The sequence below is a fragment of the Colius striatus genome, chromosome 3 (assembly GCF_028858725.1).
Source record: "Colius striatus isolate bColStr4 chromosome 3, bColStr4.1.hap1, whole genome shotgun sequence".
NCBI lineage: Eukaryota > Metazoa > Chordata > Aves > Coliiformes > Coliidae > Colius > Colius striatus.
In genome coordinates, this window is record NC_084761.1 from 13423587 (window position 1) to 13562957 (window position 139371).

Here is a 139371-nt window from a genome sequence, read left to right on the forward strand (position 1 = left end):
CTCTACCAGGCAAAGAACCAGGTCAGCAAACATTAGAAGGGAACGTCAGAGGAACTGATGCAGCAGCAGACCCCCATCTGAAAGTCCTCCCTCAATGTCCTAGAGTTTAACACACATATTTTGTTCCTTCAGGTCTTCATGATGCCCATTGAATGAATGAAACTTATTTTTTGCCCTTAGAAGTTCATATGGTGAAAGCAGTTAGTTAGCTGATAATCAGCCACAAGCAGATGCTGCAAAGCTTGCAAGAGTCAAGCTATTCTGACTTCAGATGAAGCCAAAGTATGGTTTAATACTAGTGTGAGCACTTAATTGCTTTCAACTGAATTCAAGGCTAGTCTGCTCCAAGAAATTGTATCAAAGCTTTTCCATTCACGCCACATGGCCTACCTCCAGTGGTTATGATTTAAAACTGAAGTTTCTGCTAAGAAATCCAGAGCATATGTCAGTGGAGCAGAGAGAAGAGAAAAAAAAATAAGTGAAGTTTAGATAATATATTCATCAAACACAGATTGTTTCATCTTGTGCTCTTATAGCTCGTTTAGTCCTACAAGGATCCTGCTTAGTAGAAAAATGACTACAGGATTCCCATGTCTTCAACTTCATAAAGCGGTGTAGGGCTTGTTTTTCCCAGGAGTCACTAAAGACCTTTTCGTGGACCTATAAAGAAATGCCTACATCCTACTTCCTTCCACCAGAGCTTCATAAACAGCAACAATAATGGAGGTAAGGGGATACACTGGAAACAAATGGGAGAGTCTTGAGAACCCTACAGACTCCTGTTCTCCCCCAGCTGACGGCAGACCAGTTTCACCCTGTGCTCTGCCTATCTACAGCCTTACCCATCTTGGCTGAGGGAGAGCTCATGGCCTTAGTGAGTTCCAACACTGGCATCCATTCTGTTTCCCTCTGACAAAGAGTTTCTGAGCAGTATGCATTAATAATGTATTTAGCCATCTTTTACTTCTGTGGCAGATTATTTTGAACAGGCACCACAATGACTTCTATTCAGCCTTTTATCTGAATGCACTGGTTTGATGACTGGTCAGTGTGACTGTTGTAACCAACAAACAAGCAACACAACAACAGATGAAAAGGCAGGACTGAAACTTGCTGTACTTGGTACAAAACCAGGTTATGTTTGAGACAATGGCATGGCTTTTAATTTAGAATTACTTGACAGGATTTCTTTTCTGAATAAAACACCAGAAGGCAAGACTGAAAGCAAAAGCCCATCACCTCCTTCAGTTCCAACAGGCTTTGGTCAAGGACACCATTCACTCTGGACGGGATAATCTTGAATGTCTAGTAAAGAAGAAATTTCACACCCTACATATTAAAGAGTTATCTTGTTACTGTTGGCTCAGGAAAACAAAGGCAAAAGGTCAAATTACATGCCAAACGAAAACAACCGAAGCAGGCAGCAGAGACCAGAGGGGCCATGCAAATACAGCAACTGCAGCAGAAACCCAGCAACAGCTCATTTACAAAGGTGAAATTTATTCCAAAGTTCAACAATTAGAAGAAAACACATTGCAATTGTTTCAGCATTTAAAAAGATTCCCAAATAAATTACATAAAGACTTGCTCAGTTCTAAATATTAAAAAGATCATGAAAATTAATGGTGGTCTCATATGCCAAGATGAATCCTTTTCCATTTCAGCTTTATTAGAAGTTGCCTGTAGAGGGATTATTTTTATAGCTATGCAGAAAACAATACAGTTTTCAGGTCCTGATGCCTCAATGAAGATTTACAGCCACATGCATTTAAGGCCAAAAAGGATCAAGACGTAACATCCCATGAAAGTCAGATCTCTGTATTACCACATGATCTCTAACTACACACTACTGAAAATTGCAGAAGGTTTTAAGTAGGCAACATTATCCCGTATCAGTAGAAGGGAAAGTGTGGTGCTAGATTACATAGGTGACAGTGGAGTTTAATTTCAAGTCAAGACCTTGACACCCTGACAAGGTAGCCAGTGCTTTCTACAGAAGATGTATTTTTCAGAATCACAGAATAACAGAATCTCAAGGGCTGGAGGGGACCTTGAAAAATCATCTAGTTCAACCCACCTTGCCAGAGCAGGACCACTTAGAGTATATTGTGCCTACCTTGGCAGGTTTGAGCTCCATCGATTTTTGCTGTCCTCAATTCCCTGTCAAGCAAAACCACCATTTACTCCCAAATGAAACTTTTTCTTCCTTCATTGGTCCATACTTCCTCCCTACGGGTGCTGGCATTCAGATAGTTATGACAGAATGAAGCCTAGTGCCAGTTACAACTCCTTTCACCACATTCCATTACAATACATAAGGAAACAACAATAAAGACTGCTAATTCTGTGGAAGTGCATCTATCGTACCACACCAAACTTTTGATGTGCAGCAAACATAGTTATGTTCCAAAACAAGATACGAGTTTGAAGCCCAGGTCAAGTTAAGTACCAGATTTTTGATTGGTGGGAGATAAGACTCAAATTTAGGAAACTCTAGACACATTTTCATTCATCCTAGAAAGCATTCACTCTTTTTCACCCTGATTTGTGTCTGTGCCTTTGGGTCACACCAAGATACCAACTCCCCCTTATCCCAGAACTTGCCTGTTGACAGCCCTACTGCTAGTTATACACTCAGTTAAAACACAAGTCTTTCTGCTCTCTGTTTACTTCCTAATCCTTTCATATTGGTTATTACAGCACAGTAAAAGAATGTCAACTTCATTATATTTGCTGTCCAAGTATTTCCCTGGAGGATAACAGCTAGGTGAGTATTTTATATTAGTCTTGGTCCTAACACACCACATACTCTCCCCTTTCTGTGTCAGAGTCCTCATCTCTGGTTACTCTCTCTGGATGTATCCATGACAGAGTCACAGTTAGAAACTTGAAATATTATACACAGGCAACTCGGTACAGATCTGCAAAATTACTTTTTTTCGTAACATGATTTCCAGAAAAAGAGGGAAACAGGTCTCAGCTTCTGCCAAGAGGATTCTATCTCTTTTATTCTTTTATTTTATATTTTTTTTATCCTTTCTGCAGATGACAGTCACGTGACCAAAGTACCAGCAGGAAAAATTTACCCAATGGGAACATAAATGACATTCTTCAGACTGCTTTGGGTATGGAAAGCTCCCAAAACTGCCTTTGGAAACAGCACAGGCAGCATTTCCACTGATGGGATTAAAAGAAATCAGCTGCATTGTGCTGCAGCCATCCAGTTTCCTCTTTGGCTGCAAGTACTGGCATGAACTATGATAAGCCTCAGATAGTGCTTCATTGAAATCAAAGAACCGAGACAGCTCTGACTTATCAGTGTTCTGTGAAACAGTGGTGGCTGATTTTTAATTTAAAAAAGAAGAGGGAAAAGCTGATAAAAATCTTTTAAATATAAGTTTGCTTTCTGTTTACAGGAGTCTTTATTGCTCCTTGATGACAAAGAGACCATTAGGGTCTCCACAAAAACTTCACTGTATGTCTGTAAAATTAAATTCTCCTTCCAGTTAATATAATAATTTTTATCTAGTTCACCTTAAAAACACCCTCACACACATTGTAATGCCTGTGGAGGCTGTTGGCATGACAGCAGGAACCATAATGCCCTCCTTCCAGTCAAGAAGGGGCTCAATCTGCATAACTAGGAGACCTGGAAAGATCCCTCTGACCATATTCTGCACAGGCTTAATAACAGGCTGTTATGTCTTTGACAATGGCATGTCCATGTCCTTCCATGGACAACAATATTGTCAAATAATGTTAATTCTGGATATAGTCTTAATTTCTATTAGAATCCAACCCATCAATTCTGCTTCCAAACCAAATTGCACGGGTTGTGTTTTGAATATTATGTTCATCCCAATCCAAATACTCCAGAGTAGAGCTGGAGCATCCCTGCTTTCCAGCAGCCAGCCTCTGAGTTCCACCTGATGGCAGAAGATGGCTGTATGCTGTGATCCCTCTCCCAGCCTGTGACTGGACTTACTGTGCACTTGCAGTATGTACATCTGTGTATGTATATACTTCTATAATGTAGGTACATGCAAAGTAGTACTGAGAAGAGAGATCAACAGCAGCAAAGCAGTATTAGACTCAAAACCCCTTAGTGTTGAGCATATGAGTGATCTAGTTCAGGAAAAGTCTGAGACAGTCAAGTGGCATAAGGTAAAATGGGACATAAAGCAACTTATCTCCTACATCAAATGTTTTCATATATTAGAGATGACCCTGCATGCTCCATTCATATTTGTGACAGATAACTTGGAAAAGCAGTCAGTCACAAGAGTATTCTTCACAGAACACTCCTGCTGTTACACACCTTCTCTGACAAAAGACAAAAAACTGATTATGAAATCAGACATTACAAATAGAAAACAGTTCTACACGTATCATAGCAAGCACACTTGGAAAAGGCAATAAATAAGAAAACCCTGCTGAAACAGTAGGCCTAGAATAGCCCCATGACAAAGAACTGACTTTCTAAAAACCTTTACAAGGTCAGCACAGACTGTAAATGTTCAGTATAAAAATAAACAAAAAAGATATTAAAATAAGTAATGGTAAAATCTGTAAATAGAGAAGAGCTGGTAACAAATAAAAGCTGTTCTTCCTGTACACAGGCTGAAAATCGGAGCCACACCATTAACCACTTTCTGATTAACTATTTTAGTGAACCTGAAACAAAGCCTTGTTTGATATGAAATAGCTTAAGGCTTTATTGCTTTCATTTGAATTTGTCAATTGAATTTATAATCCTCATTGCAAGACATCATTTTTTTTTAATGTTTAGTGTTTAAATCTAAACTCTCTCTGTATACCAGGAGGATGAGGTTAACAGTCGGTCAGTGGCTTTTAGCCATAAAGTCTGCAGAGACAACGCATCAATAATTCATTTATGGCTGAAATAGTGACAACTGTCATTAAAAGGTGCTGATATCTTCCCTTTTTCATCTTTGGTATGTTTTATCTTGGTAGAAAATGTTTTGTGAATTGAGTTGTTCAAGATCACCAGAGTCTATTACCAAAACTTAAAAGTGACTGTAGTTTTTCTTCATCTGTAACACGGGAGAGACAACAACAATATCATCTGAATCATCTGAGTGATCTTCATCCACAGATAAAGGACTCGTAGGCTGGGACTGCTTCTCAGAGGACCTGGCTGAAATAATTACAAAGGAAACAAGGTCATCAATAAGCAATACTGAGAAAGCCAAGCCCTTGTGGGAAGCATAATATTCTCTCGGCCATTGAGTTTCCAGAATTACCTATAGTTATGAATAACTCTGATCTGTCTTTTTCTGCATATAGCTATTCCCATTCCTCTTTAATGAAAGAGCGTGCACAGCAAGCGTTCAGTTGACATACCGACCACGCATCATTTGTCTTATTGTCTTTAAATCTTTTCAAGTGGTTACACACCACAAAGTAAAGCAATTTGATACTGAAGCCATCTCAGGTCATAAAAATAAATATTTATTAGATGGTCAGAAAAGGAAAAATTGACCCAAGCAAGCAGAAAGGTCACAATGAGATCTTTAGTCAGATATAGACAGAAAATGAACATCAGTCAGGAAACGAAAAAGGATGGGAGCTCTCAGTGACTGTCTTTCATCCTTATAGCTGTAAAATACCAAAAATATTATTCACATGTTCTGTTACTTTATGACATAAAAACGGTGACCACACCATGGATTTTTGGTTGGTTTATCTGTTTTTTTTCTTTAGCTTCTTTCCTATTTCTCTGTGTGTGGTTCTGTACATCTCACTGATTTTAACATCTGACAAAATGTTCAGGGCGTGAAGAGAGAGAACCCTAATGATTCCTGTAAATATTGGGAAAATCTGAGGGATAACATGGATACATACAAGGCTCCTAACATCTGATTAGCTGAACCATCATCTCTGCTTCTCTGTATCCCCTCTGCAAGAGATTTATAAACTAAATGATGACAGCTATTAATACCTCCCAGCACAATATCCTCCCCTCAGCTATTAATATCTCCCAGCACAATATCCTCCCCTCAGCTCCACTTACTTTTCAGTTTAAATTATCAATTCCCTGAAAACACTATCTCTCAGAGAAGAGCACAAATCAAGACAACCTGTGGTAGAAAGGGGGAACAGACAAGTAAGAAGAAATACACTGAGATTTCAACACTGAAATGAAAAGGAAAATGGAGGGCACACAGAGAATATTTCTTGAGAAGAACAGATATACCATGAGTCTCAGTGAAATAAGAGATTCCTCATACAGGAAAAAAACTTCCTGATATGGAAGAGGAGACATACACAACAACTGGAATGTGGAATAAAGAAGAGACCACAACCAGCCCAGAAATAGAAAAAGAATGACAGACAGAGAGCCTGTGAATGGAAAGGAGGAATGCAGGGAGGCCATTACATTGACCTCAACCTCAACCTACAGAAGCAAAGAAACACATGGCTTTCTAGTTAAGTGAAATTCTTCTCTGCATCAATCAACAAGTAATGTAAAAAATTTTTCAGGAAAATTTACCAGCCAGTAGTACTGGTGGTAAGGATGAGCACAGAGAACTTCCAGAAGCAGGTATAATAACCAGAAGAAGCAACTCCAACAATAAAAATATATTACATATGGAATAGCTTAATATTGTCCAGATCATTCCTGACTATATCCTGCTTTGGATGTCTGAGATTTTCTTGTCCTCATCTTTAATATACTTCAGAGCAACAACTTTATGCTTGTGAGGGGGTAAGCACTGATTAGACTTAAGGGCTGCAGGTAAATGCATTATGATTTCAAAAAAAGCCTCAAATTAACAGTTGTATCCAGAGTGGCTAGTGATATGCCGAGAGAAATGCTGCCCTTATTGAAGATTGCTGTGCCTCTACAGAACATATTCTTCCCTCCTGCCACTTTCTGACAGAAAGAAACAAAATGCTAAGTTTCACAGACTGAATTGTTATTATCTGTTCTGTTTCATGGGAAGCAGCAGAAATGGTTTTATAAACCTCCAAGTACCGTCCACATTCTGTAGCCACGCAAAGCTGCGTTGAATGTTACACCACTTTCACTTCTTTAGAATTTCTGAGTGTTTCTTAGAAAATACAGACACATCTAACCTGATGGAAAAAATGAATCAAAAGTCTGCAATGCTAGATGAGGATTACATAAATTTATTCTAGCAGATACATACTTTAAAACACATTTTCATCTTTCTCATTTCTCTCTAAATAATGAAGAAAGGCTACTGAAATTCAATGACTTACTGCAATACATACTTTCACTGAAAGTTTAAGATCATCGTAAGATCTAGAGGTCACAAAATGCAAGTTTGGACTTAGGACAGCAAGAGATTGTTCAACAGCTGCATGATTTAAAGCTGGAGGAATTTGATTGCTTTAAATCACTCAGCTGTTAAACAAGCTCCTTGTCTCATGTACTTTCCAAGCTGCAGGATGATCAGTGAAATACATTACGACAAAAACCAGTTTTGCTAGTGGATTTTTTACATCAGTTGTGAGCTAGGAATGATGGACATTGGACTTCTAGTTAACTTTAACCTGTTTAAGCTACATGAATTCAAATGGCAAAAAACCCCTGTTACAACCAAACAATTGCCAAGCAGTCACATTTCTTCAGAGAGGTGGCATTTACACTCTCCTTCCTTTTGTAGTTTTTAATTTGATTTGCCTTTTGGGAGAGTTTGGTTAAACTCTCCAATGTACCAAAAGCTCATACTTCACAGAGCTACTCAATGCAAGACAGTCTTTTGGACAGTTGGGCAACCCTTCACAAGCTACCTAGATACATGTTATCCTGATCCCAGATTTTGAAAACATCTCCCATATTCAGTAGCAAATATAACCTCCTGTGCTCCCAATTTCTTCTTTTTGATATTCACCAGAAAAGGACTGCTAGGAATGAAGTCTGAAAGCTTACAGTCTCCTTGCTATCCCTTCTAGTATAATTCTGACAGAAGTTCTTCACTTACCACTTTGTCATCACAATCTACAATAAAAGTCAGCTTTGGAGATTTCACAGCCAGACAGCGACTGTGTACTGTTATAATTCATACTACTGCATTTACCAGACTACCTTGATCTTACACCCTTCTTTGGGTCTTACAAGCAGTTCTTCAGAGGCCCAGAGGGGTTTTGGGCTTTCTTGTTTTGTTTGTTTAGAGATTTTTTTTAAGTGAATGTTTCTCTTTGGGTAGAATTTCACATCCAATTTATTCTGGATTTAGTCTGAGTATACCAATAATGAGTACTGCAGCACAGGATACTGCAGCTTTTTTTTTTCTGATACTGTCATTAGACATCACTAAAATCATTCAAACCTCTAACACCATCAATAGCAGGTACTAACTACTCCTTCGAAGTAGAATACTGTATTCCATATTCAGGAGTGCAAAGTTCCTTAAACACATTTTCCTTCACTGAAGGGTAACTTCTGTATTCCCAGGCCCTGCAAATCTGACTTAATCCTCACTTTATATCTTAGAGAAACAGCCTCAGCTGCTTACAGCATGTTCTGTTTCTGAGTAAGTCTGCAGGGACTGTCAGCTTTTGACTGGCAAGTCAAAGTTTCTCAGGTCACCCTCAAAGTTGCTCTTCTTTCTCCATCTGGTCCACGAAAGCCTAAAATATCCCACTCTGGATAGAATCAACCTTGTTCAATTTGTTCTTAACTCCTTTGAAGCTGCATATCTAAGGCTGTCTTATCTGCATCACTGTTTTGCCTTTCCTACTCAGTACTTCCAACATCCTCCTAAAAGCCCCTTTGGCTTTAACTTCATCTTCTCACAAACAACAATGAAGAATTCAAGAAGGAAACCAACTAGCGTAAGAGTGATAAAAAAAGAGATTTTCCCAGTTTGTATTATAGTAGTACTAGTTGGCAAGGTTATCCAGCACTTCATTTTTCCCCTTACTGCAGCAACTGAAGACTGCTGAGAAAACGTGACTAAACACACATGGCTGACTAGAACGGTTCTTTTCACCAGATGTCTGTCTCCTTCAAAAACTAAGTCAGGATGCTGAAAACATTCTCAGCTTGTCTGTGGCTTCAGGCCCAAAATGTAGTGGAAAGTACCATACTAGGCTGGGAGGATTGGAAAGGAAGTAGAGAGGCAATACAGGGGAACACCATGTTCCTTGAATAATTACCACTCATGCCAGAAAGAGACCTTTCAAACCACAGCTGCAACGAAAAGGCAAAGCACTGTGAGGAAGCTGGTTCTGATACTGTCAAAGCATTTGGGTTTTTTTATGTAAGGGACTGCACTTGCCAGTTTAAGCAACGTCATCACATTAAAAGACACACACATAGAGTACAAGTGTGCATTTCAACATTTGCGTGCATGTGCAGATGTTCTCTATAAAACTGTATATGCACCCCCTCAAAACACATGTCCTTTTGAACATGGAAAGGAGATTACCAGGAAGAGATGACATGGAGATTGAAGGTCTTCTCTGGAGTTCTTCTTTCTCACTTGGTGCACTGGACACATTGGGCCTGCAAAAAGATATACTGCATAGCATGAGGCACAGAACAGTAACCGCAGTCTGTCTTCAGAGGGTATGCTGAAAAGTTTCCTGTGTTGCTAGTCTTCAAGGGACGAAAGTTTATCACCTGCAGAACTGAGCTCAGACACTGAAGTGAGGTGACAGCTATTTAATGCCTTTTGTAACCATGGCAGCCAATATCAAAAACTTTTGGAGTGGTAAACTCTGAAGAGAAAGGAAGTGTTTTTCAAGCCAGAGTCACCATAAACCTAAGCAGTAAGCAAATCACTGCATTCTTCTTGAGTTAAGTCACTAAACTGCAGGTGTGATGGTTTTCTGGCTCTTCCCTCTTCTTTCTCCACATACCTCTGAACTTTCACATGTCAGGGCTTCAGAATCCTTTACAATAAATGACAGTACTAGCCATCAGTTTGATAGCAACTGTATTTTTTTTCCCCAAAGAGTTAATTGTTTCACTTTTCCTCATTTCTATAGAAGAGAACGTGCAACAGCATACAGGAAGACTACTGCTGCAACAAGAAACCCTTTTAGTTGCATACCTTTTGAATCTTCTCAAGCAAGCTGTCTCTTGTCTTTGTTGGAACATTGTCCCTGTTCTCCTCCTCTGCTAAGGAACCTACACTAAAACTGTATTTTAAAAATTACCTCTCTCCTGTAATAATAACAATTTTGCTATTGCATGTTGCAGAAATATCTATTCCTCACTTACCTCTCTTCAAGCAGTACTGTACGTACTAAGTGAGCCCTGAAAATGGACTGGATGAAAGTCACAATATCATCTTTCTCCTTGCAATCAGAAGACAAGCTCAGGGACTTGGACATGGAAGACATGCAGGAGTTCTGCAAAGCAATCAGATAAAAGAAAACTGACCTTTTACAGATTGCACAGAAGCTTGACAGAAGCTTTCACAATCTCACTCTTAATTGTGAAAGTGGTAGTAGAGCAAATATTCACATCTTTTGGTCTGCAGTCTTTAAGGTTCTAGATGACTTAATCAACAGGAAATGCAAATTTGATCATCATAGAAGCTTAATAAAAGAGCAGACACTTGCAAGGAGAGATCATCTACTTTGCAATAAGGAAACCTTTTGAAATCAAAGGAGGTAAGGCAACCTTTACAATAGCTGTATCTTCTTTTTGTATCAAGAAAAAGTAGTTTATTGGGATAAAAGTGTACATGAAGTGCAACCAGATGGACAACCTGGATGGAAAATTACAAATTAACTTTAGCTTGCTAAAGGTCCAAAATATCTTCATCCAAGTTGGTAAATGAATTACAAAAACAAAATATTTAATCAGTAAAGGATTTTTTTTCATATTCAAAACTGAGTAATCTGAAGCAAGTTTGTCATGACAGAAAACACAAGAAGTCTGGTGGAGAATGCCACATGCAAGACCCTATACTTTTCATTCCAATCAAAGATGCTTTCCCAATTCTAATTTCTGAACTTCAGTGACAAAAGCATGTCAAATATAATGAATTACTAACAAACCCTTGAAAGCAAGCACGGTTTTCCACAGCAAATTAAAGAGTTAAATGGTATGCTACCAGCTGACAGAAGAACCAGAGAAAGAGATGTTACAGTCCATAATGCAGAGAAGTTACAGCCCTGCTTCTACAAAAAACTGTGACCTAAACACGGAAAGGGAGGCTAGGGAATGAGCTCGATATCTTGGTGGAGTTACAGTGGTGCTGCCAACTACTGCATTAAAACATCCCCAGGTGATTCAGAAAATTAAGTATAAGTACTTTACACTGTAAACTAAACATAATAAGATGCCTGGATACCCATTTGCCCAACAAGTACCTTGTTGTGAGGTTTTGCATCATCCATCCTGTTATTCAGTAACAGCTTCTGTCGAGCTAAATGTCCTCTGAAAGCTGCCTGAAGTGTAACAACTGCCTAGCACAGAAAGAAATAAGTAGATGTTAGCTCCTTTGAAAGTTAGCAGCTATAGATTCAAACAAGAGCCCAGAGGGAAAGTGGCACATGAGGAAAATAACTTTTCCCTGTGTCATGGAAACTCTTTGATATCTTGCCATTTTGTTCTGTTTAAGGGATACACACATCCTCATTACTTCACAGGTATTCTGCTGCAATCAAGAGAATTCCCAGCTTGTGACAAGCCACATACATACACCTACATGGTTTAAATTCAACGTGGGAGGTGATTGATCTGATCAAATGTAGTTAAGTTCTCGACGCCAACACTACTCTGTATTTCACAAATAGAGCAACATGCTCCCATTCCCATATTAGATTCTGTCTGCCCAGCAGGCTCTGCAATGCATTGGTATGATCAGAAATAAGCCAAGTCTGGCAGACCATGATAGTGATTATGCTAAACAAAAGTATCTCCTCTCTACTCAGAGATTTTACTGGATTATAATCAACAAAAAGCATCTAGATGTAAAACAGGATGTTCGTGTCACATGCTTAGAATTTGTTCTAATTTCTGCAAGTAGCTTTTTTAATGTTCTGGAAGGAAAAAAATGTAGAGATGGTACATTGTGCTACTTGAAAAAACAACTTAATCAAAATCTTTGTACAAAACTTTGATAAAAAAGTGACAGGTTTATCACAGTCAATTTCTTCATAATTCTCAGGGACATTTCTTCAAAAAGGCTTCAAATGTCTACTTCAAATCTTCCTCAGGACTCTTCATATTAAAATGAAAGCATTATTAGAATTACCTATTACAGAATAACTTTTCTGTCTGTCTGTATCAAATTTTCTTCAACATTTTCAGAAACTTTCATCTTGTAGAAGGTACTAAGTACAGAACGTTAGAGACAAAAAGGGGAACACTTTGACAAGATATAACAAACAAAACCAGGATGTCAGGAGCTAGATCTTGAGCCAGCCTGAAGAACTGACAGGATCTTGGTAAAACAGTTCATATTACAATAAAATCTCCTTAAAAATAAAAAAGAAGTTACTTGTTTATGTTTTGATACTAATTAAACGTTTTACAGTTTTATTGGGTGTCATAAACACACTCACCTCGTCCAGAGCAATTTCTTCTTTCTGAAATGAAAAATGTCTAAGTGAATGCCACAAATATACATGTTTTATCTAATAAAGACTTCCAAAATTGTCCCCCAAAACTAAACCACACAGAAATATCTGTACCGCCTCCCCCTGAAAACTCAAACAGCAAGCTTGAGAAAAATACACCCCAACTTTTCATCTTTTACAGCTGTGTGAATATTCTTTTGTCTTCAGTTTCCTAAGAAGCATTTACAGGACCCATCTCACAACATATGTCCCGTACATGGAAAGTGCAGCAGCACTATATTGCCCAGAGAGCAAAACTTAAGGATAATGCTTTTTTTCTAGACAATTTTGTCCTACTGAGTGTAAGTCAATATATAAAATGTCCTGCATCATTTGAAGGATTTCTGCAAGAATTTAACTTCTCAGTCACATTCCAAGGAAGCAAGAGAAGCAGCACTGCTTCAAACACTGCTATGCTTCCCTCATTCTCTGCTCACTCAGACTTTTCCATTCAGAAACTGGCTATCTCACAGCAGAAACAACTGGGTTCTAGAGGCAAAGGCAAAAGCAGCAGCAAGGGGGACTTGAAAAAAGTGATGGAAGAGAAGATGCCGGTAAAGAATTGTACTGGGAAGCAGGTTACTGTAGATGCTAAAACAAGAATAAGATTCAGAGGGGAATGTTCTCACTGTTCTGTGATAGGAGAATCTCACCTTGTTTCGGTACATCTTCCACTGCCTCTGGATGATTTTGGCTGCTTGCTCCTTCCTGTGATCTTCTTTGCCTTGAATCACGCAGACTGGTGAAGACTACAAAGGAGAATCTTTAACTTAGCACACTATGGACACAAATTGGAATTCTATGAGGGGAACAAGTTACAAATGATTCAGAAAAATCAGCACCAGAGTTAAGTTTTCATCCTGCCTGCAGGGTGGAAGGCAGTTAAAGAGAAAACTCTTAGTTGAATTCTGTGTGTGTTGAAACTCATCAACTAGATGACTGAATCACACTCCTGCTCCTGCTTCAGCTGTTAGCAGAACATGGGAATGGAAAGGTTCATTTACACATACTCCTTCTATGCATTACTAAAACAATAGGAGCTCCAACAGAGGAACCCACTGCTTTGTTGACCAGAAATGGCTTGGATGTAATTGACTGACAGAATAAATGTCAGGATATCCAATTTTGCAATTCTTGTTCAGGAAAGACTAGTATTAGTTAACTGGGGAGCTCTCAGGTCTCATCCTTACAACTGTGGCCCCATAATCATCTCTTTACTGATGAGTTGGCCATCACATGACCCAGATAAGATGGAGCGCTTGTGTAAACTAGCATCACTCTACTCTTCTATCTAGAAGAAATTAATTAGAGGAAAGAGAAAGAAACCAAGAACAAACTAGATTTTGTTCCAGTTATTTTGTCTGAGGTGTGGTTGCGTATTCCTCCTCTCACCATATGATCCTTTTGATCTCTAATTATCCCATCCTAATTGTCATACCTCACTTGCCAAACAAAAGTTAATTGCAACTTACAAATTTAATTTGTTGGTTTAAAATTCTAAGTAGAGGAACAGGAGAGTTTATAGACTCTGAAAAAAAAATCTCTTGATTCTGTGAAAAGGATTTATTTATAACCTAAAAACTGTCGAGTTACAGGCTTAAGTTTAGCAAATGGATCATGTTATATTAAAAATGACAACCTACTATTAAAATGAAAAATTGGTAGGAATTTAGTGATAATGACAAATAATGGGAACATTTCAATAAATGGATGGTTACTGGCCAAGAATATATATAGTCTGCAGAGTAAAAAGGAGCTGTTTGCTGGCTGTTTTTAAAGACTCAAGTTATTTGGTATTCAAAACCTCATCTAGCATCCATCAGCCTATAACACACAAAAAAGAATCTAAAGAATTGCACAATATATCAGGAACCAGCACCCTCTTAAGAGAGTGGACAGTTTTATTAATATTTTTTACTACCTGTATTTCAAGGTCTATTTCTTTTCAAATAGAAATGATCAAAATCCCCAGTAATGATTTTTAACTAGGTTTTAGTGAAATGAGATTAACACGGTTACACTGCCTCTTGAAAGTATGACTGTCAGTGCCCATTCATCTCTACTGGCTGGTTACAACAGCATTTGGCAGAGAGATGGAAGATTGCAAGGATGTAAAGTTCAGTCATATTTCACAAAAAAAACCCCCCACCCCAATGGATTAGAGCCCCAGTTAAGACTGTCCAGGATTAACAGATGCAAAGGTTATTAATACTTCAACTCTAGAAAAGCTTCAACTCAAAGGGGTAAGGGTTTATTTTATTGTACTGACATCTCTTTAATTCTTTACTCAATTATGGTGCCCCATCAGCAGTGGAATTTAAATAAATAAATAAATCCTTTTTCATGATGATTAGTGCTCGACATCCTGTAAACATGCTATGAAAAAGTTCCCAGCTTCCATCTAAACAGAAAGATTAGTGAGTATTTTCTAAACTATGTGCCCTAACTTATCACCTGACCATCACAAAATTTTACTGAAAACATTTTTTTGGTCACTGTCTGCCAGTGGGCACACTTACCTGTGTCTCTGTCTTCTATTTAATTGTCAAATCCTACAAGACCACCTTCCCTCTAAAACACTGGACTGAAATTAGCTAAAGGATTCCAATGTTATAAGAAGATATATGCAAAATCAAAAATGTATTTTGTTTTCTTAGCATGTAAGGTAAAAAACCCCAAACATTTAGAAGAGTAAGCTTTTTGCAACACTTCACTGAATACAAAGAAAAGTGACAGTGGGGCAGATCATCACTAAGAGAAGAGCTCCAAAAGAACCCCAACTTGCAGTGTTAATTATGCAAACATTGAACTAACAAAGTAGGAATTAATCATCAGAATCTCTGTGATAAGATTTAATGCCTCTCTGAAAAGGCAACTAGCAGCTACTTAGACTATCAGCTCAATTTGCAATATATTAGTTAGGTGCAGGAAGGAAAGGGGTTGGATGGAGCAGAAGGGGTGAGGGGAGCAGAAAGCCACAAACAAAATAATGTCTGTACTTTATTAAGCTTTTCCATTGTATCTTCTGCCATTTGTCTCTTCTCTTCCTCCAATTTTGACTCCAGTTCCCCTACTTTCCGTGTCAGGTGCTGGACTTCCTCACTACAGTTGGAAAAGCAAAGATTTTTATAGCTAGAAATTGCTTTGAAAATATTGAACGTATTTCATGAGATTTGCTTGTTTTGTGGGCTTTTTAAAGGCCAAAGTGGGAAACTGCTCAGGAAAACATGATACATATTTTTATAGTAACAGACATGTAACATCAAGTCTCAAGTTGCAATAGCCCAGCCTTATGTTAAAATGTAAAAGTCCTTTGATACTATTAATATTGCATCTAGCACAGGATTACTATCAAAAGTTACACAGAGTACCTGAAGTAAATGTAATGATACATTTTCAGGGGTCTAGAAGCAACAGGCTAAGGTAAAGATACTACAGTTTTTCCTTGGAGAAAAAAGGTCTCTGAGTCTAACATGGCAACTTTCTTATTCCATTTATCTTGTTAGTTTTTATTATATTTTAATTCTTACTTTTACTGTACTCTTAGTCTTCCACTTCTAAAACCATTCTGTAGAATTCTTCCTTTAGTAACTTACTCTATCCATCCAAAACACTTCTACTTAAACGAATTCCCAGCTTCCTTTAGTTCAGATGAACTCTTATGGATTTTGAGCTAGTTCAAAAGAGAATTATATTTTAACAGATATTTTTTTGATTCTGAAAGAATCTACTAATACAAAACCTGATACCTTAAAGTCTGCTCTTCTGTATTCCTTTCTTCCATCTTATTCTGCCACTTGTGCAGCTCCAGCTCCACTTCAGCCTTAGCCTGCAGTAACTGCTTGATATCTAATCTACAAAGATATAAGGAAATCTGAGCATTACTGCAGACATACACACTTCAATAAAGCTGTTATTTGTTGTTTAAACTTCTAAATAAAACAGGTTCACAGATTTGTATAGTAACTAAGTAATTCTTCCTTTTGAACAAAATAAGAGGCAAGTCTACGTTGTTCAAGAGTAAAGGCCTCTTCATACACTCTGACTACACATTTCTTTTCAGAGGAGAGCTGACAGGAGACAGAATGCATTAACAATACACAGGTGTGTGCACATCTCTGCCCATGATCAGATTAACCTGCCTGCCCTTATGCACTGACACACCAAACGAGTCCAAGCAACACAAATTGCAAATAAATTGCTTACTGGGGAGAAAAGAAATCACAACATGGCAGAAGGAAGGCTTAAATGGAGAAAGTGGGAGAGCAGGACAAAAGGCTGAAAAAAACAACAAGACAAATTTGTACAGCAAAACACTTGCAAGAAGCGTTGCGTAAATGATGTATAACCCTTCAAAGGCTTTTCAGTGTGGTTGGCAAAAAATATGCCTTGAAAAATGTGTTAGAAACAAGCAGAAATTCTCATTTTCCACCCTCTCACTGTCTTTTTTTTTCCCTGCAATGTAATTTTACAACACCAGTAGGACTCAAAGAAGCTTTTCAAATAAAAGCTGAAGGGACCCTCAAAATTTGTTTTCTTGCTGAAAATGTGAAGGATTTACTGTATCATTTCAGAGTGCCATGGGAAACAATTATTTCTCATTTGCAAAAGAGCAACACCTCAGACAAGAATTGCACTTACTCTTTATTGAGCAGGAGATTTTGAAGCTCCTTCCTATCCCTCTTCAGTTTCTTCACCAGCCCTTGGAGGCGACGACATTCCTCAACATGGTCTACCTGGTGAGAAGCTGGATGATCCAGGTCTACAGAAGGCAAAGATGACACAGCAGGTAACTGTGATGACTCGCTATCAGCTGATGACACTCGGGCACTCTCCATGGCACATACTTCCTAAATAGGATACAATTTACACAAAAAACACAAAAGAAAAATGAAATTTAGCTTCAAATTATTTCATTCAGGCCATGAGAAAAGATCAAACAGAAGTTAAGTCTAAAACGTGCATCTGTATGTAACAAGTATGAGAAAAGAAAAAAAGGAGGAAGGGCAGAGTTTACATGTATCAGACAGAATGCAAAAGGCTGACACATTGAAGTTCTACAAGCCATGAGCACAGGCCAGTGCTTCTGTATTTTCTGCTTGAAAACAGGTAAGGTGGCCACACGATGATGATCACTTACTTTTTCTAGTTTGGAAATCCGCCTCACCAGCCTCTGTCTGCTCCACTCATTATAATCTAAATATAATAACAAAGCTCTGAACATGAAACTGTATCAGTGAGTCAACATTGTTCTTGCTTTTTGAAACTTCTGTCCTTATAGAAAGACCATCTAAAGACCTCTGAACCACAAGTTTAAACACCTGGCAATTTAAAAAAAAGGAATGGTCTTAAAAAAAAAAAAATGGAACACAAAAAGTTCCATTTAAACATAAGAAAAAACTACTTTACTGTGAGGATGAGGGAGCCCTGGCACAGGCTGCCCAGGGAGGGTATGGAGTCTCCTTCCTTGGAGGTCTTCAAGACCCGCCTGGACATGTTCCTGTGCAACAGGAACTAGGTGGACCTGCTTCTACAGGGAGACTGGACTAGATGATCTCTAAAGGTCCCTTCCAACCTCTACCATTCTATGACTCTATGAAAATATCTGACTTCTACACCAATTACCTCGGAAAGCAGTATCACCGATTCATATGCATTAGTTTTCAACAAGCAATAAACAGTTTTCCAGTAAAATGTTAAATCTTCAAGTGACTCCAGTTCAGAATTCTCAGGGATAATAATAAAGGAAATCCAGGTGTGACTGGAGCAGTGTATCCCGAAGTCAGAGAAAGACTCCTGTAAGAAACTTCTCATTCTGACCTTTGCCCCTCCTGAATCTTCACCTCTGTAATAACTCCCCTGTTTCTACTATTGTAGGGTCCAGCTCTTAAAAAGGTCTTTCAAAGGTACCTAAATCCCCTGCCCCACATTCACAATTTTTAGCACGTACTTTTTGTTTTACTGGAAGGAGGAGAACTGCTCAGTACATGATCTAGGTCTTCTTTCAGCCTCTGATTCTCATTCTGCAATTCCTTGATGTTCCTGGATAATCTCAGGACAGAAGTATTCAGTGCCTTCAGCTGGTTTTGGGTATCTCTGCCCTCTATACTTGAAAACAGTGTCAAAAACAGAAAGTTAACTTAAAAGCAGAGAACAAAGCAGTAGAATTAAAGAGAGCAGAACAGCCTCACTACTCACATCAGTTGGCTAATTTAATTGTCTCAGCCTCCTCTCCCAATAATATTTCTCAACATTTTTTACTTCAGGAGTTACCTATTTGTTTAGGAAAAAACCATGCAAAGACATCTTGCTCAACACTTCTACAACTGTTTTAATTTGTAAAGAAAGAAGATACTTTGAAACTTCTTTTATTACTTTTACTTCCTCTCCCATTCTGTTTCATTAACACACGGATAAGGGTGCTGGTATGACTTTCATTTATTTGGTTTTCTATTTGTTTTGTTAACCAACCTTATTATGCTTTACCAGTGCTCTGTGGCTCACTGATTTAAAAACCACTTATCTTTAGCCAGTTGGGAGACTCCTCCAAAAAAATTGTTCAGCATGGAAAGCTAACCTGCGTGCTCTGAATTACTTTCTTTCACTTAAAGAGATTGAAATTGAGAGGAGAGAGGGCTATACGTAGATGGAACAACTCTCAAACAAATCCAACTCACAAGAGTATTTTCAGATAACCATGATTGCTGTTCTAATGTAAAAGAAACTATTCCTGTGAAAGTAAACCCCAGAGAAATTTCTTTCTTGATTTAAGATACATTTCAATCAATGAAAGACTTGAAACAGATTTGAAGAATACAGCTAACATTGATGTGATGGGAATAAAACGTTCCAGAAAAGGGAAAGCCTGCTATCTGTTAAAAATGTTTTAAATATATGACAGTTATTTTGCCTTTTTAATTTTTCTAATAAAAGGAGGAAGAAATCCCAGCTCCTAGATGCATAAAGTTATAAAGATGCGAATAAAACAGATATCTAGGGAGATGAAATACTAGTTCTTTATTGCTACAAGAAAATCTTTAAAAACTTGCTTCTGGAAACAAAAGTCTATAGTGACTGATAGACCTACTTTTAGACAAAAGCCACTGCCAAAGACAATCACAGAACAGTTTGTGAAGGAATCTTACATCCCGTTCACTGGAATATTTACAAGGTAAAGGGTGAGATAGTCTGCAATTAGCACAGCAGAGTGGAAAGCTGAATCTAATCTACCCTTTGGGAATGAAAAAAGAAATGAAGCCATAAAATCAAAAAAATAAGGCTGTCCAGATGTCATGGATGACTATTCATACAGCTGGCCCTGCCAGAGGAAAAAACTGTAAAAAAACAAAACACAACACACTGCCAAAATCAGGAAGTGACAGAAATCATAACTTTATCACTGAGTGCCATGATTTTAGGCTCATCAAAACATAAATCAAAGGACTGACCATTTTGAAGCCCTGAAAGGTTACCTAGTTTCTAGCTCTAGTTGAATACTGTAGGTTCACAAATAAATAATTGTATTTCCGTGTTAACACTGAAAAAGAGGAGCTAAATGCCATTCACTTCAGTCAGAAATAATGTAGACAAATATTATGAAAGGAACACTCTCCTACAACTCTATGTGCCAGAGATCTGACCTTCAACATCATTTATTATTTCAGTGCTCAGCCTCTCGACTGAAGAGTGACAGTCACGTAATGGAGAGAGACTCGTGCTTTTTGAAGTTACGAATAAATGAGGACAAGGAAGAGACCTGATGACTCATTTTCACCTGTAAATAAATTAGGTATGATGGCTTACAACCTTCAGAGACTACTCACTAAATGCCTGAGCCAAAAGAAAGACCTTTATTTTTTAAACAGTGACAAAACAAATTGCTATTTTCAATCCAAAAGAGACAGTGAATTAGGGAAACACAAGTAGTATACATAATGACCCATAAAGAGTTCTCATACTTCTCTACCTATCTAAATAATTAAACCCAAAATTAAGTCAGTTGCCTGTACTTAACACTAGGATTGCAAGTATATTTTGAAGTGGCATGGTAACAAATTTTCCTATCCTATAAGTCTCTATTACCCTCGTCTTGGCTCAAACAACACTCATCTGTACAGAGGATTGTAATTTGCTGTCTTATTGGAGCTCTGTCTCTTGCCTTTGTGCTTAGATTTTTATTTCCTCTATAGACTGTTCACCTTCAACACCATGTATATATCTGCACACAAGTGACAAGGACTAGTGCAAACTCCTCTGACAGTGTCTTACTAGAGCTACCCTGACCTGCAGATCTGTCTCTCTGTACCACAGGAAAATAACCTTTACTCAAAAATACATTCTTTGCAGCACACATCCCAGAAAAACATGCAGAATTGACTCAAGAGCAAAATGCCAAACACGTAGTGAGTTTGTTTCAATCACCAGTGATGTCAGAGTAGGTGTGATTATGCAGGAAGATGGATTTTATATAATAGAGAAAAAAACTATGAGCTTTCATGTACTTTTTAACTAGCTCTAGTATCTTTTTCTGCATCCACAAAATGATCTATCTGTAAGAAGAAAAGACATATACCACAGCTGTGAAGTCAGTCAAAGCAGTACCAGAAAGCAAATCCAGCAAGCTAAATGGCAAGATAAACTTTCTGTGTAGTTGTTTTCCATCAGTTTAAGTAGTATAAGTGATACATCAAACTCATATGTGCAAACATCTGCCTCAAAAGAATTAAACATACTTTTTCCTCATAGCCTCAGATTTTGCCAGGAGGAGCTGGAGACGATGAACCTGTGAAACACAAAATACAGATTCCATTAAGGAGCTACCTGTGGAAGCTGACATTGCTAATGCAACACATTTGTCCTTTAAGTGAAAAACACAAGACGACTCCTTGGGTAGCAGCAGAGGCAATGATGTCATCATTGAGAATCAAGCTACTGTTACATTGGCTTTTATCTAGACACTTAGGGATGTGCATTCATTTCTTTACTTCTACCTTTTGGTTAACACACTCGACTTATTGAAGAGAACGGGATTTTCAGTACATACATTTGGGGCCATGAAAATATCTGTGAAAATCTGATTCCAATGAGAGATGCAGCAAAGGTATCTTTAGCTAAGCTAGAAACCTTTACAAACAATGCCATTTATACTTCGACTCAACAACTGAACAACTTCCTCTCCTGTATAAACACTGAAGCACCTGTCAGACGTACCTCTTCATAGTAGGTTTCCATTGCTATCCTCACTTCTTCCAAATTAGTGGTCTTCATGTCTGCCTGGAATTTTCTAGAAAATAGAATAATACAAAGAATAACTCAGTTGGATCAACAAAGATGCTGCAATCAATACCCGTTGACTTATGATTTCTGAGTGGGTGGTATATATTTGCTAGTATGTTCTCAGAGTTCACAAAAACATCTTACAGAAGAGAAGAATAGATGAAAAATAACACAGATTTCAAATTCCCTTTATTATCTCAAGCCTCTGCCCCCTCCAAAATCATACTTAATAGTGTTGTCTTGCTCCTTGCAATCTTCTAGCTTGAGAATCTTCTGGTTTAATCCACTAACCACCTACAGAAAGAACAAAAAGCTCATGAGTCCTAGAGTAATCTGTCTCTTAACAGAAGATCTTTTTCTCCATAATCTTGCCCTTTCTTTTATCCCTAACTTATACCTGGGGTAGCATTACCAGCTTCACAGTTATACACAATCATTAAAAAAAACCAGCTCTGCCCAATACCTTGCTAAATTCAAACCAGCAAACAATAGGGGGCATACTCCCTAAATCAGATTCAAGCCAGTGACAAAGAAGGCCTCCTAAAAAAAGTTAACTCTAGATCTTTGTTCCTGGTTTCTTATCTGACCATAGAAATAGTAGTTATCCGAGTCCCTAACTGCTTATTCTTCCTTACTTTTTTTTTTTTTAATCAATATTGTTTCAGCCTGGCAAGAGCAATAAAGGAGAAATTGAAGAAAAAGGTAATGCAGAAAATATTACCCATCCATTATCAGTCTTCTTTTCTGACAAAGCTCGCGCCATCGCAGAGCCCTGCAAGGTAAGACAGGTAAAGCAAGTGACCAACCTTGCTACTGCTGGCTCTTTCCAAAGTTTTCTAATGTATTAATCACCACAGTCTTTTCACAGCTCAACAGCTTAAGTTCTGAAGTCTCTGTGCTTGTTATTATACTAGTATACTTCTCCCACAATATAGATTGGCACACAGGAAATGACAGTCACATGAAATTCAGGTATTCTATGACCCCAAACACTTTTCTGCCTCCAAGTCTGACAATAAGGCTCATCTTTTGCTTCCTGGTTCAGGCCCCAGACCACATGCATTAGTCCCCATGCAAGAGGTCAGGTCTCCTCTAGTCAGGCAAGATATTCAGAAAGCATGTCTCTAAAGAGACAGAATTTTCATTTTACCTTCAGAAATTAAAAGTATCTTTCCTAAGTAAACTTATTTGCACAGCACAGCATGATCTTCCTTTGAACTAATATTTCCTGGTGAACTGAGAACCAGATGTCAAGGGGAATCACACTGCTCAGCACTCTTTTGCCCCACTTTTTTCCCCCCTAGTAAATAGTCACCCTGGAAGGATCCAACAGCTGTTCAATCAGTTTGGCCTTTCTATTGTTCTCTTCTTCTAGTCGACGAAGCTTAGTTTTCATTTGATCTCCCTCAATTTTCTGAGCTTGTATTGTCTAAAATAGAGGAGAAAAATCGTAAGCACATTTCAACAATAGAAACACACTGAGTTTTCACATGGAAACATGTTTTGATGTCAATAACAATCCAATTGGGATGGTCAGGATGAAGCAAAAGAAAAAAAACAAGAGACCCTCATACTGGACCATGACTGACAGATAAAGGAGGTGACAGGGCAAAGACAAAAGGAAAAGGTTTAACAGAAAGGCAACCTTAAGCAAATGATCTACAACAGCCAGGACCTTGTCATACAAGTATCCCTTGTGTTCAACACACCCAGTCCTCATCTTCTGTACACTGCATTAAACTCAACTGACAAATTGTTAAAACATGATGGGTAACAGCCAGGTGAAGGAAAAAAAAAGGAGGTTGAGGGACAAAGAAACCAAACACAATGAACCTTTTCAGTGTCCAGCTAGGGCCATGGCTGGGGTTCAGGGCTGGGTATACTTCAAGGCTTCCACATCCAGTACTCAGAAGTATCTATCACACCATAAAAACAACGTAATTGCCTTAAACAGACACAAGTTTAGTTTAGCCTTATTTTACAAATGAAAAAAAAAAAAGAAATTGGTGGATGTCCCAGTCATAGAAACCAAAGTATTCTGAACCAATCAGGCCTGGACGTCTACAGGTGGACGGAGGAACACCACATGAATTTCTATGCAAGTATCAGAGAGACTGTACCTTTTTCAGTTCTATAATTTCATCATACATATCTTCTTTTTCTTTGTAGTCAGGGGTCCCAGGAATGTAACCTACAGAAAAAGGTATGCAAAATAAAATCTGAAAGAGGTATTTTTAACTAATCAGAAACCTCTAGGTAAAGGAAAACATTCAGAATCACACTAGAAACTAAGATTTTTTTTTTTAGAAGAAGCAGCAATATCAGCAAGGAAATTAATTTCAGAAATGGAAGCAAAATAGAAATGTTACTATATGAAGTTTCTGCCAGATTTCACTGCAAATATCTCCTAATTACTTCTCTCTGGTGCTAGACTAAAATATCTACTTCAAGAAAGATGTACACTTTACAGAAGACTGCAGTCTTCTCATCCCAACAACCCAATTATTTACAAAATATTTCAAAAATACATCCAGAACACATTTTTCTATTTATGCCTGACATGTAAAAGTCTGTCATCTTTTAAATTTCCCAGAAACTGTGTGTTGCCAGTAACAGTGTAGACGTAATTTTAAATGGAAGTGGGATGTTTAAGTTTACAGTTCTCCTTTAAGAAAAGCAGGATAAAAGTTTTAAATGTTATCCCTCTCATAAAACTCAACTGATTTTAATATCACAACCAAATGATAAAACACTTTCTGGAGAAGAAGTAAAAGGAGTCAATTACACAGAATTTCAGGCAAGCAGATGGTTTCTATCAATGGTTCCTAAACTATGTTTTGTGAAGTCACAATAAATTGTCTACAGCTGTCCCATTGAACCATATTATATTTGCAACATTTCAGCTGCAAATGCATGGCAATTTGCAAAAAAGTTCTGAAAGCTAATAGTGATTCATTGCTCAAAAACATTTGGAAACCCCGTCTTATCCAATTTAGAAATCTCAAAAAGCATCCCATGAATCACATTTTGACACATATTTTTAATATGGACTACATTGAAATGGCTTGTGCTTTACCAAGCCTAAGATCTTAAGCAGTCTGTGTTTTCATATAGAAAAAACAAGATCATTAACTTTTATCTACCACACCATTACATAGTTTACCATTACTAGAAGAACGAGAATGTTTTGGCTTCCTCATTCCCAGAGCTTCCTTCAAATATTCTGGAGTGCTACTAGAAAAGTTAGTTCGCATATAGCCCATGTCAACATCTGATTTCAGAGGATGGCTCATTCCTGCCAACAAAAATGGAACAGAAATGCAAAAATCAGGGATAATTGTGAATTAAATTTGCAGATTTATTCTGAGCAAATGCAACATAGAAAGCTCCAGATGCTGTTAATTATTCCCTCTATAAATTCCAATGCTCAAGATCAGATAATTCCAACAATCCAAATAATTAGTAGTGAAATGACTTCCTATGTAGCCTATAAAAAATAGATTTGTATTCGATTACAAGTTTACATGTTAAGCTGCCCATAATGTCGAACTTTATCCACATATGCACATAAGTTTTCTATATGAATACCTTGTTTCAGTGATCCAAGACACCTCTGCCTTGGAGTTTTTACAGCTCCACTCTCAAGGCACACACTGCCTGTTCCCTGCAGAGATCGCCAAACTGCACCTTTTTTAGGATACAGTTGTGTGCTAGAGCTGTATGGAGACTCTGTAACAAAAGAAAGTATCTCAGCATTTCCTTAAAAAAGCTCAAGGTCACAAGGAAAAAAAGATTTGTCTTGTGCTTCAAGGTTCCCAGCCATAGTCCTATTACTTTATAAAACCAGAATTTAACAGCATACTACATACTGATTTATCCTTAAAAAAAAACAAACCAAAAATCACAAGAAAGAAAAAAATCCAGATCCAAAAAAAGAAGAGGCTTAGATAGAGGCATAGTGACAGTAATATGACTCAACACATGGAGAAATATTTACTTGTACAGTTTGAATAGGCATCCTTAAGATACAGGCAGTTCTAAATTAATACATTAAATTGATCTTTCACTGCACGTATACACAAATGTCCCATCAATGAGAGAAATCTGTATGGCTGAACAGACAGAAGTAACTCTATAGCTACTAATCCACTAGCAATTTTCTTGGAGTAATCAAAGAACAGAATTAGTCTGATGCAACTGCTGGGGAGCTCCTCACATTACTGCTTCAGGTATGGCAGTCAGGTTCAAATACTGACAGCAATTCCACTTCATTAGTACAGATGTGCACTGTATGGGCTAACTAGTTAGCCTTCCAATTACCAAGAGAAGTACATACAGTAAGAAGCAATGTCACAAACATCAGAGTTGAAATTAAACACCTGTTTTACACTCCATCATTTAGACAAGCAATGGGATTTCAGAAAAAGAAAGAAGATGGATGTACATCTATGAGAAGAGCATAGCTCTTCCCCATACAAAGTAAAATTCACAACATTATTAAATTTATTAGGAACAAAACAAAGTGACAACAAAATGAGCAATACTTTGAGGTAAAGTCTTCTTTGAAACATTCACTGGAGGTCTAAAAAGTAAGGTAAATGGAAAAGTGTAGTAAGAAACAAACCCCAGAGGAAAAAAAAAAAAGAAGACAAAGCCTCACATGAAAACTGCAGATCTAATATTAAAAATGTACTTCTGAGGTCATGTAAAAAAGCCCAAACCAACAAATGAAACTACTTCAATCACAGATATCTGTAGGACAGTAGGTACCTCCAGTAATTCTAGATTCTTTCTAAACTGCAAGTATCAGCATTTCTCCAAAAAGACAAAGACAAAAAGAAATTCTGGATGCTTGCCATTAGAAGAGATAATTTGAGAAGCAGTTAATGCTGGAGAACTACAACTAAGCTATAAATTTCAATATTTAGCCTATAGAAGCCAAAGTTCACAGATCACAGAACAAATCTCAGATAGGTGTGCTTTGCATACCCCAGTGAATAACTCTAAAGAGAATAAGAAGATGTTTCAAGTAAACCTGCAAGTTCTTGTGTCCCACAAACCCATCTTGCTTTGCAATAACGAAAGAAAAAAAATGGAACACTTACTTGGTGACTTGGGAGGCTTGTGAAAAATTTTCTTCTTTAACTTCTGGAAGAGAAAAAGACCTTTCAGTGTATTGAAAATATCCCACTCTTCAAAGATCTCATCATATAACATCAAAATTAGCTTAAATCTCCATTTTGTATGTAGATCATTTGCTCTAATAACATAAAATCTTCTGTGTAGGAGAAAAATAGTACCATTAAGTATAGGCAGATTTGGCCACAGCAACATTCACCAGAATGAAGGTGGTGCCTACTGAAGTTTCATGCCACAGAACACTAAAAACTTCCCATAAGTATTAGAGTGGCAGCAAATTCAAGATGATCAGAGAATACAGGCTGCTCTGTAGAACCATTCAGATAAAGACGTCCAGTTCCATTAAAACTCTGTAACAGGATTACTTAGGCCCAAAACTTAATAGAATAACGAAATGAAGCCAAACATCACTTGCAGCCCCAAGCACTGAGAGAAGTGAGAGTTACATCTGGAATTAGAGGACATTTTTGAATCAAACTATGTTGCAATGACATTGTTAGCTCTCCACTCTGAAGGGTGTCTTATCAACAAGGAGGCATCACACAGGGGTAGTGAGTGCCAGAACACAGAGAGACCTATTTACGGTGTCCATCCCCAGAGCCCCATTGATAAAACTCACCATTTCTGTATCTGACTCACAGGTTATCACAGATAGGCTGTCATCTCCCTGGGAAAGAGAGACATCAACTGCAACATTTGCTACTAAATAATTAATTATAATACACATCTAGAAAATTTTATATCCTTTTACTATCACAACAAAGTTAGAGTGCAGTACATTCACATGGTAAATGTGTCATCACTGTGGCAAAGAGCAGCAACATTTGCTCTAACACAAACATTCCGTGTGACACAGTGCAAGTCACTTGAGACTTGAGTCAGAGATTTATGCACTTCCCTGCACAGCTTTACAGCAGTTGAACCTTCAGGTGCCTCATCTTCCCTGGCACTGTATCTGCGTATATTTCTCCATTAGTGAGAGTTAAGCAGCAACTCATCTGCCTGTTCCCTTCCTCACTCACATGTTCCTACCTTTGCTCTGCTATGGGAACGTTTAGTAAACGTGACTGCAGAAATGATCAGGCAGAGCCAAAAAACAAACCAAAAGAAATCAAAAAAGTGGTTAACTTTTCCTCAGATTAAGCCAACAACTTCAGCTTTCTCAACTGAAAGCACATCCACGGCAGAAGGAAAACTTTCTCTTTGCTTTCAAATGATCTGAATGCGTGTTGCCTTCTGCGTTTGCTGCTGACTCCATGGTGCTCACAACTGCAGCACCGCTCTTTAGACAGATGCTGACCTATCTCTGCAAGAGGCAGGGTGAGTAAAGTACTTTTGAGAACCCTGGTTGACAGAATGGTTGCTGGGACTGACAACAGAGAAGATAAAACAGCTTTTAGTGCTGACAGCTAGCAGGTATACATCTCACAGACCATGCCATATAGCTTTTAATTTCCTGATGCAGTGGTCCTTGCAGCATACTGATTATTTTTGTTATTTTAAGGCCTTTTTATCACTCTGGGAGATCTCTCTACCTAACTGCAATCATCACATTAGAAATCAGAGAATGCAGAAGGCACCCAGACTTGATAGAAGATGGTACACAAAACATTCACCATGATATAAAGAACAATACAGACTTGGAAACCTTTACAGTCCCTTTGCTCTTGGAAAACAGGCCCAATAAGAGCCGCCTACGGCAGAATAGGAACCGTGGTGGCTCCCAGCGAAAGACTCGGAACAAAACTACATCTGTCTGCCGAGAGAGCAAGAAACTAACCGCCATTCTACAGGCCAGCCAAGGAGATAGAGGCAGAACCCAGAACCCCGCGCTCTGTCGATGGATAAAGCCTTCCTCCTCCTTTCAGCCACTGCCCTGGTGAGCCTTGAAGGGGCTCCAGGCTTTGCCCCTACCCCGCGGGCTGGCGGGAACGTTTCCTGGGCCGGGCCCGAGCTGAGGCAGGCCCGCGGCCCGCTCCTGCTCCTCCTCCTCCCCGCCGCCCGCTCCTTACCAGCTCCCCCTCCGCGGACGCCTCGCCGGCCCCTCGGGCCATGGCGGGAAGGTGGCAGGGAGACCTTAGGGGGCGGCAGAGCGGAGAGGGCCAGCTCAGGCCATGGCGTCTGGCTCAGGACTAGGGCTGGGGGCGGCCGCAGCAGCTCGAGCAGAGCGGCGGCCTCCCCCTACCCCCCGCCACTCCCCGGTTGCGGGAACCACGGCAACCAGGCGCGCGCCGGCGACGCCCGCGCAGGGGTGCCGGGAGGCGCCGCGCCGGCAGCGCGCAGCGACAGCGCCACCAAGCGGCGCCGAGGGGCAGCGCGCCGAGGGGCAGCCCTGCGAGAGCCGCCTCCGCCTCGCCGCAGCGCCTGCTCAGGGCCGCAGTGGCAGCCCCAGGCGAAGCGCGGCCCTGGGAGCTGCCTCTAGAGCGGCCGCGGGGCCCCTTCCCGTGCCCGCACAGGCCGGCACGGCGGCACCCCGCCCGCAGGGCCCCTCCCGCCGCCCCGGACACGCCCCCGCCTTCGCGACACTCGCTTTGCGGCCGGGGCCGCGGGTCTGTGCCGGTACGGGGTGGGTCCCGCGGCCGGTAACACCACTCCTCCCCATCCCGCACCGCTCCGGCAGCGGCCATCCCGAAAGCGTAGTACACTGGCCGGGCCCGCCGCCGCATCGCCATGACCCGCGAGTGCTCCCTCCTGCTGCCGCGCGTCTGTGCCGCCCTGGCGGACCCGCGGCAGCCCAGCTCTGACGACACCTGCCTGGAGAAGCTGCTGGACTGGTTCCGGGAGCTGGCGGAGAGCGGTGAGTGCCCGTCGCCTGAAGGCACACCACCCCCCGGCCCTGGCACGGCCTTGTCGGAGGGTAGCGAGGCCTGCAGGCCGGACCCCAAGGGAAGCTCCCCTTAGTGGTGCTATTCCTTCGATGACACCTACAAACACTGTTTAGTACCTGAGGCTTGTACCTGGCCTTGGGCTTTAGGGAAACCTGAGTTCATCCGTAACCATTCTGACGGTTTACACTCAACTGAGACACCTACCTTAGAGTTATGACAAGGGACGGAGGTCCTGGCAGTGACCCTGTGTTTTCTGGCCTCTTCTTGGGCAATGCCTGGTTGCTAGATCCCACGGTGAAGCTGATGGAGGACAACCCCTGCCTGACAGAGTTCATCACGTCTGTGCTGGCATTGCCAGAGCCCAGCCCGAGCATCCTCTCCTTTACCCTGCGGTTAGCCGGGATACTCGCTGCTTCTGAAAACCGCTTCCAGCACTTGCAGGTGAGTCGCTCACCCAAGTACCTGCTGCCAGGATTCTGTTTCCTCCTTCCACATGGAAGACGCCTGACATCGGATGTCAGGAGATTGGGGCATCCCTTTTTTCTATGCTATCTAGAAACAGGACAAGTGGTAATAGGATGAAGCTAGAACATAAAAAGTTCCATTTAAACATAAGAAAAAACTATTTTACTGTGAGGATGAGGGAGCAGTGGAACGGACTGCCCAGGGAGGGTATGGACCCTCCTTCCTTGGGAGGTCTTCAAGACTCGCCTGGACATGTTCCTATGCGACCTGATCTAGGTGGACCTGCTTCTGCAGAGGAATTGGACTAGATGATCTCTAAAGATCCCTTCCAACCCTACCATTCTATAATTCCATGAAAATGTAGGTAATGTGATTATAACATTTCTGATGTGCATCGAAGAACTCAGCAAGTTGTGATGTGCTACTGAAGACTTACAACCACTCTGTTTCTTTTCAGTTCTCCTGTAAAGCTGCTGTCTTCTTCCTTCTGCCTTGCCACAGTAGTACGATGAATGCTAATATGGAGTGCTTCTCATTTTCAGTTCAAAACAGTACATGGCATAACACTATTTCACAGCAGTCGTTGCAAAATGTCGTGTCCCTGGATGGACCTTGTAGATTTTAACTGCACTAAGATGTCATTTTCTCTCTATAGTAGGTTGACAGGAAATCTCAGATTCCCTGCAAAAATGAGAGGGCTTTTTAAAACCTTGCCTTCTACAATAAAATACATTGATAGTACAAAACTCAAACCCCAAAAGGCTTCCTTCAGGGAAGAAATACTCACAACTGCATAAAGCAGTCTAATGGAAGTGATATATACGTAAGTTATTCCTAGTATCTCAAAACCAAGCAATTTTGGTTTTGAACACCTCTGTTGCTTAGTCCATGAAGGAGAGCTGTCTTGAGTGGCATGGCATTCCAAAAATTTTCTATTTAAGTGATACTTCTAGCAAGAGAAGATTTTACTACAGTATTGATACTCTCGACTTGAGTGACAAAGCAGCCTCTCAACTGCCCTTGAGCCCCTTTGCTTACCATTGACTCTGTGTGTTCCCCTCTGTCCTCACTCAGCAGGAGCAGCTGTTGGTCAGGCTCTTTGGCAGGGATGGGTTTCTGAACAGCTCACTGTGGGAAGATGCATCTGTGCGAAGTGGCTGGGTGGAGGGTGTTCACAGCATGATGCATCACCAGCTTGCCCTCCACCTCCTCTGCCATGGTGGTGAGTACTTCTAGGGCTGGCAACTCCCCAAATTTTCCATGTCTCTTCCATGTCAGTCTGTAGCTCAGATGTCAAATGAGACAGGAGTTTTAATTTAAGTGAGATAAAAATGAGCTGTTTGTCAAAACCACTGAAGTCTTTGAAACCTGGTGAGGTTTTTGTTGAATTTGTTATGCGTTTAACTTTTAAAAGTCATTATTTTCCCCAAACACCAAAGAATGTGCCATTTTTTAGAGGGGAAAGAGGCACAGCTTATGAAACACATAATAAAAATGGTTGCTTCCTATTTGCAACTCTTACTAAAAGCTACATTTCAGTATGATTTTAGTGCAGAAAAACTAACCAGGGGCTCATTTATCCCTTAATACTTGCACACATTTGCAGCCCCAGTGTTCTTTGGCAGGTATGTAAGTTCTGCTGTTAACACCAGCTTTAGATCCTATGTGCAGAGGGGCCTAAAAGACTGGACTGGTGTTAACGTGCAGCATGTGCTGCTGTCCATGGGATGGGACGGGACGGTGGGACCATTGCTGCCCGTTATGTTTTATCTACTGCTTGTGTCCAGAGATGGTACAGGCTCCTTTCATAAACACACAGTGAGTGTGCTGTCAGCTCTCCTGATGTTACTAATATTACATTGAAGTCCTCCTCTGGTCCTCAGTTATTAAATCACCTGAGGATCTGAAAACAATTTTACTTTCTTCTTTTGTTTGCTTTCTGTTTGGTTGTTGTTAAGGACTGTCTGACTTAAGAATGCCATAAAGACTACAAAATAATGTATTAAAAAGTCCCTCTAATACCATTTAAAGCTATGTGGTATTAGAGTAATGTAAGGTGGAGCCTTGCTGCACTCCATCCATATGATAAGAAAGGTGTTGTTTTTCCCTCCAGTGATTTGTTTTGTTTTCACACAGGGGGCATTAATATGATCTTCACTCTGCAAGGGGATCCCAGCCTGTTTGTGGCTTCAGCTGCCAGTCAGCTTCTGGTACACATGCTCACCCTCTCTGTAGAGTCTGAAACAACTAAACCTCTCACTACAAAGGACTGCAACTGGCCAGCATGTGCACGAATGATTATAAAGCACATAGAAGACTCTCTTCAGTCCAGCTCTGCCTCTGACATCGAGCAGTCATTGAAGCTGCTGACTGGTTTGTTTGGCAGTTGTCGTGCTGCGTGGACTGAAGTGCTTTGGTTAGGCATAGCAAAGCAAATAGAATCCTTTTTGATGGAAGAGACTGTTCGAGCACCGCACACGCTGGCGAATCTTTTGCTTAACATGACATGGTAAAGATCTCACGGCTCTTGGGTCTGGTGATGAGATGTATCTGTTTTTTACCATCTGACAGGACATGCTCCTTACATTTCTTTCTTCTCAGGTCACCTGTGTTTTGTGACACTGAAGGCAGTTTTTGGGCATTAGTTACTTCTGCTCTGGAACACTTAACCCCAGTAGAAGCGGGTCCTTTGGCAGTAGGAATTCTGAGGCTCTACAAATGGTAGGACTTACTGCAATTACATTTTTGCACTCTGCAGATGTTTCTGCACTGATATCTCTGGTGTCTCTCCAAGAGCTGTTTTTTTTTTAAACTCATGTTCCTTCATACATAAGACTGGTTGGCAAAAATCACACCAGCAGCTAACAAACTTCAGACACTGATAGTTAAAATTCAGTTTCAAGGAGAGAGAAAGGAAAGAAGCCAGTATTGTGTTTATGTGTATGTGTATAGATATCTTATCTACAGTTGGCCAATTTTGGGAACAAATAGCAAACTGCTTTAACTTTATACTGCCAGGGTTAAGATGGACACAATATGACTACTTGTCAAATCCAATAGTCTCTATTCAGTTTTCTTCTTCACAAAAACACTGACTAGCCTAAGAGCTTTCACTGCTGTCCAGCAGAATTGTGCATCTGGAGACTGTATTGACAGTTGTAGAGTAACTTAGGTTAGAAGGAACCTGTAGAAGCGATGTAATTCAATCTATTTCTTGGTGTGGGCTAACTTCAAAGACAGATCAGGTTACTCAGGACTGTCACCATTCACATTTTAAATATCCCTAAGGATGAGGGTTCCACAACTTCTCTGGGCAGCCTGTCCCAGTGCTTAACCACTTTCTTTACACTGAGACAAGTATTTTCTGTATCTACAGTTGGAATCTACCCTGTTGCAATATAAGATTCTTGTCTTGTTGTGTACTTCTGAGAAATCTGCCTGCATTTTCTCCATAATTTCCCTTGAGGTAGTGAGAAAGCATCAGGAAATCATCAGATGAGTACAGCACATATGGATACTGATTTACAGGCAAAGAAATGTATTCGTCTTAAGATACAAGGACACTCTTTTCTTGACAAAAAAATGTCTCTCTCTAAATGCCCTTATGCAGAATCTCACTCTGTTTATGTAGCTTCATAAGGCTGCTCCTGAATTCCAGGGCCATTTCTCCTCTGCTTTCAGTTATCCAGGAAAGCTCAGAATTGGATTAATACTTTCATTGCTTTGTCATTGCTGGCTTGTTTAAAAGCCTGCATGAAAAACGTGATTCTAATCAGCATTTGGGGGCAGATGTTTGGGAAGGAGTTAAAAGTGTTCTTGTTTTTGTAACTGCTGTTTCCTCCTTGAAGCCCACAAGATGTGAGGATTCAGGCACTGACTGTTCTACTTCAGCCAATGGACTGTATTTTGAGAGCAGCCTCCCAGCCTCTGGAATATGCAGGTACAGTTGTGATAGAAAAGTTAGAGGCTAGTCTGCTTGCCAGAGTTTTAAGTCTCTGGTGCAGACAAAACTGGAGGATGAAGAGTAGAAGTAGTTGAGGACAGTAGCAGGTTTGTGGTGAAGTGCAACATCTTACTGACAGTTGCATTTGGAGGGATATTCCTACAACATAACCTGAATATCTTGATTAACTTAAAATCACAGACCTTTGTATTCACTAACAAACCAAGTTCTTCCCTTCTGTGATCCTCTAGGTTTGCTGGATGAGTCTGTTAGTGATCCCATCACTGTGGAAAGTCTTCTGTCCTCCAAGTCATCTTGTACTGGTCTCCTGTGTCAGACCCTTGCTCATCTGGAAGAGCTGCTGTCTCTGGTAACATTCAGAGAGGGAGAAAAAAGCCTGGGGATCAAACTGGTGCTTGAAAGACAGCATAAAGATTGGCTGCAAACTTTTTCAGTAGAGTTTAACAGAACATGGAGGGGAGCTGACAGTGAGAGCCTCTAATATGTTAAAGAAATCAAGCACAATAGACTTCAAATAGGAAAGCAGAGGAAAACTGAGGCTTGTAAAGAGGGATGGCGCTTAGTTTTACATCTACCTTCACCAGCTTTGTTACCATGCCTTATGTCTACTGCTATTATTGATCCAGTGAAAGAAACATAAATTGAGCTGCTTTCCCAAGCAGCGAGAACAAGCTCCTTCCATCTGTGCAGCAGTTACTAGCTTTGTGGTACCTTGAGAACACACTAGAAATTGCAATTTTTGCTGCCTCCTGATGAAAAATTCTTGCTCTGTGTGCACACTTGAGACTTTTGCTGGAAACTTTTTTCTCTGTGGGTTTTTTTCCTTTCTCCCCTTCCATTAGGTTCTTTTGCCAGTGGACTTACCCTATACATCTCTGCTACGCTCCCTTATCACCATATTGCAGTTCTGTAATGGCTTTGTGAATCCTACGTCTCCCCTTGGAAGCACAATAAGCCGAATCTTGGTCAATTGCTTTCGAGTACAGAGGTCAGCTCTTGATGTCCTGGCAGCACTCTCGGAGCGAAAAGGTGAGTTCACCTTTGCACTTCGTTGGGTTTTTACATTTTGAAAATTTCTGCTGTGGTTGCAGAATTTTTCATGCCTTTTCACTGATCTTTCTGAATGATAACTAGCACTTCCACTTCTGAAACATTCATTTTTCCAGTTCTACCTACTGTCTCAGTGAACGTTACTTTCTGTTGATGAGTTGCTTTTACAATCCTGTGTCTTTCTGTATTTTATCAGTTGAGTTGTGATTCAACTGCTCCTTTTCTCTCAGTATTGGTCCTTGAGTTTTGTTTTCTATCCTTCAGGCTGTGATACGCTCATAGAAAATCTATTTGATGTCCTTCTGGCATACCTGGAAAGTCCAAACACCAGCCCAACTGTGAGTATAGAACCAAGGAGAGATCCAAATCTCTCCAAATCTCTCTTACCTTGCCCCAGTGGGATGTAGTTTTGAGAAGTTATCTGACAATAGTTGTTTCTTAGCATGGTTTGTATTAGAATATGTAGGAGACTTCTCTTGGTTTTAGGTGGCTTGCAGGAAATTACTAACATCTTAGTGAGCAAGTAACTGATCAGCTCATTGAGTGTTCTTGAAATGACAGGAGCCATCACATCTAAGAGTAGTGCCAATATACTCCACCTGACATGACCCTGAAGTGTATACTTTGCATTAAGGGATTTTGTTCTCTTGCTTTGTTTTGTTCAAATGACTCTGATGACAACTGGAAATGAAAAGTTCCTGGGTGTTCCTTTGAAATATTTTACAGGAACCATTTATTTGTGGCTTACTTCTCAGTAAGGAAGCACATACAGTTGTTTACTCTGAAAATTTCTCTGTAAGTTTGAGGCTAAACCATTTTTTTTACCATAACAGCCATGATCCTTCCTTCTGTAGTAAAATAAATCTGCTTTCTCTTGCTTCAGGTTCTAAAGAAAACATTTCATGCTACATCCAAATGGTTGGCACGCTTGCAGGAATTGTCCTGCTCCAACAATCAGTGGCAACAAACTGAGAAGATTTTGAAAGGTAATGAAGCTCTTCAGGTTGGGACACACAGCAGCTGGTGGCACACGTGAAATCTGCTCTGGCCTACTTTTCCTGCTCAAAACACTTAGGATTCATTCATTCCCAGTTATGATGAATTTCAGTTTAGCTGCACAAATAGTGCTTTGAAGAACTCTGGGAGAAGCACACAGCAGCAGCGAAAGGGATTGCATCAGATGAAGTGATGCAGAGGTTGTGCAGTGATTGCTTCAGTAAGACTTGTCGCCTTTTGTGTCCATTCAAGCTTGTCACTTGGCTTTTACAGATGTGTTTCTGGTGCTGCAGAAACGTTTGTGCAGTCCTTGCTGGGAAGTAAGAGATTCTTCTCTGGAGTTCCTCACTGTCTTAATTAAATGCTTAAGAGGTAGGTATAGACTTTTAACAGTTCAGATTGGAGGAGTATTTCTTTCAGTGTTATGACCAGGCTTGTGAGGCGTCCTCTGACCTGTAACGGGGAATAAGAAGAGAAAGACGTGTCACGATCCATAGTCTTAAATCATAATCAAATCTGACAAAAACTAAAAGTTTACCCTACTTTGCTGTTGAACTCAGATCTCTGTGTCCTTTTTAATGGCAGTTTTGGTGAGTTAAACTGAGGGATGTTGACACAATCATATATGTTGAGACATGTATGTCAGGGCAGGTGACAATGCTGAATGGCAGGTAATACTTTCCCTTTTTCTCAGTTTGCAGTGGAGTCTGGTTTCACTCAGCAGCCTGAGGTTTAGGACGCTAAAAGCCTAGATCTGCTTTGCATGCTTTAGATTAATAACTTATTTTCCACTTTACTGGTAGCTCAGGCTTTGCAGCAGCTAGGACTAAGGCAATGGTAATTCTCTTACATACATACAGTAGCTGTATGACGCTGGAAGAGAGGGGGATGTTGTTGACTGCTGTTGTCCCCAGACTCACAAAGGAAGTATCCAGCACAGTCAGCTGCATTAGCAGTTTACCCTGCAGCCCCTCTCAATGCTGCAATTGCATTCTTTCTCTTTGTCAAATGCCTTGACAACAGGGAGACTATTTCCTTTAAGCAATGGCATAAATGTGATGAGGCTGAAACCACATCCCCACTTGCCTGCAGAAAGTTTTTTCCTTGCCACTAGAACAACTCTAAATGGCTTTTTAGAAGTTCCAGCATCTAGCAGGGCTTGACTGAAAGTCACCAAGCTGCTGGAAAATAGGGAGCCTGACACAGAGCATCTGTGCTCTTGTGAGCAGCTCCCTGGTCTCCACAGTGGTTCAGCTCACTGGCAGCTGTCCCTGCAGTCAGTGGGCATCCTTGTATGACGCAGAGAACTGTTTGCATTGGAAAGAGCTTCATGCTCCAAGAGAATAAAGCCTTGTTTCTTTGGGTTGCTGTCTTGTTTACAGACCAGGATGAGTTCAGGCAGTCACTCCTGTCTTCAGAGGTGCCGAGACTCACAGAAAATCTTCTTGAGGATCCAGAAAGCTACGTGCGAGCGAGTGCTGTGACTGCTGTGGGACACTTGGCCTTCATTACTTACTTTGCTCCAGAGTCACCTGTCACATGGAATCACTGTAATAAAGAGGTATCACTTACTGCTGTACTATTTCTAACTTTCCTTACAAGTTTTCTGCAGTCTCTGGCAGGCAGATTTTACAACCAGTAATGAAAAGACTACATTTTTTTACTTCCACTGTTCTTGGTTTTTTTGCATCTTCCTCCCCTCATTTTGCTTTCTCTTGGTCTTTTTACATTTAGAACACTGTAGCAAAGCTTCAAGAAATCCTATCAACGGACCAGGAAGGCTTTCCTAGGAGGGCTGTGATCAACATCTTCACCAAGTGGCTGAGACAAGGCTGCACAGGTCAGCTGGAAGATACAGTGCAATTTGTCTCTAGAGCGATCCAGACTGTGGAGCACGACTTAGACTGGGAAGTCAGACTTGGTGGTTTGGAATTGGTTGAAGTTTTCTGTACTCAGACAATTTGCCAACTTGGTCTTCCCAAATGCCCATATGCTCCTGTCTCATCTGCAGTCTCCCCCTCCCTTCCTCAGGATGAGTCCCTGCAGATATTTTGCCGAGCAAAACTCTTCAGCTTTTTGTTTCAGTCTTTGTGTGACTGTGACAAACCAGTAGCTCAGAGAGCCTGTGATATACTGCTTGCCTTAAGAGGGACTTTCCATCCAATTAGTACTCTGAAGGATTCACAAGGGGCCAGAGATTCACCTGCAGGATGTGGCATTGCCTGGTTACAAAGGACACTGAGGCAGGGTTCTCTGGCCCAGAACTTCCCCACAGATGGTGCTAATGGGGTGGATTTTCAAGATCCAGAGAGCATGATGCTAGCTTTGAGTACAATAGACTTAGAAGAGCTACATGATGAGCTGAATAAAAGTAGCGATCACGTGGAGAAAAGCCCTCAGTCCCTCTTACAGGACATCCTTGCTACTGTGGGGACCATAAAGGAGAATGAAGCTGACTGTTACTGAAGACATCTTTTGCACTGGGAGAGCAAGGCTTAGGCAGTTTTCTTCTGAAGGAGAAATTTTGCTACTAGTCACAAATTCTCTCTTGAGGGGGATAAAAAGAAGTGTTACACTGAATGGAGAGAAGGTTTTGTTAGCAATTAATTGGATTAGAAAGGTCTTTGCTTTAATACAGACACTTTTTTTGTTAAGAAGTGTAGTTTCCAATAAACAGATTTGGTTTTCTAAATAAACACATTAAGAAATTCATTTGTTGTCTGTTTTTAAGTCCCATGTCTTTTAAGAAAGCACCAGCCTGTGGCTACAGAAAGAAACATAGAATCATAGAATGGTAGGGTTGGAAGGGACCTCCAGAGATCATCTAGTCCAACCCCCTGTGACTGAAAACAAGTTGTTGCCTGCTCCACAGAGCTACTCTGCCTCCAAAATTGATGAAGGCTGGTTTTAAGGGACACTTCATCTTGTCCATATCTCTGTTCTGAAAATAAGGTTCATGGGTTCCCTGTTGCACTTGGAGGTCTAGAGCAGAAGGTGGCATTTGAGGAGTCAAAAGCTGATCATGCTTAACAGTACATGCTTTCTTCCCCAGGTAACCTACTTACTTGATCTCAGCACTGACACTAAGATGCTGACTTTGCTTTTAATTGAAGCCAGGAGCAAGTCCATTTTGCTGACGTGTTTTCAGGTGCTTCTATTCTCCACTCCTAAAGAACCAGCATCACTTGTAACTAGTAAGAGAAACCGACACTGCAGCTTTTTCATGATAGAATAGATCTATGCTGAGCTTTGGTAAACAATTAGGAAATAGCAACCAAAATTGGCAATGTTTTAAAAACTCAGGGAAGACTAGTTTGCAACTTATTCCACTGTCTTGCCATGTGCTAAGACGCTTTCTGAAACTCTGAAAAAGTGAGAAAAAGGAGTATCTTTACCTGGAGGTCAAATGCTGTGTTCCTTTCCAGCTCCAGAATCATAGAATTGTAGAATGGTAGGGGTTGAAAGGGACCTTTAGGGATCTCTTTAGAGATCTAGTCCAACCCCCCCGCCAAAGCAGGTCCACCTAGATCAGATCACAGAGGAAACAGATACAGGAAATATATACACAGGAAATATACTTAACATCCTTTATCCTCCTGCAGCTGATGGAGAGGCAGGAACACCACGCTCATTTCAGGCTATAGCATCTAATGCAGTGCAAGAGCTACTCTCTCCGTCAACGTCCCAACACGGCACAGTGGAGTGAGATATAGTTGCGGTTCCTTGCAGCTGACGTTGCAGATTTCCTCCCTGCTTTTGAAGGGAGGCAGCACACTTACCTGTCAGCAGATTTCCTCCCTGCCTTTGAAGGGAGGCAGCACACTTACCTGTCGCTCTGTGCACCTCCTTATGTACAGCGGTGCCCGTCAGTGTTGTACCAGCGGCTGTCAGTAGGGGAAAGCAGCACTGCTTAATGACACACAATTGTACTTGAGCGGGATCTACACCTGGCAAAAGACTGAAAACGTTTCAAATCAGGCCTTTTCCTGCCACTGCATTTTTCTCAGAAATGGAAAGGCTTAGTGAGAGACAATGGATTTGCTTTTAAAGAAGTGTGGGTTGTTTGAGGAGTTTTAGCAACTCTGCCTGGTGAAGGGATCATAGCTCCAGAAGTAGCCTTATGGGTTGACAATAGGTCAGATATGCTCCAGGAAAGAAGACAGCAGGTGTCTGGGTAAAAGCCTTCAGCACTAGAATTGTGATTTCAGGGTTGTGCAGTTTAGGAGACTCCAGGGAATTATTCAAAATATCAGCAAATTGAAAAAGTGATTTGTTACAGAAGGGGAACTCACTGCTTATTACTGAGGTCTCTCAACTCCCAGAACTATTAATTTTTAATTGAATGTTTTTAATCATCTGGAGTGATGGTGACATGAAGTTTATACCGTTTGCCTAAATGCTATCCAAAGTCATGTTTATACACAGGTTGCTTGTACACTAAAACCCAAATGCACAACAAACTGGGAGGGCTCCTTATCTTTACAAGGGGAATTAAGGACTCCTTTCTTCTTTCATTAAAACGGGTCTCCACCTCTTGCAATTAGGTGCCTCAGTGCTGATTCTGTGCTGCTCTGTCTCCTGAGCTCATTGTGTTGCTTTACTTTGTTTTGTTTGCTGCTCTAGTTACAGTAGAGTCTTATTAACACTGAGATGCTTGCACTGACATCCCACACCTGATAAATGCGAGAAACATCAAGTGTCATGAAATCTGAGCTGCATAAGGAACAAGTGCCAGGACATAGAGAGGTTAAGGGAGATGAAAGCAAACTAAAAACCTCACAATTCTTTCTACAGAAGACAACAGCTGTGAGATCTCTGGGCTGAAAATTTAGCTACCAAATTTGTAAACATGCACGAGCAGCTACTAATGTGAATCATCCATCATACTGGGATACCTGCTTTAGGCTGCCCATCTTTGCACCCTTAGGAACTTGTACAAGCCCTGTACTCCACTTATTTACACTGATAAATAATTTTCAGCCCACTTGTTACCTACCAAAATTCTTGTTGCACCTCCCCACAGTCTTTATCCCAGCTACACAGCTCTCTGCAGGGTTAAGAATTTACACCATGTGGCACGTCTTGCCAAGGAGCTGTGGTTGTGATGCACTTAAAGCAGGGTTTAACTCTCAAGAAGACAGTCCTGAGAAGGAGACTTCTTACCCTTCATGCATACTAAGCATTTACTGCCAGTGCTACTGCTACTTACCATTTCAAAATATAGCAAGTGGTCCCTCCATAAACTCCATATCCAGCTGACTTCTGTCACATAGTGAGGAGTTAAACGATGTGGGGATGCAGGTGTGCTGCTGGCCTGCTGTTACAGACACAGGAGAACATTCAAAGCTGCTTTTTTGGGGAAGGATTTCTGTGGAAACTGCTGCTTTAAAGCATCAGTGTTGTAGCTGTGTAGGATTCCTGCAGGAGGCAGGCACCACCGAGACAGATTTTTCCAACACACGCACACAGCTTTCCTGATTTCAGCTGATTTCAGCAAAGGCTGTGCCATGGGCCTCAATTAATACAAGAAACACCAAGGCTCAGGACTGTCTTTTGCTTTAACGTGGGCTGTGGACAGCAGGCAGCAGCAATACAAGTGGTATCAACGCAGAACATCACAGATGAGAAAAACATATGTCTCTGATGGCTGGAACTGTGAAGATTACAAAGCTCATTTCAGCTCTTTATGTGCACAGGAGCAATGTAAGTTCTGTTGCCTGATCTTTATGCAGGTATGAAATTCTTAGAGTTGCTTTCAACACATTTCAGCAAAGCTCTGAAGAAAAGATTTATCCTTTAACTGCTCAGACTCAGATAGACACAGGGGAGAATAAACATCTTTGGCTCAACCCTGCACTAGCAACAGCTTTACAAAAGCTGCCAAAAGAACGGCTGTTAATTTTCTGTTTTAAAACGCTAGACAGCTAAAATCCAAGGAATATTCTTTGCCTAATTATACTAATTGCACAACTTACTCAAAAATGGGCCATAAATGTCTGAGGCTGTTGTTGTTGAGATACATGTGATCTGTGATTACAGATGAACTCGTGTGTATCTTTGCCGTTTCCCTTGTCCGACTCTAATAACGTTTGCTCTACTTTTCAACGCACATTCATCAAGGCTTCTAAAAACCACTGTGTGTTAGAGAGGAAACTCATCAACCAGCTTCTCTGCAGAACTTGTCAGCTATTTACAATGGAAAAATAACTCAGTAGCAGCACCTCTGTAGTCTGTGTCATTTCCCTTCAGAGCAGTGGTTTTTGTCCTCTGCTGGGAAATAAAGCACCACTTCAGCAGGGCCAGACCTCAGCCTGCGTCAGACGTGCCCCTCCACATACAGGACAGATCTTGCCTGTAACCTTGCGAGCCAGCACACAGAGAAATGGAACAGCTTGCTTTCAAAGAAGCAGTGTGCCTGAACAAAGCTGGTGATGTACAGCTGCAATGAAAGCATTCAGGACTCTGCAAACATGCACCATGGGTGCGCTTATAACTCATCCCCAGATGGAAGGGAAAGTGAGCAGTCTCTGCGTCAACAGCCTCTGCAACGCTACAGGTGCAATTATACAACTCTTTTGGTTAAAGCAATATGAAAACAGTGATTGTATCCATAATATCAACATGAAGTCTCTGCTTAGATCACAGCAGCTTAGTGTGTTTATTTACCATAAACATGTAACAGGGCTGCAAAGGTGCCTTTCATGGAGCTACCTCCAAAACAAACCCATCCAAATCAAGTTACTCTCCAGCTCCTTTTGCAGTTGCCCAGTTGCTAAACTCCGTGCAAGGGCAGGAACATGCTATCTGGGACAGAGCATGCACCTGCTCCTTTGAGGGATACTGCCTGATTAGAGAAGATCGGTGTAAAGTAAAACCATGACCTTAAACAGCTCCTTTAGAACATTAGGGCTTGAACTGTGGTTGGACTGCCTCTTTTCACTCTTTTTTCATAGAATCACAGAATGGTAGGGCTGGAAGGGACCTTTAGAGATTACCTAGTCCACCCCCCATGAAGAAGGAGGTTCACCTAGATCAGGTCACATAGGAACATGTCCAGGTGGGTCTTGAAGACCTCCAAGGAAGGAGACTCCACAACCCCTCTGGGCAGCCTGTGCCAGGGCTCCCTCACCTCAACAGTGAAATAGTTTTTCCTTATATTTAAGTAGAACTTTTGGTGTTCCAGCTTCATCCCATTACCCCCTGTCCTGTTATTAGCTACAAGAGAAAAAAAGAGATGCCCCAACCTCCTGTCACCCACCATTTACGTATTTGTAAATAAGATATCCCCTCAGTCTCCTCTTTTCTAGACTAAACAGCCCCAGTTCCTGCAATCTTTCCTCGTATGAAAGATGTTCCAGTCCCCTGATCATCTTGGTGGCCCTGCGCTGGACTCTCTCCAGCAGTTCCCTGTCCCTCTTGAGCTGAGGAGCCCAGAACTGGACACAGGACTCCAGACGAGGCCTCACCAGGGCAGAGTAGAGGGGGAGGAGAACCTCCCTAGACCTGCTGGCTACACTCTTCTTGATGCATCCCAGGATATCATTGGTCTTCTTGGCCAAGAGGGCACGTTGCTGGCTCAGGGTTAGTTTACCATCAATCAGGACTCTCAGGTCTCTCTCTGCAGAGCTGCTCTCCAGCAGTTCAACCCCCAGCTTGTACTGGTGCATGGGATTGTGCAAGATATGTGAGAATTACTCTTAAGAGATAGACTCACTTTTAGATCTTTGGTTCTCCTATTTCATTATCTCTTGGTCCTCATATTTCCAGTCTCCATTGACCCCCTATCTCCAAGCTTTCAGACTGGATCAGCAGAAGACAGTAGGAAGCTTGTGGTGCTGTGTACGAGGACATCAAGTCTTGTCCCTGCTAATCCTTCACCATCACCACACTACGAACTTTGGCCTCAAACCAGTTTCTAGGCTGGGCTATGGCCAGCATGAAAGAGCCACAGAGCCAGGTCTGGCAGATGGTGAATCCAGGCTGTACATCTTGAAACACAACCTGGCCCAACCCAGCCAGCTCCAAAATAAACTCTTCTTGAGCTGCATTAGCCATCACACACAAAATTCTTCTGATGTAATCCTTACATAGGCTGGGTAGGGGCACAAGTGAGCCCTGGAGCCTGTTGCTCTCAAAAAACACACACCCTTGATGGGTCTGATCGTGTGATTACAACTATCATTATGTGCCAACAACAAAAAAAAGCTGCAGTTAAAACACAAATGGGAATGGTTGCTAAGTGACAGCATCCATACAGGCTTGTCACAGCTGTGAGAAAAGCAGCTGCGCCTGCACAGCAATTCCATCTTTTCCATGGAGTTGAGGATAAAAATACTGTTTTCATTACTGTCTAGTAACCTTACTTTGACCTGTCAGAATATTTTATGCTTTGGGTTCTGACAAAGAGCCCTGCTACAACAAGGCTAAAGTCTCCTCTGAAACCAGTGGAGGCGAGTTTGATTCAAAACATAAGATTGCATGCTCCTTCAACATGTTTTCTTCCCAGTGAACCAGTGCACAAGACAACAACATGGCTTTCTTAGCTAAATGGTCTGTTTTTGAAGAATGGGGAGCTATGTGACAATATTTTCAGTAAGGGTCGTTTGAAAAAAACAACAAAATCAACAACATAACCCCCTCCACACACACACACACACACACACACACACCTGTTGGTTTCTAAAGCAAACCTGTGGGCTCTGCTCAAGTCTGCAATATTTGGAAAAGAAAATCTTTTTTTTTTCAGATCTGTAAACAACACAAATCCTTATAAATAAACTATTTAAGCTGGAACTTTAAAATTATATAAAGTGATAGTTGAGTTGTTAAAGAGTCTGGGATCCAGCGAAGCACGAAGAGGTCAATCACTTTAGTGAAAGCAGTGATGTGGCAGGGTGGGAGGAAGCTGCAATGGTACTTAAGTACCATTTTGCCAGGGTGGAGTATTGCAAACCCCTAAAGTGACCCTACTTAGCACAACTGGCAGCTCAGTGCATCCAAGGAGGATACTTTTTTTATGAAGAAGGAAAAAAGTATTGCAACAGGCTGTATGTGACAGCTTGCTCACCCTGGGTGCTCTTACATGCTGAAAAAAATCCTGTTTGAGGCCACGCTGGTAGCAGAGACAAAGGGATGGACCTCTCAGCATCCTGTGAACAGAAGTGACCAGGAAAAGCCCCCACCCGGCTGCCAAACAGAGAGAGGAACACACAAACAGGCGTGCACAGCTTGGCGCACACAGAATCCCAGAATGGTGGGGGTTGGACGGAACCTCTAGACATCATCCAGTCCAATCTCCTGCTAAAGCAGGTTCCTCTCCATCAGGAGGCACAGAAACATGTCAAGGTGGGTTTGAAAAACCTCCAGAGAAAGGCTCCACAACCTCTCTGGGCAGCCTGTGCCAGGGCTCCCTCACTCTCACAGGAAAGAGGCTTTTTCTCATGTTCCAGTGTAACTTCCTGTGTTCCAACTTGTGTCCATTACCCCTTGTCCTGTCACTGGGCACTCATCCTCTTGACATCTGCCCTTTAGGCATTTGTAAGTGTTGACAAGGTCTGCTTTCAACCTTCTCTGGGCTAAATAGCCTCGGGTCTTGCAGCCTTTCTTCATATGAGAGGTGCTCCAGTCCTCCCATCATCTTAGTGGCCCTGTGCTGGACTCTCTCCAGCAGTTCCCTCACTCTCTTGAGCTGGAGAGCCCAGATCGGGACACAGTGCTCCAGATGAGGCCTTAGAAGAGGAGGAGAACAACCTCTCTTGACCTGCTTCCTGGCCACACTCTTCTTGATGGATCCCAGGATGCCATTGGCCTTTTTGGCCACAAGGGCACATTGCTGGCTCATGTTTAATTTGCAGTGCACCAGCACTCCCAGGTCCCTTACCACAGAACTGCTCTCCAGTAGGTCACCCCTAGCCTGTACTGGGGCATGGGGCTGTAACACACTGCACTGCCAATAAGTGAGCTGTATAGGCATATCCAGTCACTTGAATGCAAGGGATTCTCTTCAGCTGCTGATATGGCGTGTCTTGGTGTGAAACATCCTACCAGCAGCAGTTTTCAGCTAATTATGCTCTTTCCAAATTGAATTCTCCTTCAGCTTCGTCCACAGAAGCCCCAATTTCCATTGCCAGGAGTAGCAGCCCTGATGCTGCCAACAGCTCTAACAACAAACAAGTCACCCCTGCAGTCAAAGCTCATCCACGTGGATAAAGCCAACTTGACTGTTGCCTTTGGTCATGATCTCCATGTCAACATATTAAACACTTTTATTTTGCACATTGTACCAGAGTAGAATGTGATTTCACACTCCTCCCCCCCATATTTTATCCATAAATGTAGCACTTTTCCTGGCTGTTCTTATTCCTCAGGTTGCTTCACTACAGTCAAGAAAACGTGTATATCTCACACTGGTATTAAACCCCAGTGTTACTGCTCTCTAAATCCCACAGCACACAGTGAATATTGTTGTGCAGACAAAGGTCTGACTTTTCAGCAGCATTAAATTAGCCAGCTCAAAGGTGTAGCTTGCTGTCTGTCTGGCTGGATGAAAGGCATGTCCTCTGTGTACGCCACAGTGCTGGCAGACAGAAAGCTCAACCTTGCCCTTACTAAAGGTCTGGTATCATGAAGGGAAAAAAAAAGAGAGACCTCCTGTCTCCCTAATTCCTACTGAGAACTCCTGCCCCACAGGGATCAGCCTTACCATCCTCCCTAGTTTGGGAGCATCTTCTCCGCCCTTTGTTTATTGCAATGAGATCAAAGATCTATCTCCATGGAAACGTCTGAGCTCAAGGAGTTTCTTCACTATGGCTTTACATCTTGCACGTAGGTTTTGGCAGTTTTTTGAAACAGAAGCTTTGAGATGATCAGCACTCGTGTCTCTACAGAAATGGGTTGATAAGTGATAGTCAACAACCTGAGTAGCATGTGTGTGTAACTAACACACAGGCTGTGAAGCAGAGCCTCCTGCGTTACACGTCTGCAGCCATTCAGCTATGCATAGAGGCATCCCATAACCTGGCTCCTATGGCTTCCTGGCTGCTTCCCTCATATCTGAAGTAGATGAGGGGCACTGACACGCACGTTCATTGATAGCTGGCACCCCAGAACTTTGTCCCCAAGTCTAAAGCCTGGTAGGACTTTCAGCAGATGCAGAGACCAGAGCCATGTGGGCAGAGCTGCAGGACCCCATTAGAGCCTGCTCTGCTCAAGCTTTGCAGGAGACAGCTGCAGAGCTGCTTGGATGTACTCAAAAGAGACAGCAAGTGGCTCAACCCCCCCAGCCCAGCAAAGGTTTCATGAATCCTGTATTCAAACAGTCATCCCTGGATCAGCAGTGCTGAGTCATTCCAGTGGCTTCCCCCCCAGTAGCGCTGAGCTCCCATTCTTTCAGCACTCCTACAACTAATTCCCAGGAGAGGGAAAATTTTTAAAAATGAGTAAACCAGACATGGTTGATGATATTTCGTTCCCAGTTCAGCTCACCACATGGCCACACAAACTGTTAAACTGCCATACTGGGAGCAGGAGCGACCAGCCGGAAGGAAAACTGCTCCAAGGGCCACGGCAGCTGCTGCTGACAGAAAGGGGACGTGGAGCTGCAGCCTCACAGGAAATCCTGCAGTCAAAAAGGAGTACAACAGAACTCACTTACAAGGCTCACATTTTCCCAGGAACATCCTGAGAAGGGTGAGCAGGGAGTGGAGAGCATGTGCGGTTGCGCTGGCAGCAAAGCAGAGCTGATAGCACAGGCCTGGAGAGCATCATCCAGTGCCTGAGGTGGGAGGAAGCCCCATCTCACAGCACTGCTGGGGACAGACTCAGCTGCCGAGGAAGTCAGGCCACGTCTCCCTACTGCTTGTGGCAATGTGAGCCCCAAGTGGCCCATGTGCACATGGAATGTGATTTTTATAATCATATTAAGAAAATTCAGAATAGCAACTGTGCAGAGAGCAATCCAGCTGCCAGCACTTAGCCTTATCCTAGGGCACAGGCAGAGTACGCCAGGCGTGAATTAATACCACATAAGCTGCACCATGCTGAGTTTCATGGCTTAATTATAAAAGAGAAAGCAATAATCAAGGGATCTGTAAGGCTAATAAATGTTCTGAGAACACCAAATGTGACACAAGAGCCACAGCCAGTGTGACAGGACATGAATGCATTTAAAAAGCACATTAATCACACACGGTGTATTAATTTGCAGCAGGTTTCCAACGACAACCCTTGGCCTTTAGCTGCCGTTGTAGCATCACTGGGCACAAGTGGATCATCACCTAGTCCAGAGCAAAGTGGGCTGTAGTCTAACCACAGCAATAAACACCACAGCCACACATTAGCCCAACAAAACACAGACATTAGCTTTGGCTCAAAGCTCCGCGGCCTGGTGACTCTGCTGCCTCACACCTAAGCTTGGTTTCACGCTCACCCCTCCGTCAGCACTTGTAGGTTTCTGGGTCAGTGACAGTGTCCACTAGACTACACAGCACGAGTCACCTGGCCAAGGACAGCACAAGGAGAAAATCAGGCTCCTGGCAAATTCTCCAATCATCTCTACAGTAAAATGTTTGAAAGCGCTTCTGTTTCCCAGCGCTTCCACTTATCTCTGCTCTTCATCTCATATTTCATCTCACTGCAGCTTTTTAATTAAGCAGGCAGCTCATGTGAGGCTCTGCCTTTCATTCACAGGCTTCCATTCTTCCACAGAGTATGCATTTTCCTATAGAGGGTATTGTCTACAATTAGATTGTTGCCCACATGAAACTTGATGTTTCTCAGCAAAAACTCTGATAAGTCTTCGAATGGAGATGACACCAAAAAGAACCCCTCCCCCTGCACTATCACACAGGGATCCCCTCATTCCTGTAGGCCAAGATGCCAATAAAGAGCACAATCGATCCCTTTACTATTTGCTTTGGACTGAAATTCTGCAGGTTTGGGTGCCAGTCAGGGCTACATGTGTAGAAACTTGAAACCCTCTCAAACATCCACTTCTCCCCAATAATTTATTGCATCAGAGACAGCTTCCTTCCTGAAAACGTCCCATCCTCTGGCCCTCTACAAAGGGCAGCTCTTCACCCAAAGATCTGTTATCAAATGGCAGCATTTCAAAAGAAATAGCTACCCTTCCTCTCTCACTAATAATCCCAAATTTAACTATGTCCTACATAACACCTCCTCTGAAACCAGGAAGCGAGATGCTATTTCTGCTGGCCTCAATAAGTGGACTCTGCTGAACCCCAGGGAACACAACAGACCAGGTTCCAAACTGAGTTGAAAGACTAAGACGGATTGCTCAGGCAACAGCCTCCTTCCTCCTTGTCCCTACATCCTAATCAGGAGCCAAGAGGAAGCAAACAGAAAAATTAAAAAGAAATAATAAATAATTGAGAATCACTCTGTACCATCTCCAGCTCTTCTATGCCAGGCCAAATTTGCATTCTCCTTGCTGTAAAAATACATATCTGCCCCCTCCTCTGCCTCTGCGACCATATGGAGACCCGAAATCACGCTTCCTCATGGGAATGAATCATGGAGCATCCACACCAGCTTCCCACAGAGGGACTTCAAACATGAAATCGGTGGTAAAAGGGGAAGAAGACCTTGCATATGGGCACAGCTTGAGATAAAACATTTTTTCCTTAGATTGGCACAAAGATAGACTTGAACCAGCCCAGATCCATGACTCTCAAATGCCAGTAAAAAGTCTTAAATCTGAATTAACCCATAATATTAGAAACTGCCCAGGATGCACACAGAAGCATGATCTAGCAGCCTATTTACAAATAAACAGCTCTCCTTCATTCTGCCACAAATCTTCTGCCCAGTGTTTTTATCTTCATTCTGTAGCTGTTCTCTTTTTCTCTCATCCTTTTCCCCAGCATCAGCTTGTAGCAGCAGATTGCACTCGCTGATCAAAGAAAGGCTGGGCTCCTTTTGTTTGTTTCTTAAAAAGCTGTGTCACTGCAGTAGCCCCAGCCAAACACTTGTTTTCACTGATGTTACTCCCCAAGCCTGCCAACACAGCATGGACTGTGCCAGGACACAGTAGAGAGGGACAATTTTGCTGGTTCTGGGCATTTTCAGACTGAGCACGAGCATTGCCTTAGAGACATGAATGCCTCCTTTCCATCACCTACCAGGTGGTGCTAGCTTCTTTCTACCTCTCTTGTACCACCTCCTACTGAGAGAAGGAAAGCTGTCCTTCACTGTGGCTCAGCTTAGCTGCTTTGCTTGGATATCTCAAAGGAATCATGGCAAAACCCGAGTAAGACACTCACATCACTATTCACCCCTTGGTCCATGAGGTTCATCCGTGGGGCTCTTCGGGGAAGGGTGATGGATAGGACACAAAGCAGCATCCCAAGGCACGTCCTGACACACCAATGGGGACTGCTTGGGTGGCATCCAGGGCAGCAGCTGGGGAAAGGAGGAGCCTTTCCACAGCAACGGCACAATACACTGTATTTTTTTAATGGTATCATGAGTGAACAGAAGAGACAAGGGACATTTCATGCCACTTTTGTGCCTTCTGATGTACATACAGAGCCAAACTGAATTATTTCAGTGAGTAAGCACTTGTTAGACATTATCCCTCAGACCCTCCTGTTTAAAGTGAGATCCTGCTTTAGCAACCCATCTGTTGCTTCAGGCCTTCTGTCTATCCCAAACATACTACCACATCTTCACCTTGCAAAGGGAGCAAACCTGTCCCCAAACAGGTCCCTGCTACATCTTCCCAGTAACTCCCAGGATGGTAACTCTCCATCTCCACCACAAACCAGTCAGTCCCGTTTTTCCCCTTTCCATCACCACTAATATGTAACCAAACTCACTCTTTGGCTTTTGTGCCTGTTCCTCCTAGCAAGTTTTGCAGCCACCTCATTTTCATAGCAGCAGCAACATGAGACTAGACTCTTATTTTTTTTGGCATGTGCACATTCCCTAATTCTCCTCCTTGTGCTGTCCAAAGATGAGACAGCTCCTTCCCCAGCTGTGGCTGCAACTGCATTAGTAGCAGCAGCAAAGTAGCTGCTGCTAATACTGTAGTGCTGTGCAAGTGCAGGTCAGTGTGGTCAACCAGCAGAGAGAGAATGAGCTGAACCCATGTTGCTTTCTTTAAACTGCTAAGAAAGTTTGCTCATGTACATTTATGCTTTGTGATGACAGCATAAACTGAAATTAAGAGGCACTCTGGCCCCTTCAAAACTGCCTCAAGATACAAGGATGCAAAAATAACACTCTTGACTTTTGAATAGCCAGAACTCCAATAATGGGAGTCATTGGAAAGCAATATGGGACAGCATTTCACACCTGCAGGGAACAATTTGCTCTCTGAAAGAAAAAAAAAAGCACAGATATTCAGAGGGTGATCCCACCAAGAGAGAGCCCCTGCAGAAACCTTGGGTCACACTGAGAAGGCAAGCAATGCTGAAAAAGTTAGAAATACACACCAAGAGCACATCCTCCACTTTCTAATGACCCAGTGAGACCACAAAGTCACCTCTTCCCCCTCTCAGAGCATAGGCCACCCATTTCACCTCACCTCTGCTGAAGCCAGGAACGTGTTTGACTGCAGCCCATGTTGTGGAAAGGCATCTTATCTTGATTGGAAAACACTACCATATGGAAAGACTTTCCCTTTCCCCTGTGATTTGTTCCAGCAGCTAATCCACTTCATCCTTAAAAAATTAACAGTTCAATTTGTCTGGCTTCAGCCTGCAGCTGTGGGCTTGGGCCATGTCTCCCTAGCTTAGATAGCTCTTGGGTACCTGCTTTTTCTCCTTATGGAGCTATTTCTGTATTCCTGTACAATTTTCTTCATCTAAGCAGCTACAGTTGCTTAAGTTCCAGGCTTAAACATTGGTTAGAGGATTATTTCATTCCACTTCCCCCTGAGGATGTGCTGCTCCATCAAGTTTTCTGCACTCACCTACTCAAGGCAAGTGCCTCTGTGTTTTGCATCCTTCTATGTGGAGACAACGGATCATGGCCTGTCTAGGAAACAAAACTCGGCATAAACAATTGACTTTAGAAGCAGAATAGTGATTGCTGCTGCTGACTGCAGATAAAGGCCACTTGTGGTGAGCATCACGTCTCCTCTGCGACTGGCTTTAATCACAGCTGAGCTAATGCTGAGTGCAGCCATCCCAGAACCCTTCTGCTCCCTCCCCAGCCCTAAATCATCATCCCTCCGATTCACAGCATGTCTGGCCTCTCCAACTCCTCTCTGTCTTCTCATCTGATTTTTAACCATCTCCTCCTTCCTTTCACCCTTCCCATTGTCCTGATCTTCTCTTGACAAAACCGCTCACCTCCTAAAAACTCATAGAGTGAACGTGTGGCTGTTTCCTCACCACTTGCCCTGCCCCTGTTGTCCATGTCCCTCACTGTAAGCTCTCCTGGGCGAGGACCACCCTCTTCCTCCTGTGTCTGCCCAGGATAAATCCATCATTATGAGAACACCAGGCCTGTTTACTCATGCTGGTCAGTGAGACCTCTGGCAGCTAAACCAGGTGTTATTAAGTTTAAATGCAATAGGTTTCTTAGCAAAAAATAAAGCACTTTTGGAGGATGTTGTGCCGGGACAATATTTTGGCTGTTTTTTTCTCAGCTTCTCTGGGGCAGGAGCTGTCTCTTTCAGGCTTGTATTGTTCTGAACATGTTGATGGTGTACTATGAACAACTCACAAATAGATAATTTAAGTTAATTAATACAAATAAACTCTAATTATAAGCAGCAACCAATTAGCACAGAGGGCATCTGCAGCCGAAGTGGAGGATGATGCTATTGCAAGGCTTTAGGACTTCCTCATGCCCTCCCAATGCATTCAATCTCAGGAAAGTTTCCCACAAAGAGGCTCCATGAGCAGCTCCTGCTGCCGGGAGAAGCTGCTGCTGCTGCCTCTTGTCCTTATTATGATAGCAGCAAATTAGGGCAATTTTTCACCGGTGATGCTGTCGGTGCCTGAGGAGCACAGTGCAGGTCCCACAGAAGGCAGGCTGCAGCACACAGCCAAGGGCTTGCTCTGGTGCTTGCTAACGCTGCAGCACAGCACGTGGTCATTTGCCCACTTCTATCGTCCCCTCGGCTCTGGAGGGACATTTCTGTTGCTCCTTGCAAGGTTGTGGGGCATGTGAGCAGCATTTGGGCTGCCATGACCACCACGGCTCCTGAGGCTGTAAAACATGGGTTTTCCCCCCCAGTTTCAGCTGAAGTCACATAGGGACACACTTGTGTCCCAGCCAGGGTATTCCTTTCTCCTTCCATCTAGGGATGACAGAAATGAAGGATCAAAGCACTGAAGGATCAAAACATGAAAGCTGGAACAAACAAAGCCATGAAGAAATGGCAACAGAACTCCATTCCCCTAATGTAATTAACCTTTCCAAGAACAGATAATACTCCCAAATTAAAGGACACCGTGGGACACAGAAATACATCCAAATCACGTGGGAGAAGTGTACCGAGCGGTGCATCAAGGGGAACGCAAACACTGCTCCCAGGGAGGAGGTGCCAGCAGTCGCCAGCGTAACCACATGAGTAGCGCTCCGGTCTGCAGACACCCACTCCTTCCTTCGCGTCTCATTAGGAGCGGAGATTAAAGGGCTTGGGTCCTTGTAGCGCTGCCATGTTCCTCAGCCCCAGGCTCCTTCAGGAATGCGCATCCTAAACGGAGCTCTGCCTTTGCTTTCGCTCCTCTCTCCCGGGGAGGGACCTGCCGTTACCGTCAGCCTGCGACTCTCCCCTCGGGCACCTTCACCCCGGGGCTCGTCCCTCGGGCACAGCCCGGTTCCCCCCGAGCACCCCGGTACGTCGGACCCTCCCCCCCCGGCCCAGCGCCCTGGTACCCTGACTCCCCCTCCTCACTTTGCAGGGGGAATCCGGCCGCGCGGGGTTCCCCCTCCGCCAGCCGCTGCGCTGCCAACCCGTCCCACGCCGCCTCCGGAGCTGCCGCCCCGTCCCGCCGCCGCCCGGGGCAACCCCGCCCCGAGGGCGCCCCCGGCGGTTGCCCCGCGCATCGGCGGGAGGCGGCTCTCGGCGGCGGCTCGGCGAATCCCGCGGGCTCCCGGCGGAGGGGCCGACCTCCCCCCCGCCTTTGCTCCCCCTTTTTCTTCCTCCTCCTCCTGCTCCTCCTGCCGCCGCCGCCGCCGCTGCCGGGCTCCGCTCCGCCTCGTCAGCCCCGAGCCGGGTGCCCCGGCCCTGCCGCGCCTCCCCGGCCTCCGCAACCCCGGTCCGGCGGGCGGTGAGTCCTGCCGCACCCCTGGGCACCTCGGGGCGGGGAGGGGCGAGCGCGGAGGGAGCGCGGGGTTGCCCTCGTCGCCGGGAGGGCAGAGCGCGGTGCGGCGGGAAGGGGGGTGCGGCGGGAGCCCTCCCGACGGGGGAAGCGCAGGCGGGGGACATCTCCCCGGGTGGAGGGGACCTCCCCGGGGGATGGGCATCGCTCCCCGGGTGCTGGTGACCGTGCTCGGGGTATGCTTTCCCGGTGATGGAGGATCCTGCTTGCGGCATCCCCTCCGCTGGGGTGCAGAGGGCTGCGCTTCGGGCATCAGATGATGCGCATCGGGTGATGGGGCTCCTGCTTGGGAAACCCCCCCAGCCTACTCCGAGATCCCACGGGGCGCTGGGGGTCCTTCCCGGAGCACTCTCCTGGAGTGCCGGGACCGTCCTTGGTAACACCCTCCCGGGGGCTTGGGGTACCGGAGGCTGAGTTCGGCTGCCCCGAGGTGCCGAAGGTTGTGCTTGGTGCATCGTCCCAGGGTGCTGAAAAACTTGATACCCACTTGTGCCGCCCCTGCTCCGGGGATCAGCATCAAACCGCCCCTTTTCTAAATCAGCAGGGCCGGGGTGGGGGGGAGGGGGGTCAGGTGTCCCAAGAGCAGGACCTGCTTCTGCAGCGTTTCCAGAACATGCCTCTAATCCAGCAAATCTCCAGGCTGGTGGAGATAGTGGTTAGAGTACAGCTGGCCACTAAAAATCTGAGGTTGGGGTCTGCCATTGTCTTCTCCCCCTTCCCAAGCCATTCTGGCTTTGTGGCTCCACAGCTGTGGTACTATTTGGGAGCCCCCTCTGTCCCCTTGGCTGTAAAATGCACATAAACATCCCCTACCTGGTGGCACCACTTAAGAAACACTTGATTCCTTGGGAGGAGGCATAGCATTATGGTGCATTTATACTGCGTGATGAACCACTTTTATAATGCCTGTGCTCAAGGGAATATCTAACCACAGCCATACCTGTTTGGGCATTCATCTGTATGGAAAACGCAGCCTCCATCCTGGCTGACACTGGGGTTGTCTTGCAGAAACCATTTAGTCTGTCTAGACAAGTACGATGAAGAGCAAAGTGCCTGGAGCTTTAAATGATCAGAGTTCGGGTATCTGCAGTGTTAGGTTTGCTGTGTAGAGCTGATAGATGTTGCCCTGCTTCTATGTGCTTTTGGGTCTCTGGTTAGCAAATGCACAGGAACCAGGCAGTAGATTGAAGAGGTTTGTTTCATGTAAGAAGAAGGGAAGAAGAATTCAGATAGCCCGTCATCACACTTATGCACAGAAGAAGCATCACAGAGAGTTTAACCAGACTAAAATCAACGGAGAAAGCACGGAAAATCATGAATAAATGGGTGATGAGGAGGAGCAGAGGCAAAACCATATACTGTCAGCTTACTTTCTGGAGGGTAGCACAGGGAGGTTGATGAATGTTTATACGACACTTAGAGTGCCTCAAATAGAAGGCACTAAAAAAAATAGGTAGCATTATGTATGAGCATTGAGTAAATAAAATCCTTAAAACAGAAGGCTGAAACTAGGGATAATGTATGTCCTTACTACATATTTAAATGAAGTAAAGTGTATGGAAGAGAGCAGGCTTTAATGAAAAACAAAACCAATAGGAAAGCGGATGTGCAAGTGTTCTGAAATACTTCAAGACACCTAAATAAGGACACTTCAATAAGGACAGATGGGAGCATCCGTCTCCATCTTAGGTATTTAATGACCTTTACAAGTCTTTAATCCTGCAAACCCTTCTGCATGTAGGTTGTCCATCTGACACATCCAACAGTCCAAGTAAATTTATGTGAGGACAAACTCCCAGGACTGAGCCTTGCAGCAGTAAGGTATCAATCACAGTTCCAACATGACAGGTAGTTTCTCCTCCCAGTAAATGCATGTGTGAATCCCTGAAGGTTTCCACAGCACCAGGAATGACCCTTTTTTTGAGAGAGAGACCACACAAAGCATCTGAGTCACAAAGGTATTCTAGAGATACTGCACAAAAATATCAGGATCTGACAGTATGTGGGGCCAGGAGGTTTTCTCTAACTCTGTGGTCTGGAGCTCATACAGATCTGACTCTGGTTTGTGGCCATTTAATGCAAAGTGAACAGAAGATGCTACAGTTCCTTGTGGTTATGAGGATGAACAGAGTATCTTCCTCATGTGCAGAGGAGTTTGATTTTGAGAAGTGCTGAGCATCTTGAAATTCCTCCGAAGCCCCTGGGAGTTGCCCCATTTCAGGTCTGAAGCTGGAGAAACAGGTTTGGTCTGACCTCAGCTGCTGAGCATATGCAGTAGGCAAAGCTTGGCTTCATGCAAGGGGCTGTGTTGATGTCCTCCAGGAAGGAGCTTGGCTAGTGAGAACTTTATTTGGACCATAGTTAAATTCTCTTACACCTCGTTGTCCTCTCTCTGTCCTATCACACCAGACTTTTTAACCCATTGAGAGTTCAGCTTCTCCATCAAGGGATATCTCTTTCTATACATGTCAACAAATAAATAGAGAAATTTGCTCTCAGGCTGTCCTGTGTGACCCTGGGAAGGAGAGACTGATTCCAGAGTAGCAGCAGCAGACACCGACTGCAAATCTCAGGGAAAAAGCTATTAAGGAACTAGGGCATGTGTTGATAATTAGTTAACACTTGTTATGTTTGCTCTGGGCTTTTCATTTCTGTTGACTGGCTATGAATTTTCTGCACTATCACTGCTTGTTTACAGTACAGCACCTAACAGGCAATTAATCAGTTTTAAGAGACTCTGCTAATGCCCCTGTGACATCCAAAGAGCCCAGTTAAGTGAGTCTGCCTCTAAATACTTCACAAGAGCTGAGAGGGGAAGGAAACAGAATGAAATCTCCTTCTGTGCCTCTGCAGCATGCAGTATATATGAGAGAGTCAGAGTTAGAAATGACTTTCAAGTTGACTTATAAAACCTTTAGAATGACCAGTTTAAAAAAAATTGAAGTACATAATTTGTACAGTGTTGGGGCCAAATTCTATAAAATACCAAATACATATGTTATATACTGAGTGCCCCTTTCTAGACCTGTGTAACACAGATTTTCTGCAACAAAACCACTTCTGTCTTGTCAGACTATCCGGAATGAACTTGCACTGTGTGATATTGCCTTGGCTTTTGAGAACTACACTGTTATTGTCAGCCTCAGGCATATCCATCCAAGAAAGCAATGTCAATATAACACAGAAGAAATGACATATCTGTGAATTAGAAAAAGAAGAATTCATAGGTAATTTTCAGTTACAGAGAATAATTTATAGGTACCTGATTTGCAAAGAGAATAATTCATGAGTAACTTGAATTGCATGTAAAGCACGTTACTTATAGGTTACTGTAAAAAAGGGAGCACACCGACTGCTTGGCTGTCACATGCTGAGACTGGGTTTTGAGGGCATTCCTTGTGAAAACACACACTGTGGAAAAAAACCTCCATTGAATTCCATAGTAAAAAGATTTGTGTGATACACCCAATCTGATCTGAAACCTCTGTTTGTTACCAAAAGCCAGATGTAGGGCCTGCGTTGTCCTTGGAGCTCGCGCCGCTCATCACACACCACAGCAGAAAGGCCACAGCTGGATTCCTACAATGTAATCATTGGAAAAGGCTGTCTCCATTAGCAAATCCCTACCTAGCAAATGACTGCAAGATGGAATGCCAATAATCCACATTGTGAATGATATTGGTAAAAGTAGAGAATGGCACACGAGTGGTTGTAGTGAGATGTTTATTGTTTTGCTTGAAGCATTTCCTCCAGGAAACACAGGTGCAGGTACAACTTACAGGTCTTTTAAATAAAAAGAGTTACTTTCTCCTCCTCAGGACTTGCTAGTGAAATCTAATGGCTTGTCACTAAGCAAGGGGCCAAAATAACTGCATTTTGCTTTAGAAACATGATGTCTCCTTCCTATATACCTGAAGGCCAGAAGGATGTATCTGTGCTTCCACTTCTTCACCACCACCTTGGCATCTTCAAAACTGAAGGGGGAAAGAATATACAAGCTAAAGTGCCATTCCCTCCTGAAGCACTGCATCAGGGAGTTATACCAGGCACTCTCCACACAACAGCTAAAAATTGCAAAGCCCTTCTGAACTACTTCAGTTAGTGAAACACCATATCCATGTATTAGATTGGGCACAAATAACATCTACTATGGTTAATGTTGCAAAACTGTTTGTTTTTAAAATTGCTGAAGTTGCCCATGAAAACTCTCTGAAGCATTTATTTTCTCTGTTGAAAGTGTTTGAGAAAAAAGCTTGGTAAAGAGAAGTAGTTGTGTTGGACTGGGAGAGTGCAATGGGCTGCTGATACTCTGTGGGAAGCAAACCCAGAGTCCCTGGGAGGAGGAAGAGGCATTCATCTCTCCAGATTGCCCCTTCAAGTGAATTCCTGTGCTTGAGACTTCAAATCACTAAATTGTGATCATGGATATCCTTGGGCATGGTGGACATTCACAAAACATCTGTGGTCATAGCTGGGGATGTCTGGAGCTGGGTGAATGTCCTCTTTTAGGAAGCCTTGGTAAACAATGTGTGTCACATAGCTTTGGGTACATACTATATTCCATGGGAGAGCCTGGGGGGACACATGCTAAAAGACTGTGTGCTCATTGTATCTGCTGTTGTATACATCCACTCTTTGCTACTTCTCATTTAGAAGAGAAAAATCCATTCATTTTCTAAACAGCTCTTCCCCCCCCAGACCCACACTCCATTTACTGCCAGGAAGTGCTGATGAAAGCGGCTCGTGGGTCTCAGAAACCTTTGACAAGATCACTCTCAACCTGGACCAAGTGCAAAGCCTGTCCTTGATTTCCCTAAGAGCAACAGGCCATCAAGAGCTGACAGGGTCACATCCTCAGCTGTTTCAATATTCTTATTAGTTTTGTAGTGCAAGTTCTGCATGTGACCAGAAAAAAAAGGTGCTTGTATTTAAAGTTTGTGTAGGACAAGTGAAAACTTGGCCTGAGCCAAAGGCAAAACTCCTGTTGACCTTGGTGGGGTCAGACTCTCACTTCATCCTCTCAAACCTAGAAGGAATCCAGAAGTGTAAAGATTTGGGTGACAAAGTGCAGAACAGCATTACACAAACTCTTGTTACTACCTGTAAAAACCAAGAGAAGCACTTTGGATACTTTTTTAGGGGGCAATAAGAAGAGGTGTCTGAGAAGGCACTCACAGGTTTTATTTCTAAACTTCCATTGCATTAAGGCCCCTGGGCCACTTCAGATCCCACCGTGCCATTCGCTGTCAGCCTTTAATGTTACTGAAATACAAAGCTTGCAAAAATGAAAGGAAACTGCTTACCTGCTCCCTCTGGTAGGCTTTGTGCCCTCAGTGCCAAAGAAGATCATACAGAACAAGTCTGGTTTAAGGACCACTTATACATACATGTATCTCCCCAAGGGATAGATGTAAAGAAACTGACATTTCTGGACAAAAAAGGGCTGCCACCTTTCTCTTGTGGTGCACACTCTCAGAGCCTCCTTCGTGTAACTGAGGAAAGACTTGGGCTCATGTCAGTACAATTTTTTTAATACTGAATTTTCTGGCTATGTTTCTGTGCTGCAGAGCCACTGAATGTCCCTTACCTGACAGGGCTTGGCTGAAATTATTTGAAAGCATTTCACCCCTTTTTTCCCCTGTGGTTGAATGAACGATACTGTTCTAACATCAACAACTGATATATTTGCTTATCCACCCAGAGAGCTTGTCTGGTGTCTTTTAAGTTATTATTGCATAACAGAAGATAATACTTATTCCTAGAAACTCTGTGTTTTGTGCATTTTTCATTCTGCTGCATACAGGGGAAGCACTAACCTCTGGTAGGCAACTTTGCCCAAAGTGTGGCTCCAAAACACTCCTGTTCTACTTTGCATCATCTCCTTACAAAAAAAAATGAATGTCTTTGGAAAAATCCAGACACAAATTAGCCACAGAGGTTGTACTTTGTTTTGTCTTTTTCATCCCTTTTCCCAAGAGGTCTACTGGAATCTCCCTAAGCGCAATGGGAAATAAGTACTTGACTCCTGCAGCTCTGGAAAGCGTTGGCCTTTAAAAAGACCCTGGAGAGGATAATTCTGTGATGCTCTGAATTAATTTTTTTTCTGCTGCAGGCTTTCATTTGCTCTTTATTTACCACTTTACACCATCACCAGCATCCTTGATGCTAACATAGGGTGACGTGAAGTTATTCATAGAATCATAGAATAGAATCACAGAATCATTTTGGCTGGAAAAGGCCTTTAAGCTCACTGAGTCCAACCCCTCCCCTCACACTGCCAAGCACTAACCCATGTCCCTCAGCACCTCAGCTACACGGCTTTGCAACATCTCCAGGGATGGGAACTCTGCCACCTCTTTGGACAGCCTGGGACAGTGTCTAACAACCCTCTTAGGGAAAAAGGTCTTCCTAATTTCCAATCTAAACCTTCTCTGGTGAAACTTGAGGCTGTTTCAACTTTTCATATCATGTGTTACTTGGGAGAAGAGACCAAAGTGACAAGACAGCAATGAGCCTGTACATATTTTGGTAGAGACCTTCCCATGTCTTGCAGCCTGACAACAGCACTGTGAGCTGCAGATGCCCTGGGTCAATACTGAAGAGTGAGCATTAAAAGCTGTTACAGGACTTTGTCAGTAGTGAACAGCTGCTTTCACTGGTGCCAGGTGAATCAGAAGTTTAAGCTTCTGATAGATAGGTAAATAAAGACCAAGATCTAGCTCTTCTTTCCTGCTGTGGAGCTTTGCTTTTGAGAGCCCCAAGGAGTGTGGTTTAGCCCAAGCAAAGGGAGCACCACCTTTCAACATCACATGACGGCCAGTGCAGCCAGTTGCACAACACAGAGGTACCTCCTGTGTCATTGTGACTTTAGGATAGAGCACCAAAAGAGAACTTAAAATCAAACTATATGGTTTAATCTAGATATCTGGTAGCAATAATGGGGTTGTATATTCTTCAGCACCATCTACTGGTATGTTGTCCATAAACCAGGGACATATACTCAGATGAAGAGCACCCTATAACAGCAATTCACATAAGTGCATAGGGCTCCTGGCCAGGACCATGCCCACCATTTATAAAGTCCCAATCAAACCTTGCAGTTGGGACCTCAGAGCAAAGGCTTTTGAGAGCAAAGTGTGAGAAGGTTTCCAAGTCCCTAATGAGGCCACGGTGGTTGTATCCCCTCCTGCAGGCAGTGCCACAGTCGGTAGGTCTCTCCACGATGCTGCAGTGCAAACACGCTCAGGAATTCAGCTTCGGGCCACGGGCTCTGAAGGATGCTCTGATCTCCACCAACCCGGCCCTGCAGGAGCTCTATGCCAAAGCCTTCTCCAGGGCAGAGAAGCTGTTCCTCTCAGAAGCCTACAACCCACAGAGAACCCTCTTCTGCACGCTGCTCATCCGGACGGCTTTCGACTGGCTCCTCAGCCACCCCGATGCCCCTGAGGACTTTGAGATGTTCTATCACGCCATGCTGAGGAGGAAGCAGAACTTGTATCGGAAGCACATTTATCTGCAACCTATAGGTAATGGTGGGCATCTTCACCTGAGCCATCTGGAAAGATATGAGAGGGAGCTGGGTGGTGCTGGACAGTATTAACATCCTTTTCTAAGGACTAACTTACAAAATGCAATTGCCATAGCAAAGACAAGTCTAATACCAAAGGCTCTGATGTGCCCCCAGTCCAAAGTCACAAGCTGTGATGACAACTATCAGTAGACCTGCACTGTAAATGATATGTGTGCCCCTGGGTGAGACTTACTATGAATATATGTCTGCATCCATCCATCCCTATTTGTAAATCAATGCTGGATAAACCAGCATTTCTGGAGCTCCATCTCTGATGGTTCATTAAAAACAGCCAACCTTTCCCACATTATTTTTTCTGCCCAACTTGTATAGGAGGTACCCTTCCTAGTACATCTGCTGTGCTAATGGGAGAGTGTGCTAATGCCTTAGATCCCCCTCTTCTCCTTCCTGTCTGTATAACTCCCTAGAGATGCCACCATATCCTCAGAATAACTTCAGAATAACTTCAGAATAAACCAGCTTCCCTCTTCCCCAGTTGCTGTGGCTAGCCCCACAAAACCCTTTCAAACCCTATGGTTCACCCTGGCTTTAAGGAACTGATAATAGAGCTTTTCTTTGTAGACTTAATTGAAGGGCCTGCTGGGCTCTCGCTGCTGGATTCCCTTCAGAGCTGTGTGGAGTCCTTCTTCCTGGGTCTCCGTGTGAAGTGCCTTCCCTCCATCCCCATCTCTTCCATTCACTGCTGCTACCGCCCCAGCCGGGACTCGGACAGGGTGCAGCTTCATGCAGGTAAGGACCTGGGAGCCCAGACAGACAGGAGTCTGGCATGTGGGCACGAGCCCTCCCTCAGGAAATGCCCAAAATAGTTCTTCATTGCCAGAGCAGGGAGGGGATGAGGAAGGGAGGGAAAAGGGAGAAATCCTGTTCCCATGACAAACCCAGAACTTTGAGGCTGGAAACAGGAATAACAATCAATGACTTTCATCATATTTTCCTCTGCTGTTTGTATTTTCCAGTGCTGTTCTGTTTAGGTTCAGCTCTGCAAAGTGATAGGATCGGTTGATTTGGTGTAGTCTGAGTTCTATCTCGGAGAGCCAAAGTAAATTAATGGCCTGGGTGGTGCAGGTGGGGAACTCGCTGGCCTTTCATGTTAGGAAATTTGGGTTCAAGTGTCACACAGCTCCCCAGGAAAATGGGTTTGTCAGCTGCCAAACTCACACTGCACAAGCATCCATCTGGAACAAGCTGTTTGCAGGTACCATGGGCAGCATGTACTCAGCCCAGACCCAGCGCTGCAGCTGCTCCAGCTCAGATCTGAAATGCCTGTAGGGAAATTCTTCTACTTCTAGGTGCTTCTTTCCATGGGTTAGTACAAAATTCACCTACATCTCTGTCTTAGGTCTGCTTTGGTTTAGCTTTATGCTCAGGACCACTTCTAAAACCAGATCTGCTCATACTCTGGATTTGAGGGGATGGGCTGCACAACCATGATTCTCCATCTGAGATGCTGAAGCCAGCGGCTCTGCCTGTCTGTGGCTTGGATTACATCCTCCTCCAGCAGGAATTCTGGCTCTTGCATGCGTTCCAGGGATGCTTCACTTTAATGAACATCTCTCTTGTATTTGTCCAGATGGGATCCTGAATTTCCTGAAGAACAACAAGCCCATGGATGCCCTGTGTGTCCTTGGACTCACTCTGCTGGACCTTTATCCATGTGAGACCTGGAGCTTCACATTCAGCAAATTTTTGCCAGGACAAGGTGGGATTAGTGTCTTGTGGTCTCCTAGAACAATGTGTGAATAAGGCAGCAGTGTACCAAAAAGCCTTCCCTAAGAGACTGAAATAGCCAAATCCTATCCTTAACATTCTAGTCACTCCCTGATAACAGGAACTAGGTTTTACCAATTTAAAATTAGGGGAATCAGGGCTCCTGATCCAGAGAAATGTAACTGAGATGCTACAAACCTTTGGGAAGTGTTTCTCATCCCATCTTGTGTACTCAACTGGACTGTGCTGCCTAAGGTGAGACAGTCATAAGAGGGCTGATGCCTAACTTGTACGTGCCTCTCATTACAGAAGTGGGAGTCTGCAGCTTTGCCAGATTTTCTGGAGATTTTGCCCAGGCTGGTTGCAGCAGCTTGAACCCACTCACACAGAAGGAACGGCTATGTGAAGTCAGCAAGGAGAGCAGAGACCGGACATTGCCCTTCAGTGCCCAAGAGATGGTCCAGTGCTGTAAGGTAGGACCAGCAATCTCCTGCACTCCCTACTTCCTACCATGTAGGCTTAAACATTTCAGGCCTGTTCATAATCCATGTCTCAGCCCAGTGAAGCAGGCATGAGACTCTGCATCCAGAAGATGTAGGCAATCACAGCCTAGTCCACACATAACACAGGCCTGAAGAGTTTGTATTTTAGTGCATCATATAGACAGCTCCCACTCCCCTTGCCACCAGGGCAAACTGTGGCATCAGCTGTATAGCGAAGCTACAGGACTTGTCCTGTGTCATGGAGCAACACTGAGACAAAACCCCTGCCCAGCTCCCAGGCTACTGCTTGGGTAACCTGAGTATTTGGATGTCAGGCAGTGTACATGCAGTAGGAGCTTTTAGCTGATACACTATCAGGAGGTTAATCCAAGTATCTAGTGGAGTTGTTAACTAATGGATGGCTGGGAGGTGATGACTATGTCTTCCTCAGACATTGGTGTCCATAAGGGGAGATGGCCACCTGCCAGACCTGCTTACATAAAGGGATGAGAAAAATACCTCAGACAAGCTCACATATAGTTATATGCAGATGCCCTTAAACCTCACACATCTCCAACACATGTTCTTCAGGAGTGGCAACCCCCCATCCCAGCACCTGTCCTCTGCCAGCTCTGCTTCAAGCTTTTTCCCCAGAGCTGTCCCACTCCGAGCTGCAGCACCAACACCTTTGGTGCCATTTCTCTGCCTCCCCTGCTATTTGCTCAGGATTCCCCAGCCTGAGATCTCTTCCTGCAGTGATTTTAAATGATGTTAGATGGCAATAGGAGGAGGAGGGGAATCATCCATCCTCAGCATTTCCGTGGTTGATGATTCCCAAGGCAGTCACACATGGGCAGATGACTCCAGCTTAGTTTTTCCTTTGGCAGAAATATTAGGAGTGTCTGCTTTGGAAGGACCCAGATCTGTTATTGCTAATAGCTTACAGATTTCTCACATGGACTATATTGCTGTTTGCAGACCCCAGAGGGACTGGTTTTTCCCCTTAAAACCAAATCAAAACACAGCACACCACCACACAGTCCTTGGGGAAGAGAGCGACAACAGCATTGCCCTACAGCTCTGAACATGCAAGCTTCAGGGTTTTCCCACAGCTGCTTCTAAAAACCCCACCTACCCTTCCTCCTCCACTATACAAACATGGATGCTGGGATACCTGTGAAGAAGGGAGCCATGTCCCCTTTTCACCTCAGAGACACGTAGGCTGGAGGGCTGCCGGGGCTGAGCCACGGGTTGCTGAGACTGTTGGGAAAGTGGCAGAGCAGAGGAAGAAGAGTGGGCTGTGGAAGCAGCAAGACTCTGCTGTGTGTTTTGCTTTCCTGAAAGGTGACCTGCCACGAGATCTGCCACCTGATGGGGCTGGGGACGTGCCGCTGGCTGCAGTGCATCATGCAGGGCGCACTGAGCCTGGATGAGGCCGTGCTGCGGCCGCTGGAGCCCTGTCCCATCTGCCTGCGGAAGCTGCAGCACCTCCTGGGCTTCAAACTCATCGAGCGCTACCGGGTGAGAGACAGATCCACAAGCCCTTCCTGGGGTCAGGGTACACGGCAGGGAGTGAGGCAGCTCACCCCAAAGCACAGCATTAAATGTAAATACTCTGTGTGCAAGGTGCTAAGAAAGCAAGCTCGCACCTAAACCAGGGGAGTGCTGTAGGCATGGTCTGTGACTAACGGAGCACTTCACACAAGGCTTTTGCCGTTCACAAGTAGGGACAGGGCAACAGTCTGACCACATTTTGCTACTCCTGAAAATAAGATGGGGAGTGCAGGCAGATTTCTAGCCAAAGCAGCATAGAGTGCAGCAATTCCCACATCTATGCCCTTCCCTCTGTGCCATCCTGGTTTTCTGCCTCTCTCAGGCTGCTGGTAACAGGGAGAAAATATTAAGTGTGTACTTTGCTGCAGTTCCTCTGTTTCAATGTATGAGAAGTAAGAATCCCAAATGATTGCCTCCTAAGAAGTGGAGGGTCCCAGACATCTTTTGTCTCTTCTCTCCCACCCATAAAACTGCTAACACCACACTTAGACAACATCATAAATAGTGCTAAGATGCCTTTAGGTCTAGAAAGGGTTTTCTACCCTTTCAAATGGCTGGTGGAATAGAAATAATGTCATCATTCTCACTCAGCACCCTAATTTCTCCCTGGTTACAATCCCTGTCTGACAAGCATTATGTTCAGAGACAGGATTTTCCACAGCTGCCTATTTAAAGTCTGTGGGTTACGTTTGTTACAAGATATGTGCAAAATGAGAAAGGGGATGCCTCTGGTTTCATTCAACTTGGAATGAGACACACAGGAGGATGGTAAAGAACGTAGGGGTAAGAAAAACCCCACATCTGTGTGGTTTTGCTGCTCATCTGTGTATCTGTGGTGGTGTTAGACCCATCTCTGACTCCAGGACTGTTTGGTCCCTCCTTCTGTCTGAGAGGTGCCTAAGTTGCCCAGACTACCAGAGGAATAAACTCTGGTTTAATTAAACACCTGACTACTGCCTTCTAGAAGAGAACTGACATCTGCATTAAGCTTTTGTAGGAATATTTTTGCTTTTACACCTGCAGTAAATACTGTAATTGGCTCAGCATCCCCCAACCCCAGTGAACACAAACCTGAGGAGGGGCTACACTTGCCAAATATCACATCTGCTTCCTTGACAAGGAAGCTAGATGTAAATCCAAGCTGGTATAAAAGAGTTGTGGTAATCTCTGTAAGAGGCTTTGCTATAGCATTGAGGGGAAATATAAACACAAGAGATGAATCAAATAGCTAAGGAACCTGACAGAGGAGAGCACAAAGTGTTTGGAGACAATATCAGATAGCAAAGTTACTTATTAAGCATGTTTTGAGAGGTTGTGGCTGTCCAAGTGCAAGTCTGAAGTCACATTTCCCTTTGGAAAATGAGCACTGATCTCCACCTGCCACATCACAGTCCCAGACACTCACAATAAATACAGGAAATGCCAGACACAAAGCTGTTTCTCGCCAGGAGCAGGTAACGCTGCTGAAGTCTGTGACTGAGACACAGTTAACAGGCAGAAGAGCATGAGGGACAGGAAAGCAGTCCTTATGCAGGAGGAAGAGCCCCTCAAATTATTTGTCTGAGTTGCGCTCAGAAACATACTTCATTTCTTTTTTAATCACAGCTGCTTATTCCAGCGTGAGTCATCTTGAAAACCGAAAGCAAATCAGTTCTCATGGTGTTTCCTCACCACAGCCAACATTTCCACCTGCTGCTTCTGCAGCATCCCAGGCAATTCCACACGTAGTGCTTGGGCCAGGTCACAGCGACTACACTGGAAAAGGAAACAGGGCTTGAGCTGCTCTGAGAGGTTGGGTGAGCTGCAACCTCACTGCAGTGCTGCCAGCAGTGGCTGCTCCTGGGCTCAGTAGGGCCACAGTGCTGCTGGAGATGACAGGGCTGCCAAGGCAGAGGGGGCTGAAAATCTTCCCCTACCAACCTGGAGCCCCTTGAAGGGTCAGGCAACAGGTTTCATTCTTAGTGAGTGACTTGGGGTGTCCATCCCCTTCAAATGCTCCTGCCTGTGGCTGAGCTGAAGCCGTGAAGAGGCTACCCCTGTCTAGTTAAATATGAGAATGTAAATAGAGGCTGCAGCCCTACAAACTCTTCCCCACTTTGAATAAATAAACCACCCACAGGGTGAGAGGCAGGAAAGATTTTGGGGTTTGAGTAGCAATCTTGAGTCAATCCTTCTCCTCTTTTGTTTTAAGTAACCCAGATGCACTGTTTGAACAGAGCAGCTTTTTCTCCTCTTGGGATTTGTGTCAAGTAGCAGTTGTGTTTCCTTCCCAGATTCACTACTCCTGGGAATTTTAAGAGACATTATAAAATCATGGGGTGGTTGCAGCTTTCAAATAGCTCTGCTGTTCCTGGCCCAACTCCTTTTGCAGCTTCTAGTGCCTTCTTTGTTTTTAAACTCAGAGGGAGGGAAGGGCTATTGGAGGTGGGATGAGGCAAGAGAAAAGTTGTCCCTTTTTTCATTTCTTCTTGCCCCAGAGGAAGGGGGCAGGGTGAATTAACTTAGCTGAAAGGGTCCATTTTATTCTTGTATGAAATTCTCCCCTGAGGCTTCATGCACAGACTGTCATAAGAAACAGGGCCGATTTCTCCCACCCACTCAATTTGAGCCCTTTATCCTTTCTGTCACTTGCCTGAAGAGAGAGCAATAGAGGAGGGAAGTGGGAGGGAGCAGCAGGGTGGTGCAGAAGGGAGCTGCTCTGCAGAGCTGGAAATCTCCTGCCCTCTTTTCAAACACCACAACTCAAACACGCAGGACAGTGAGCAGTGTCTCGGGTTAATACACCCTGGTGTTTCCCAAAGCCGTGATGGGGCTTTGTGGAGATATCAGCTGGGAGCTGCAGAAAGTAAAGATGAGAAAAATAGGCCACAAGGATGTGAAAAATCTGAAAAACACACACAAAACCTCCCCTCAAACCCAAAGCATGCCAGTAAGGCAGACAAAGAGATCACCTTTTATCCAGTGATGACTGGAGTACCGTGATTCAGTCCCCAAAGCACGAGGAATAAGTGTGCCAGAAGCAACCTGCTTATGTGCCCCACTGTGGCATTTCATATTTAAAAAGGAAATTGTCTCAGACGTTTTCCTTTCATTGATTCTTTTCTGGAGCCTGGCCTTCCCATTTGTGCATTTCAGCTCAAGAGAGGAAGAACTACTCTTAGGAATAAAACAGGAATTAACATCATGATGAAATCAGGTTCTTCACCACTATCTTAGGAGCTTTTATAATGATACTTTTTCCTCTAGAGAAGCACTGATGTGGCTGTCATGGAGATCATATCCACACAGTATAAGGAGTAATTTTGTGCCTTTTTCTCCTACCACATCCAACAATAGAGGAGACACTGCCCACATCTGACTGGTGGCAGCTCTGACACAGACACTGACTCCAAGAAAACAAGAGAAAAGACAAGAGAACGCCCCTGTTTCATAGGGTAACCATGAGTTGTTTGAACCCATCTGCTGGCAGAGAGGACTGTAGCATCTGAAGCTGAGCCACTGAAGATGAATGTTTACCCTACAAACATTGGGAAAGGTGTAACTGTTTTCTCTCGTTCTCTAAAATGAAACCTTTTTTCCTCTCATCACAGAAGCTCTACACTTGGACACAGACTGTATTGTCCACATGGCCAAGGCAAGAGCCAGCAGACCTGTCCACGTCAGAGGACATCCCTCCATTCAGCTCAGACTCTGGGATGTGCTGCGAGAATGACTCGGAGGCTGTGACCTCCTTGTCCGAGCCACTGACACCGGACACCTGCAGCCAGGCCCTCTCCATCAGCCAGGAGCTGGAACAGGACGAGCATTCGTGTTCGCTGGCGGAGGCACACAGCCAGCCCCAGCTCGCCAGGCCCACCAGGTCCACAGATATCATTAAAGATTACGAACTGTGGCTGGAGACATGCATTGCTGCCCTAGAGAGGAACGTCTCCGAGGAGGAACTGGCTCAAGTAGACAAGAGCGTGGATGCCCTGGCTAAGTGGGAAATGTTTACAGGACAACTGCCTGCGATGAAGAAGGACCTGCCCTTTGCCAGGGACAACACCGGGCTACGGAAAGTTCTGGGAGACAAATTTTCCTCCTTGCGGAGGAAACTGAGTTCTAGAAAACTGTCCAAAGGGGAATCGTCCCCTCATCGCTGGCGCTGGGAGGAAAACTAGGCCGGGCCCGTCACGGGTTGTGGGAGCAAAGCTGGCCCAGCTTTGGTTACATTAGTGCCCTGCTTCTGACCTTTCTCACCATGAGCTGTTGCTGTCAGAGAGAAACAGCAACTCCCCACGGGAATAAAAGGTGTTTCTTTTTCTGAGATTGTTAACATTTTTATGTGATCCATTCCTCTCGATGGGTTTTTCCTGTGCTGGCCTAAGTGGCAGCACTATTCCACAGCAAGTCCTGCACTGCCACTTGTATTTGCTGGTCATATTTCATTTGGTCTGATGTCAGCCCAGATGAGGTCCATGCCAAACACTAAACACGTTCACACAAAAGCCTGGGCCATCTGAACAGACAGATGCAAATAAAACCCGGGCAGTTCTCTCATACACAGAGCTCTCCTTTGCTCAGCATTTCAGTCTGAAGCACAAATTGTATTTCTCCCTCTCCCCCATACCAAATATTCATCTCTGCCCCATCAGTCGGAGGTTGTGCCGAGTGCAGGGGCATAATCAAGACTGATAGCTCATGCTAGGAGTAGGGGAAGAGATGGAGGAGGACAGACACAGAGTCAACAGGAAAGCAGTAAAGATCCACAGCATCTTGTCTGCCATGAAGAATAGTGTGTAATGACTTTCTCTTGGCGGACACTCAGGGGATCTCCAGAGCTGTTTCAGTTCAAACAAAGCCAGGCTTGGAGCTGCAAGCCCTGATTACCCACATCCCCTGTAGATTGGCACAGGAGACAAAACCTTTGAAAACATTCACACGGTCATTGGTTATCGACTTAAAAGGGGGAACTACGCATGCATTCCTCTCTTTCTGTCCTGAGAAGTTAAAACCCTGGTCCTGGAAACTCTTCTCATCTCTGTAAGCCACCCACTGAAAAGGAGTGGGTGCTGTGCTGGCACCAGGAGCCATGGGGCCTGCCTTGCCTCCCTGCCACCCAGCACACCCCTCCACTCCTGCTATTTATAGATCGAGATCAAGACACTGAAGCTCTGCAACAGCAGCGTGCCAGGAAAAGACCATCCTCAGTTCTCTCAGACCTCAGCACTGATAATGCTCCCTGAAGCTCACAGCTACATGGCAATGCTTCAGATTTCTCCCATCTAAAGATATCAGTAGGTAGGACTGGATCCAGTTCAGCTGGGAGGATAGGGAAGATGTTTCCCATAGAGAAGCTAGTAGCTTTGGCTTTCCTGAGCACTTGTCCTATGAGCTTTGAGGGCCTTAAATCATACAGTAACTCCACAGTGTGATTTTAGAGAGGGAAGGGAGAGAATCGGGGAAAAGGCCTTGAGACTTACACGTGCAGGTGAGGAGAAAGAATAATCTCACAGTAAATTCAACTGATTCTGGAAACACCAACAACTTCCCATCTGCATGATTCATACAGGGAGAAAAGAGGGAGTTCTGGCTTGGGGACTGATGATAGCAGTTCCTGGAAGCATTTTTCCAGGCAGGCGCTGGGCCCCGGGCAGGCGCGGAGCAGCAGGGCTGTGGCTGCCGCCCTCTCCTGGCAGCCTCCAATGCCAAGGCCTTCTCATCCAACACATTCTTCCCAGCAACAATTTTCCAAACAAATCCTGCTTGAATTACAAATCCATCTACTGTCCCATGCTTGTTCAGTTGTTGCCTTAACAGATTTACTATTTTAAGCAAGAGATTACTTTTCCTTCAGCCTTGTTTGCTCTTACTCGATTCTGTACTGAATCGTTAAGGCTTAACGTTAGAAACTTTCCAGAAGGAGGCCATAAACTCGGGATAGCAATGTTGCCCAAGGGAAAGAGGCAGACCTCTATCATAACAAACTGTAAAGAAAACAGAGAGAATGAGCGGCACAGGAACAGACTGAACTGCATGCAGAAGTCACAGATGGGAAACTCCCTAAGTGACACTTGGCATATAGACTCACTCTGTTGTGAAAGGGTCAGTTTCTGATGAAGAGCTGTTGTTTATCAATAACAAGTATTTTTGACACCACCACTGACAGAACCACCACTTACCAGCTCACCTTGTCCAGATGTGCTCCAGGTAAGAAGTAAATGAGTGTGGCAACTCAGAGCTCAGCAAGGTCCACAGGCAAGGCACAACTTTGCAGTGAAAGGCAAAAAGTGGCTGAATAAGTCCTTAGGCAGTTGGAGGAGAAAAGGTCCATGCACTGGGTGTTTTTGTGTAAAGACATTCCCATGGAGGTGGCTACTGTTCACATCAACAAAGGTTTCCAGGTTTACTGTTCACATCAACAAAGGTTTTCCAACTGCTGTTGTACATTACAGCACAAAGTTTTGTTCCTGGGGTCTGTAAGTAGTATTTTGCACTTACATTAGAGTATATACCAGTGTAAGTAAGGACTGGAGGCAACCGAAGTCACAGAGAAATAAGGTGACTACCCAAGGCTATAGAGAAAATCAAGGCCATAACCAGGACTACAGCCTAAAGATGTAATTCCTGTTCTTCAGTGTGTGTACCAGAGTTGTAGAAAAGAGCTGACAGAGGAATTAGAAGTAAAACAAGTTGAAGGTAAGCTCCTAAATAAAATTTCCTGCATTTTAACCAGCAGGTTTCTGAGGAGATACTTCTACTTGTAAGGGTGTGAGAACACCAGCATAACTTGCAGCTAATAAACTGCTGAGTAAGCTGTGGAACAGAAATATAGATGAGATACTTAGAAGTCATTTTAGAAGGTCAATCTGCAGTTCAACCATCAGTGAGAAGTACTAGGGCACTCTATATATAAACGCACACCCAGAAGTCCCTTGCAACTCAGCAGGCAAGATCAGAGTTGGTTACAAACGGCCCAGCGACAGAGTTTCACCATGCAGGAGGCAGCAGGCTGGAGAACCTGGGTGTTCATTGTGCAGCACTTCAGTTTGGTGAGCTTTCTGGAGGAAGACAGGCAGTGAAAGGAAATGGGCACCCAGATGGGAAAGGAGGCAAGTCCCAGAGGGCACAGAGCTCCCCTGGGCACAGCTCAAGAGCTGTGGCAGGTGGCCTCCCTTTACAGCACATCCTCCCAGGAAGGCAGCACATTCATTTCTCTGTCTTGGGACCTGTGAGTGCCTTGTTGTGACAAGTAGATGATCTAGAAATGAACTCCACATGCAACCTGCCTTCAGGAAAACCAGGTAACTCCTTCCTGAGGCTGCTGTTACCTTTCATTTAACAAAGCCTAAGGCACTGGCACAATACAGATTCATGATAGACTCATCTGGCTCAGAACACCTCCCAAATCACACCATCCTCTGCCTACCAAGCTGCTCAGAGAAGGTGTGGAGTCTCTTTCTCTGGAGGTTTTCAAAACCCATCTGGACATGTTCCCAAGTGATCTGATCTAAGTGGACCTGCTTGAGCAAGGGGGTTGGACTAGATCTTTAGAGGTCCCTTCCAACCCCTACCATTCTGTGAACTCTCCACCATCACAGTAACTCCAGTCACACCCTTTTCTGCCCCAAGCTCAAGCATACTTGTTTTAAAGCAACTTCTCAAGTCTCTAATCCTGAACAGAGAAGAAAACAAGAGTCTTTTAATAGCTTTACGAGCTTATAAAGACAAATATCTTCTCCAAAGAGTAAACAGGCAGAACATTCCACTCCAACTCTTAAAACAAGAAGTTGGTGTAATTGAAGGGAGTAGGAGCGCAATGCAACTATCCAAGGGGGAAAAAATCCAACCCAACCAACAAAAGATTCCACACTCTTTGCTAGTTAGGGGTTAAATTGTCTACCACAGCTTGCCAAGGTAGAAGAGAAGAAATCAGTATCTTCCATGTAGAAATACCCAGTACTTTCTGATTTAACAATAGGTGTGACCCCCTACCTCCCCTAAAAATGGTACTTAACTCAAGTCTGTTTCTGCTGTGGAAAAATTGAGGCTTTTAGAGAAAGCTACTTTTTGTAAGAAGTCCTGAGCATTCTTCCTAACAACTCTTCCTGTTTAACACCACAATGCTGGTCAGTCTTGGAAAGAGTGTCAAGAAATTCCGTAATTTTTGTTAGTAACTGAATAAACTTCCTCCCAGATCTGTACAGGATGACAAGATAACAGACTGGAGCTAGAAACCACAAGGATTTTGCTTTCTCTCATCAAAGAGCTGTAATGAGCACTTAAATCCCGCTATAACCACCCCAAACTTTGTACACTTCAAGAAAAATACAAGCTACTTTGTGTTTGAGAGCAGCCTCTCCCTGGGGAAACACCCACCTTTTCCCTTTTATCTTCCAAGCGTTGGATTACTGAGATTACAGGAGACACTCTAGTAACAAGTAGCCATGCTGACCCTGGGAAAAGAACTCAAGGTTTAATGTACTGGGTGTATGCTCTCCCTGGAGCACAAGCACTCATTGGCCCTGGAAACAAGCTACCTGCAGAACCAACTGCTTTGGCCCCTGTTCTCAGGGAGCAACATTGGTGTGGCTGCATTATGAAAGGGACATCTCTGCTGAATGAAGTGAGATGGTTTGAGAGACAGAAATATGGACAAGTATGGAAAAATAGTGTCACTCGGATACCCCAGTTCAAGCTCTCCACCATGTGTCCCAAATAAACATTTAAACCCCACTGAAATGGGTTCAATTTAAGCACCTGCTCACAGCTGCTGAGTGAGGAAAGGCAGAGTAGGCACTTCAGTGAAGACACTGCTGCTTTTGATTACAGCTTTAGAGATTCAGCAATTCACGCACCAGAGAAACATCATCAATACATAAAACCAAATCCCAACCAGGCTGAGAGCAGGCATAAGTGTCGGCTTAAAACAATCCTCTTCCCTTTCTGTTAGTCAATCTCAGTGGCCTGGCACAACCCCCTTCCTTGCAATGTCAACATGTTCCAGCAGGTTTTGCCAGAAAAACCTCTGTTTCTCCAGTGAGAAATCTGTTAAACTTTTTCTCTGTGCAGTCTTATAGGGCTGTAATGCACAGGAATGCTTTGGCCCAGGAAAGGTCTAATTTGCTCTCACAGAGCTGATCCCTTGGAGCTGCTGCTGAAAGCTTTCAGATTAAAAAGTACATGATCACACCTGGAAATCTCTTATTAGCACATACTAAATTTGCAACTCATCTGTCCTCACTTTCAGAGATGCTGAGCACCAACAGTACACAGACTGGTAGCCGAAAGTGCTCAGCACCTCAAGGGAAATGCAGTCAATTGTTCCCAAAAGCCTGATGTAGCTAAGGAGCAAACATTCCCATGGTTAGTAAAAAGAACAAACAAGGCTCCATGAAGGTCCCAAATTGTGTACTTGCCAATGTAATTGATTAGGCATGAACAGCTCATACAAACAATTAAGACTTGCCATAAAAACCTGCTGGACATGACCTTTCAAAGTACAAGTGGGGAAAGGTTAATGACATTCCTAAGAGCTGAAGTTCAAGTTCTGGGAGAATTAGTTGATACCAGGAGGACAATACCTTAAGACAAGGATACCAATGATCCTGCAAAGGTCAGGATACCACAGCACACAGGTGAGCCCAAAGAGAGGACTGGCACTGGAAAAGCAGCAAGTAATGCTCCCACAGCCATTATCAGATGCTGTATGGTAGGAGAGGAATCTCTAACAGGTGTTGCTAACTCAACAGGTTCAATCACATCTTCTCTTGCTGAGCTTAAAATAAATCAGTACAAACTCTCACTGTGTTTCCCCTTCCTTTTCCCTAGCCCAAGTCAGCTACAGATGAATGCCCAATGCTCTGGATGAGTGAGCTGGAAGTTTACACAAGCCAACGTTTCACAAGCCTTCAGTCCTGGACACACTCAGGAAGAATGACTCAGACCAGAACTGGAGAGGTGAGAGACAGGTAAAGAGTACAGAATAAGGTTTTATTGCATGACAGCTGTAGTTTCATGCAGCCTGTGTTGTAACTTATTAAAAAAGTGTCTCTCTTGCAGAAAATCTTTGAAGGAAGCAAAAAATATCACTCTGGTGAAAGATAAAACCCATAAAGAACAGTATAGCAAGTCATGTTTTAATAGATTTATAAAATTCATATATACAAAACAGTAAACTAAGTCACCAAAGCTATAAAATACACTTTTTACACATCACAATATAATTTTATCTAGTACACAGTTTTTATAAATTGAAACTATTACAGCAAGTAGCTGCTTCTATCATGGATGCTGTTTTGGTGCTAGAAAGACACTTACGTGAGCAATCTGGAACTGTGCTTTTTTTACTTTAAGCATTTTTCACCTTCTTTTAGTTTATCACTGTTTTTAAAAGTACTTTCCTGTGAATTGTTAGAATATTAAGGCTAAACTCAGACTTTTCTTGCTCAATGCAGTGAACTGGTTTGAGAATGATATTGCATAGTATGTGTGTTACAATGCATAGGCACCAGAGAGCAAGTAAATTGCAGAATAAGAGATAATATTAATTGGCTTCCTAGCTACATGATTGTGTCACCGGATAGTATTGTGTTCTGTCAGTTTGCTTTCATACATATTGAATCCATAAACAAGACCACTCATCACAAGAGCAATAAATACTAGCCATTTTGTTAAGTGTAGTCTTTAGAAATACTTTCTAACATGTATCATCAACTCAAGCTCATTACATATTCCAGATAACAAAAACTGTTCACCAGAAGATGCTCATTATCCTAAAAAGAGTTAATGGCTTCATTGCAAATGGGAATTTGGACACATTTTCAAACCTAAGACCACCCATCATGCTTTCCAAGTCCCAGGAACTACCAAGAGATCATTTCTCTTCCACATCCCCCTTCTCTCTGTTATCTTCTCTCCGCTTTTGTGCCCAAATGCCTGCACACGAGCTCAGCACAAGAGAGTGATGGGAAGTATTAGCAGAGCAGTAGTGCTCTTCAAAATCTGTTACTTTCCTCCCAAGATGCTCTCTCAGGTATTACCCAAAAGTTTTGCCCTCCATCAGTTGTAGTTGTTCAAATAATGGAAACAGTCTCTTACCTAGCCATTCCCCTTGAATACTTCTCACGCTCTTGTATCCTGAAGAAAGTTTAAGTAGCTGTTAGAAAGGAGTAAGATGCATTGGCTGACCAGAGATCTGCACACTGCATTTTAGTAGAAATTGAGTTTTAGCACCCAGTTATGAACATGTGAAGAGAGATTTACACTGGAAGCGTGTGCAGCTGCAGCAGGGATGGCCTTGCCAGCCTGCTGCTGTTAATTCACAGCTAATAGCTCTCTGGAGTCACTCAAAGCTTTTTGGGGTCAATACAGATGGCATTTCACTTCAATACAGTCTTTAAGTACCATCAGCTTTTGGGATCTGTTTAGAAAATAGCTCCCCTCTCTTGCTCCCTTCCAACATACTTTGGCTTTTTTACCAGAGTGCCCACCTTGTAAGTCAGTGCTGCTCTTTTTTTCCTCTCCAGCTGTGAATATTTTCACATCAGACAGAAGATATGACATTCAGACATATGTCAAGAGCTAGGTTATGATAACAGTTTGTCAAGCCAAGCACTGACCATCTAGTACCTCCATACTCCCCACCCAATAAAAAAACAAGCATATCTATACAAACTTCAACACTCCTTTCCAAATGCCATTAGAAAGATAAAAATGTCAAGAATCAGGCTAAACTGTCCAGTCACCAGGATGAGCAAAGAATGAGCGCGACCCTGGTTGGCAGAGCAGCACTTTCAGCTCCAAATACGCTGCCTTTACTCATTTCCATCTACTTAAAAAAAAGATTAGTGTCAAAACAAAGCAATGTCCACTTCACAGCACAAAGCAGAGATCACCCCAGCTAATTATAAAACAAGTAATATTAAAAAGAACTAGGTCTTGTATTATCTTGCCAATTACTTCCTCACTAGGCAGTGTTCATCTACAGGTGTGTGGAGTCAGTATTAATTCAGGCCAAGTCTGGCCCAGCCCACGCCAGTCTTCCTGATCCATAATGGAGGCTCCCTAGAAATCTGTTAAAAACTCATTTACAAAAGTAGGCACAGATGTTTTATAGTTGCTACTGAAACACCCTACCCACCACTTTGTATTACAGAATTAATAAAGAGTGTACTGAGGTAAGGAGTTGGCAGTGCTATATTAAAACCCCTGACTACACCATGTGATTTTAGACTAGAAAAATGATACAGAAAAGAGGTTATTACTAAGCTTAGAGGAATCAATGCAGTTCTGATCATGAGAGGTCAGTGTCTGGCTTACATGACAAGCTGCACTGTGTGGAGGTGTTATTGCATATCATGTTTGTCTCAAGCTGGCACGCATCAAATTGCCTATCAGTTCAGGAAAGACTCCTGAGAACTTGATGACATCAGCAAAACAAAGTCTACTTTGCTACTACTTGAAAAATTAGAGAGGTCTTTTACAGAAATTCTGTACTTCCAAGCAGCAGAATGATTTTCCCCCCCCCCCCCCCCCAAAAGTACACACATAGAAAAGACTTCACAACAGGAAGTTAATATCCACAAAGACAGCCATCTAAAGGCAGCAAAGGGCTTGTTTTCCAAAATGATGTTGTGTGGAAGGTAGTTGTCTGTCATTAAAGAAAGCCATTACTTTCTTCAGTGGCTCCATATCTGTTCTTTTACTTTCCTTAATTCTACAGTTCTTTACAGATTATAGTAACCAGGACTGGTGAATACTGGTGGGAAGTGGGAGCATGGGGATGGGGGATGACACATTGACAGGATGGGACACATTTTTCAAATGTACCATTTTTCATACAAAAACTACTTGAGCTCTCCTAGTGGAATGACAGTTTCACCTGCAGTGCCTTATACAGGTCAGCTCTTCTTATGGCATTTCACTACAGCTTTTTTGCTTTTAGCTTTTCCACTCTGCTTGGCTGAGATTCAGGCTTTAGTTGGCCCAGAAAGCCTGTGAACAGTCATCTTCAGGAGCTTTTTCATACTTGTAACATGCCAAGTTCTAGGTTCTACATAGCAGTATTCTAAAACTCTGAATATATTTTCAAATTAATAAGTAAAATCATCTCTGCTGCCCTATTAAGTATCAATTCTCTGTACCAAACTGGAAGCGTCTTTCAGTTGTAAAGTTGAGAGGCCAGTAGTTTCCATTCCATAATCAATATTCATTCATTTTCAACATTAAGAACTATTTAATTCCTCCAGAGTGACAACTGTCTATTAAATATGTCACTTACAGAAAACCATTCTTCCTTTTTAATTCCAATTTACCATGTTGCCTTGTAATGCCATTTAAGAATTGTTCAGAGAATGACAGCACTGCAATCTGAAGGAATGGTACTGATTGACATGCTCTGTTAGCTTCAAGCCTGTTGTGAGGACAACAAATACAAGGTAGCATTTGATAAATGACTCCCATTTAGTTAGTTTTTCTACTTAAGCTGCAAGGTTACATAGGTCTCTCCTGCAAGCGCGTGCTGCAAGCACTTCCTCTCTTTGTTCTTGCAAGAGAAAACTCATTTGCAACACCCCATCACTGGTCATTGCCCTCTGGGTGCCAGAGGAGGGACAGCAAAAGGCTGCCTTTTTCTTAAAAAAAGTTGTTCAAGGTCTCTATCTGATTATCATCCTGCCTGTGACCCATTTCCTGACTAGCCAAATGAACAATAAGCCTATAAAGTTAACAAAAAAAAGATGTTCTCTCCAGCTGTGTTTACCTGCAAAGTTCTCCAGGATGTCACTTAAAATAAAGTTTTCTATTTGTTTCTTATGAAAGGACCGAGCAACCGACCCAGCCTGTCCCGAGATGTTTGTACAACCTCACCTAAGCTCTGCCTCACTAATTAACTGATTTGCTATAACATGATTTTCTGGATTTAATATACTACAACATACCTTGGAAAAAAATCCCAAACACACACCCCCTCAGTTGTGGCAAGAAGTGGAGTCTATTTTGCAGAGAAGGTTGTCACTTAAAAGAAGTCTTTTTTTATTTATAGGCCAGTTTCCTTTGCAAACTTCAGAAGTGCTTGACTTTTGAAAGAAGAGGTCCCTGATCTTGGGTTCCTTGTGTGAACCATCACTACCAAAGTCTTACAGAACACAGAGCCTACAGAGACAAACTACTGATTTTCATCCACAGTCTTCAGTGTCACACTTAGGCTCATTTTACCAATAAAAAGAAGAAACACAGAAATGGCCACGAGGTGACCAAACTGGTTCCCTAAAACTCTTAGTGTGCAAAACTGCTGTATAATATAAAAAAAACTGCTTGAGAGCTCAACATGAGATCTCTCATGCTATTTCTTTTCTAGGTGCAGATTAAGTCACTTAAATTGTGTTACTAGCTCTGTTCAGGGTTTTAAATCTGTAAGGTGACTAAGGATACAAAACCATGGATGAGCATGAAGATAAAAACAGTACAGAAAATTCCATACTATGTCTCCCAGGTAAAACTACAGTAGATTCAGATATAAAACTGAGGTAATTCTTGAGAAAAACAATACAGTTGAAAGGGAATGATTAACTCTTTTGAGAAAGCATAATATTAACCCATCTAGAAAGTTTAGTGAAAGAATCAAGCTCATAGCAAACTAGGAAATAAACCCAAGTCAACCTCAAAGTCATCAGCCACAACTGTCTCCTCTTTCCCAGTATCCTGTGTGAAGTGGAAACCACTACTGAGAACTCAAAAAATATCTGAAAGTCTTCAGCCAAACAAAGGGGCTAGCTCAGAGAACAGAATCTTAAATGATGAGTGAGTTTACCCCACTCTGCGTTGAAACGTTTACCTTTTCAAATGTAATGACTTTAAAGAGCTTCCCCCCGTTTGAATACTAGTCACATAACATCTTTCCTCTTCAAGGTTAAAAATGAATAAATATTTAAAAGACAGTTGGTCCTGGCAAAAATAAGACTTGTCACAAGGAAGCTAATTCCTGTTTAAGTTTGCTCAAATTTAAGTTAGATTTCCCCATCTGCACCTTTTCAGTTGCTTCTTACCTCGATACCATGTGCATTACTAGCGCTGAAGTAGCCACGTCTTCACCACTCTGAAGCCTGCACAAAGAAAGCCAAGAGACTGCTGCATTAGGAAACTACACAAAAATACTGATATGAACATCTGCAAGCTTCAGAGGGGAAGAAAGATTCCAGATTTTATCCAAATTAACATGAAAGGACAAGGGAACGGGACTTTTTTTGACGTTTCCCATGGGATTGCCAGCTGAACTTAAACCGTTGCTTGTTTCGACATGCCATTAGAAGCTCAAAGAGGATAAGAACTCCAGGGAATCTGCTAAGTTTTTATGGGTACAAACAGCCCTTCAGGTTTTATTCTTGGATAAAAACTATGACAAAAATTGCACAGTAAACTATGTCTGAGGATTACCTAAAGGAGAACACTACAATGTTGATATCAAAGGCAGATCTTCAGTTTGCCCACGTACCCCACTGTGGTAGAAAAGATCCGATATTTCTGTACACAAAAAAGGCACCTGGCAGTTAGTTACACAGATTTGAGAGAGCTAGGAATTTTAACAGTTCATATCAACATTATTCATAGCCTCTTGCAATTTTACACATGAACCTATTGCCTCAAATGGGCAGCTCCCAACTTCACTGCACTCAGAATTACACGTGCGTTACACTACAGGCTAAAGATCCCATTAAGACACAAATTAAAGGCTAATTTTACAGCAAAGTCTTGCTGTCCAAATACATCAGTGCAGCTGTAAAACTAGGATCTCTAGGGTGTTCAGTCTTCTTGTAAGGTCAGTTGGTGGGAACTAATCAAGCAGCTGCTGTACTACCAAAACCTTTGCTTAAGAGTTTAATCAGCTTTCAAACTTTTGAGCATAGATAAAGCCCTGTCCCGAGAGATACTGAACCTTCACAAACATTGCCAAGTGTGGCTTGAGGACAGTGCTGAATTTCCACACAGTACGTCTCACTCAAGCACCCACCATGCAGATACGTGGTTGGATGCTCTAGCACAGGCTGCTTCACCAAGGAAATCAGTTTTCCCATGATGTAATACCCTTCACATAGTGCAAAATAAACCCTTCTCCATTTCAGTGAGGCCTTAACTTCCCGTCCAGCTTACTCCAACACAGGTTTCTTTGTACAGTTTTAGACTTTTGCCTCAGGAGACTCATACAAAACTTTCAGACAAGAGCTGTGTATCCACCTTGGTCAGTGGATTCCAGGCCCTCGGCAAAGCTGAACGTGCACACACAATCTGGTTGTATTCCTAATGGTTAAGAACGGAACTTCCATTAACAATACAGCTGCCAATCTCATTGCATTTAGGTAAGTTTGATCGATTCAGCACCTTCAAGCTACAAAAAAAAAAAAGGCAGTTTGTACAACTAGTGTCTCTGAAAAATGAGCATTTCATTCAAAACGATGTGTCTTTCATACATAGCTTGCCAGAGATTTCTTTTTTCTAAGAAGGCAGAAGGTGGTTGTGTTATTCAGCGTTCCAAACTAGGTACAGAACCTACAACGGCCGTGTTTCAGTAGTGTTTCTAGTCCAAATGATTCAGTAGCTAACATCAACATTTGACTCCTTCGGCCTACAGCTCCTTTGTTTGGACTGGCTAGTTTACCTCATTCCTGAGCCAAGTAATTAGCATGGGTCCTATACCACATGCAAGGGCCATAAAGAAAGGATAAAAACTTTGATCTAACCTTCTGGCAAATTTTAACAGGCCATGGGCTGCTCTCCTTCACTGCAACATTATATCCTTCAGATTCTCTTGAAGGATCGTGTCCTTCACAGCATGAAACACGAAGCGGATGTTCTCAGTGTCTATGGCAGTGGTGAAGTGGTGGAAGAGCGGCTTACTACGGTTCCTCCTCTTTCTGTCAAAGCACTGCACCAGGTAACGTTGGACGTCTTCTAGCCTGTGGGGGTCGCCTTTGAAGTCCGAGAAATACTTCTTAATGCTGACAGTCTTTACCTTCTCTACAAGAAGATCCATCTTGTTGAGGAATAGGATAATAGAAACATTAAAGAAAAGCTTGTTATTGACTATTGTCTCAAAGATATTCATGGACTCCACAAGTCTATTTGTGCGCCTGTCTTCCATGAGAACCTGATCATATTCACTGGAGGAGACCATAAATAAAATTGAAGTTATTCCATCAAAGCACTGGAACCACTTTTGACGCTGAGATCTCTGTCCACCTACATCCACCATCTTGAAAGGTATTTTTTTAATGATGAAATCATGCTCTACAATCCCCTTGGTGGCTTTTCTAGCCAGCAAGATATCTTGTTTGCTGGGGAAATAATTCTGTAAGAGAAAGGAGAAAAACGTCAGAAAAAGCCCTTAAAAAATGCTGGCTCATGCCAGAATATTGAAGTGTGTGTGTGGGGGGAAATTAGCAAAATCAACAAAAGGAATTTTGTGTTAATTATGAAGAATGATTACTCAACTTCAAAATAATGGACTATTGACCATTTGTCTCAACACATCAATAAACAGCTACAGAAGATCTTGAGACATTCTATGACTCTATGAGAACAAAAACACAGGACTAATGCACTTGATCACATTTTTATCCTTATCCTTCAACCTCTCATTTTCAGCCTGAAGTCAAACTCTCCATTATGAAAGTCTCAGCTATGGTGTTATTGCCATTTAGGAAGCCTTCAGTACAGCAAGATCACCACGGCATCACTGAAAGGATTTTTTTCTGTTATAATCTACTTTTTCACACTTCATTACTCTTGCAAAGAACATCTTGAAAACTGTAGGGGAGATACTTCTTCCATGTTCATACTCTATGACTAGTGAGCACAGCAACATGGTCTACCACAGGTATTGGCCCAGCCAACCGTTACAGAGAGATTTGTTTATCAGAAACTTATTGTTGGTTCTATTTAGGAAAATTATCTCCCTTTTTTCTCCAAGTATCTTGTCAGATGTTTTCACTACAGATTTTGAATGCTACAAGTGCTAGTAATTTTTTCTTCTTTGGAAAGGTTTCATTTTATTAAGTAACACCAGCCAACACATCATCACAAAATGTGATTGAGGTCTACATAGTGTGGAGAAGGACTGATAAAATACATGGATAAATAGAACTTCCACAACCAGTATTTGCTGTCTGTCAAAAATGATCAAGCAAATACTAAACTTAGGTTTCATAAGGCTGGAGTTTACTATTTCTACAGGAAGAATGTTATTTAATGCATTATTAAATATTTTAAAAGTAGTCAAAAGCATTAATCACAGCACATTCAGGCTTCTATCATTTCTTTGGTCTCTTTTGGTTCAGAAAGGGAAGGTATGTCTTACCAGCTGACCAATTCGATCCAGGTTATCCAGGAAGTATTTCACTGATTCACCCTGAGGAAAAGTAAAGAGATTAGAACTAAGCTTGTTTCTAGGATAGCAAATCTAACTGAATTACAGCCTTCTCACTTTCCAATGTGCACTGGGGTCTAACAGAGCAATATCACAAGTGGAAGCTTGGATGACATCCTGATCTGCTTGAAGAGCTGGAACGACAGAAGTATTAACATAGCTTAATCCACATAAACTGCTGATAATGAAGTGGAGTTGTCATAACATTCTACTGATATTTAGTTAAGGCAGTATTTCTTCTGAAAGCAATACTCTATCAGTTCTTAAAAAATCATAAGTTGAGTATATTTGAGCATTTATTGAGATCTCTATCTAGAAAATCTTCACAATGAAAAGAAAGTGTTATTGAAGTCAGTCCTTTAGCTTCAAGAATTTGTGGCTTTTTTTCCTCCATTGCATGATGAATGCAGCTAACTGACACTGGGTAGGAATTAAAATAGAAGCCATTTGTAAGAAACCAAAGTATTTTGTTTAAAATTCATAACAGTGAGAAAAAGGTATATCCTGGACTGGTTGGCATATCTTTATGAAAGTGTGAGATACCCCCACAATGTGTGATTATTGAAACTAGACCTGCTTGTCAAAAAAATCCCATTCTGAAGGACTTTGTCTCCAGATAGTTTCCATTTTAGGTTCAAGAGTTTTAATTATGGATTTGCTCATCTCTTACAAAATCCTTTAACAGTTATATCATAGAATCATAGAATGGTAGGGGTTGGAAGGGACTTTTACAGATCATCTAGTCCAACTCCTCTACAGAAGCAAGGTCACCTAGATCAGGTTGCATAGGAACATGTCCAGGCGGGTCTTGAAGACCTCCAAGGAAGGAGACTCCACAACCCCTCTGGGCAGCCTGTGCCAGGGCTCCCTCACCTGAACAGTGAAATAGCTTTTTCTTATATTTAAGTGGGACTTTTTGTGTTCCAGCTTCATCCCCTTACCCCTTGTCCTGTTACTAGCTACAAGAAAAGGGATGTCCTAACCTCCTGACACCCACTCTTTAGCTATTTGTACATGTTAATAAGATCTCCCCTCACTCTTCTCCACACTCAACAGCCCCAGTTCCCGCAGCCTTTCCTCGTATGAAAGATGTTCCAGTCCCCTGATCATCTTGGCGGCCCTGTGCTGGACTCTCTCCAGAAGTTCTCTGTCCCTCTTGAGCTGAGGAGCCCAGAACTGGACACAGGACTCCAGATGAGGCCTCACCAGGGCAGAGTAGAGGGGGAGATGAACCTCCCTTGACCTGCTGGCCACACTCTTCTTGATGCATCCCAGGATGCCATTGGCCTTTTTGGCCATATTTACAAATAAAATGTATTCTTATTTGAAAATGCACAAGGTTTTTGGGTTTTTTGTTTAACAACAGCTTTCACACAAGATCACACAAAATGTTTTGTGTATGAAGCCCTGCACATACTTTTTAGAAGTAATAAAATCGTTCCCATATAGATGCAGATTTTATGTCTGGAGTGAGATGATCATTGGCAGAAGCCCATTCTCTTTCAAACACTTCCATTTCATTTCTTCAGATGAAGACGCTCTGTTTGGTGAGAAAGTATTCTTCACTGCTTAGGATGTGTGTCTTGCAGTTGTAGCCATGTCATAAGGACGAGAAAATGGAAAACATTGCTGCTAGCAAACCATATTATATATATCAGAGATCATGGCCATGTCAGTAATGATCAGACTGACAGTAGGTGCCCTCACCAAGTGGCTAATTCAGAATAGAACACTCTCAAAATACCACCTCGGACTCCAACAACAATATGTATTCTTAAACCATACATTCTCCTGTACATCATAGGCTTGAGACAGCAGGATAGAATTATTCCACTCCATTACAACTGTAAACATGCCAACACAACAGTTCATTCTGAAGAATCAGACTGGAGGTCAGAGGATTCAGTGTGCTGTACAAGTACATACTTTCAGCATAAGCCATAGACAGAAAGAGCCGTAGCTTATTGATTCCTAACATAAAAAATTGGAAGTGCCTTCTCATAAAGGAGAAGGAACACACATATATGCAGAAACCCCAACATGTATGCTAAAAGATTTACAATGGTTTACTAGTAGAAAAAAAAACCAACCCCTTTTGGGGGGGAAGTTTGCAAAGAACAATTGCTCTAAGAGCTTCCTTACAATCATGAATTTTCATAAGGTGAAAGTAATTTCCTGTATTTTTTGGCACTCTGTTGAATCAGAAGAGACATCACAGACTGCATGAATAAGAGAAAAAGGTCTTCCTGTACAGCATTAGTCATATTCAGGAGATGGAAGGTCACTGAAGCTACACAAAAAATGTTTTCTATCTATTGTGCTTCATCCTACACAATGCCTTTAGATGTGCAACAAGACTGCTCAGAGGACGTCTGTGATACAACTTGTTCCTATTTTCTACTCAGTTGCTTTAAGAGTCCTTGCCTTGTCCATATCCCCTCCCACGCTGGGAGCAGGAAACAGCTGTATGCATGTAAACTGCTGGGACACACAAGCAGATTTACCTGATTTACAGCTTCTGCCTCCCCTATTTCCTGCCCCACACATCAATCAGTTTAACATTTTGCACATTTATAAGGGGGTAAGAAAATAACCTTATTAATGAAAAAAATGCATGTTCATTTCTCCAGTGATTTAGGGAAATCAGACTCCTTTAGTTTCTTATGCAGCTCTTCATAACATTGCAATTAACTAAAATAATTAATTCTGGGAAATTTTAAGCGGTAATTGCAAAACATTTGGATAGCTGGGTAACCAAGGCATGTTGCTGGAGCAGGTGTGAACACCATATGCATGGCGTGACAGATCTTAAGACATCTGAATATCCTCTTCTAGCACAGAATTCAAAGACATCCAGTATTTAAGTCAAAATATCTGTTTCCAGTCAAAACAACAAATCCCCAACAAGCTCCAAAGGGTTTGAAGTTAAGAAAGGTTTGTAATATTAAAGCACACAAACCTGAAGGGAGGAAAAAAACCCACCCCATCAACCTCCACTAAAACACAAAAATCTCACCCACTAAACCAAAATACTCGAATTGATGCCAAACACTCAACTCCCCTACTTTAAAGATGATTCAGAGTCACAGAACGGTAAGGGTTGGAAGGGACCTAGAAAGATCATCCAGTCTAATTCCCCTGCCAGAGCAGGTCTGCCTAGAGTAGGTCACACAGGAACTCATCCAGGTGGGTTTTGAATGTGTCCAGAGAAGGAGACTCCACAACTCATCTGGGCAGCCATGATTAAGTCTTGTGTCATGGCCTATGGAATTGTGGGTTCAGTCTCTGCTCTGAAGACCTCTTGAGTAACCTTGTTCTACATCTCTAGTCTGAGTCACAGAAAACTTGGTTGCTTCTGGGAAGCACGTAGGGTATTTCAGTTCATGGAGCGGGCAGCACAGAATAACTGCAGAGGCACCAACTAACTTGATGAATAACTTGAAAAGTATTTAAATGAGGAAAATATGGAAACTGGACTAGGTTGTTAGGGCTGGTTTGTATTAGTATTTTTATTCAGAATTACTGTATTGACTGACCAGTCCTTTATATTTTTCCCTTGTCATCCAGGGAAAATAGCTAGCAATACTAATTAGAAACCAAATTTATTTAGCTTTATATCAAGCTGCATTTGATACAATTTTAAATTCCATTGAAAAACTACTATTTATGCAAAGCTTTGGGTATTATACATACACAACAATGTGCCTCTGTGTGTGTATGTGTATATGAAAAGTACACACACACACACAGAGTTCACGAATTGTTCACTGAGGTAGGATTTCCATTCAGGGCCAATCATTGTCAAAATAAATATGTATCAGCTACCCCTCTCATACTGAGCTGTTATTTTTTTTCCCTTCAAGACACTGATCATAAACTGGTTTGGCTTTGTCAGTGCAAATTCTTCAGTGTTTCTCCAAAGTCATCTAGACATTCAACTGCATTCAGAAGCTGGCTTAGCACTTAATGCCTTCCTTTTCCAGATCCAGTTATTTCTAGTTCACTAGCATGACTTCCTATAGAAGTGGCAGCAAATATTTCCAATTTATTAATCAGACACTAAAAATATCTTTATGAAGATTGACTTCAATTTCACCATTTTAATGGTTCTAGTGGAAGAAATTAATGAATCTTTTGAACATTATAATCTATTTTGAACTATGTTTATAAGCAACAAAATAGAAACAAAAGTCCAAGTTATTTATACTACATTAAACACCTAAATATAATCACATGACAGTATGTCCACTTCTAAAACAAACAAAAAGAGTCCTGGTCTGATGTGTTCAACTCTAACAGGCTGATGTGCTAAGAAAGACCTTTGGCAGCTCAAGAAACTTCCTCAGATCAACTACGTTCAGAGAAGATTGTTGAGTTTCTGTCTTTTCAGATTTAAAAAACACTCACATTTTCTTGCATTTCCCTGTTAGAACACTATTTCATTTCAAATATATTCTAACAGCACTCATGAATAATATTATTAAAATCTGAAAGACATGAATTCCTTTCAACCTGCAGGGTACTTAGATACAAAGTGTCATTCTGCCACTGTCACAGCAAAGTCTGTCACTGAAGCATGTCCGTACTGACACTTTGTTATTAACTAATAGTCTATTAGGATGTTGCACGTTCAAAAGATGTATCAACAAAGCCTGAGATGACCCTAATCTATTTTGCTGATGATACAAACCAGCCAGCTACTTTTTTTCCCCCCCTCTGTTCTCCTTGGTACTAAATCAAAATGTCAAAATGCTGTCTTCCACCCATGCCCTGTGTTTTCTGGGACAGTGGTGAAGGGAAGAGTGACCTCCAAGTTACGAACTTCACATAAGTCAGATATTCCTTTTTAGTACATCAGAGCATAGTAGGCACCATTAGTCTTCCTTAACTTCTTGCTCACCACAGTAGAGTGACCACAAAGGCTTGAATGATTCATTCTCTCACTGCTAATCTCTTCTCCCTCTGCAATACATATCCTCTGAGTAACAGTTTTGCCAACTGGGACCAAGTGAAGGAATAAGAGATGCTGTTCCCATTGTTCAGCAGGATGAGTCACTGCACATCTGGGAACTGAGGGAATCAAGAAACACAAACAGAAGGCCTAAAATGAGCCCACAAGTTTCACAATGCAGCATCACTATTGGATTATTTTTTAAAAAGCAATTATTATTTTTGTTAATCTATCCTATCTGCAGTACAGAGCTTGGCGAAGCCAGGGAAAATAGTACTGTTTGCTTCAGAACTGACTAGCAAAGGAAAAAGAGAGGAAAGGTAAAAAGTAAACATACACTCTTGCTTCCTGAAATGGTAATCAAACTCCTCTTTTAAATGCTGGATTCTTTTGAACACAACATTGAACATGGGGGCAAAAGCTATAAGAAGTTTTAATTCCTTGTGTTTTGCACTATATGAATGCCATCTTAACATTAGCTCCTAACAAGTCACCCTGAGAATAACTAATTGAACTTAACATCTCTGTCCTTTCAGGCTAGGTTTGTAGCACATAAGAAATCTGCTCCTAGAAATGTTGTAACTAACCTGGCATCACTTCCTTTGCCATTGATAGCCTCATTGCAAAAAGCAAGCAGAAAACACTTGAGTTCCCAAGCAGTATTCACGTAATGAAAATCAATGCACCACAACAGCCCATATGTAAAAAGCTCTAAAATACCCCTAGAAACTCAGCAACAAGAAACGTTCTGCAAGGGTAGAATTTATCAAATTGTCACTTTAATTCTCAGCAAGTTGTTCAAAGTAACAGTTGGTCGGAACATAAATGATAGTGAAGTATCCTACTGTCCAGTTCACTAAAGTACAGGCTCACTTCAAACTTTTCCATCTGAAAATCAGTTCCTCTAAATTCTGCTCTGAACTAAAAGACTTGAAAGGGAACCCTCTGTTCCAAATTGGCTTTTTTCCTTTCCTTGTCCCAAGGCCTTCTGGACATAATATTAATTTAGCCCTTCCTGACCATTCTGTCTCTAGCTGCTAAATTTAGTGTACACAATTTAAGGTAGACCTGTCAGTCTTTGCTTGTTATGGATGATGAATTAAACCACACAGGAAGGAAATGTTATACTTCAAGGAGGCATATAACACAGATTTAACAGGATTCCCTCAAATACAAGATGACACATGGAGAAATGGATACTGTAAAGTAACTACCACAACTGCAGCTGAACCTGCAAGGTGAAAGCAGCAGCAATCCAAATAGAAGTACAGCAGTGTTCACATCTCACCTTCCATTCGGGTGTTGTAAGACATTCAGCAGCAGAGCTGAGAAACACAGAGAAAATCCAGGAGATCCCAGAGAGAAATTTTGGAATCTCCAAGCCTTTAACTTCTGAGACATAACAAAAATGAATAGGATGGACTTAAAGCATTGACACATCATTTCATCCTAAATTGGCCTTTATATAAGGCTGCTGGAGAACTGTGCTGACAGAAGGCAAGGCTAGCTGTAACTTCCAATACTAACCTGCAAGTGAAATCTTTGTCTTCAAGACAAGTACTGAGACTTCATTTTTTTACAGGTTTTCTGGGATGTTAATTATCTGTTGATTGCAAGGGGCTTGAATGTGACCATTTCAGATGTTTTATAAAAGTAAGATATCCAAAGCAGAGGTCCAAGGGAAGGGCAAGAAGTAGGGTAAAATAATCAGGAGACTAGCATTTGGAAACATTGCCGATGTTAGACTAGCCAAGTTTTTATGCAGTGAGATTAGAACCCAAAACCTCAACAGCAAAGAGACACAGGAAATGCTTTTCTTCATAAGATCCCACTGTATACAACCAGCAGCAAATCCCACCACCATAATACGTATTTCTTTGTATATGTACATAATACATATACAATGTCTGAGGGAAGTACTAGTCCTTTACAAACCCTGAAGACTCAAGGTTAAAATTCTCAGGAGAGTCAACTATAACCAAACAACTTTCCCTCACCCAAAGCTGCAGGCTCTTCCAACAGATCACTTCTAAATCTGCACTTCTATTCAGCCTCATTAGTAACAAGGCATGGATTTACTACAGCCAAAAGTGTATTCTCTTCTTTGACAACTGATGAGTTAAGTATTATTTTCCAAGAAGATAAGCAAGTCTGTGCTTGTTAAGAATTCACTCAGAGGGATGCTGAAATAACCTAAATTACCCTGAGATGCTGATGCCCATTCTATGCAGTAATTCTACAGATATTCTACATCCTGTCTGGACACTAAAATTTACTGACACAAGACAAACATTAATTTTTCATTCAATCACCACTTCTGAGGCACAGGCTAACAACCTCTCCATATTTAAGCCATACAGAATTCTACCTATCAAATCTCTCTAGTGTTATTTAACTTCCTCCTTAACAACGGACTGAGCTGCTGGCTCCTATCCAGTAACTCCAGTGCTTATCCAAGTTGCTGCTATCTGTACCCTAACAAACATACCAACTACAAAAAAAAAGAGCATCGTTTAGTTCCAAGCTTCTTCTAAAAACTAACTCTGCTTTCTACTGCCTAGTTATATAGTGTAAGCATTAGATGTTCAAGTTTGAAAATATTCTAGAAACGTATTTGTCAGGTCAGGCAATGCAAAAATCTGTTAGTCCAAGACAGGAAGGCTTTCTATAAACTCAACCTACATGACATACTGACCAAGCTGAATGCTTTACAGCACATGGATTAAAAAAAATTAGTGACAAATATTTATTTAAAAGTCTATGCTACTCTGAGCTCTCATATCAGTGATAAGATTTGTGGATCCCTGTGACCAAGTGAAATTTTAGCCCTGCAGCTCAGAAACACTCTCAAGAGAGGCAGAGTTCATGTGGTGAAGGGCAACTCCTACATGTGTTAGCTTTTCCCAGCAATTAAATACAGCAGCTCTTTCTGAAAGAGCTGCAAGGAAAAAAAAAGTTAATTTTTTTTCCCCCAGAAATTCGAGGTGTTTCTACATCAACAGGACATAAAGCAGATAAACGACTTGATACTATGTTAACAATTCTGCATATTTGAGACAAATGGACACAGTAGCAGCATGCCTCAAGGATGAAAGGAATTTTCTGTTAATAGACTTAAGGCAGGCTCATCCTACACTATAAACTTTAAGAAACATTAACAAAAATTCCTATAATTTTGATTTCACTTCTACTTAACATCTCCTCATCACTGCTACTCCTCCTTCATAGATTTGCAATGACTTTCAGAAAAGCAGGTGCAAAAACAGCAAAGAAAACCACACTGGCCACAAACAAAACACACGGAGTGCAATAAAAAAGGGTTCAATTACTGCTTAAAAAAAAAAAGATCCAGAAAAATCCTTAGCCACACAGATTTGCACATTAGCTACAGTGATTGAGGATTTCCTAGCCTTCACCGACTAGCAGCTAGCAAGGTTCAGGGAGCAGATGCAAGAGGCTATTTACCCAATTCATGTGGAAGAATCATGGTTATGTTTGAATAACAAGAAAAGTCCAATTACTGTGTCCACCATCAGCAGTGTGCCCACCTAACACTCATCCTGGCACGAGTGCAAGACAGACCAAGTCACAAGCATCCCATGGAAAGATTCCTTCCTGTTTCCCTGCCAACTAAGTGAATACATTGTCTAAAATTGCTGCCAGAACCCTTTCATCTCAAACACCGGAGGTTCTCCATGAAGTTGAACTAACACACGCCAGCTCGACTTCTCATTCCAAGCACAGTCAGCTAAAACGCACAAGAGAAGGCAACTGAAAGCAGCAATCTTGCCACTGTTAAAAGAAAATCCTGAGCTGTAAATGGAAGGATGGATCCAAGATTCTGGCCAACCACTAGCAAATTATCCCATTTATTCTCAGTAGGCAGCTGCCATGCAAAAAAAATGGGCACTTCCAACAAATGCATCAGCATTTAGAAGCAACTGGATGTTTTTACAAGTCGCCAGGAATGATGCACAAGAACATTATGTGATCCTTGCTCGATGCTTTGTTTTCAGCAGCTCAGTATGCAAACCTGAAACTTGCTTTGTTTACAAAAGACATCTGCAGAACTAGGACAGACATTGACAAAAAAAAAAAAACCTTATGAATTAATCTAGTCAGCAGTGCTGACTATCTGATCAAGACTAAATCACAAGTTTACCAGTGAGTTTCCCTTTCCAATCTTATCAGATCAAGGGATGGGAAATAAATATCTTACGTCTTGTGGGCTTAAAAAACAGCTAACACAAGCCATGAGAGAATGTTGAGCTTGGACTTTTCCATGGCAGGTGGCCAGCTGGAAAGCTAAGCAACTTCAATGCATTTACAACAGTCAAAATCTTGGGTATCTCTCAGAATGATGCTTCCTACTCCACTTCTACACCAAAGCATTTGTTCCAGAGTGCCCTAATGCTCCACTTTCTGTGGAAACATCAGCTCAGACGTATTTGCCTACATCTGTTGTTAAAAACGGGACTATAAAGATTGGAAAGAGTCATTTATCCTTCTCCTTTAAAAAAAATGTTTTGAAAAGGATTTTACCAATGTGTCTGTAGTTTATCAATGTGTCTATATACACCCAAGACATTTTTAGATTGTGATGTAGAGTAAAATTATGGTGTTGCAAGACTCAGAAAGCTGTTCAGTATCTGAAAGTTAAGTTTTGGTGGGAAGCAGACTGAGGTAAAACGTAAATGAAGTCTTAGTTCCACTCATGTGTGCTATTTAGCAGTTTGATTCCTATAAAATTACGTGTGTAGGTAGTAGAATGTATTAAAAAAAAAAAGTTCCACCTTGTTTACACCACTCTGGTTTCTCACCATGCCCATTACCTCAGCACTCAGCAGGCTCCAGCACAGAGAACATGGCTTGCAAGTCTGACGGATTCCTCAAGCCAGTTTCTGTGTCCAATTTTCAAAAATCATTTGCTCTAGAATCAAAACACTTCTCCTTTTCCAGTAGCTTTGAATTATGAAGTGCATCATTTCTGCTGGGTGTTACTATGCTTGCCATGATGTATACTAGCTTGCTTGCTCTCAGCACTGGAGCTATTCAACATCTCATGTCCACCCACTTACACTGAGATTGGTATTGCCTTCTATGAAGTCTGACCTTTACATGCACCTGTAAACCCCCATGATCACTAGTAATAAAGTTGTCTCATGTCACATGGCAAGAACATTTACTTCATTAGTTGACAGCTGTTCCCTGGGGTCTGTGTGAGAAGGTTTCACCCAAGAAGTGACTGCCCTCCCTATAACCTCATCTACTGCTGCAGTGCCAGTGACAACACTGCATATTGAGTCTGGCAGATGAGTGATGGTGAACCTCAAACAACCTCCAGTGATCTGAAATAAACTTTAGTTTCCATTCATGATCAAGTCAAGTCCTCTCTGTGATCTGATTTATAGTTATTATCTTGAAACACAAACAGTCATGACTTATCAATTACTCCACTTATTTCCCCTACTGAACATTGTTTTGGCATGAGAAGGGGAAGTTCTTCCAAATTTGCACTTAAATCTTGGCACTATTGGTACTTTAGCATGAAGATTGCAAGTAAACTAAACTTTTAAATTTCATTTCAGAATTTGTTCTCTTTGAAAACATTGAGCATTGCTTTTCCTGTGTTTTTCACTTCAATCCATCCTACCAAAAACCTCACATCATTACTTTCACCTACAAAATCAAAATTGGAATGGATTTACCTGACCTGAAGATCAAAGCTGTTCAGGTACTGATGCACTGAAAGATCAAAACATCCCTGATCAAAGATTCACAAGGTGAGATGGATTTGGTAACTGCATGAACAATGGCTGTATTAATGTGCAACTCTGTTCTGTTTTCATGTGCATCTATCTACATAGAGGTCTTTTGATACAGTCTTCAATCGTTTTAAAGCTACTATATTGAAGGTCAGGCTTATTAGAAATGACTTAAAACAGAGGAAAAAAAGTCCACAAGTAACACTAAAGTCTCATATCACATCGAAAGATTTATTTTTTCTTCACTCTCATGTGCATCTGCTTTATATAAATTAAGTGCTATAAGCATCTAAAAACAAATCTAAAGATTAAAAAAAGCAATTTGAAATAAATGATTTAGCTTCGATCCTTAAGGCCTCATCTACACATGCACATTAATCAAGCCACGGTGGAACTGAAGTGGGTTTAACAAAACTTCTACAAGCTGTTGAGCAGACCAGTCTATTAAGAAGTCCTAATTAAAGCTCCAGTCACATCCTACTGAACTGAAGAGAGGGAAACAGTCCAGCCACGCAGATGGTCATCTGAACTCACTGCAATCTAGAATGTGTACTGGACTAGGAGAATAGACAAGAAAAATAAGATACAGTAGGTGGTTCTTTAATCTCCTTCCCACATCTAACATCATTACTGATTACTGCATCAGTAATGTAATCACTGTACTCTGACCAGACTGCAACTAGACAAATCAGTCTTAAATATGTACAATTCAGAGATGGAATTAAATGGGAGAGAGTTCCATCAAAAAACACTAATTTTTCAGTTTGAGATTTTACTGAGTTTTCCAAAGTAGAACTAAGTGAATATCAAGGAGAGAAAGTCAAATCAAGAGACTTTGGGGGTGGGGTAGAGAGCAGACCTTCTAAGGACAAACACCAGCAGTTTGTTCGGGAGGAAATCCAAGTGAAGCACAAGTCTGCCACAGTCTGAACTGCAGGAATCTGTGTTGTATACAGAGGAGACATTTGAAAGGTGTCAATAAATTACTTTTCAAAGCAACATGTTTTCCACTTTCTCAAACAGAAAATTTTGCATGAAGTTTCCAAGAAGTTTTCCTGTCCTGCCCCAAATAACACCAATAATAGAGCAAAATAGGTTTACTCCACAGAATTGCTTTAAGTATAGCTGCAAACTAATGAGGAGACCATACTGCTTTCCACCTTTATAACAGAAAGCCTTCCCAGATTGCACAGAAAAAGGAGCAGCAGTGACCTAACCTTACTTTCCTCCTTTGAGAAGACAACTTAATAGCTCTTCTCCTTCCATTAGCATTCAATTATCAGCTGATTGGTTTGTGGTAGTATGGAACCACGAGAGATTTTTCTGGAACAGTCTTATGTTCAGATGCATCCTTAGGTCATATATCTATGAAAACCTCCATTGTTGCACATCTATCATTTCATAGAAACTCAAATACTGTGTTTTTTTCACTCCTTCTCCTCATCACTCTCCTCCTCAACACCTGTGAAGTGCAGCTTTAACTTTGAACAGCATGCAAACACTTTAGATACACCAACAACTTGGAACATAAACACTGAAAAAAGATAATCAGCATCCTTAAGGTACACGCATCTTATTTTAGCATCAGGAAAGATTTATGGAGGAAAGGGACTGCCACATGGGTGAAGGACCAGTGAGATAAAGACACTGCCATCATTCCTGGGCAAGCACCAGGTTAAGGCAACTTGTGATCACCAGAGCATGTCACTGTCTCAGCTGCGCTTACAGTCAGTCACGGGGTTGCACTCTGACACAGATGAGCTTCCCAATTTACAGCTGAACTTTCAAAAACCAGTTGTGCCAACATAAGCAAGAGCATGGTGCAAAGCAGAACCTTAAATCACCATTTCCTATTGCTCACTGTGATTACCCTATCACAGAACTACAGCCCAAGTTAAGCTCTATTCTGACACGACATTTAGTAGAACAATGTTTTAAGACAGAGCAGACTTGTTAGGGAGCCAGCAAGAGCAGGGGAAGATAATACAAGTAAGAAAATTACAATATTTTCAAGAAGTCATTGTGAAAAAGAATCAAGATTTGGATAGCTGGAAAGAACACAAGACAGCCAACTCAGCAAGTTACTGCTACATAACTAGCCTACCTTCATTTTCCTTTTCAGCTTTCTGACAAGTTCTTTTAAAGAAAATGGGCTCATTAAATATAATTCACTGTCAATGTGACAAGAACAGCTTCAAATAGCTGTTAAGGATAAAAATCCAGAAGATATGTCAGTAAAATTTCTTCATTAAAAAAATACCTATTTAACTACTTTGCCTATTTGTTCACCTGTGCTTGTTACCAGTTCTTGATCCTACATAGATTAAACTAGGATATCCAGGAAAGCTTATCGCATTCATTACCTGTTATCCTATTAAATTCAGTGACTGCTCTGAAAAATTCAAGCCTTAATCTCTTATTGTTTTTCCCAAATGGAACATTCTATATAATTTTGAAAGACACTGAGAATATCCTTGCTCCCTGTCCCAATTTTAGGTGGAGAGGACACGGTCTGATATCAATATGAAGGCAAGCTGAATTACTACAGAGAACATACAAATGATGTGTAAAAGGCTGACTTGTAAAACCGGATCCTTCTGAAGTGTGTCAGCACTGCTCTTCTGAGTACAGAATGAGCCATGTCAGGGAGACAAGAGGTAAATGGTTTTAAGCCTCTTTTGCAGTGCCTTTATATTTTTTTTTGCCTAATGTCCTGAAACCAGTCATAAGGTCAGAAAGCTGTTAATATAGCACACACAGCAAGTTACACAAGTTCTCTTTTCTTTTACACAGCTAAGCCAGCCCTTGATCTTCAAGTTCTGCATGTAGCATTAATACACCAAAACCTTTGAAAGCCCTTGTCATGGGAACACAAATATATCAGTCTCAATTTCAACTATATCTTTGCGATTGAAGGGTTGAAACCAGTCTGACAAGTGAAGCCCTTCCAGCAGAAACAATATTCTTTGATTGTTTTCAGACTTCAGTGTAAACAGGTAAGTAGTAACATATGTCTCTGCATAATGCAGGTATTTTGTTGCAACTAAAATAGAAGTTGTCCTTGTGCTACCACAGATTTAAATTATGCATATGCTCATTTCTTAATATGAGAACTCTTCTCCTTCCACCAAATTTCAGCAGGAACTCTTTATTAGATTCTCAGTCATACCAAGTGAGCACCTTTAATTCTACTTAACTTGCTCAGATTTCTGGAACACATTCTCATTACTGGGAATCTCTACAGAGATATCGGTTGCCAATTTTGAAGTCCCTTGAATTATTGAGAAGCTTTCTGAACATGAAATTAAAGAACATAATCAAAATCTAAATGCTGCTCACTGGTTTGGATTTGTCTCTGCCCAGAACTTCCCTGCACACTTGAACAGGATAAAGAGATTACTCCAGTGGTTTTTAGCTGCAGTTGGGTACTGGCTCAGACAGCCTGAACTGAAAGTTTCCTTCCTTGTTTCTCACAGCATGTGCCAGCACTTCTTGATGGGAATGCAAAGATTAATTACAGCTGTACTTGCTCTGAACAAATCCTTATATTCAATGCAGTCCTGCAAGATTTAGAGAAGCACTAATTAGGGCTTAGAACAACAACTCCATGAAGACAGACATACTTAGTATTTTTTCTAATTATTTTATGCATAATAAAATTAAAGCTTCTTTCCAGAATCAGGGTGACATTCTCAAGAGTTGGGAGCTAAAAGGACTTTTCCAGTCTAAGAACATTAGATTTTGTGTTGTGGTGCTAGTGCTAAAGGTAAAAGACATCAAACTCTAACCATTACCACACGCATACACAGAGAGAGTTGAGGATGAGTACAGTATTTGTTCTGTAAATCTTCTGAGACACCCAGACAGCTCTCTAATGGGCTCAATTACTAGGAGGTAAAGAGAAAAATAAGTTTGTTCTTAATAAAATACACATGAGTAAAAAGAAATCTTTCAAAAAGAAAAATGGCAATCATTAGGCAAGATGCAAATACTTGTAATGAATTTTCAACATGGGAGCTGTATCTATGAAGCTGTTTTTCTCATTCACCTTAACCACACCAAAAATACAGTCAAGATTTATTGGCATCCAAGGGCTAAAAGCAAAAACTCCTACAGGCAGCTTTACACAGTACCATAAAATTCAAGACTTTTTAATCTACCTCCAAGAACCTGAAAGTTAAAAAGTAAGACCACACAAAGTCTGAATTTCAACCTTTTGGTATCCATAAACATTAGGGCATTAATGAAGTGCATTAATGTACCGTACATGTTACAGACTTTAGAGGTGATCTTGCTCTTTATTTTTGATCTTTAAATACATATATTTTTTAAAAAAGAAAAAAAATGTAGTGGAGTGCCAGGAATTCACTATATAGAGAATTAGAGCAGGCAGTAGCACAGCTTTTTCTATTCAGCATCTGTCTCAGCCCCATATGGTAGGCATATCAATTTCTTGTTATCCACTTATTTATTATGTATGATCTGCTCATTACTTTCCAACTTATCCTCCCAATTCCATGCAGGCCACATTTCATACAGCTGTTGCATTTTGTCATAACCTAAGGCAAGGAGCAATTCATGGCAGGAATCCTTTTATTTTTCCACAGAGCATTTAGAACTAAGGGCTTTAATCCTTGGTTGAGACTTCAGGTAGGTACTGTAACAAACTGTTACTCTCCAACACTTTTCCATTTACACTGTTTTGAAAAGGTCATAATATATGACCTTTCTGGTTATTTTTATTTCCCTCCAGTAGAAGAAATTTAAGAATTTAAGTATTTAAGAACAGCTCATAACTGTTTTATCCATCACACAGACTTCTATGATTCTATTTGAGAGAATGGCTGCTGTCATTGAGAAGAGATGTTGCAGAAGTGAATTTTGCTAGAGCTGAAAATGACTTGCAGTGTACCTTCAATTCTCTAACCGGTTTTGAATCCATCCTACTTTAGATGCAAGTTCTTCTCACCTCTTGCTCAGTGGCACTTGAAGCAAAACTGAGGTGTCAAGTGAAGCCATTCCTTGGTGCAGGCAACAGACAATGTGTTATGAAGGTGTCCTCAACTCTGCCTCCTGCTCTAGTTTAGTCCTGAATTTGAATCTTGGTGACAGTCAAGACACACTAGCACTGCTAACAGCCCAAACACCATGGTGCTCAAGGAGTTGTTCTGGTGGCAGCAGGCCCATTAACATATCTCATTTAAGCATTTAGTGTACTGCAAATATAACAGGAGAATGAGCATTTAACTTCTGTAGATGCAAAGCGACAAACTATACAGCATCAGCCAATATCCACAGAATTTTGTGGAAAGGTTTCCAGCTGCGTTTTGCTTTGTTACCTCTGAATGTTTAATAAAACCCTAACTACAACTCATTAACTCACATCTCCTTTACCAAAATGTCACTTTTGTTTCAGAGTTCTTACTTGAGACTTTGACCTGAAAAAAAATTTCCTATTTGGTCTTAGAGACAGGATAATAATAAGACAGGACTCTGACTGCTAATCCTTCCAACTGCAGACCAGTCACAATGCTCTGCAGTTTTACACTTGAACAAGTGATTACCTTCTTTTGCTGTGCAAAGATGAGTCAGACTCAACAACTTGACCATAAGCTTTTGGGATCTTGCGATCAGAGGACAGAACTAGACCTAAGAATTCAATCTGGACATCTGACACTTAATTCCCACAATAACGGCATAAAACTTGGCTTAGATATTTAACTAAAGGGAAACATCTCCATAATTCACCCTGCTATACGAGTCCAGAGCAGGATATTATTGGAGTTGCATAAAGTCTGCAAGTTAGTGATCTTTAAAGTTAGAAAATATTTTATGTCAGATTAAGCCACTGTTTCAGTATTCTTTCATAACAAACCCGATTACAGCAGACCATTACTGATATTTTTATAACATCAAACAAGTGGCAAATTTAAGGGAAGACTTAGGTTACATAGCAATAAGAGTAAAATTCAAACAGGCCTGTTTACTATCCACAGCTTTCCAACTACCTTTAAAAAGAGTTTTCATATAACATTGCTAGATACAGACGTACTTGACTTTCAGCACTAACGCTGTGTAATTACAAATAATGAGGCTCAGCAACAGCAAACACGATTTTCTGGTTTGTACCATTACTGTCAGTCTGTTGACACATTTTTAAAAAGAGAGTAGTATGTTCCATTCATATCTAGAAAACAAAATCCACATAAACTTCCCCAGTGACAATTTAGTTTCACAGGAGTTCTACAAACTAAGAATACCCAAGCAAAGCTCAAAAGTAATTTGGCAAAGACATGCTGCTGACATGCATTAAATAGTAACAAGATTTCCTACGCTGGCACTTTGAAAAGTGTAGCTATTTCCTTTGTACACCTCACCAACTTCGGTCAAGCCCCAGTGGATTTCACTGATGAAATATGGGAGTTGCATGAGTTTGGGAAAAAGAAGAAAAATCATCCTTACAGAATATGCAACATTCAAAGTCTCTTGTGTAAGCTCATATTCAAACAGTAGTTGGCAAAAAGAAGAGCTCATTTTTGTGTCATGGCCAATTGTATAAGATGGAGCTGATTCGACACTTGGTATTTCCTCATAAGAAAGTGCAGTTGCAAGAGCATTATGTTGATACCAGGTGCAAGTACTCCTGCATTTCAGTGCTGTAGCATGTATGTTGAAATGAGTAAAATAACTTAGAAGCATTCTCTTAAGGCTAACTGTTCTACCCTTGCATCTTAAAGGCAAATGGTCTGTTGAAAGCCTTTTATTTAAGGATTCGAGAAATATCTATTAAATAGCACTGAAAAAAAAAAATCTGACAAATAGAGCCTGCTCCTGTAGATTTCTCTGAACATGCCACTTCAGAAGTCACCTGCTTCTCACATCAAGTCAGTACTGCTGCCCAGCCTCTCAATTCACTTGGCTTCTGCAGGCAATCAAATGCTGCTGCATAACCTCCATATGCTACAGCAGCTGGTATATAGCCTAACTCCTGATCACCTTAGATTATTGCCAAGCCTAGTATTTCCATACCAAAATAAAGACATTTAAGCAGCAGTTTGTCCACTCTGAATCAAGAATTAGCAGGAATGACTACTTTCTCACCTTCATGTTGCCCAAAACACCCAGATGGCTGCCTAAGAAGCTTTGAAGCCATCAGCTCCTTGCATAAAGAGAATGCATCAACAAAGCTATACTAATGCAAGGAGCAGACTGTTCACTATGCAAGACTTTCAGCACACTGTGTCTTCTGGCAGACATAACTTAACCACTTCGATTTATTTCAAGTGCCTGCTTTGAGGGGGGAAAAAAAAAAGAATCGCATAATTAACTCATAGGGGAGTGATTTGTGTCCTACTACAAATGTCCCCCACACCCCCATACCTCAAAAAACCCACAGAATGGTGAATCAATATAAAAGAAAGGGTCTTTAAAACATTTTCCAGTCTTCACACATCCAAGGCTTCAGAGGCTCTTAGCATTTGAAGTATTACTGGAACTGTTCCATACAATTCCCTGTGCACAGATCTAAAAATAGCTATGGACACAGTAGTAAGTTTTTGTCTATATTTGCAAGCCCCTTACTTCCCTCTCAGGAACCACTACTTCCCATTAATGCTGACATGGGTTTTTTTTTAAAGGAGCTATTAAAACATTAGCAATTCTTTCAACAGCACTGTGAATAGTAATAGTAACAGTACATCAATAACAACGAATTTCAATGATAGATGATTAATATATTCTGCACGTTAAGAATAACTACATTAAAACAGATCCCTTTTGCAGTCTCTTTGGATGGCCACTTTTTTTTTTGTATCAAGGACAGGTTGCTACAGGCACAAGTCAGAAACTGGCATGGCCACATGTGAATAACTCTACACATGCACCTTAACTGCAGACAGGCTTTGGAGTTTAGAGTAAATAACCCCATCAGTCCTGACGTGATGAGAATATGAGTTGTATCACACAAGTTCAGGAGCTCTTGAAATACCTACTTCTAAGCTAGAAAGACTTGGTAATCTGAAGGGAAGCAGTAAGAATCATTCAAATAAAGATACTTCTTTGACTAAGAGTAGTTAGGATGGAGATTTTAAAGTAAAAACCCATTGCATATGTTTAAAATATCTGATCAAATAATGTTGACTTTGCATTAAAAATTGATGAAGCCAGATGATGGCCTTCGCAGACTTGCTTGTTATCTTCAGCTCTGTACAAGTGCTAGCACACAATATGTATCTGACCATGACTAAAGTGTCATGTTCTTGCCTGACAAGCCCTAATTTTTCCGTCTTTACTCACAATGACACGAAGCATCTCAAGTCGCAAGAAGTCAAAAAAAAGCACCTAACTTCTCTTCAGATTTCCTTTGTTCCAGACACATTAAAACAGAAGCGAATGGCTTCTCCCATTCTCCCACTACAGACCTGAGAAGAATGGGAAAGACAACCAAAATCCAACAGAAAAGAAGCTACATGACCAATGCAATTCCTACCTTGGCCTATCTCCATGGCTAATGGCCTAAAAGGAAATATCATTTAACAGTAAAAAAGAGCTTGCAGATACACACACCTGAACTCCCAAATATATAAAAATGCTCACTATTAGGCTCAAACTGAAGTAGTTTCCATCCATTCAATTAAATCATAATTGAAATCCCAAGGTCCTGTCTCCCAGAGGCCATTCAAAATAGAACTCGTCTCCACCTGCTGGCAATGAAGAATTCACATTCAGTTGCCCAAACTACCACAGGCAACCTCAGAGAACAAATGTTACAGGATACAAACACATGGTAAATGTATTCCTTTCTAATATACAGACAGAAAATGAGGTAGGATAATGAGGGCAAGAGAGAAGAATCACATACTGATTACAAAGGAATTCCTATTCTAGTAGTTAAACAAGGACAGTGATGTGACAATGTATCCAAACATACAATGAAACTTTTGTCTCCCAACTACTTGGCTTGCATACAAGGAACAGAGGAACTTCGGTTGGTGGGGACAGGCTGGGGCAGGGGAAATGCAGAAGGCTGATGTTTGTGGAAAGAAAGTGAAATTGGTTAGTCTGCTTTATGAAAGACATAAAAAGAAAAAAAGCACCCTGCTATTGTAGCATCCACCCACTCACTTCTGAAATGCTCAAAGATCCAGACAGGGATTTACAGCCAGCACTTGTAGGCACTGAGTATGAAGCAGAAAACACTCAAATGCCCACAGGCAGCTTCTGTGGTTGCAGAGAAGCAGCTTTCAGATTGTATAGGGTTATAGTCAGAGCCATTTTCTTTCAGCAAGTTTGCTACTGCAGAGTCAGCTGTTAAGCTGAGCACTGCAGACCATAGGAAGACACCTGCACACTGTAATTTTCAGCTCAAGTTAACCAACCACCATGGTTTATCTCTTATTTTTAAACAAACTCACACAACTTCCTGGAGAAATACAGAGTTCAAAAGCGGACCAATCAAATCCAGGGTTTAGAAGACAAAAAATAACTAGTAAAAAAAAATCTGCTGGTGTTCAGTTGACTGTAAGATCAGGGTGGAAAAAAAACGCAAGCGCTGAGCAAGCATTTCAAATGTTGTCAGAAAGATCATAGCAATGTAAAGCTTCAAAATTTTGATGATGATTTACAAACTATTAGAAAGGTAATAAAGTCAGTTCAAACCAAGCATATTCCATTAAATAGCTCACTTACATCAAGAAAGGGAGTGCTGATACTGAGGTTTTCTTTAGCCTTAGTTAAAAAGCAGTTCAGAAAATATTTATTTTCTCAGAGTCCACTGTATCTGGCTTCTGTTTATTTACATGAATCTATATCCAGCACGGGTTTAAACTAAATGAAGGTATGAGTTTATACACATCATATGCAATAATAAATAAAGCATCTCCTTAAACCACCTACTTTCTTTAAAGAGTTATACAGCTTTAAGCTTATTTTTTTTTTAAGGAAATGCACTGCTGCTAATCCCCATGTACTGAGGGAATCTAAAGGTTTCTGCTAAACCTAAAAGTGAGGCATGGAAAGTTCTTCAATTGAAGGTGTTAATTTGTGTGGTGATGAATTCAGAAGCAGCATTTGTATTCTTGAGAACAATCTATTACGTTTAAAAAATCTCTTATGCAGCAAGTGCTTTTTATTTACAATTGAGGCATTTTTTAATCTCCTAGTGATGCACTCTACACTGTAAAATAATAGCATCCCAGGACTTCCAAGTTGTTAGTACCACAGATGCCTGCAACAGGACTGAGTATTTCTGTAACACACCACATCATTGCACCCTTGACAAGTTAACAGTTCTGGTGCCTGCAGCAGTTCCTGTTGCCCTGGTAACAAACAGGTTATGTGAATGCCATTCAAAAAGATGCATGATAAAACTATACCATGATGTTGAAGATGACAGCATATTAAATGACCACTTGCATGTCTGTATGCTTGAGTTTTGTGGGCTTTTTCTATATTTTGGTATTTCCTGTTTAATCCTCAAAGCCAGAGAATGCAGAGGTAGGTCTACTAGTCTTGGAATGCTATTTATTCAACAAACTGCACTTCTTTTTTCCCATTTGATGCAATTTTATTGCTAACCAGTACAGGAATGAACCTCCCACATGATCCCAATCTGAATCTTCCTCTTAAAACAAAAGCTATGCTTGATCATAGCATTTCCCAGAAAAAACAAATCCAACCAAACCAATTATTGCTTACTATACTGGATAAGGGGAGTTTCTCATGTTAAATTCAAGTATCCTGTGGCATGAACTATCTTTCTATGTTTTAACAAGGCTTAGAACAGCAAAAATCTTAGTCTGTGTCTATAGATTATAGGAATTAAGGAACAATTAATCTATATTCTCTTCCCCCTGTACACCCTCCCCCCAATCCCAGTGCTGTAACATGGACATTGTTACATTTTTAGCCTAAGGAAATGAGGTTTCTAAGACCATCCTGTTACAGTTTTACCTAGACATTCTATTTATTCTTTAGGCATTTAGCAGTCTGAAGACACTTTGGAGACAGATTTCAACAAGGCATCTTATTAGTGGAGACAGATGAGTACCTAAGGGCTGCAATATGAATTTAACTACAGTATTAGACACTAGAGAACCCATATAGAGGAACAGTATGAGGAAACAAACATTGAGAATTTTACTAGTTAATTTCTCTCATTTTCCTTTGGCTACATCAAGCGTTTTTTTCCTTCTTCCTTTTTTCCCTTTTTTCATTTTAAAAGAAAAGCTGAATGCAGTTTGGGGACAGAACACCCCAAACTAAGAACGCTTCAATCTGCAAGTAGAGTAACTAATACTGTACAAATCATAAATATACATTTATTAGAACAATTAGGAAACTGCCCCATATAATTTTCCAAGAACTAGTAACTGTGGCACCAGGCTACATGGATCAGTACCTTGTTTTACTTAACAGGGAAGAAAGAGAGGGGTGTTTGGGGGGGAGCATCTCCATTTTGTACATAGAAAGGAAAAGAAGAAGATTATGCACAGCTGTCAGAAACATATTCCATACCAGAAGTGCAGCTATTTTTGCACAAGAGCATGAAAACCTAATAAGAAAGCAAAGAAGATAGCACATTTTTATGCTCACTGTCATCTTTCAGTTGCTTATCCAAATTTCACTTGCAGACGTCAGGATGAAAAGAAACAGTCAAAGAGCAGCAGCCGGAATGGGTGTTGCATTCACTTCAAAAGATCTGCATGCAGGAACAGTTTGCCAGTATCAATATACTGCAAGCTGGCAGGACTGGAAAGTTACAAATTAAGTGTGCCTTCATCAGTGACCTACTATGAACAGACCTACTGAGCTGCTAAAATATTTTTAGTTCAACCAATTCCTGCCTTTTTTGGTGCCTCTTGCTCTTCCAGTTTATCCAGTCATGTGCACTTTTCCACTCCCTCTTACTGCCATGTAGTTTTTCAAGTTTGGCTCCAATTACCACTTGTTTCTGCTGCTGAAGTGCTCAGATTTACAGCATTACTACAAACAGCTCATATGAGGGCTGAATCTTGCACGTAACAAGTAATGTTTCAACCACAGAGAGGTTTATACAGAAGTGAACCTTTTCTGCCTACCACAAAGATGGATGTACTCACCAGCTGATACTCGCTCCGACGGCTGAAGGCTTCCTTGATTCCTGAATCCCTCCACAGAGCACCCAGTGCAGGTACGTATAGCTGGAAGGTGGAAGGCTCTATGGGCATTCCAGCTTTGTTTTCAAAAGCCATCAAAAACATTCCATGCTTCTCATTCTCGGTGTACTGCCAAGGGATCCCCAGCTTGTCCCGTGCATCAACCAGAACCCTGCAGCCCTAAAGAATGATTCAGATAAGAAAGTCAGTGATAAAAAGATTAAAGTGTAAAAGAACAAGAACTCAGAGGTACTGGAAGCTTGCTCTTTTTTTTTTTTTTTTTGACACTATCCTGGTAAGACCAACATTGTTTATTGCAACATCTCCAACAAAAATAAGATAGAGCTTGCTTGTGTAAGCAACTTAGCCACAATATATTTCTCCAGGTGGAAAAATACTAGCAGCAACAGCTAGTGGCAACAAGTAACACTACCGAAAGATAATAAAAGTAAACATCAAATACATAACAGAAGTGTCTGGGAACAACTGTATAATCCCCATAACTGTGGTTTTAAAATAAACAACACACCTGTAACACCGATCTTTCATATTTTTCTTTGCATTTGGGTTTTAGGTACCAAAAAGGACATAATAGCTCTTTCAAGCATTAGGAGATCAGAACAACATTTAAGTGCTATGTATTCTGGTGAAGCAAAGTGCACTAAGCATCCAAAATAGAGTAAATTTAGTAATTTCCAGTGCTGTGTGCATCCACTTACTAGTTAAACATTTAGGTAAAAAAGACAGCAGTACCAAACCTGCAAGATCAAAAAAAGCATGTTGCTATAAGGCATGATTTTGACACAATCTATTTGTATGCTATACAACACAGCTATTCAACTTCATAGCCTTATTGAAAATTTGCTGTAAATTAGTATCTTCCATTAAGAGACTTTCACCTAAATGGTAACCTCCAGCAGGGAAGCCCAGCTCCATGAGGACTGAAGACACTGCATGGATTTCAAGCTACTAAGCTCAGTAAAACAATTGTAGTTCTCCATCAGCATCTGTTTACTTTTTTGAACTTGACACACACTTGCTAAGAAGTCACGACAGTTGGGTTTTAGTGCTCTAATTCTGGAAAAAAATCTGAAAGTGATCTACTTCTCAAATTTAACTCAGGATTACTGAGACTGCTTAATTTCACACTTCGCAGTTTTTAGGGCAACTTCGTTTCATATTCATGGCTATGAGCCAAACACATGACTTTAACTTCGAAACTTCAGTCTTGACTCTAACTACACGTAAATAGCTTCAGATGACCAAAAGTCATTTCTCAATAGCAGGCACCATTTTAATAATGGATATATCTGTTAATGGTGGCTTAGTACCATCTAATTCACAAGTAAAAATCTGTGCGTTATATTTTCGCATTGTGTTCATCTGTCAGTTTTACAATTGTGAAAGTAAATAAATTAAAAAACAAACTTGAAATCCTGTTTCCACAGCTATTCACATGAACCTTCACACTACCAGACTGATTTCTTTTTTGCATACTTTAAGCTATCAGGACTGCACATATATTTTCTTAACACTTGAACCTTTCACCTCTCCAGTCCTTTAACAGCATCACACAACAAGAACAGTAATTTTCCCAATGGAAATTAAGATTTGAGAGGGAAGTGAGAAATAACTTGGTCTGAGTGTTGAGTTCCTATTGTGAAAAGTGAAGCATAGCAGTTGTCGCTATGCTACAGTGTTCCTGAAGTTCAGTTTTCAAAAAATGTAAATATTTATGATTCTCTGGTGTTTGTTAGTTTCTTTATATTCTGGTTTTTATAACTCCTCAATACTGTGAAAAGACTAAAACTGAATATATTTGTGAAGTGATGCTTAAAATTCCAGACATAACTATTTAGTAACTGTCATACAAACCAAAAGCCAACTCTCATTCCTAGTTACAAAGTTTATCCCTTTGTTAACGAAGTCTTTAGATCTGCAGTACTCCTACGGTGGTAACAAATGTAAGCATGAAGCTAAAAACTCCCACTTATAAGGTTCTGTCTCTGAACTGCAGATTAGTCTCACGAGCTTAGGCACTTTTGCAAACTCATCACTTGCACTGAACATTCTCCCAACTGCAATTCAAAGCCAGTGTCTGCTCCCCCCTACCCTGAGCTGAGAACTGGAGACTCATTTTTTCCAGAGCATTGTGGTAACTACGGCTAGCAGGATGTTACTTCTAGGTATTCAATACTAGGCTTGTTTCGGTTCAGTGAGAAGTGTTTATGAACAGAAACAGTTAATCGGTGCTTGCCATCTCTCCATAGGGCCCGGAGCTCCCAGCCCACACAGGCCAGCTCTGACCTTTCACCTGCTTCGGCTCCAGCTCTCAGCAACCATCTCCCCCAGCCAGCTCCGGCTTTTCCATCTTACAGCTCTCGGGCTGGTTTAACCCTTACCTACCTCACAGCTACCGCAGTTCCTTCTGAGGCTCGGCAGGTCTGCGGGGACAAAGCGGCACCGGGACCTCAGTCTCAGTGCATCTCCCCACGCTGCCGCTCTGCCTTTTCCCACTCCCCTGAGGTTAGGGTGCATCTCCAGAGACTGTTGTTAAGGAGTTTCATCATTTGTTTAGAGAAAAACACATAAGAGCTTCAAACGAGGGCATATAGACTACTCCAGTCCCAGAATAGTCACTTATCTGCTGTCTGTTGGTCCTTGGAAATGCAGGTTTGAAATGCAAGAGAGAGAACTAAACTTAGACCTCACAGACCCTATGCAAACACAAAACTACTGTCAAGTCACCTATAGAAAACAGAGAGCATCAACATCTTCCTCTGACTGCTTTAGAAAGAAAGGGCTGCCATCAAATCACATATAGAGCCCGAACTGGGACAAGCGACAGATTCAGATGTAGAGGCATCAGCATTAGCACTGAGAGAAGTATATAGAGACACACAGAAGGTCCATCTTAAACATTAAATTAAGAATATTAAAAATAGGAACTGGATTAGCAGGAATATAGTCCTATCCACAGGAACAGAAAAAAAGCCAGAATTCATAGAACACATCAGCTTTGAGATACACATCTAAAATGCATCAAGAGTAAAAACTTTAAGAAAGAGCAAAATAATTGATGTTTCCTCCCCCCAGCTCTTGGCAGTTAAAAGTATTTGTGACTCAGCAAGATCTCCAGTGAATTTAAGCTTAGTATTCTCCATCTCTGCAGAAGTTCTATAAATGCTACAAGCAGATGTCTGAAAGATGAGGAGAAACAGAGCAATCGCCAGATTTAGATCCCATGTATTGCCATTCTCATATTCCGGAGTTACCGGTAACACTATTTTTGTGACCACAATGAGCATTTGATAATCCTTCCCCCATTGCTCTGCAAAACAAGTCACCATAGGAAAAGTTTATTCTTTCTGGAAGCACATTCACACCACTCTCCATACTTCTCCAAAAAGATGATAATGAGAGATAGCTAGAGTGGTACTATTAACTGTAGGAGTCTACACATAGTGTTGATGCCCACAAGTAAAGGTTTCATTTAAGAAAACAAAAGTTTGTTTTAAAATTACTAGAATTGTAATTTATTATAGAAAGAAGAGTTTAATGTATTTAATAATATAGTATATTTATAAATATTGAATTGGGACTCAGACACCTTTGGTACAAATGAGAAAAAAAAACAAAGCAGAAACACAAGCCTCCAGGTCTTAGTACATGTACAGTACTCCCCCCCCGAGCTCTAACAAAGAAGGTAAGACCAGACTATTTTCATGGCAGTGCTCATTTCACAGTCAATCTTCCCAATACTGCAATGATAGTTTGTCTGATTTTCTGCTACTACAGAAGATGTCCATCACTCTTTCATTGAAAGGACTGAATACTGCCAGTTATCACTCATTTTTCAAATTTGGAAAATGGAAAAAATGTGGCAACAATTTCTGATACGAAATAAACTTCTGAACAGTTCAATTGATCTAAAGTTTTTATATTGCAATCAAAGCAGGACATAGAGTAAGTATTGGGGAATTACAGGTCACAGACAAGGACAGTGTGAGGCATTACAAAACTGCAAAAGAACAGCATACCGGAAGCACCAGTCAAGGAGGAAAAATAGGAAGTTCTCTGCTCCATTCCTTTCCTAATACCTTTTAGAATATTCAAGTCCCTGTATAAATCCCTGTCACGCACAAAACCTGAATGGAGACAGAGTAGAAATAATACTAAGAGGGAGACATGTAATATAACTCATGAAATATCATACACAGAGGATCACACTAAACAGACCTAGAAATCCACAACTTAAAAATAAAAGATGACAACATCACGGTATATCAGAAATCTACAGAAATTGCAAGCCTTGGAGAAAGGGAATAGAAAAAGATGATTCTTTTCCCACTCCTTGCTAAACGTATGAGTGGTACAACAAAAGTTATCAAACAGAAGTTCAAACTAAAAGAGGTTTTACATCCCCTCAGTGAGACAAACTCATTAACACAGGATGCTGGCCAAATGTATAAATGAACTCAAAAAGCAATGAAGACTAACTGATGGAAGAAAGGTCTAAGAAGGACTATTTGATTACATTCCTGATGCAAGTCCTGGCTCAAGAGGTTTCCAAAACCAAGGGTTGCCAATAACTGGAAGAGTATACCAAAGTATCACATTGCCTTGTCCACGTACTCCTTTTTTTTGAGTTGGTTTCTTTCATGTCAGAGAAAGTGCTTGATCCTTGGCCTGACAGAGCACAGCTGTCAGGCACTAAGCAGAATGTTTGCTACTCACCAGGGGCGTGAAGGTTTTGTGAGCATTTGCACAAATTACTAGGATTGTCTCAAATATATTTTGTCTCCTTCACTTTTCAAAGTGTTCTAGCTTCAAAAACATGCAAGTTGTCTTTAATTTTTAAGTAATAATTAAATGATGTTGTGGGCATTATTAAAAAGGTTATCACCAGCTAATGTCACTTGACACCATCAATGCTTGCCAATACATGAGAACTGTTGCAGTATTTAAAGAGCAGCTTGATTTAAGAACATCTTACATCAGTAGTTACACTACTACATAAAGCACCATGTTCACGTTTTAAATTATTCACATACTCCAGTACTTGAAGGATGCACTACCCTTAAAACCTCACATTTTTTTGCCAGTTGGCCCAACTGAGGGGCCGACTCCTCAGTTAAACACCAAATGCACAATGGTAACAACAGATTTGGGAGGCACTTGCTCATAAGCAAGAGCAAGTTCTTCCACACACAAACCATCAGTCAAGTGATCCAAAGATTTGACTATTATAGTGAAGTGTCTAAAAAGAGCTTGCAAAACTACTTAGAGCTTGTATACAAATAGAAAAGTCTCCTAGAGTTCATTTCCTCAAAATAATTTTAAGGAACTACTACTGGGTAGGAGACCACAGACAACAGAGTAGCCACTACAAGTGAAATACTGCAGCAGCTTCTTTTAAAACCTTTACCATTGATACACTGCTCAGCATCATATGAAGGCTCTAGATCTCCAATTCTAGAAAAATAAATTGTTGTTGTGAGAGAAATGCTGATCACTGCTGAATACTTATCAGTGGACTCCAAGTCACAGCTACAGGCAATGCTGTCTTCTCTTACGGCTGTAGCCCAATGTGAACATTGCAGGCAACAGGAAAATTCAAATGTATTTCTTACTGTGTGCTTTTCTTCACTGATGTTGGCAAGGAACTGGTAAAGTCTGGGGATCACAGTTCATAGAGACAAATATAAACCTAGGCTAATGCCAAAGGGGTGCTCCCACCTTGGCAAAGATATTTCTAATACATCCTTTGTGCCAGTGGAAGAGTACGAAGTGATGCAGCTATATGAACACAGGTCCAGCTACTGTAGCAACCTCTCCCACCCGCAACAGCTCTGTAATCCCTGGTGCCAATACAAGAGACAGAAATCTGAATCCCACAGCCATAGATGGGACTGGACTTTCAGCAGCAGTGCTTCCTGGCAAGTAAAGAAAGATGATAAAATGTAACCTACATGTATTTTTAGAAAATGTCTCAACCTTCTAAAAAAGAAGTTTTCAAATCTAACTCTTAAAAATAAAGTTGGCAGTGTTTGCAAACCGAGTTGCATGCACTTCAAATTGCCATCTGGAACACTGGGAAGAAGGTGATCTACTACTAACAAAGTAACAGCAAGACAATCATACTTTCACAATATAGTATCATAAAAGCATTAAGGGTGTTTGAATTTGATCTATGTCCTTGGAAGGTTACAGACAAGTAGCAGCCAAGATCCCATTGTCATTAAGGATAGATTTCACATTACAGAGCAGTCAGTCCAGCAACTAGGTATCACCTCTGCTGGTTGGGTAGTTCCGCCTTCCCCTGTCTGATAGGTTTGTCATTTATCCGGGCTCACAAGCCAATCTGGTGAGCCAACATCACTAAAGACATTGTCATTTATATAAAAGTAGTTTCCACCACCTATATTAGTTTGCTGAAAGGTGAGACAGACACAGGGGTAGGGGAGCAGCACCAGTTAACCCAGTCAGACAACAAAAAGGCTCACCAGTTATGCATTTTATTTTCACCATTCACATATTCCAGTACCACCCAGGTGAGAGCAGGGTAAACAGTAGAGATGACCTACCTTCCAGCCCAACATACAAATAAAAAGTGAGAACAAAGGGGAAGTGTAATTACTTAGTCCACAGGAATACAAACATTAAGAAACATTTGGATTAGCCACCGAATCCCTGAATTGGGAGCAGCAGTGATGTCTGTCTGGAAACTCTGAAAAGAGTCCTTGTCTTTGACTGAATCCAGCAAAATGACGACAAATGCAGCAGAATCAAAACACTCTCACCACAAGCTTTGCTTGCAACTAGGCAAGTAGAGAGATGATGACCTCAGAGGTGATGACTGGTGCAGGACCTTAAAAAAAAGTTCTGAGCTAATGCTTTCACAATTACGTTACCATGTTTCTCCTTTCCTTGAGACCATCACATGAATATCTAGTTTGTAATTACTTCATGCTTTCAATGAAGTTGAAGCAGTATTTAGAGCTCCAAAAGTATGCCAATCAGGTTAGTAGAGACCCTGCCATGCTGTCTTTATAAATATACTGTCACAGGACCCTGCAGATGCGCTTAAACAGAAGGGAAGGGTACAGAGGAAGGGCTCTTCAACGCTTGAATAAGACCAGTTCCTCACCACTGCAAGGGTGAAAAAACCTCATGCAAGTGAAGGAAACTCATTTGGAAACTCTACAGCTTCTGATTCCTTCTACATTTATCTCTTGTTGTAATTTGTCTTGAACTTACTTTTTCAAACAACGTGTACTAATGTGCTCCAAAGTTTTCCTGTAAACATTGTTAGTAGCACATTTTGCCCCTACTGCTTCCAAGTTAATTATAAAAATATATGTATATGCAACCAACTGAATATAATGTAGGCTCCCAATTTAGTCACTCAAGTGTCTAAACTTTTGTCTGGAAAACATCAAAGTATGTGTCTAGAGTCTCCAGGGACTAACTCATGTTCTGCAATACTAATGACTACATCACAAGAGCATTGTAAGCTCTATTTTGGAACAACAATGAATATTTATCTCTTGCTATTGACTCCTCTTCCACTCTCCACCATGATGGTGACAGATTGCTCTCTCCTAGCGCAACCAAGACACATCCCAAATGCAAAGAGACCACCAGAGCTGACAGACTTTATATTTAAGACACAGAAAAGACATCAACTGGAAGTTATTAAGAGTTTAACTGATTAAGTGAACCTGGAACAGGATGACTAACAAGACCCATAAAGGGTCTGTTTTTTTCTTTTCTTACACCATAAAAGCACAAAGCAAAGATAATCAGATTTAAATACCAGTTCTATCACGGAACTTTAGCACTTTTATGTTAAGTTTAATGGAAAAGCTCCTCATTAGCCACAGTTCCACAGAGTATTCTCGTTGACATTCCTTTCAAAAGCAGCTGTCTCTGCAGAAATGAGATTGACACTGTTCTGCGATCAACTACTCAAGTACAGCTAGATCCCAACTCTGAAGTACCAGGCTGTGTCACTATCATGATCTCCTAAAAGGTTACCAAATTCATTTCTGTGTAAACTCAGGGGAAAGTGGCATCAAGTCAATTTAAAGAGTAATCAGAATTCACATTATGGGACAGTGTATTCCCCCTTCATTTGTAGGCTCTTAGAAGAAATATGTTCGCGTTACAAATGGCTATGTAACTCTATCACTTAAAGTGTAGCTCCCACCTAAATTGGGGAATATTCCTTTCCTACTTCACACTGTTTGTATCTGAAACCTGCAAGTTGCAAACCAGTTTTTTTGGTTTGTTTTTCAACAACATAAGGTACAACTACCATGTAGTCAGAGACCATAAACACAACATAAGTCCACTCAAGGTATCAGAGTACCTGTGACAAAACAGCAGCAGCAGTCTAGGTTTAGTATTGGCTGCAGAACTCCAAAGCTGTTCTTAAAATGAATTTCAGCACAGCCTACTCCTTTTGTCTGCTTTACTGTCACTCACACTCAAATTGTCAAGGAGAAATGCTCTCAGGTATGCCTGCCTATATTGCAACTGCACTCAATAAGTCCTCAAGATAGATCCTCAAAGAGTTTTTGTGTTAAAAATCTTCGGTTGTTTTTTACCTCCCTCAAGAGCCCATAAAGCTCTAAGTAATCCTTTCCTCTGCACCTCCAGGCTTTCCAATTCTTTAGTCAATCATCAATTGAGACCACAGACAACAAGAAAACACTCACATATGTATTGAAACCTTGAGCCGGCCTTCTCATTTTCAACATGGAAACTAACATTCCCAAAAAAATAATAATCAAAAAATCAGCACATCATACTTCAGGCTTTTGAAAGCTGATTTTTTCCTCTCCTCAGATTGAAATCTCCCAAACAAGCTGGTGCAAGTACCACTCTGGTGCTTGTAAGTTACTTTAATTATTTTCTTATGCAGTTAAACTGGGTTTTTTCAAGCAGCTTGATATTCTCATACTTGAAACAAAAATACATAATTAGACAAGGAACATCAGAACCATGATTTATCAAGTATCTAACTTCCTTAACTGTTATCGAAGTAACCGAGTAACAAGACCAACCCATCTGTTTTGGAAAGTATCAAAAGATTCCTTCAGCTACAGTTGGAAGGCATCAAAACACTCCTGTAATACCATCAGCCATTTATTATATTTGAAACTTTAGGTACACAAAAGTTTTCCAAGTGTCTCTTTATATCCAAGAGTCGCCTTAAAATTCACGCTGCAGCAGCTAGCCCTGTCCCATCCACTTTCCCTTTCCAGGTGGGTGTGCTAAAGTCATGAAGCCTGTGTACTCATACCAGAACATTAACACTACTGCTTTTCACTTCCATCATCAAGAAGTTCCAAAAAGTTACTTTGAAACTTAGCCTCGATTAACAAGCAAAACCCTATTTAACCGATGACTATTTACCTTAAACCAAGGCAAAACTAATGTATTTGAAGACTATCCCACAAATGCCAGAAAAAGCTAGCAAGGCCCTGAACTATCACCTGTACTAAATGGAAAAGTAAATTCTGTATCATACATTTATTTTGTTTCAGCATTTTGTTTCTAACTAGGGTTTCCTGAAGTGGGAGATGAGAAACTGAGGACAAGGTAAGGAAAGAACTTGGCATTAAGAAGATATCAGAAAAGCAAGAAGCTGAAAGCTTGTAGTGGAAGCTGACACTAACATCAATTCATACTTAGCACTTACTTTTCAAGGTTTCAGGTTCTGTTCTCTGAACCAGTTCATTCTCCATAATCTGTAAAAAAATGCCTAAATACTACTGCAATAAGCACTTTAGAATTATCAAGCACTATTGAGAGAGTAGTAATCCTCCTCCTTCACAGAGAAGTTTAGTCATGGTTGGTAAACGAAAATTGACCATTTAATCCCAGAGATTTACACTGCATTTCTAACTCATGTTTGACCATGCTGAAAACTATGGAAAAAGGGGCTAAGGTTGCTGCAGCTGTACTTCACAATATCAAACAGATTTAGGTGCTATTTGATAGGATGATTTTGATTTCACTTTGTCCATCTATCTTATTATAAAATCCATATAATATTTTCTTTTAAGTTAGATTCATGATGATCTCCACTCCATTTAGTCTTAATGGATGATCATTCTAGTCTTCGACTTTCCTGAAAAAGTGAAAAGAACCTTTAGTCTAAATAATTTATTATAGAAAGAAAAGCAATCAGGCTCACTTGACAGTTCTCATCATCAAAGAAGCAAAATCAGTTTTCCTCAAACATTTTATGGTTATCCACAAAACAAAGTTTAATACAAGAATGTATTACACACCCTAAAATAAATGCATGGACATCACTGCTTTGAAAGCTCTGGAAATTGTGTCTTGGTATTTAATTTCTTCTTGATGATTGCGGCAGAATATCAGTATGTTATCAGGGTTCTTTCAGATGAGGAAAACACAAATAGAACATCTACCGCCTTCTCCCCGCACTCCAATTTCAGACCTACTTCTCGCCAGAAAACTCAATTAGCTCCTTTGGTTTGTTCTACCTTCTTCTGCCTACTCTTTTTTTATAGTGACCATTCCCAAGCCATTCCCCAAAACCCATGGGTGAAAAGTAAACTGTATTCTTATACGCAAGAGCCACCTGTCATCGTGAGAAATAAGAGAAGGAAGAGTCAGACGGATGTGGCCCATGTCCCTAGAAGCATAGCCTAACATAACACTCCAAGAGCCCCAAGGCCAAAAGGGCAATCTGTTGAACCATCATAACTCACTTGAAAAACCACTTCCAAGTTTTAGTTTGATTATTAGGAGGCTTAAAAAGGTGTCTAGCTGTCAACAATCCATAAAGTGTTGTTAACCACGATCTTGAAATCAGACCACCTGACTGCTACCTTGAGGACCTAGATTCTATTCCTGCAAATTTGCCCAAAGCCATTCAACTGACAAGTATTTCAAGTACAAAATTGTGTCTCCCCTACAACATGATTATTTTCCTTTCCAAAGCACACCAAGTTCTACTGCTGAAAGCTCTATACCTTCTGCATACATTAAATATTACATTTTACCGTAACTAGTATTGCTTAGACAACTTGAAGAGGAAGGAGTGTCAGACTTTTTCTGTTTTCACATTTTGCTTCCTCAAAAGCCTTTGCTACTTTAATTTTGTAGCAGTACCAAATCACTGTCACTACCAAAATAACCATTAAGACCTCTACAATAAGATTCATTATTTCTAGGTGTACAGATGAAAAGTTCATAACACTCTCTTAGCTCACATAACTACTATGAAAAACAAGCTGCTGAGAAAATTAGTTGACAATTTTCCTGTTCACCAACAGGAGCAAGAGCCCTTAATGGAACAGTGGCATTCTTAAAAACAAGACTCATTGTGTGCGTGCACTTACTCAGTGCATAAAAAGTTTCTATTTAAAAACAACTGTGAAAATTTAGAAGTAACTTTTGTTACCCTTAACTTGCACAGTTCATGTTCCTTTAATTTTCTACGAAATCTCCCAGAGCCTCAGAAATCCATGCCCATGTAAGAATGGGGACAGTCCTACAGTAAAATACAGGCAGGAAAGGAGCAGTTCTTTTAAAGAAAAGTTAAGAATATTGTAAGTGACCTTCAGGTATTTTCTGAAATATGTTCACTTCTACCTGCATAGGTCATCCATTGACGCTTCTTTCCCAGAAAGAAGCAGTACTTGGCCCTGGTAATTTTCCTTAATTGTCTGTAGGCTAAAGCTCTAACTGTAGACTCTACCAGTAGCCTTTATATTCTCCAGTCAATAGAGAAATATACCGCCAGCACTACAAAGCCTACACACATGTTGAGCAAGAACTTCTTTGCAAAGGTACCAAAACAGTTACTTTCATTCCAACACTATGCTTGACAACATCCCGCACTACCCAACTCCAAGGGCCTACTCTCCCTCAGTTCTAAAGATGTACCACGTAGCAACCACTCGCAGCCTCAACATCTATGAGGGCTCATTTCTTTTTCCACCTTCAGGTACATGGAGCACTTAAGAGGCACGGAAATTCCTCCTCATTTCTTCAAATTTTGAAGTTTCTCCAGTTCTGAGTTCGAGGATGCTCCTGTAATGTTTTTTCCAGAACACAGGCCACACCTATATCCTCCTTCCTCTGCGTTTCCACAAAGCTTTTCTCAATTCCCTTTGCCGGGAAGTTTCTGCTGAGCCTTTTTCACCGAGGCCTTCTGATAGATAACACTGGAAACCCTCGGAGCCCGCCAGGCAGTCACATAAAAGGTACATGCCTTCCGAAACACCTGCACCGAGACACCTCCCCCCGCCCCGCGAGGAGTGCGTGCACCCCAGAGGTGCGGGGGAGCAGCCGCCGCCGGCCCGGTCGAGCTCACATCCTTTTCCGACGGCGATTCTGGGCACGGCCCAAACTCCCAGAACTGCGGGATGTGTCGGCGGCGGCCTCCATCCCCACAGCCGCCTCGACTTGCTCTGGGCGACGGCGGCTGGAGCCGCCGCTCCCCCCTCGGCCCAGGCTCCCTGCCGCCCCTTACCTTGAGGATATTCTCGTAGATGGTGGCCCGGAACTCCAGCAGCGCCTTCTGGTCGAACTCACGGCCGTGAATGATCCGCATCTGCTTGAGGAAGGTGGACTTGCCGCTCTCTCCGGCGCCCAGCAGCAGGATCTTGACCAGGCGGCGCACGGCCCGCCTCTCCCGGGCCAGCATCGCGTCGATCTCCCGGCTCCGCCGCCGCGCCTCTCTCTCCGCATCGCGGCTCCGCTCCTTGCCCTCCCGCCGCGGCTGCTCCCCGGCGCGGCCCGTGGCCTCGGCCGGCAGCAGGCAGCGGCTCAGGGTGCGCACCACGCCGGACATGGCGGCTGTGGGACGGCAGGAGCGCTCACGACGCCGCCGAGACCCCAGGCAGCTCCGCCAGCATCGGGCGGAGGCCACCGAGACGCTGGGACCCGGGAGGAGGAGCAGCAGCCGCAGCCGGGGGCTAAGGGCCGGGACCGCCCATTCCCCTTCTCCCGGCTCGGCTGGGCGACGCTGCGGAGGGAGGGGAGACGGAGTGCGGGCCGGGGAGGCCGGCCGGCCGGGGGGAGGGGTGGCGGCGGCGGCAGGGCGCGGCCCGCAGGCTCTGCCCGGGGAGGGGGCACCGCCGCCCCACTCTTCTCCGAGCGGAGAGGAGGCGCCACGGGGTCGGAGAGCGGCGGGAAGATGCCCCCGAGCCCCTCGGCCCGGGTTCAGCCGGCGGCCGCCTCCGGTCCCGCTGAGGCGCGGCGGGGCGGGGGAAGACGCAGCCCCCAGCCCCTTCAGTCGGGGAGCGCCGCCGCCTGCGGAGGGAGGTGTCCGTCCGGCCCTCCCGCCGCACTAACTCTGCGTCTCACTGGGCGACAGAAGCGTCGGTCAACGCCTCCCTCTTTCAATTGGACAAGCCGGCCCGTGGGGCGGGGAGAAGCGGGCGGCAGGACTCCGGGCGAGGCGGAGTGGGCGGTGCCGGGAGGGGCAGCGCGGGGGCGGAGCTTCTCGCGACAGGGACCAATCAGAGGCGAGAGGGCGGGCTCCACAGCGAGGGGGTGTCGCAGGGGGCGGGTCCACCGCGCCGGGAGTGACGTCACGGCGCGTCACGGGCCGCCGGCGTGAGGTGGCGCTGGAGCGGTGGCGCTGGAGCGGTGGCGTCGGTCGGGGCCGGTCCATTACGGGCCGTTCGCCGCCCCGAGCCGGTGGCGGGGGGTCGGCTCGCTCCGGAGCGGGCCAGCGGGTCAGCTGCAGCGGTCACGCAGTGACAGACTGATGTGTGGCATCGCTGACATCATCAAAGGCGTCGGGGCACGTCACGCCGCGAGACGCGGGGGCTTGCCGCCCTCGGTGGGTGCCAGGTGTAAGGCACGCTGAAGCGGTCTGGCGCCGAGCTGGCGATGACTAAAGTATCGAAGCACACGTCTGAAAGCAAATCACCTCGGTCTCGTGATTACCTACTAGAGAAATTAAAAAGCTCAGTAATCTTTAGAAGCAGCTGGTCCGTGGTCACCTCACAGGGGCTGAGATCCCGGGCCTTCTGGCTGCAGAATGAAATCGTAGGAGACAGGCAGATGTCCTCAGTTCTGTGAGATTATGTGGCCCTTTCCATGTGACTTCTTTTGTCTGCTTCCAGTTATTTATGCCATAAATATCTAATCCAGTTTAAACTTCAAGATTCCTGCCCTGGTCCTCTAACAAACGCTGAGGCACGTGACAAAAATATGGAGTTGAGAGAAACTGCTAAAATGACTGGGATTTCATAGAAAGTTAAGGATTATAAGAAGCCTTAAGTTGTCCCCCTAAAAAAATCACAGAATGACAGATTTAAGACAAAACCAATTAAACAAAACCTTTAGTGGCAGTACGAATCCCATGTGAGTATTAATCTCAGTGACATGCTGTTGTCAACAGCTCCCCAAAGAGTAAGTAGTTCTCTCCTTACCAAGAGGAGACACTTTAAAACACTTTTAGGTACTGCAGAAGTCAGGAGGAGAACAGCACAAGACTTAGTCATGAGCTACTCACTACACCACAGAACCTTTCTCAAGAAAGCTATTTTTTCTTCCAGGATCTGATTCTTCGATTGTAATTTGAGGCTCAGCAATGTATTCCGTCTAAAATACCGCTGTAATTCAGTAGTTTCCCCACTGGATGTCATGATTGCCCCACCAGAAGCCAGACAGACCCTTAGGATGGAGAAAACCTCCCAATATTTTGTAGGCCTGATTTTGGGCACAGCTGAGCACTCGGGACCCTCTGGAATCCACAGATGCTAGGCTGCCGGCAAATCAGACCCTATGTGACTGTGAAGCACCCAGATTGATATTTTCTGATTAGCTTGGTTACTTCACTGCACTAGCTTTGTCTGTGCCCTACTTGACGTCCTTTTCAGACTTCAGTGGTTCTAAGGGATTTTGGCAGAGAACTCAGCCAACTGCGAAGTCAAACTCCTGCAATAGGCTTGCTTCGTCTGTAAGTGAGAGTGAAATGGTGGTGTACAATAAACTAATCAAACAAATCAGTTGCCAGACATCCTTACTCTCTAAGCATTCATCCATGAAAGCAGCTTTCAACAGCTCACATCTAATTGTCAAAAGGAAAACATCCACCCCTCCCTCTTTCCCCCGCAACACTGTTGTTCCTCCACTAATCATTCAGAAGCTGTTTTAAAAACAGGACAAACCAGAAATTTGTTTATTGCTGTGGATCTGCAACAGTACGTCTTCTGCTGCTCTGCTCTCAGTCTGGGCAGGACCTCTCCAATGCTCCTGACGATCCTCACTGGTGTTCCTGCAGACATTTTGTTACAAGCATAAACAATAGGTGTGTGAATCACAGTAAAAGCTTTTAAGACAGAGATTTGTACTCAGTCTCAATGCCTTCCCATTCCCTGGTCCTCATTACCTTCCCAATTCCATGTTTCAGGATATCCCTTTGACTTAGACTGAAATGAAAACAAATTTATACAAAATAAAATAATAGTAATAACTGCTTTTTTTTTGTTTCTTTTGCTTTCTCAGTTTTCCAGCTTTACCTCTTCTCTGATTCTACTCTATTTTTCTTTCCTCCAGCTCTGTCTCTTCCTCTAACTCCAGTTTTCTTCCTGCTGAGATGAAGAAATACTTGTACAACTGCTTCTGTTTTTCCTTTCTTCGTCTCCCATAGATACAGAGAGAGCGAAGAGACTGAAAGATGGAAGAAAGCAGAGGACTGAAGGATGGAAAGAAAGAAGCAATGAGGGCAACATTATTTCCATTTCCCTTGTTGGCTGCAAAGATTCTGCATTATGAGCAGAAAGACAGGGAGCTTATGAGGGAAAGACTGGAGAGTAAACTTGTGAGACCCTGGCTCTGAAAACAGATGGCAGCACATTAAAGCTGAAAAACTGTGTAGCCATTGGAGAAGGTAGTGGACTGCTTGTACATGAAGATCTTTTTGCAGATGGGAGTGACATCTGGGTAAATAAAGAAGTTATGGAAAAAGCACTGAGAGCACTAGTTAGTAAGCCCCTTTTTGTGCTTACAGAAGGGCCAGAAAAGGACACAGCCTCCCTGATGAATGCTGGCACAAAGAATGTGAAGTACCTGACGTAGGTTCTTTCTATCTCCTTTAAGCCACACTTGCTTCTACCTGGCTTAAGCATGGAAGGGATAGATGGGTTTAGCCCTGGAAAGGATGCAGAGATATCATTTCAGTGTCTGGAAGCACCTAATCCCAAACCATTCCCAAGTCTCCACCTGGATGTGGCCCATTCTTTACCCAGCACGTTGTGACCTGTAGCTTACAGACTGTGTTCCCTCCTATGAAGGTGTGTTATCAACAACAACAGAAGAGGCACAGTGTGAAGGAAGTGCCACTGCTTCAGCTGAGAATGCTGCTAACAGACCCTTTGAGTATTACAGAAATGAATGTTTGCCTGTAGCTGGGACATGACTGTTTTTTTTCCTGAGTGCTACCAGACACTGTCACTGCCAGGAGGAATATTTTGCTCAATGAAACTGGGGAGCAAATAAACAATGAGCAGGGCACGCCTACAGCCTTGCAGTACAGCACTGGACAGCAATATCAGCTAGTGCTGATGTTTAAACTTCAGAGTTTAGGCAAGAATCTAGCAATCTTAAGGCTACAAGAAAAAGTATACACTAATGGAATTACCTGAATTGATAAATCACCCACCTTGTCCTTTTTTGACCACTTTGCTAGATGAGCAAGCTGAGTCAAAATATTGAGCTGTTGTTGCCACAGGGCAGATGCACTTCTGCTCTGTCTGACTTCTTTAAAGGTGTTCAGGCTCTTGAATTACTCGTACATTCAAATAGCGAAGCTTGTAGATTTGAAGATTTATGATCTAAACTCCTTTTGCTTCTTCTCTATTGTATAGACTGTGACTGTCTTTGCCTGAGGAGGTGCTGGAGTTCAAGCCTTTACCTAAGCTGGTAGTTTTGCCATGTTAAAAGTGCTGTGTTCTGCTTATTGCATTCTCATAGGTTTTATATGGCTTTTTCAATGGCCTTTTCTCTTCACACTCCCCATAGTGAAATGAAAAATTGGAGAGAGACAAGGTGAATAATGTTCTCCTGTGGAGGACTGAAACAAGAATAGTTCAAGAACATCAACTATTTTCTAGTAATATTATTAAGTATATGGGAACCTTCCAGTTTTTTTTAAATACAAGACTATATGATCTCTTTCATAATATGCTCTTTCACAGAGATTCCTGTTCTTTGACGTGATTGCAGTCTTAACTCCTGTGAAGCCAAAGAAAACTGGAGTAGTTAGGCATTTCTAAAGAAAAAAATGCACTTATCAGTGAATTTGTATCTCAGTGTTTGCCTTATCCCTTGTAATATTGCTTTAATATAGTTGTTTGGGTACACATCCATTTTTTTAATCTCAATTTGCCTAAACTTGTTGAGCTTCTAGTTCTTGACATCAAGACATTAAAAACTAGTTCCAGACAAGGAACTAGAGAGCAACAAGCAGCCTTTTAATGGTAAGACTGGAAGAGAAATGGATAACCAAATGGTGCTTTCATATGGTAACTGATTTTATTCCCCACAGAGTTAAAACCAGGGTTGCTACAGAGAAAGTCCCTGAGATGTCTGAGGCTTCCACACAGACAGTAATGTTAAGGAAGGAGACTTGAGTACAAATGGTAGGTTGCAATGAGTGCCCAGACCGTTCTCCTGGTGAAAAGGTAATGGTGCCTGCCAAAGATGTGCACAGGTTGATGACAAGTGGTCTGTGCGGTGGATGGGGAACTGCCTGACAGGCTGCTTCCAGAGGGTGCTGGTAAATAGCTCCTTTTCAAACTGGCAATTTGTCACAAGTGGAGTCTCCCAAGGACTGATATCGGGACCAACACTGTCAACAATTTCTTCATAAGTGGTCTCGATGATCAGGTTTGCTGATGAGCAAACTAAGTGTGAAAGTGGACATTTCAGAAGGGAGATTCATCCTGCAGGAAGACCTGGATAGGCTGGAAAAGTAGGCTAAGAACCTTATGAAGTTCAATAAGGACAAATGTAAAGCCTTGCATTTGGAAAAACGTAATCCAAGAGTGCAGCACAGGCTGGGATGTACCCAACTGGGGAGTAACATGTGGAAAGGGACTTGAGGGTCCTGAGGGACAACAAGCTCAAAATGAGTGAAAAGACTGCTGCTGCAAAGCAAGCCAGCAGGAGGGTGGGTTGCATCAACAAGGGCATCAGCAGCAGAGATAAAAAAGTAATTATCCCTCTCTACTCAGTGCTTATCAGGCCACACCCAGAATACTATGTTCAGTTTTGGTCCCTGCTGGGCCTAAAAGGTGTGGACAGGCTGGAGAGCATCCAGAGGAGAGACGATCAACGAACTGGGAAGCCTGCTGAGAAAAGGCTGAGAACTCGGTTTGTTCAGCCTTGAGAAAAGAAGGCGTAGGGGAGATCGTATCGCCATGCTTCAGTATTTAAAGGTGGCTACAAAGAAGATGGAGACTCTCTTTCCAAGGAATCACATGGCAAAGACAAGGGATAATAGTTACCAGTCACTCCTGTGGAGACTTGGATTGGGCATGAGAGGAACATGGATTGGACATGAGAGCAACATGAATTTGCCATTAGAACAATCAGCCATTGGCATAATCTCCCCAGGGAAGTGCTAGATTCTCCAACATTAGATACTTTTAAGATTTAGCTGGTTAGGAAATTATGTTTAATTATATTTTCTTCCTCCTTTGCTAGCTCTATGAGTATAGAAGCTGTGGAATGCCTGGTTCATACTGTTGCTGAGTTCACAAACATGGATCCTCTCACAGTGGCCCAGCACAGCTGCTGCTAAGTAGTAAAAATGTCAAATTATGCCAAACCAAAGTATGCCTGCTTCATTAAAGTTGTAGGCACCATTTTTTCTTTTCCACGTGATACTTTAATCTTCTGTTCCACAGAGGATACATTACTCATATACATAAAATATTTGAGTCGTGACACTTCATGGAGTTAATTTTCACTATTTTCAAATTTCTTGACAGTAGCCTGTTCCCCTTCATTACACACCAGCCAGCGAGTGGATTAGTTTACTTTCAAAACACAAAACCTCATATTAATCCCCAAACAATTAATTATTGAGAGAAGACAAGAATATTTTTAACCCAGCCTGTGACATTTCTACTTATTTCATGCAATGAGACACGATCTGTGTAATTCCAGGCGTGTCCTGCCAAGTGTCCCTCAGACTCTAAGTTTATAACATGAAGTTATTGTGATTACACATAGGAATGGTGAACCTTGGTTCTGAGAATATAGAAAGATCAGAAAGTGAGGCTCTGGTCAAAGGTGTTTTCTCAGAGGGCACAGAAACCAGGCCTGTGGGATCTGAGTGGGGCTATGTCTCCACAGCCCTTGCTTTGAAGTTCTAAATCTGGAGATATACTCCTGGAGAACAAAAGGACAGAACAGGCACATCCTGCCTCGAGCGTGTGTCTTTGGCATATACAAAAAGTCTGGCATCTCAGAAACAACTTAAAAACAGACATAAGTCCTGAAAATGTTTGGACCTCTGATTTTGAGTACAAAACACTCAAGCAGTAAGTAGTTTTGACAATTCAGGTGTGTGTTTTGTGTCGTAAAAAGTCGTTGGAAAACAAGTTGAGTGCCATTAAAGAGGGGAAGAAAAAGGCACAGATTTATAAAGTGCAAAAACAAAGCCAAAGAACATGGAGATCCCTCAGAACAGAGCTCAACATGTTTGCTGCCAAGCTATGTCCATTTTTTCTGCATTGTTTTTAAAATGACTTTTCATCTGGTGACGCAGAGCCAAGTATCTCCACGGGTAACATGTAGCTCCCCAAACTCATAGGAAATTAGCAAGCTTTAATAAAATCTATGCATAGCTTGCTGTTACAGTTTCACATCTAAAGGGAAAACAGATGTTCTCTTTAGTTATGCTCTTCATGTCCAAAGAAAAGCTGTTGGTTACAAATTTTATTTTTTTAAAAGGATCATGCTGAAGAGGTTACAAATGATGCAATTTTTACAATCCCACTCCAAGGCTCTCTGCTAACCTGAATTGCTGAGGTGACGCTTGCAGATGACTGTCATCCCACTTACCAGCCTCATATTTCTTAACACCTACATTTTAGGACGAATAAATAGAAGAGAGCCCACAGTATTTGCCTGAGACTAGTAATGGGCTGACAGGCCAGGTTTCCAAGCCCTTTGGCTGAACTCATTGTTGCGTTTCTCAGCCCAGGTTAGTTTCAAAGGAGAGGCAGAAGGGATGCACCTCTGAAAAGCATGCTATTAGAGATGTCACTAAATGGGTCTCTCAAGGCCTCAGCATGAAGAAAAATCTTGATTCTTTACCTCTTTCACCTGACTCCTTTCACTTAGCACATGTACATTCTGCCCACATCATTTCCCACTACACATTACTGATGGGCAATCTTTTCTCTTTCCATTTTTACACAAATAGTCTCAAGATGTGCAAAAGCATTGGCACTTACACTGAGTGTTTGCTGTCTGAAAGAGCTTGCCACTGCAAACATGCATGCATGCATCCACATATATCTGATATTCTTTCTTTCCTTTGCAGATGGGTGTCAAACATAGAGGCTTTCAAAATGTTAATTTGTTGGGCTGCTCTATTTGTTTGGTTCTACAACATGTTTATTCATTGTTCCCTGAATGGGAGGTCTCAAGCTTGCTTTATTCCTCTGCAGCTACCTTGTGGACATTAATACAGAAGGCGAGTCCCTATCCACAAAAAATGCCCCCAAAAGTACAGCAAATGCAATAAATTGTAGCCTTTGGCTTAACACCCTTTCAAAGTATTTATCCAAACTATCCTTTTTAGCCTATGAATAGTCATAGTTTTACAGATAACATGAAAGAATAGATGCACCTAAATGTGACTACTAAATAATTAAGGAATTATTAGTCTCCAAAAATGGAGAAGGAAGGGATTCTGTCATTTAAAGAAATTATAGCAAATGATGCAAAACTCAAGTGGCAGGAGTGCAGAGAAGAGCTGGCAGGAACTAACCAAATGAGTGATCAGCATTTTATTCAGACAGTGTTTCAGTGTCCACCCAGGGGAGATTAAGTATCCTGTCCTCTCAGTGCAGAGAAGGAGAAATAAATCAGGTTTTACCACAAGTGAGGTGGCAGGGAGTTAATTAGGAATGGAAAAAATATATTTCAGTTGCAAAGGAATAAAAAATGACCAAATCGAGGAACTAAAATACACTGAAAACAGGAAGACACCTGGGACACAGTGACTGAGAATCCTGCACGGGGAGCCTGAAGCCACAGGGGACTGCACACAACAGGTGATTCAGACAGCTCAGCTAAGAGCTGCAACCCAGGAGCCAAATGCTGTTGCTCTGAGTTGTCATATGAAAGCAGACGTTTCCCATACCCTGTCTTGTGTCAGAGTCTTTCCAACAGCAAGGCATATGAAAAAGGCAAGGTTGCACAAAGAAATAAAAGGACCTCAGTTTTCCTCTCAAAGTAGTTTTTAAAAACCACAACCCTCATTAAAGCCCACAGGACTTGCTCTGCATCTCTTGTAATTTGCCTCCAAGTATTTGTGCAAAATGGAATATGACAGATTTTGCTATTAAAACAAGCAAAACTAGGCAAGAAAATTAGCAGAAGCCACAAGAAGCAGACTGGTGGCGAAGCCACCTTATTGCCCCATGTTCAGTGATTTCCATTAATGATTTGCCAGTAAAGCCTGATGAAATGAGTAGCAGATACTGACGCATGCTAGCTATGGATCTGCTCTCTGTTGTTACATATAAATATATTAAAGCAGAAGAAACTTTCAAAGGCAATGCAGCATTTTTGTTCCCTGTTCTACGCCAAGGTTAAATGTGTTTGGGCCATGTACCCCTCCAGTCCTAACGAAGATTACTTCCAAACCAAAAGCCACCAGTCCCTGCTTCTGTCAGCTGAATAACAATATTGTGTTTCTAGGAAGTGTAAAGGCTTCTGTTTTCCACTGGCTTTAACCCATGGGTACAGGTGGGTTTGGGGGCATATTGCCTTGCATGAGGCCCAGTCCTGGCTACCAGCTGATGGGTGATGCATTACCTCTGTGGAAAATGGCACAGGTCCTGCTGCGGGCCATTCCCAATCTGATGACATTCCCTTTTTGACAGGAATGCCATAGGTTGCAGATGACTGCTCGAGAGGAAAGGCTTGTATGCGAATGAATGCATCAAGATGGCTTCTGGCTGAAATATTTAATCCAAGTTTAAGTGACTTTGTGCCACCAGAAAGTATCAACATTCCTCATTTTGGGTAAAAGCTGGGAGTCACATTTCTACCATATATTCACAGAGCATCAGTATATTCAGATAGCATCTGATGATGCAACAGCAGAGCCTGTGGTCAATCACCATTCCAGTAATTTAGGAGAGTGCAGCAGAAGGCATATTCGCTTTTGACTGTCTCTGTTTGTTATTTATACACCATGTCATTCTGAGCTTGTTGTTTGCTTGTAGCTTTGGGCTGACAGTTCCTTGGTTCCAAAGGCAATTCAGCCCCTGACATAAAGCAGAAGAACAATGCACGGTTCCTGTAAAACAACAGTGCTCCCCTCTGCTGCTGTCAGAATGCAGGGATTAGATGCAGAATAATGCAGTCCCTGATCAAACCTGCAGCTGTAATTCAACCTCTGGACAGTGCTGATGCCATAAATTTGTGAAGAAAGTGCAGCTCAAGCGATTCATGAGCAAGAACTGGTGAGTCCAATTGAATTACAGTTGTGGGAGCAGCCGGGATCCCCCTGCACCGAATCATTGCTAATGAGAGCCAGAGAATGATTACTTACAGTTTTAATGAAATTGAATTTTAATTTATAACCTTGTCTAGAAGAGAAGCAGGAAGAAACATACAAGGAATATTTGTGAGTGATAGGGCAAAAGTACAACTAGAAACCCAAAATAAACAGAAGGAGAATGCATTTTCCTGGAAGAGACAAGATAACATTTTATCTTCAAAACTATATACATATTTTAGCAAACTGTTGTGATACAGTGAGCACCGAGGAAAGCTACTTTTTATCACAGTTCTGATGATGAAAGAGCTCAGAAAGAAAATGCTCAAGTGTGTTTTGTCCAATCTATTTATAACAGTCAGAAGAAGGGGAACCATTTAGCTAATTCTCAAGCTGTCTTAACTTGTTGTTTTGGCATGAAATTGGCAGAATGGTAACTACAAGCACCACTGACATATAATCAAATAATCAAGTCGAATTCCTTCTGAGCAAGTCTTCCAATTTCAGCACTGAGTGGCTACTCACTATTGGAAGGAAAAGCATAATTAACACTAATTACTAATTTAAATAGAATAATGTTTCTTGCTGTTTCCTGTGTTGAGGTATCACTCTGCTATCTTCATATTCTTTTTAATATTACATTGTTTCTTTTGAGAGTACAAAAATGCATAGAGAGTTTACGAAAAGTGGTTTATGAAGTTCATCTCAGATATGGAAATGTGAGTTGGGAAAATCAGAGAACTTGAGATAGGAACACAAAATGGATGAATGTGGGAGTAGCTGCCTCTCACAACACAGACCACACAAGTTTTGCAACTCAATGCGAATCTGCAATTCAGTAATGATTAGAAAGGTGTGGGATGTACAGTGGAAGGTCTGTGTCGGGGATTGCAGCAAGGGTCACACAAATCAGGCAGAGTACTGGTGAGGTGCTGAAAAATGCTCAGGGTTTTGGCTTTACATTTATTTTACAGAAGGTAAATCAATATCTCTTCCCCCCAGTGCACTTGTGTCATATGGCTTTCTGTTACAAGGTGACCAGGGCCTGAACATGTCTCTTCTGAACTGGAAACAGCTTAATCCAGAGATTTTTTTTCCCTGCAAAATGTCTACAGCACTGTATTACCTCATGCCACAGGGTGATGGGACCTAACTCGGTATTTTATTGTACAACTCAGGCATCAGCAGGTAGAAACTATTACTGTTTAAACAGTAAAACATGCAAATCGAGTAGGAATTCAGTGTCATTTGCATATATTAAACTGTTTTGTTAAAACAAATACTATTCAAATGAGATTTGCTATGCAAGAGAGGATTTTCAGAGACAGGTTAGTTCTACTGGGAGAAACGCTGTAAAAAACAGTAGCTGATAACGAAGGGCTGTTCTCTTCTTTGTCACAAAATTGTTTCACAGAAAACTGTATTGTCATGCACACTCATTTACTCAGACTCGTATGGCCTAATTGCTTTTGGAAGCCGAAGCAGTTTCACATCACCGCTGGAGGGAGACATCATGCTTTTAAAAAGCTGTAAAACTTCTGTCATAAATGCACTTCAGTAAGAAAGGGTGAGAAAATAATCTTGAGAAACACAGCTGCTGAATTTGATCCAGGCTGGACGCAATAAATCACAGGTTCTAATAACAATAATAATACACGAATGAAACAGTGCCAGATTAACAAAGATACTTAATGTTTCCACTCTGATCAATACTGCTCAAGTCAATTTTATCCAGGCGTCTGAACGTAGTCCAGGTTAAAGCTGCCACCAGGATCTGGATATTCTCCTCCTTTCCTCCCCCCTCCCCGCCCTGTCACTCACAAGCTGTGCTTCCAGAAACCCATTTGTGATGTTAAAGTCTCAGGCTGATATTTCCTAACCCTTTATCTGACTGTGACCTTAAGTGTGACCAAAAAATGTTCCTGTAGACAGCATTATTTTAGTTTTCACTTAACCCCTAGTGGCCTAGTGTCCTATTTTACAATCGTTCAATTACCCTTACGGCTGCTGAAAAAACCCAGTGGGAAAATAATTATTTGGTGCAGCTCAAGGTCATCAGCTGCAAGGGGATCGGGAACTGTCAGACAAGCTCCAAGTCACACTACTCAGACAATGTTGGACAACTGACAAGTGTATCTATGTAATTCAGAGAAGGGGACAGAGCACTACAATTCATCTCTAAACCCCCAAAGCTTCTACTAGTAGAACAAAAGAAGGAATTCTGCTAGTGTAATTCTACCTGACATCTTGTGGCACATTCCCAAAGAGGACAATGTCACATGTCTGCATAGACTTAGTGTGTGTGTGATGCACGTGTGCACACAGATGTGTGTTTGCACACGCACACACAAACATTCACACATTACAAGCCACCATCTCAGAGAGATAAAACACGTGACAGGAAAGAAATTCCTGTGTGAGGGACTCTCACGTTTCCAGTAACAATGAAGAGCCCACGGAAACTTTCAGCTCAGCTGACTATTTGTAGCTTCTGTTTTGAACTTTATTAATAACAAATGCTACCACCTGCTAGCTGCCTCCTCACTCCTGAATTAGGCTAATTATAAACTTAATGTACAAAACAAAGCTTTTTTGAAAAAACTAGATTTCTCGTCACCTCCCCACGCAACTACATCTCACACCTACAGTTGCAGCCAACCATGGGCTTCCTGTTGTACTCATTGAATTGGGCAATTTCAGAGTAAATATAGTTCAAACACTTGCAAATCTCTAGACTGAAATCCTGGCTGTGCTGAAAATAGGAGCTTCACCACAGATTTTGTTCTGGCAGTTTTAAAGTTGCTTTCCGTTCTCAGTGAGCCTTGTTTATGGAAAGGAGACAATTAATGCAATCTTACAGCACATACTATCCCTTGTCTTTTTGTTGACAATGTATCAACTTACATAAACCACCACATACCTGCTGACAGTTGTCATCTGGTCTTCTCTGATGGTTTAGATACACTGGCTGAAGTCTGAAAGATCCAGCTTGTGAACAGTGATCTAAGACATAAGAAAAGAGCTAGGAAGAAGTAGGAAAAAAGCATCATCACCATCATCACCATTAATGGGGATTTCAAGACAAAACCTCACTTTGAAATTCCCTCATTGTCCTAGCCCAAGCATATAGGTAGGCCTGTTCTGCATGATCTTTTGTTATAGCTTCTAGCTGCTCCAGCTACAGCAGTGGTTCTGGTCAGAGATGAGGATTTGTAAGATGCTCTCTTGGAGATCTAATTCCCTGATATGCTCAGTATCCATGATTCTCATGGATTTCCCTGGGATTCTACCGGCAGGACTTCACACACTGGTGGAGCCTAATTATCACAAAATCTTCATACTCTGTTTTATAGCAGAGAAGGTCATGGCTTAGTTGCTGGAAGAACCTACTGTTCTATCATAATAGAAATAGGCAGAGCTGAAAAGAGGAGAAATTCAAATATGTACCCCTACTGCACAGTGCAGTTCAATCTTCCTGAGGCATACAAAGTAAATAGTAGTAATAAAATGTGATAGGAAAATCAATTGGAACAAATGAAGCACTGTCTGTGCTGTATTCCAGCTTCTCTGTCCCATTGTTACTGCTTTGATTAATAAACAGCAATCTGATAATGAGCAAATCAGCTCAGCACCAGGATATGGTGAAGTAAATGCTGCAGACATGCTACAATGACAAAGCTAAATCACATCAGCATAAGGTTTTGTCTTTGGAAGACTGGTTGGCTGTTTCAGGAGACTGGTCAGAGAAAGGCCATTACTACGGGAAGGTAGGTAATGCTCAGAGTGCAGAGCTGTTTTTGAGAGAAGCTGTTGTATGCCACTGGATTTGATGTTATATTTATAAATGTGCACTTAGGCATCATTTTTTCACATTAATTTAATCGAGGTTTACCCCACTGGCTTTCTCTAGGGTGCAAAAATGAAGGCAACAACCAAAAATTGGCTCTTAAAACAGTGTTTTAACAATACAGTAATGTTACTATAAAGAGCTCCAACTAGGTTAGAGTCAATATCCAGTCTAATTCCTTCTGGTGCATATTTAGACAGAACTGAAAGGTAATGGAATTATGTCTACTTATGTCAGGCATAAATCTTTTTAATTATGAGTTATTCTGTATTTCTTACCACGATTCTTTCCTGAACATTCTGTATGTCTCCATGACCATGGCTACAGATTGCCTTGGGTATCCCTTCTTGAGAGCTGTCCTGATGTACCCTGGTGCTTCCTTAATCATTGTGTTATGAATTACTCTCTGAATACTAGTTTTTGAGCAGAGGATTGAACTTTAGCAAGTTTCAGTGCCTGTTTTTGTTTCCTTGCTGTTTTGCTAATGCCTTGGTAGATGCAATAATTGCAGGCTGTGCCAGAGATCCTTGTTAGTTCCCCACTTCTTCAGTGAGCAAAAATTACCAGATTCACTGACATTTCAGACGGAGAGACAAGGAGAAGTGTACATAATTGATGTGAGACCACTAGTTGCAGTGAATTTAAATCAGAAAAAAGAAGCTGTTCTCCAAAGGACTGGATATACCAAACACTTGTCATCAAGAAATGGTTCCAGGATCCCAGGGCTGACCAAAAGGCAGCTTTTCTAACAGCTTGTGTGAAAAAAAAAGTTAAGAGGACAGAGAATAAATGAGGAAACACTTGTATCTCAGTTCTCAGGTGGAATTTTTCTGTTTTGCCAGTGCCCTAGTACGTCAGGATGGCTGTTGTATCTAGGGGAGGGACAGGTGAAGTGGTAGCTGTTACTGTTTATACTGCTTTGCAGCAATTAATTCTCGTATCTCCTGAAAACAGCTTGGGAAACAAGCTGCATCCCAGGGCTCTGCCACACTCCATCCCAGCTCCACTACCTTACATTATTTCTTATTTTCCCTGGTGGGAACAGGCTGGTCCCGTCCCCAGTCCCAGTTCTCTCTGGGAAAGTAACACTCCATTCTGTACATACTCCTGATGAACCTGGAGATGAACTATCTCACGTTTCCCTTAATGACCTCCAACCTGTAGGCTGCTGTTACCGTGTGGATGGGACTGGGTGTTGCAGATACTTTACTGTCTGGGAGTCCTGTCTTGTTATTTGCCCAGGCGTGATGGGGATCCTATGAAAGAGCCATCTCTCTATCTTTGTCTTTCTGTATCTGCTGTTTGGAAGAAAATCAATATTGCTATTTGTTGCTAAATTGTCAGACAGCTTTTGATGCTAATATCTGATGAAGCAGACATGCTGTTGTGGATATTTACTCTCAAACAGGTTCTCTATCACTCACCATCTGCTTTTAAAGGGTCTTTTTTTTCCTTTTTTTTTCCAGTGACTAATGGTGCATTTAACCTGGAGAGCCTCTGATCTGAACATCAGAAAGTTTCTGCAGCAGACAAACAGAAAAAAAGGAGGCGGGGGAGGGAGGGTGGATGAGTTTCCTGTTGTTCTAGCTTGGCTTACTGGTAGGGCTCTCAAATCAAACTAGAAATCTCACCGCTTAAAGCAGCCACCACTCAAATCCTTGATACAACTGCCAGACTTGCATTATACTCTTGTTCAGAGCAGCATAGACTGAGGGAAGCCAGCACTACACATAGGTGAGAGAGCCAGGCTATGTCTGGACAAGCCACATCAGCCCTCTGTCCATTTGCTCTGTCTGTACAGAGACATTAACAACACCTTCAACATAAAGAGACATTAGTTCTACACATGACAACTGCAGGGATGTGAGGTCTTCTGTTTGCTTTTGCAGGCTCAGAGATAAAAATTTACACTAGAGTAAGTTGAGGGAAAGTCTGTGAGAGTGATACTGATCCTTCAGTGTGTGGGTCCAGGATCATCTCTGAGGGCTAACAGTTTTGCAGAAATATAGAGTGTGATTTCTGGGAGCATGGCAGAATTCTGCAGTACCTGAAAGATATGGGAGGAAATTTCATGGCTGAATTAGATTTTCTGTTCAGGAAGGTGTCACAGAATGGTTACCCTGATTCTGTTACCCTCAGGTTACCCTGAGTCCTGTGCAGGGCAGGGCAACTCCTGCTGTGCCAGAGGGATGTCCCAGGCAATGATTGCACTGCTCTCCAAGTTGTCAGAGCAAAAGAACCCTGTTCACTATGCTTGAACCAAAAAATCACACTGGGATTTGATCTCCAAAGTCAAAAGGCATGTGATATTGACCCATAGGAGAGCCTCCTTTTTCTTCTACAGACAAGTGTAGTAAATTGCAAGGTTTTTCTGAAATTGCAGTTTCAATTTACACACTTTTCTTCATCTTTTGGTGCACTCGACCACTGCATAGAGCAGTGCTCTGATGAAAGATCTGAGGGCTACAAACCCTGAGTCAGCCCACATGTTACATGGAGTGGAGAGCAAACAATAACTCTAGAAGCTAGGACATAGGGGGAACACAAAGTAACTTTTAAGAAAGAAACCTCAAACTTTTAGTTGAAATCTTGTGCACCTTTTAATGGTATATAGCACAAAATTGTGCCATGCTATTCAGTTCTCAAAACTGAAGGAGAGCAAGAGAGATAGTAACTGCACCAAAAGTGAACACATTTGATAAGCTTCACAGTATAAGCTGATTAATGCTGAAAGACTTGGAATACTCAGCTCAAATAACTGAAAAATCTTAGAATGTTGCTCTCCCAGATGTCCCAAATCCCTAACTTGCTTTTGCAGTTTCCACAGAACAGCATAATAACCATCCCAGCCTTCTGTGCCCACACAGTGTTGTAACACGTGTCTGCTCCAGGGTTCACACAATCTGAACCCCTCAGAGCCGAAAACAGTCTACCTGAGTAGTGTCTCTCTGACTTCATTCTTGCTACAGATTTGAACCCTAGGACATGAAAATAGCTTGGCATAAAAGAATACAGAAACCTCTAACAGGTTTACAGGCACTTTTCCAGCTTTGGCAACCATCTCCACTTAAAGTTCATAGGCAAAAGTCTGCTTTGTGTGTGTTCCTGCTCCCTTGCAAATTGTGCTGCCAGAGCTGTCTGTGCTGCAGACAGACCGATTGACAGCTTAGCCTCCAGCCAGAATCCTGATTCAAATGAATATCAAATCCTGTGTAATAAAGTTTGCATGAAATTTTTACCTGCAACAATTCCCCAATGTGCTGAACTGCATGATACTGACTTATATAATACATCATTTTAGCAGCCGAGTTGAACAAAATGCAAAGCCAGATTCAGTTTGAGTTCTTTCTCATGATCATAGATATTATACCACAGCTGATGGCTGTAAGACACAGCTTCCATTATTTTGTAGTATATAAACATGTTTTCTTCAATGAGAATTTCAATTAAATACAATATTTAAATGGAGACTTTTAAAAATATTTAAACTATATATTTTTTAAATGTTTTTAGGTAAAAGATTGAAAGTATGTGAAATATTGAAAAGGACTGCATCAGTATTATGGAAATACTTTAATTATTATAGAATGAAATATTAGAAAGGGAATATTTCCATAGACAATTGATTTAGATGAAAACACATTTTCTAATAGAACAGTATTCCATTGAAATTTTTTTCAATTGCATTTTCTAGTGGCCAATTTTTCAACAACATTTTCCAAAGAATGTCTGAAAATTTTTCAACAAGCTCTTGTGAGCTCTTAAAGGGAAGAAAAAAGTAGTTCTCCAATAATAGATTTTTTGAAAGGCTGTTATTATTCTGTGCTTTACACCTTTTTACAGAAAAAGTAGCAAATCAAATGTAAGGCAATTGCCCAGACTTTCTGTTAACTCCTTTTTTAACTTAAAATACAAAAAACTTCTGTGAAATGTTCCCAGATTTCAATTAAAAACCTTGAGTGGTATGATTTTAAAACTGATTAATGTAAGTACTGCTTACCTTAGGTAGACATAAAACACGTGGCTATCAGGCAGCTTGGTCTGAACTCTGGTGTCCAGCTCAAACTTGGGCCTGCAGTTTGATTTTTTTCTCTTTGTTAGCCTGAGTTAGGGAATTTATCTGATTTTCAGTAGTACCTGCCAAGTTATTGCAGGTTAGTTATTGATAACAAATCTTATACTAAGTGCTGCCTCATGACATAAAAACACCCAGACAATAATCCATCATAGAACTCATGACATCTTTACACTTTGATGAGGTCAGACTGAGAATCTGCTTTGGATTCGGTTGTAATACTGTTCACAACAAACATTTACAACATTTCCAATTTCCATTTTTTTTTCTTAATCATTGCTTCCAGTTTTTCAATCAAACAATCACGTGGGTCCCTCCGTGGGACACGCTTCTTAACAAACTCCTCTGCCGTGAGTTCTTCCCAACAGCTACGGCTTCTGCTCAAAAACTCCTCCAGCATGGGACTCCTCTGTGGCCAACAGCATTCTGGGAACCTTCTGCTGCAATGCTGCCCTCCCACAGATTCACAGCCTCCTTTGGCCATAGTCACTACCCCTGGCATGGGGTCTTTTACAAACTGCCAACGAATCTCTGCTTCATCAGTCCTCTCCACAGGCTGCAGGGCAGTCTTTGCTCCAGCACATCTCCTCCTCTCTTCCCTCACTGACCTTGGGGTCTGGATGGTCACTTCTTTCTCTCTTCCAACTCCTTGCACCACCACCAGCTGGAATAAAAGGAAGAACAGCAAGAAGGAACAGGAAAAGCCCTCCTCTTCTGACTTCTTCTTAAAAAGTGATTGTGGAGGTGTCTAACTGGTTCAGCCCCAGAAGTGGGTCTGACTCAGAGCTGGGGAGAGTTTTGAGCAAGTTCTTACAGGAACCATCTTGACAGTCCCTTCCTCAGTACTAAAAATGGCTCCACACAAAACCATGACGATGATAATGGCCTCTTTTGCTCTGTTGCAATTCAAACTCCAGCTATAGATTTGGTCTTTGAGTTCACATCCAGAAATCAAAGAAGAATATAGTTTACAGTCCTTCTCCATTGTGTCAAAGAGAGATGAGGGTTCTGCAGGCTACAGCTCACAGCTCTGACAGTGAACTTCACTTAACAGAGTCTGCCTTATAGTATCTATAAAACTGGGAATTTACAGGAGATGAACTCGGATACCAAGATGAAAAGCCTGTTCCATATATTCACTCCTCTCTTGTTTCACAGAAATAATTAGATCTCTTGTTGTTCTCTGCCTCAATCTCCTGATCCACTTTTCCCATAAGGTGGTTTAGCTATCCTAATTACAGATCTAAAAGCTAAATGCTAAAGGCCAGGCTAATTCTCTAGTTTCTCTTCATAGTTCTTAAAAAAAAAAAAAACCCTAACAGTTCAGAGGGCAATTTGTCTCATCCTTAGATAGCCATCTACAGTAAGTTAGACAAATAGCTCTTTGGAGGTATATCTCCATTCACTGTAAAAGCAACCTTCTTTAGACTTTGGCATACACTTATCCTATGTCTAAAGTTAAGTAAGATAAATCACATCCTCAGCTGTTGTCTGTGTAAAGATGGCTCAGAAATAAAGCTATGGTGAGAGG

At 42.0% G+C, this 139371-nt stretch overlaps 4 protein-coding genes across 10 annotated transcripts; 2 read left to right on the top strand and 2 right to left on the bottom strand.

Moving 5' to 3' along the window:
- Positions 1–1567: 1567 nt before the first annotated feature.
- IQCE (IQ motif containing E) lies at positions 1568–29215 on the bottom strand. Of its 3 annotated transcripts, none has more exons than XM_061994082.1 (22): positions 28998–29215; positions 27605–27652; positions 26952–26994; positions 25435–25575; positions 25010–25141; positions 23967–24037; positions 23162–23275; positions 22568–22618; positions 22073–22140; positions 21781–21853; positions 21303–21352; positions 18521–18678; positions 17711–17766; positions 17212–17420; positions 16320–16424; positions 15570–15672; positions 13224–13319; positions 12517–12540; positions 11320–11415; positions 10220–10350; positions 9423–9499; positions 1568–5158 (listed from the first exon to the last, which is right to left on the bottom strand). In XM_061994082.1, exons 1-22 carry the CDS (start codon positions 29037–29039, stop codon positions 5028–5030), a joined length of 2019 nt encoding a protein of 672 aa, XP_061850066.1. In that variant the 5' UTR covers positions 29040–29215; the 3' UTR covers positions 1568–5027. The 3 variants fall into 3 exon arrangements, with proteins under 3 accessions (XP_061850066.1, XP_061850065.1, XP_061850067.1); XM_061994081.1 differs by having other exon boundaries at positions 9423–9514; XM_061994083.1 differs by lacking the exon at positions 28998–29215 and adding an exon at positions 28766–28838 and having other exon boundaries at positions 9423–9514.
- A 227-nt stretch (positions 29216–29442) lies between these two features.
- On the top strand, positions 29443–38951 carry BRAT1 (BRCA1 associated ATM activator 1). Of its 2 annotated transcripts, none has more exons than XM_061992668.1 (13): positions 29443–29782; positions 30100–30254; positions 31353–31500; positions 32415–32787; positions 32880–32999; positions 34127–34218; positions 34473–34591; positions 35085–35271; positions 35557–35630; positions 36185–36278; positions 36562–36660; positions 37671–37849; positions 38023–38951. In XM_061992668.1, exons 1-13 carry the CDS (start codon positions 29656–29658, stop codon positions 38752–38754), a joined length of 2499 nt encoding a protein of 832 aa, XP_061848652.1. In that variant the 5' UTR covers positions 29443–29655; the 3' UTR covers positions 38755–38951. The 2 variants fall into 2 exon arrangements, with proteins under 2 accessions (XP_061848652.1, XP_010201786.2); XM_010203484.2 differs by having other exon boundaries at positions 29444–29782; positions 36176–36278.
- A 22741-nt stretch (positions 38952–61692) lies between these two features.
- Positions 61693–120495, bottom strand: GNA12 (G protein subunit alpha 12). 2 transcript variants are annotated; one of them, XM_061992077.1, is made up of 5 exons: positions 119689–120495; positions 107133–107348; positions 84250–84300; positions 82634–83241; positions 61693–62139 (listed from the first exon to the last, which is right to left on the bottom strand). In XM_061992077.1, the coding sequence occupies exons 1-4, from the start codon at positions 120007–120009 to the stop codon at positions 82672–82674; spliced, it is 1158 nt and encodes a 385-aa protein (XP_061848061.1). In that variant the 5' UTR covers positions 120010–120495; the 3' UTR covers positions 61693–62139; positions 82634–82671. The 2 variants fall into 2 exon arrangements, with proteins under 2 accessions (XP_061848061.1, XP_061848060.1); XM_061992076.1 differs by lacking the exon at positions 61693–62139 and having other exon boundaries at positions 81241–83241; positions 119689–120494.
- On the top strand, positions 61807–70078 carry AMZ1 (archaelysin family metallopeptidase 1). Of its 3 annotated transcripts, none has more exons than XM_010199809.2 (6): positions 61807–62110; positions 62737–62904; positions 63746–63874; positions 64192–64355; positions 65709–65885; positions 69509–70078. In XM_010199809.2, the coding sequence occupies exons 1-6, from the start codon at positions 61807–61809 to the stop codon at positions 70076–70078; spliced, it is 1512 nt and encodes a 503-aa protein (XP_010198111.2). The 3 variants fall into 3 exon arrangements, with proteins under 3 accessions (XP_010198111.2, XP_061848058.1, XP_061848059.1); XM_061992074.1 differs by having other exon boundaries at positions 65778–65885; XM_061992075.1 differs by lacking the exons at positions 64192–64355; positions 69509–70078 and having other exon boundaries at positions 65709–65797.
- Positions 120496–139371: the final 18876 nt, after the last annotated feature.

What these genes read in the sequence shown, in the direction of transcription:
- IQCE (XM_061994081.1), bottom strand. Translation starts at nt 29,039, where the DNA reads ATGGCCCGAGGGGCCGGCGAGGCGTCCGCGGAGGGGGAGCTG. An exon ending in ACAGTACTGCTTGAAGAGAG is followed by an intron (nt 9,515 to 10,219) that starts GTAAGTGAGGAA and finishes CATGCTATGCAG; the next exon opens with TATATCTTTTTGCAGGCCCA. An exon ending in CTCCATGTCATCTCTTCCTG is followed by an intron (nt 5,159 to 9,422) that starts GTAATCTCCTTT and finishes TAATTATTTCAG; the next exon opens with CCAGGTCCTCTGAGAAGCAG.
- AMZ1 (XM_010199809.2), top strand. Translation starts at nt 61,807, where the DNA reads ATGCTGCAGTGCAAACACGCTCAGGAATTCAGCTTCGGGCCACGGGCT. An exon ending in AGATGGTCCAGTGCTGTAAG is followed by an intron (nt 64,356 to 65,708) that starts GTAGGACCAGCA and finishes CTTTCCTGAAAG; the next exon opens with GTGACCTGCCACGAGATCTG. An exon ending in AACTCATCGAGCGCTACCGG is followed by an intron (nt 65,886 to 69,508) that starts GTGAGAGACAGA and finishes CTCTCATCACAG; the next exon opens with AAGCTCTACACTTGGACACA.
- BRAT1 (XM_010203484.2), top strand. Translation starts at nt 29,656, where the DNA reads ATGACCCGCGAGTGCTCCCTCCTGCTGCCGCGCGTCTGTGCCGCCCTG. An exon ending in CCGGGAGCTGGCGGAGAGCG is followed by an intron (nt 29,783 to 30,099) that starts GTGAGTGCCCGT and finishes CCTGGTTGCTAG; the next exon opens with ATCCCACGGTGAAGCTGATG. An exon ending in CTTAATTAAATGCTTAAGAG is followed by an intron (nt 36,661 to 37,670) that starts GTAGGTATAGAC and finishes TCTTGTTTACAG; the next exon opens with ACCAGGATGAGTTCAGGCAG.
- GNA12 (XM_061992077.1), bottom strand. Translation starts at nt 120,009, where the DNA reads ATGTCCGGCGTGGTGCGCACCCTGAGCCGCTGCCTGCTGCCGGCCGAG. An exon ending in TCTACGAGAATATCCTCAAG is followed by an intron (nt 107,349 to 119,688) that starts GTAAGGGGCGGC and finishes ATCATTCTTTAG; the next exon opens with GGCTGCAGGGTTCTGGTTGA. An exon ending in GTCGGAGCGAGTATCAGCTG is followed by an intron (nt 84,301 to 107,132) that starts GTGAGTACATCC and finishes ACTTTTCCTCAG; the next exon opens with GGTGAATCAGTGAAATACTT.